A 124754-nucleotide genomic window follows, 5' to 3' on the forward strand; every position below is an offset into this window, starting at 1 on the left:
GAGCGCCTGGAATTATGCTACAAATTTGATAATTTCAACCTAAAGCCAAGGGCAAAAGCTATGGCAGCATCCAAAAACGGAAATGTGACTCGTAAAACAAACGGCATCGAGAAGTTTTATGCTTTGCTTTTGTTGTTTTTGTGTTTTAGCGTGTGGCATTTCTTTTTTTGTCGACATTTTTGGAGGCATTTTTTTAGTGCCTCCATACAGGAGAGGTGGAGAAAGGGAGAGAGAGAGTGGGAGTAGCAGCGGAAAGAGGGAAAGATCTACGCCCAAACAGCTGGGACTTGGCTTGCATTTTTTGTGTTTTAACTTTCTTACAATAAAGTGATGTTATCTTGTGTTCCCCAGCTACTTTGCGGCTTAGGCAACAGGCACACACACACCCACACACAAGTATGGGTGGGTGGGAGAAGGAGCTGGGTGCTCAACAGGATCTACGGGAAATTACTCTGTGCTTTATCGTGCATATAAATCTATTTGCTCAGGTGTTTTTAGCTGCTAATATGTTTGTGATGACTTTATTTTACGTTTACCTTCTAGCTTTCTTTTCTTCGTTTTTCTTTTCGACTTTTGTTTTTTTGTGTATTTTTTTTTGGCTTTGCTTGCTGCTTCTTTCTTTTTATATTTTTTCATTGTGGCTTTACTTGTGCCTTTTGAGCCAACTTATTTAGATTGGAAGGCAGCTTATGCTAGAAAAGTTGTAAAAAGGTTTTTTGCACTTGGCCAGATGCGTTGCACAAGCGTTACCCAAAAAAAAACTTGGTTCTTTAGTTATTTGAATATTTCAGTATTAGCGCCCAATGCGGCGTATGAGTAATTTGTTTAACTACGTGACGAACTACCACCACCATCATCACAAGTCAAATTAAAAGCCATGCTGAAACGTTTAAAGCACTTAACCTAGCATCCATGTACATATATGTACTAGTACTCCGACTAGTGAAATATTCATTGAGAGTCTTGGCCATAAAACGTTCCTTTTAAGCCTTTGTTTCTTTATACTCTAGCTTGGAATGGTATGTTCGACTTTTAAGAAGTTTACGATGATCAGTATTGTCATCTTGTAATTGGCAATTTTTTTATTAAGTTTATATGTACTTAGTTTCTGAAAGTAAATTTTTTGAGATTATAATAAGAAAAAAAGGTTAAGAATCTTAGATGTAGTTTTCCAGGGTGCAATAGGGAAGAGCTTTCTCTCTTTCTCTCACTTTAATGCCCCTTAAGTACAACTAGACAAGGTACAAGGCACAGGCATACACACACACACACAACAATGTTTGTTGTCGTCGCGACCACACAACATTTACTCAGGGGATTAACTATAAAGATCTTAATGCCTCTATTTCGACGGTCTTAAGTAAACTTCCTTTTCTGGGTGTGCACCGCCCCCTCCCCTACTCCCGCCTCGAACTAAACCAAACGTGTGACAAACAGGCAAGCCAGCGGCCATCTAACCCCCCTCCGCTCAGTCTCTTCTTCCTGCTTTAGTTGGTTTTTGGCTTTTTATTTGTATTTGTATTTGGGCTCAGTGTTTATTTTGCCCACTAGCCCACACTTGGCCATGTCTCCGCCTCAAGGAGCACTTCCGTGTGTGTGCGTGTGTGTGTGTCTTATGTTTGTCCTCCTGTCCAAATCCGTCTCCGTGTTGCTGTGCCTGTCCCCATATATCGAACTTCTGGGCCACATATGCACATTGTCATAGCCAAGTACCACTAATATTATTTACATTTCGTTAGGTTTTTGTTGTTCAATAGATAAGACATAAAACCATTCATTCATCTATCCTCTTCTATCAGCAGCAGGAAGCTGCCACTTTTCCATCTTTTCTCTTTTTTTTTTACCCTACCATCTTCATTCTTTGTTGCTTTCAATATAGCAACAATTACTACAAATTAAGCATAAAACTTTGTCGGCAAATTTTGCCTTCTTTCAATTTGTAATTTTATATAGAAATTTGTAGTTGTTTTTTTTGTTTTTGCATGCTGTTCAATACGAAAAGTTTTATAACACAACCAAGGCAACACCGGCCCTGGCAACCAGATGGCGCCCGATGTACGGTGCCCAGTGCCCACAGGGCTCGTCCAAATGGAAAATTGAAAAATATATTAAGTATCACGGGAATCTGATTAAAATTACATTTAAATATTAACAACAACAACAACAATAACGAATGCAGCAGGAACAAGTCAAAAAGGCAAACCACGAGAACCGCAGGCTCAGTTTCCGTTCCGTTCTGATGTACGTCAGAACCACGAAACTTGCAATCATCGAATATTTTTCATAATAGAATTATTCATTAAGGTAAAAACTTTGCAACAACTTAGAAATTGTTTACCATTCCATCGATCGAAGTAATGAAAAAAGAAAGAACAAGAAATGAAGAAAAAAAATTGTCAAAAGATATTTTTACCCATGGAAAACATATTCTCAAAAGTATTTCTGTCAAATTTCAATGAAAATAACGATAAGGAGTCAATACTGGCATAGTTTACTCAATTTCGGTGAGCTGGCAACTCTTAACAAGTTTGACATTTTTCCTGATGACATTTTCCATTTTCATTGTCAATCTCATTTCGCATTCATTTGCAGCGGCTCCAACATGCTTTACTATATTATCAAGTTCATTAAACTCGTATTTTGCCAGCCGCAGAAACTGGCCACCCACTTGAGGCGACTTCATCGGGAATGGAAGGAGCATTGCACTTCTCGGCTCGTGATCGATGTGATTCATGTGACTACAAGTGACTGGGAATTGTCTTACGGCAGCAATAATTTTTCAACTCGAATTATTGAATACATTGGGAGGGCAAAATATAGCATTGATTTAGCCATGTATTCCATATGGCTGGAATCAATGTGCAAAGCCTTGGTTGAAGCCCGTAAACGTGGAGTTCGTGTGCGTATCATATGTGAAGTTGGCTATAGACGGTTGTTGGAGGATTATGGAAAAGTTCTAGAGGTGCGTAAAATTTCATTGGATTCGATTGCCAAGTCTCGAACCCCAACAATGCACCACAAGTTCTGTGTCATCGATGGTTATCGCAGTAAGAAGCGGCACTCCCACCAGGATACAAAGGGATCGGCGCCTATTGTTACGATCGCCATGACTGGATCTCTCAATTGGGTACGCTCTACCCAATACTGGGACAATTTAGTCATCACCAGCTCTCCAAAAGTATGCAGGCGCCTTGAAAATGAATTTGAGCGCATGTGGAAGCCAAAATTCATGTAAAAGCATTGAAGAACAAACAATTTTCTGGCTTGTGAACTTATTTTTTTAATATATTTATAAATATATTTATGTATACATATTTAAAATAAGGCATGTTAAAGCGTTAGCTTTTCGATTGCTTATTCTGAGGTGCGTGATAAGGGAGAAGGGGCAAGGGGGATATGTTGTTTCAAGCGAACAATTATTATTTCAACTGATTTTGTTATTAAGATAGTATTTAATGAGTTGTATGCAGACCTCAGCATCCTCTGCGCTGTCATGACCAGCTTCTGCAAAAATTAAACGAAATCAGTGTAATCGAATTAACTTTAATTGCAATCAATTACCATTTTCCTGTATGATACGCTTCAGATTCTCAATGCAAAGTGTTTTAAGGGCACGTTTCTTGGGTAGCCCCATCTTGTGGGGAAATAGAACTGATGTATCGACCACAACATCGTGTATGAGCTTTAATGCCTTCATATCGCTCTCCAAACTATGACCCACCAGTATCGTCTTTGAGTGGAACATGGACATGAGAACGGCCTGGACATCGCGTAATGTGCGTGTCTCCTTGGATAGCATAGCTTCTGTTATGCCAGAGTAGCTAAAAGTACAAAAATGGTTGTAAATTGAGGTATTGTCAAACAACACTTGGCCACTTACACAGTATTGTAGTCCACGATCTGATTATCCGGTTTGACCAAAGCATCGTACACGGTGCGTCCATCGATGTCCACCACAGTGACACGTGTGAGCTCTATGCCATGCGTTGTGTAGCACATTTCACAATCCAATGCGAAAATATCCTTTTTGCTTGGAACATATTCAGCAAGACGGCGATGATTCATGGTTTTCACAAAGCACGTTAATTTATCCGGGTCGTAATAGTCGCTGACATGATAGTTGGCATAGGAGCAGCCAGGTGTACCGGCAGGCTGTTGGCAACATCGGTGATAATTATCACTGAAACCACGTCGATAGCCCGTGCTTTTGGGATGATAGTTACATTCGTCCGAACACTGACGTTCGTACACATTCAAATTGAAGACTTTCCCACAACGAGAACAATAACGTTCGGTCTCATTGGGACGACGATTGGGACGAGTGGAGGTGATGACAGCTAGGCCAGGTTTAGAGCCCGGTCGCGGAAAGCCATTGTCTATTAATTGCTGATCGGTAAGACGTAGATCATAGACCATTTCATAGGCCTTATCAGATTCTAGATTGTCGAAAGGTTGCTTGCCACCCGCCTTGGAGCTTAATTTCCTAAAATAAAATGAAGCAAAATGATTAAAATGGCAAATGGACGCAGTTACTGGATGCAGTTACTCACTCCTTTTTTTCCACACTCCAGGAGGTTGTTAGCGCCCTCTTGCCGCCCAACATCATTTCATGGGAAACAGTCTTATTGGCCACACTGGGTCGATTGCCAGCCTCGAGGGCTTCTTTACGCAACTTGTTTATAGCCAGCATGCAACTATTTTTGTATATGGCCACAGTATTACATTTCTTAAACGCAGCCAGCTCCTCCACCTGAGCTCTTTCCCAGGCGTCGACCAACTGGGGATAAATGATGGTGCATTGTTTTACCATCAGTTCATAATACTGCATTCGTATGTTGTACGATATTTTAGAGCTTTGTGGTTCCAGCACTGTCGGTTTCTCGGGACCAGTCGTCTCCGCCGAGGATTGTGATGGTTCATTTTTGTCCAGGGCCGCGGTGGGCTTGTGGGCGACACGTGTTGCTCCTTTAAATGATTTGGCCGAGGTAAATGCTGCCTTTTTTTCAGCCTGCAACTCTTCGATTTTCTTTTTAGCCCTCGCAATGGCCACAACATTGGCAACTGGGGCTATGCTGCGAGCTGGAAACAAAAAAGATTAAGTCGGGAGATATAAACAATTCTTATTGACTACTTACCTGAACGTCCCGGGGTGAGAGCAGTGCGCGGTATTAGCGGAGTTAGTCCTGCCTTGTCCTGTTCCTTAGCCAACGCCTCTTGGGCAACACGTACTCGTTCCTGTGCCTCACGCAGTTGATTGGCGGCAGCGTCAGCTCTTAGTTTCTCCTGTCGTCGCATTTCGGAGCGTCTGTCAAAAATTGCTTGCATAGCATTCCGAATGTGATTCGGTTTTTGCACTAACACGGGCAATCCACGTGCCACTTTGCTTTTGTCGGCATTTTCGTGGGCAACACGGCGTTTCTGAAGAGTCGCAGTAGCTGCCTCCGTTAGGGCATCCAAATCGGGTGTTGGTGCTTTTCGCTTGCGACTGCTTCCAGGTGTCGATTCACTGCTCTCGGCTGAATTATGCATCAGGGCAAATTGACTCTCCAGTTCATTAAAAATCATCTCGCATTGGCGTGCTATTTCAGCTTCTGAGGTGTCGTCGGCTTGGTAGTTAAAATCAAAATTCGGCTGATCCCCGACTTCCAGATCCTTTTCCTTGATTTCCTCTTTGGTTTCCACTGCCTTTGTGCTTTCACTAGTTGATGTGGATGATTTGGCAGAGGAACTTTTGGACTTGGATTTGGAACTGGAAGACGAGGACGAACTGACATGATGACTTTTGGATGATGATGTTGACGAAGATGAGCTTGTCTTATGCTTGCTGCTGCTACTGGTGCTGCCTGAACTCTTTTCAGTTGATTTTCTATGTGAGGTGGAAGAGGAACTATGTCTTGAACTTGATTTATGCCGATGTTTCTCCTTATCGTTGTCTTTCTCTTTATCCTTATCCTTGCTCTTATCTTTGTGGGAACTGCTAGAGCTGCGTCTGCTGGATTTATGTTCGCGCTTATGACTGCTGTCACTGCGACTCAATGTTGCCGAACCAGAAGTGGGGGTTCTTTCGGTTTCCGCCGTTTCCTTTACCTCTTTCTTCTCCTCTGTATGTGATTCATTTCGCTTTTGCTCACTGGGCTGTTTTTCACTGGTCATCTCCCGCTCACACATGGGCTCCTCTTTGGTATCCATGTCTGCTTGATCCCCATTTTGCATTTCAATATCTATTGTAATTTGTTCGTCGTCTATTTCTTGTTCTATATTGTGTTGCTCCTCATTGCCACCGGCACCATTCGTCTGAGGTTGTGAGGGCACATATTTGGGGGCGTTGTCTACGCTACCTTCCTGTTTTTTTTTGGCTGGTGAGGCATTGAGACCGGGTTTCTCTGGATGATACTCCAGATTCGTTTTCTTTGCCGTTGCAAATAGCTTCAGTTCGGGCAGCGGCAGTTCCATTAATTTTGGCAGAGGAGCTGGTTTCAGGTCCGACGCGGGTTCTGCCGTCGGCACACTCTCAACATCGGCTAAAAGTGATTCAATAAATACATAACGTTCATTATTTCATAACCCACATACTCACTCCGGACATGCTTGAAATGACAAAAAGGACGGTTACAGGTCACCGCTGAGTCTCCCCCGGCGCCGGATGTTTCTTTGCTGCCATAGTACGGGCAAAGAAAGTCCTTAAACAAGCCTGTCGATGGCAACATGTTTACAAATTATTAATATTCAATTTATATTTCTTTGCGTGATATTTGGCTTTGTCCGTTCTTGTTTTTTTCGCCCATTTCATATGTTTGCAAAATGCCAAATGACCAGGGCTGGAAAACAACTATTCAGCTGCTTCCGCTTGCACTGTAATTTTAATTTCTTTCACCAATAATAGGAATGTAAATTTACGCCAACGAATTTCAAAAAAAATTGTCTCTATATAAGAAATATTTTTGGTGTGTTTACATGCATTTTAAATCGAAAACTGATTCTAAAAAACAAAATCCAATTTCAAATAGTTGTACAAAGTGACAACTCTGACGCCCAGCTGCTGAGTTTTTGTTGAAACCGACCCAGTAGGAAAACAGAATCAAACCAATAAGCCAAAAGCAAATGTTGCTAAGTTTCACAAAGAACATAATTTATAGGAAAATAACTAATGAAAAATTAAGTGAAATCAAACCATCATTAAATTATTTGTATTATGCGCATAAGTTTTTTAGGATGTCAATAAAATGAATTAGTGTTAATTTAAATAAATATGCTGTCAATTGGCTACTGGGGGTTGTAAACAAGAACAAATGTGTGCCGCTAACCATCTCTGTCCCTCTCTCTCTCTCTTATTCGAAATTGACGAGTTCAACGTTTTGTTAATTACTTTAAAATATGGATATATAAATTTAGTGAAACTACACATTAGTTACAGGTACTATTAGCTAATCTAAACGTGCGTTCAATTGCTTTCATATTAAAAGTATTGACCCACTCCTACGAACCGCTTATCAGACGCCGCCGCCGCCGCCTGCCGTCTAGCACTTTCATTCTTACCAATGTTATTATCTTAATTTGCACCTACATATATGTATATGCTTGTATGTAGTTATAACCACCACACCCCCAACCCCCCACAGAGTTGGAGCTGATAAGGGTTTCCCGAGGAGCTTTGCTGGTCTCGTAAACATTGCTAACCGTTTAGTCGTTTAACGGCACTCTGACGCTTCGGGCATAATTTCCGAAAACCGTTCTCCACACCAGGTCCAAAGGTCGGTCTAAAACAAAAAAAAAAAAAATAAAGAAAGATATCTCTATTAATATTTGGCAAATCAATTTAGACAATAAATTCATCCATTTATTTGGCCTATCTATGGCTATATTAAAATGCACCCAAACACTTCACTTTTGCTAGGGCGACCTTTGCCCGACTGGGCTGGAGTCGTCACTTCATCATCTACATATGCATATATGTACATATGTATGTACTTGACTTTGGTACTTTGGACTTTTAAAAACGAAAGTTCTCCCTGTCGAGGGTGTGCTTTATCTGCTTGGGGCCGGATAGGCCTTTTTTTTCTAAATGTTTACCACCCTGGGCTAATCTTAACTTTTGTCCAATTTTAGATAATCATACAGAATTCAGCCATGGATCGAGCCAGTCTATATTTTATGGATAAGAATGACAGCAATACCTATGATTTTGATGAAACATTGCCACCACTTCCTTTGCCCGATCTACGGGAGACAATGGAACGTTATTTTGCCTGTGTTCAGCCATTTGGCACAGCCGAGGAACTTGCCCAGACGAGAAAAGTGATTGATGACTTCCAGAATGGCATTGGTCCTAAACTTCAAGAAAAACTCAAGGAACGTGAGGGAAAAATGAAAAATTGGTTGGGCACTTGGTGGGAGGATTATGGTTATCATCTGTTGCGTCTTCCACTTTTACCCTATCAACTGATGTCGATGGCTGGCCAGCTGGAATTGGTGGGAGTCCCGGAGACCCCGGAGTATATGTTGAAGGTATAAAGAAACTTCTGTTCAGCTAAACTACGCAGATCTTCAAGTTTCCTTTTCTCTACTTTTGTTTTGTTTGTTAGAGCTTCGCAAGACAAATCCATCACACTCTAGAGTTTTGGGATCTGACCCGTAAAGCCACCATCAAACCGCTCTCCTCGAACGGAGGTAAAATTAAGTATTCATCCGCTCTGTATAAGAACTTTTTCTCCACTTGCCGCATTCCGGGCATCGAACAGGATCACATTGAGAAGCACTTCCTTACCAAGACTGAGGGCCAAACGCCCACACATTTTCTTATCAGTGCCAAAGGTCGTCAGTTCATACTGAAATGTGTGCATGATGATGATAGCATTCTGACAGCTCCAGAGCTTTTGGTGGCTCTGCAGCGTTTACGCAGCATTTTGGACTATGAACCGGAGGGTGATTGTGTGCCAGCTCTTACCCATGACGATCGCCCAACTTGGGCCAAGAATCGAGAGCGAATTAGAGAGATTTCTGCCAACAACCGGGAAACATTGAAATTGGTAGAGAGCGCCAACATAGATATCTGTTGGGACGAGCACTCGCCCAAGGATTATGAGGAGGCATCACAATTGGGTCTCTATGGCGACTATCACTCCCGTTGGGCTGATCACAGCAGCAGCATAGTTGCCTACAAGAATGGACGGTTCATTTGGACGGGAGAGCACAGTTGCTACGATGGGACAGTCAGTGTGAGCTTCGCTACTTTCATGCAATTGAGTCTGCTGGAAGTGCCCGAGCCAGACTGGACTGAGGTAGAGAACACTAGAGTAGTGGACTGGAAGGAGCTCAAATTCGAACTCGATGATACTCTGCGCGGAGAGATTAAACGCATGCGGCAGGAGATCGATGACAGGGTAAGTGGAGTAAATATTGATCTCTCTTTGGACATTATAATTCTATTGCCATTCGACTTTAGGGTATGGATGTGACAGTCACTTTTACTGTATTCGATGAGTTTGGCAAGGACTTTATGAAGACCCACCGCTTGCATCCTGACTCCTTTGTCCAGGTGGTCATGCAATGGGCCTATTACCGAATGCATCAAGAGATTGCTCCCACCTATGAGACGGCTTTGATGCGTCAGTATTACAATGGACGTACAGAGACATTACGCTCCTGCACTGGAGCTGTGCATGCATTCCTTAAGGCCGCCACAAATCCGGCTACCAGTGACCTGGTCTTGGCCAAAGCATTTCGTGCTGCCGTGGATGATCATAAGCACATGATGAATGAGGCCCGCAAGGGACAGGGCATCGATAGGCATTTGTTTGGACTCTGGTGTGCTGCCTATGAGAACAAATTGGATATACCGGCCCTTTACGATGATCCCCTCTACACCAAAAGCGGTGGTGGTGGCAATTTCGTCCTATCCACCAGTACACTGGGATTCACAGCTAATGTTGGCTATGTGGCACCCATGGTGTTTGATGGTTATGGTGTCTTCTACTCCATAACTTCCGGAGAGTAAGTTTACTCTTAACTGGTCTAACTTGATTATAAACTATATTTGTATTTCAGGATCTTTATTAATACCACTGCCTACCGTGATAGCATTAAGACAAGTGCTCGAAAGTTTAATGATATATTTAAGGATTCATTCCGTAAAATCAATGAGCTACTGGAACAACTTGCCAAGGAGTCCAAATTGTAAACAATCTATTAGTTTTAAGTTGAATTTATAGGTTTATCTAGTTATAAGTACAAAGAAACGAGCTTCAGAGTATGCTAGAGCTAAGTCAAAAGGGGATCTTCTAGTTACTTAACACGCCCTTTAGAAATGAGAATGTTTAGATTTAGAAAGAAATTGTCAAAAACATGCACTTTTGTAATTTTGTTAGTATGTTATTGTTCATTCCCGAAATTGTACAGTTCTTGCTGTGTTTGTTTTAAATTTTGATCATAATTTGTGTTAAACTTTCAGTCCCTTTCACTTTTACCTTATATCTTAAGTCTATGTATGTATATTTTTAATTTGCTTTTCAACTTACCAAATGTAAAAGTCATGGCATAGATTTAGAGTTTTAAAAGTAATACACATAAGAATTTAATACCAAAGCAAATTTGTCTTGCCTACCGACCCATAGAACTATGCCAAAATGTTGTTTTCTGTTAAACGTTTATTTTTAAATTCAATATTCCATTAGTTTTATGCAAATACATTTTACACAATGATTTCCAACTTGAAAATGCGGCTATTTCAAAATTCTTTAGACTTGATTTTGATCTCAAATGATCCTACTGACTACATATACATTATACATTTGAATCGAAGCTGGCGCTTGCATTATACATATACATATTTGATCGTATATATATATATATATATATATATATATATATATTCTTTTTTTTTCATAGTTAGTTCGATTATCTCTTGAGGCGAGAGCTAAAATCTATTTTACATATTTTTTTTTTTTTTGTTTTGACACTTTTCAAACTTAATATACAATTCTAGAAGAAAAAATAAAATTTAAGCCCAAGTCACAGACTTGCGAGTAAATTAAACAAATCAGGAGGCAAATTCCCATGAGTTAACTTTGGAGATCCAAAAAAAAAAAGAACGAAAATATATCCCAGAAAAGGATTCCTTCAAGTGGAAAGCAAAAAAAAAAAAGAAATAAATAAATATGTAATTGATTTGATTTTTAAAGGGGAAAAGAGTTCGCGTGAAGCAAGTTAATCAAAATCGGGGCGCACTAGCCAGTGCTGATGCTAATGATGAGCTGAGTCCTCCGGTCCTCCTCCACTAGTGCGGTCGATAGTAGCCAACGTGCGGCGGCAGCAGGGCATAGGCGGGCAATGGTACTGAATTACTCCCTAGGGGTGGTACATGGCGGCCACGCCTATGCTGTTGCTGCTGTTGCTGTAGGTTGGCATAGGCCTGCACTCATTCCTGCCCAGTAACAGGAACTGGCTGAAGGTTTTGCTCAGGAATCGCGCCAGAGCTGGTGCTACTATTGCTAGTGGCGGCGTTGTTAATGCTAGTGGTGGTTGTATCCTCCTTGGATGATGTTGCTGCTGAATCCGCTGGCGCTTGGAATGCCGGACGCTGCACAAACATATTATCCAGAATGTGATCAATATTATCAGAGTTGCCTCCTTCCTCTTTGGGCTGGCCTCCTCCCGATCCGGCACCAGATGCGGCTCCTCGTGACTTATGCTTTTCGGATGGTGGCAAAATGGGAATCGCATTGGTTGGGCGTCGTTGAGGCAGCTGAGTAGGTCGACTGGTTGTCTGGGCTGGCGGCACAAAATACGTGGTACCCCCCACTGTATTGTAGTTCTGATGATAGTTCATGGACGGTGGCGGTGCCTGGGCCGACTGTGTGGCAGCCACTTGAGCCTGCGGCGGCGCTTGTGGCTGGGCGGGAGCTGATTGTGCTTGAGCCTGGGCATACGCAACGGCAGCTGGTGTAGTGGGCAAGTAGGCAGCAGCGGCAGCTGCAGCTGCAGCTGGGTTGCCATATGGTCCCGCCTCTGCTCCAGTTACATAATAGGGAGCCCCCTGAGCCGGAGCATAGGCGGCGGCTGCTGGTGGCTGTGCCGGCTGTTTGGCTGCGGGCGGTGGCACGCTTGCCGGTCCGGGAGCAGGTCCCAATTGTAGGCCCTGCAGTTGGGCCTGGAGTTCTTGCTGCTGATAAGCAATCTGCATGAGCATATGAGGATCCTGTAGAATAATTTGAGATTGCTGCTGCTGCTGTTGTTGCTGCTGCTGCATCTGTATCTGTTGTTGGATTTGGTCCTGCTGTTGCTGGGATCTTCGCAGACTGGAGTATCGCTTGGGGGCCACAGATTGACTCTGCTGCTGCATGTGGACCTGTTGTTGTTGTTGCTGCTGCTGTTGATTCTGAGTGGCCAGCGCCTGCATTTGGACGCTGCCCACATGACTGGGATCATTACGTTGCTGCACTTGCTGCAATCGCTGCGAAAGATTTGTGGTGGACAGTGGCGGTATTTGGTTCTGTGTCGGTGGCGTTGGCAAAGGCAATTGCTGCTGTGGTTGATGCTGTTGCTGTTGCTGGATGGGCTGTTGCCTCTGCTGAGTTTGGGTTTGCTGCTGATGCTGTTGGTTAGTGTTTGGTTGTACCTGAAGTCCTTCGTTGTTTTGAATAGTTTGACCATTTGCTCGGGGAGTTGTCGGCTTGGTATGTTGCTCCACCGGTTGATCACGGTCCACCCTATCCCTCTCTCGCTCCCTCTCTCTGGGTTGTGGGTGTGGCCCACGATTCGATTTTTGTTTAAATTCCATGGCATTCTGACGGCCAGCTGAGCTGCCATTACTATGACGGCCATAATGACGAGGCTGCTCCTGAGAACCACCAGGTGCTCCTGCCCCTACCCCCCCGCGACGATTCTCCTTCTCCGCGCGACCGGATGCGGCGAGTGGTCTACGCGAGACTTTACGCTCGTTAAGAGCTGGAAAGTCCTGAGGCCTTGGTGGTTTTCGTTCTTTATTGCTGGCCTTAAGATAGGCCTGCTCGTCCTCCCAGTTACGTGAATACTTACTAGGACCGCGCCCATATCGCCGGCGGCGACGAGCCCGGGGTGCAGCATCCTCGTTGCGTATATCATAGCCGTAGGTCTGCAAAAGTTCGGCCCGCGATTTGGGCGCCTGCTCATTTGCTTCAAAACGATCGTGGGACCAGCGATCGCCACCTGACGCCGGTTGCCATTTCTTCATGGTTTTGGAAGCCTGCGAAATGGTCGGCGTTTGACCACCAACACTTGCTCCGCTCGCTCCCTCACCCGCAGCAGATTGTGCAGCGCCACCGCCAACACTATTCGCATCCCCATTGATTTCTGTTAACGATTGCGACTGACTGTCATCTTCAATGACAATGTTCACCTCTGTTTCAGCTGTGCGGTCATCGTGCTCGTAGAATGTGCCACGTTTTGGTATATACTGCGGATTGCTGCGATCCTCGTCTACTTTCTTTTGAGCCGCTGCCGCCGCTGCAGCTGCTGAAGATGTGTCACCATCGGGCATCTCTCCAGCACCATCCTCATCCTCTTCTGTCTCTTCGTCGGTTTCCGTATCGTCCTCGCTGCCGCTTTCTCCATCGTCATCCTCATCATCATCGTCGTCATCGTCGTACTCCTCGCCGCCCTCCAGATCACTGGCCGTATCATATTCCGAGTCATGTGGGTGGGAATTGCTCGATGGTTCCTGAGTGGGCGATGTGCCTAATTCAGGAGTTTCCGATGAGACAGTATCCGTTGCGGTTACTGGGATATCAGTGGGTGAAGCCACCGATGTTGTTGTTGTTGGTTTTACGGTTTCTGGAACCGGGACTGGATCTGCGGCTGAAACCGGGGCTGGGTCTGGCTGGTCCACCGCTGCTGTCATTTTCTCAATCTCGGCCATAGTTCTTCGATTTTTCTTCTCTCTCCCTCTCCTCCTGTTGTTGTTGTTGTTGTTACTGCCGATTTATTTCTCTCTGCGACTGCTCGGCTTATGCCGTTTGATTATCACTTGGTACGATCAAAACCTTATCTTAACTTCTTCAATAAAAATTCTTGGATTTCTGTTCAATCAATACGCGAAATATGTGAAAAATTTCAACCAACCTTTTCACAATCAGAAAATAGAAAGTATCTAGAGTTGCCACACAGGGTCAAAGTGAACATACAGTGTGGGTAACAGTGTTGCCGGCTTAGGTACTTTCACATATGAATTTAATTTCCCCACATGCAATATATTGTAAATACTCTACCGAATGCTGGCCCACATTATTTATATAATTATTTGCGATAGACTTTAATTTAGACTCAACAATTATTTTTCCTTTGTAATGTATCGTAAGTTGGCAGTACTGATTGCAGTGTTGCATAACGAAACTTTGCCATTTGACAGCTGTTGGCGAGACAACGACTGTGAAGCGACATTTAAAAAGAGTGGAGTGAAGAGAACGGGAAAAGCAAAGAATTCCATAGACCGTGTTTTAATTAATTTTGATTTTCGCAACTGCACAAAAGATGTCGAAGCTGTTGGGCGTGCCGTTGAAAAAACCATCCGAGGTGGACATAGTAAAACCTCTGAACAATCTTATACAAAGCACTTATAATGGAGCTACCGCCGATGAGAAGGCCAAATATGCGGAGTCTGTAAATGAATTTTCAAAGCAACGCAATACGGCGATTTGGAAGTTCTTTGAAAAGTATGAGGCATCGTTGGAAGTGGTCTACGCGTAAGTTGCAATTAATCACAAAAAATGTAGCTACATATACATATATATGAATGGGTATTTAAGGTGGGGGGTTTATACCTTCGAAAATGAGTCATTCACTTTGATAGTAGGGAAAGACCATTGTCCGACCACCTAATCATACATAGCTCCCGTCAGATGTGTGTGTGTGTGTGTGTAAGTTAGACGTAAACAAGTCTTTTGGTATATGTAGTGGATGACGTAGTCTCTAATTGTTTGACCCGCTGGGCATTTGGTTTCGCTTTTTTCTAGCTATTATGATCAGATTTGTGCTCTGGAAACAAAGATTTCGGTGAGTGAACTGCAAATACCCTTCAAATGGAAAGATGCCTTCGATAAGGGTACTATATTTGGCGGTAAAATCAGCCTAAGTAAGTCTCCTTTCTGTTATTTGATATAACCACATTAAGCTAATGAAATCAAATTTTCTATAGCCCACACATCGCTGATGTATGAAAAAGTATGTGTGCTTTTCAATATAGCCGCTCTGCAGAGTAATGTAGCGGCTAGTCAGGCCCTGGACACGGATGAGGGTCTCAAGTTGGCCATTAAACTATTGCAGCAGAGTGCCGGCATTTTCCAGTACTTGAAGGGTGCTACGCCAGCTGCATTACCCTCAGAGCCTACTCCGGATTTAAGCCAGGACACACTGGTAGTACTTCAGGCTCTGATGGTGGCACAGGCTCAGGAGGTATTCATTCTCAAGGCTATTAAGGGTAAGTTTTATAGTTTTGGTATACATTTATATCTCGTAACTTCACAATTTCTAATTCAACGTTTCCACAGACAATATGAAGGATCAGATTATTGCTAAATTATGTTGCCAGGGTGAGGAATTCTATGCAGATGTTTTGCGAGCCATGCAGAAGGAGTCGGTGCGCAGTTTGTGGGAAAAGGAATGGATACCCACAGTGGCCGGCAAGCAGGCAGGCTTCCATGCCCTGACACAACTCTATCAAAGTCTTGTTTGTCGTTCGGCCAAGAAAATTGGCGAAGAAATTGCTCGCCTTCGTAATGCCATCGAGTTGTTTAAGGCAGCTCAGTCACGTGGCGGCAATGAGACGTACCTGGACGAGTATTTCAGCCGGGCAAAACGGAACTTGGCTGAATCTACCAAGGACAATGAATTCATTTATAATGAGATGATACCAGAGCAAAGTACTCTGGCCTCGCCTGGCAAGGCTCAGTTGGCAAAGCCTCTACCCATTCCTGTACCCCTGGCTGGCAATTTCAAGGACATTTTCACCAATCTGGTTCCGGTGGAACTGCATCGCGCTCTTACCGCTTCGGATATGCGGAAGAACGAGATTGTAAATGGGGAGATTATGAAATTGCGTGAGTCCACACAAACTCTTAATGCGGTGCTGGCCAGTCTTAATCTGCCGGCCGCTGTGGAGACCACAGATGGTAATAATGGATTGCCACCGTCGCTGAAAGAGAAAGCCCACGAGGTGCGTCAGAAGGGCGGCATTGAGAATGTGCAGACCCTGTTGAAAGATTTACCCGAGCTGCTCAGTCGAAATCGCGAAATTCTGGATGAGACAGAGAGATTGCTCGACGAGGAACGCGACTCGGACAATCAGCTACGGGCGCAATTTAAGGAGCGCTGGACACGCATCAGTTCGGACAAGCTGACCGAAATGTTCCGCACTAATGCGAAAAAGTATCGCGAAGTTATCACCAATGCCATTGAGGCGGATAAGGTTGTGCGTCAGAAATTTGAAGCAAATCAGAAGGGAATCCAGCTGCTTTCACTATCTCCAGAGCAGATACAACAGTCGCTGCCCTCCGCCAGCGGTAGTGTGGATCCCAATTGTTCCAGTGTGCAGCGACTCAAGCATCTAATGGAGGCCGTAGAGACCATTAAGGCCGAACGGGATGCCGTTGAGTCCGAACTGAAGTCGGCCACATTCAATATGAAAGATGAGTTCTTGCTTGCCCTCCAGAAAGACGGAGCCATCGATGAGCCAGCCTTGTCTCTGGCGCGAATTGGTCAAGTTATTAATCCGCTGCAGCAACAGGTCAAGGAGAGTATTGAGCGTCAACAATCTCTGGTTGCTGATATTCAAAGTGCCCACGGAGATTTCGTCTCGGAGACCGGCAATTGCGGCAGCTCGCGGGACAAACTGTACCAGGAGTTGGCCAGTGCCTATGATAGCTATGTGGAGCTATCTGGCAATTTGCAGGAGGGTACTAAGTTCTACAATGACCTCACCCAGTTGTTGGTGGTGTTCCAGAACAAGATTAGTGATTTCGTATTTGCCCGTAAAACCGAAAAGGAGGAATTGCTCAAGGATCTGACCACAGAGTCCAGTCGCCAGGCATGTCCAGCCACTCCAGCATTGCCATCGCACTATGCATCCACCTCGGGCAGCGGCAGTGACATTCCATCCACACCAGGCGGTGGTGCTCCCAATGTGCCAGCTGCTGCTGCAGCAGCTGCTCCATCAGCTATACCCTATCCAGCCCAGGTCCAAGGCATGCCAGTGCCGTATGGAGCAACTCCAGGTGTACCATATCCAGCTTATGTTCCGGCACCCATGCCGCAGAGCTTTAATCCCTATGCAACTTTGCCATATCCAGGAAGTAAGGCAATTAAATAATCTCAAAGTTGATCAAATCTGACCTATTCTGCCTTTTATTACAGATTATCAATATCCTGGCTATCCCCAAGGACCTGCACCCGGACATTATGGCACCTATCCCGGTACTTATGCCCAACAGCAGGGCGGCTATCCCAACCAGCAGAAGCCTCCTGGCTGGTAAACCTCCCATTTGATTTGTAGCCCTCTTTTTTTTTAGCATGCTTCTTGATTTAAGTTGAAATCTGTGTTTGAGGAATTTAGAGATTCTAAGTGAGCATTCAATGCTTTACTCCACGTTCGTTGAAATTGGAATTTGTTTTATAAATCTTTATATATACATATATGTACCCCTTCAAAGTTAATCTCACATATGTATTCTCCGTATCACAAAACAAAACAAAAAAAATAAACATTCTATTGTCTTAATCTACGGAAGAATTCGCGCTTGATGCTCGCTATACTGCGAGGAGCACACATGCTATTGATAAGTAGCTCCAGATTGGAGCTGATAATACCCTCGTTGCACTCGGGTGCAGCTTCACCAGATGGCAATCGTCCCTTCGAGTTGGTGTTGATCAGATGCTCGTACTCATCCTTGTGCATAATCTCAACGGGTCGCATGAACAGGTCAATATTATTGAACAGGGCATTCACATCTGTGGCAGTTAGGTAATCAGTGTCCCACAGTTTACGTTGATTCGCCTTGTCGCCGACATTTTGCCCAACTGCCTGTTCGTATTGTTCGAACAGTTCACTGGGCAGGGCAGACACCTCTGTTAGCTGATTGGGATTCAAGAGATATTCCCTCATCTGATTACTTTCGCCCTTGACAAAGCTCTCGATTATGTGCTTGACCATAAACTCATCCAAGGCCAAATCTAAATCCACCTTAAGTGGCACCCAATAGTTGACACTCAACGAGGTCTGCTTTGACTCCACATAGTGCCACCAATGACGCGGCACAATGAGAACATCGCCAGCCTGAAGGATACAGGAATGGGCTTGGTCGGCAAATTCACTGTAGTTTCTGTCCGGAGGAGGAGCATAAAAGTTTTCCAAGCAATAAACACTAGACTCTTCATATGGAATGCGGGAACTCTGCAACGGCGTCTCGGGGGGAAAGAGTAACCAGAGCTTGCTACCATATACCTGAACGACAATGTTTATGCCGTAGGTATCATAGTGACACGGCGTATTTGCCTGTTCCGATCCCAGCCAGAATGTGAAGTCTTTATCAGGATCGGGGAATCCAAAGTCTCCAAAATCTATGCCTTTCACACAATTCTCGGGCACATCCTGGGCTCTCTTGTACTGATAGGCAGCCCAGTGGCTTTGATTCTCCATCACTCCACCGCCATAGTCCTTGAGGAATTTCTGCATAGACATGTTGGAAACCCTCTTCCGTTTTCGTTCCCACTGCGGCGACGAGCAATCTGTCATGGACATAAGCTCGAATTCCGGTCCTGGACCGGATGAGGTTTCTGCGTCAAAGCACTCGCACCAATCATGCAGTGAACCATTAAAGCATTCCCACTTCAAGGGAAAATCGTGAATAATCAATGGTTTCGATGTATTGAGAATTATATCTCGCATTTGGGTACGCAGTTCTTCATTTGAATCCTCCATTATTATTACTATTATTATAATTATTAAAAGAGCAAAAATTAATTTTTAAACAAACTGTTTATTTACATTCTCATTGACTACGTTTTCTAACACTGACAACTGTCGCCCAGGGCTCCAGACGAATAGTAACGGCTTTTATTCAAAATCATTTTACATTTCAACACAAAAATTATACAAATCTATATAAAGGCTCGTTTATTCAAAATAATTGCTCCAGCGAAAGTTATCCGATAGAGTTATTATGCAATTAAATAATAAAATCAATTCTAAACCGGTTTCAATTATTGAGATTAAGATTATATCTGATCGATATAATATTTAAGTTAAATATCAATTAAATATTTTACGGCGTCATAAAACTATGGGGAGTATGTTAATACAATTAAGTGAAATGTAAGTTTAATTAGCAAGAATTTTGGAATTACATAATTACAATCAAGATAGCGTGAAAAACGAGTTCTGCAGATCAACTTGTCGCACGCAAAGTGAGCTCAGCTCCAACGTCGGATCTTTTACCAGTTGTACTTGTTGTTGTTGTAGTTGAAGTTAGTTGCTGATGTTGTTGTTGTTCTTATTGCTGATAGGACTTGGTCTAAGCAACACTTTAAAGATAATTATTTTGATATGACAGGCGGAAATGGCGTTAACAAGTTGCTACTTCTGGCATAGAATTGCAGTTTTGGCTTATTCCCAAGTCGCATATAAACAGATAAATATATCAACGAATGTTATCTGGCATTTGATTGCCATAACTGTTATCATTCCTCTTCTAATTTGCATTTAATTTTTCTACCAATACAAAACCACAAAGCAATATATCTATCTGAGGCCACTCCAGTCCTCTGTTCCGTCCATAAATGTGATTTATGTCAGGCATTTGCTTTAGTTTGGCTTGTTGCCCGACGACAAAATGGCAAAAAAATAATATAAAAAAGAACCTAAGTCCACAAGTCATTAAATCTACTTAAGATGGCATACGGGATACGGGTGAAAAGTTCATTGTACGTGAGTCAGCAATAGCCACTAAGAAGGAGAAGAAGAAAAACAATTATGCGCCAAAGTCGCCAAAAAAAAAAAACAGCAGACACGAAAAGACTAAAAAACACACACACTAAGAGTAGAGGATGAAGGGGGCAAGAATGAAAAACGCAACAACCTTATTCATGCCTCGTTATTGTTATTACTATTTATGATTGTGAGCTTTTTATCTTCCAAATGTGATATTGCTCATGCGCGCCTTTCCGTCACCATTGCCTCTTCCGTTTCCAGGCCTTTTCGTTGGTTGGTTGGTTGCCTCTCTTAAGCCCCAAACACACCCAAGTTTATATAATTAGTTCAGAAAAGAATCAACACAAAAATCTCTGGTTACGCTTTTTGGAGCCAGCCAGCACTTAAAACACTTTGAAAATGTCTGTCAATTTGAACCCCAAAAGTGTCAATAAACCGACTGACAGAATACAAAAAACTCATTAGCGTGGGGGCTTTTCATCAAAAATCAGTCATTCTTTATTTTTCGTATAAAAAAAAACAAAATTCGTCATAAAAGTACGTACTAAACTTACATAATTTTATAATATACTTTTCTTTTGATAGTTGTTTGATAGAGAGACCTTAGTTAAATATGCAAATATTGGGATAGGTCAAAGAGGTTGTTAGAAAAACCGAAACCGGAATTACAATTGGATTTTATTATGGGGAATTCTGTGTTTTTACTCTTCCATAACTATTTATAATTATTGCATTGGCTTATGTTAATTTTCTTTAGAAAAATATATATTTAAATTTAATATCTCAACTGTCTGACAGTTGAAGATCATAAGTACGACTTTATTAGATGTCTGAATCAAAATAACAATGCTACGAAAATTGGAATCTTGTCAATACTTTAGTGCAAATGGACGGAAAGTCATTAGAGACTGGAAAAAAGAAAAGTAGTAGGAAGAATCTAATATCTGAACGATTAGTTAATAGACAAAATTCACTTGCATTACAGTCTTTCTTATACCAAATGTTGAGGCATAAAGAGTATAAAAATATTACTGATCAATTTATGATATGATATTCTGATAGAATTGCGGCTTAGTCTGATGCTCCTTGATCACATAGAAGCCCTTGGGTTTGCCATTGCCGGCAAAATATTTGTGAAAACTTTGCTTACTCACTGCCTGGGCGGGGGCGTAGTATGTTGGCGATTTGGGTTTCAAGGACTTCTTATATTTGGATTTGCCGTTGAAGGATTTCTCGATGGTCTCATTCTCCCATGGCTTGCGCCAGGTGGGCTGTTGCTTTTCAATATCCAGCAGACGATTGCGATCAGCCGTTGAGACAAGATGATGCGAATGTGGCTGCAACTGCAGCTGCGGATGATGATCATGGCCAAGATTAGTTTGGGCATTCAATTGCTTCTGTTTCTGCTTGTGCAGGGCCTGCTTGAGCACGGGCAAATTCCAGTGATAGATGCGTCCCGGCCGTCCGTTCGAGCTAAAGGGAAATGAGACCTGCAATTGCAAGTGCATTGATTAGACAACATTAAGCAACAACTATTTACGCATGGCGCCCCATAAATCTCTAGCTCTCTCTCTCTGCCTGTCTCCTCTAACTGGCTCTAACAAATTGCATTTTTAATTGAAGCCTGGCACTGGCGACTGAAATTGACTGAAACTTGGACTCCGAGTTGGTTAATGGCTTGCATATTAATTTCTATTTCTAGTTCGTGAGAGCGAAATAATTTTCGAGCCTCTGTTGGGGTATCTTCATGGCATCCAGCTGACATTGACATAAGCGAGCAATGGAACATCAATCTAAAGAGTCGACTTACACATGACCATCACTTGAATTGACCATTAAATAATCATTAAGCATAATTGAGATATTGTCTTGGAAAATGTATCTTCTATTAGATTTTAAAGAACCCAACTAATTTAAAAGAAACAAATGTAAAATAAAAATGGAAAGATTTAAATTCATTTACAAAAGGTTTCTGTTTTAGGAAAATTTAAATTGACTAGAAGAAAATGTAGAGTTGGGACTTGAAATTATATAAAGTACAGAATTCCAGCCGAGATTAGTCGCAACTATTAATGATATTTCAGATCCTCAAATACTTGTGTCTTAATTTGAGGATAAAGTATTAAAACAAGACCCGAAAAGGGCAGAAAATTCTTAAAACTGTGAATAAAGTTAAATATAATATGTTAATAAGTTAATATTTTAAAACAACTCCAAGACAAATTGTAATATATAATTCATTAATTAATTAATGAATTAGTAATTTCAAAATATTCTAAAAAAAATAACTTGATTAGGGATAACACCTTGCAAAATATATAAAAAATTTAATGAATGAAGCTTTCTGGGGCAGATTTGAAATAAAATACTAATAGTTGAGTTAGTTAGTTGCACCTTTTAAAGAAATGGAAACAGTCTTTAGTGTCTTTATCTGATTTAATGATTTATGCCTCTCAGCCTTATATGCTTTCGTCTCACTTGTGGGTCTAGGGTTCGGTGTTGGCATGAGCATAAAAATAGCAACGCGCCGACTGCAACTGGAAGTGGAAACTGAATCTGAGTTTAAGTCTGAGTTGGAGTCGGAGTTGGAGTTTGTATAAGTCGGTCGAGCAACGCATGTGCGTCCAACAATGTACATAAATGTATATACAAATGTATGTCCAATATATGGGTGAGCCCGCCGCCAACTGTGGCCAAGAAGAAAACGGTCTAGGCCTAGTCTGTTCTGCTCTGAGCCCAAATGGGTAATGGTAATCCATTTTGCCTCGTTTTGCACTCGTTGTCTTGTGTTTTGCAATTTGTTCTTGTGATCATGAAGCAGCCAAGCCAATGTAACAACGAGATGTTTATCACCCAGAAGGCCCAAGTCTCTGTGGAGCCCGTTTTTTCGCCTCTAGACAAGCAGGGAGAGTGTGTCTGTGTGTGTGTGTGTGTGTGTGTGTGTGAGGAGTTCTTTGTGTTGCCATAGATGTAACCTAATGGTGGAATCCCGTTTACCTTTTTCCCGTTAGTTTTCAACGCCGACGCCTCAGTTGTTGCTGTTGGCGACGTTTCGCCAGTCGACAATTGTTGTTGTTGTTGCTGCTTCTGCTGTTGATGATGATCCAGAGAATTCTTGACCGGATTGTGGGGACCAGTATAGTAATGCAGATTTGGCGGCAATTTGATGATAAACATGTGTGAATCATCGCTAGATGCATGACGTCGTGACTCAACAGCCAAACGTTTCCTGTTATGGCTATTAGGGGCCTTTACCTTCATGAAGCCCATTTTGCTGCAACCAGAAGAGAAGAGAGAGGACAAGAACATGGGCCCCATAGAGGGTTTAGAGAACTTCTGTGATCAAGCTCTAAAACGTTTCCATTATATAATTTATGGTCAACTACTACTAGACACGTTGCATTAATTAAGACCAAATATAAGAGAGGCGGGCGGCATGCCAACTAGTCCATCCCTCGGCAACTGAACTCACCTGAGCATCTTCTTATTGAGTCCATGGGCATTTCTTGTCAGTGATGGTTGTTGTTGTTGCTGTTGCTGCTGCTGCTTTGAGCCGCCTGCATGCATCATGACATCAGTAATTCCTCGCTGTTTGTCCTGTCTTTTGGTTTTGGTATATAAACCTTTGTGAATTGCTGCTGCATCCTTGGATATGGCTGTGGCTGTGGCTGCTGCTGGTGGAGAACTGCCTTGCACCACAACGACAAGACAAACGAGACAGCATAAACTGCAGCAAAGCACAAAAATAAAGATTACTTTTATGGCCAGCCCCTGTTCCTGGCAATAACCAGGCTACTGAGGCTACTGATGCTCCCTTTTTCTTTTTTGTTTTTGGTTTTCGTATTTTATGTGCGAAATTCTATAAGGATTTAAGCCGCCTGCGGTTTGATTGCAATGTCTGAAGTTACAGCCCCACCCCAAAGTCAATGTCATTGAAGAAGTTCAGGGTCAGATTTTATGTATATTTATTTTTCGTTTGTTTCGAACTCAAATCGATGCCTTTGAAATTGTAAACCCTTTGCAAGTGGCGGCCAGTGGCCCCAACTAACTAGCTAATAAGTGTACCTAAGTAGTGAAGGGGCCCTAATAATGATGATGAGGAAGAAAGCGTAAAACAAAGCGTCTAAAAATGCAAATAAGCACGTTGTTCTCTCTTTCTCTCTCTGCATCTCTCACTCTTATGCTCTAACTCCCTTTTTATTACATTGTAAACACTGCACAGTGGCTAATTTTACCTAATTAGTTAGCAAAAATCTTAAACATTGAATATGAAATACTTCAATAAAAAGTTTAAGGTTAAAGAAGTAGTAAAAATACTGACTAATTCTTAACAAATTCGAAATTCGACTCATGCCAACCCAATTTCCCAAACCAAACCACTGTGCAATCGGCTAAGAGTGGGTACATGGGCATAGATACATACTTAGATGGAGCGGTAATTAGATATGGATGGTCATAGACGAAATGCAAATGCACTGCGGTTTCGCATTCTTTTGAGTGGGTGAAGAATAGTTTCCAACTTCTTTGGAAACTTGACGACTCACTTGAAATTCCATGAATTAGTTAAGTAACTTAATCTTGAGATGGGGGAAAAAACGCAAAAAAAAGAAATTATAACAAGTTTCAGAGTTCAATTCAGGTCTATGATTAAATGGGTTTCCATTCATTTAGCCAAATCTTTTTTACTGCTCTGAATTCGCATAAAACATTCTGATTGGGAACAAAAAACAAAAACTATTTTTATTTTAGTCTGTTTTGTTTTTGTTTTTAAAGCATCGTTAAGTGAAATGTTATTGAGCAACTAATTGTGAGTACCGGCGGCAACCCATTGGCAAAAATATTACAAAGATAATATTGGAAATTGGCGAAGTTTTATGCATTCAAAGTAACCGTAGGCTAGTGCTACGTGCAATGCATTCTGATGGGATGAGGAGTGCAGAACAGACGTGGCCAGTGGCCACCTATGTATGCCTGCTCCATGTGCATATGTTTAATGTATGCAAAAATGGTCTTAGAAGGAAGCTGCATAAATTCCAAGACGAGACAAGAGCCTAAGACATAAAGTAACTACATTGCCTTGAGGCCGGATTAGAAGCACAGAAAAGTCTTGAGAGAGAGTGGAGCTGCAATCGATTTTTTTTTGTACCAATCCCATTTTGGAGGAACTCTACCCTGTGTCCAGTCGTCCATGTTCAATCAAAAAGTGGTCGAATCAACACGTATTTAGTAGGGAGAAAGAGCCGTGGCAACACATGGCACCAATACACAAAACTCAAATCACCCTCCAGGCTCTCTCTGGACACACATTGGCCGCCTCCCATCCTTGCCCTTGCCTCTGCGCTCTTCATTCTGTTTGTGTGGTTTTTGTGGCCATTTTCATGTTAACCTCGAATTGATAAATTGCAGAATAAGTGAATAACATTTTGTTGCTTTTGTCCTGGCCCAGGCGCACATGCGGCACTGGCTACACCTCCTCCTCCTCTTCATATCCTCCTTTTTTTTCTGCAGTTTTTTTGGTTTTTTCTGAATTATTAATGAATCACAGGCAGAAGCACACAAAGGAACCCGCAGGCCAGACATGGCATGTTGGCGTGTTGGGCGATAAAAACTAAGGACAAGACTTTGATTCTTCTCTTTCCTTTTCTTTTTTTTTGTGTTTTTCAAAAATAACTTAGTAGGTTTGGCAGTTAAATTCACAAAAATTTAGACGGACATTTATCAACGGAAATTTTCTGGGCTCTTCAAAATTAATAGTTTTTCATATTAACAATTTATTTGCCCTTAGTAATTTATAGAAACATTTGCGAAATGCATATTAATTTGAAAGCCTTGATGCATATTTCCAAGTCCATGGTCCCAAATGAAAAGATACAACGTCAAAAATTTATAAAATGCAATAAAAAGAGGTTAGTTGACATCGAGTTAGGATCATAAATACGATCTTAAGATCTTTTGAGATTACATTCCTTGATTTCCAAAACACAATACTTTCCTTTCGTTTCAAAAATTGTTTGAAAACTCATTGAAAGTTCGAAATTTGTTTTTCCACAGTTTTTTAATACGCTTTGAATTAAGTGGCGATCAAATTTTCATAATCAAACAAATAAAATTGATAAAAAAGAAAAGCAATTTACCAAAAAAGAAACCCAAAAGGATAAATGAAAAGCCAAAGCAAACTATTGAATATAAATTTGTAAGACCTCAAATGAATGAAACTTCCAGTGCCGTGTCCATAAGTCAAACGAGTCAAACCGAAAATGATTTTACAAAGGATCAGACAATTCAAGCTACTTTCTCGATGTCCTCTGCTGATTCTCTTATAAATCGTATAAGTCAAACTAAAAATATATATGTAAACGATCAAGCAATTCAAACATCTGGATCAAGGACTAGGGATCAACTGAATCAAACTTGTTCGGTGACAATTTTAAGCAATCAATCCATACAAACGGCTATAAAGGAATATAGACATGTCAAATTGGATTCAGAGGACTTGATATTGAGTTATTCCAGGCATCAGCAGACACTGATCTTTTGCTATCAATCGACACCCAGTCAAACGGATCTCTATGCCCAGGGAGTGAAATGCACCCAGACCGAAGTTGAGTGCAAGGAAAAGGCCCTGCAAACCAAGATCCCACAATGCCATGTGCTTATCCAAACGGATCCCTATAATGTGACCGTATGCACCCAGACCTTGGTGACTAATCGACATTGCTGTGTTCAGACAGCGGCGACCAATAATGAAATGGTCGAAATGGTTGAACCCCACAGACCAGACGATCAAATTCTAACCCTGATACTCAGCTCACTTCAAGGACAAAGTGATCTGCTGCAAACTGGCATACTGGAGGCATTAAATCAGTTGACTGAATTGACTTTGCTATCCCTGAAGAAGGAGCAAGATCAGTCAAAAGATTATTTTGGTATAATTGTGGATGTACCCAATGAAGGAAGGGACATGCCCAAAATACAAAATGAACCCAAGAGGTAAGAAGAAGATTCCAATTATAGAATGAGTCAATATTTCTTTGCTCTGTCCCAGCTTACCCAAACATCGAACTTGGAAATGCTCCTTGAAATGTCGAGCTTGTGGCTTGCACAAACATCGTATCTTGCCAATGACTTGGTAGGTGACCCAATCCAAGGACTCTAGCCACCTTTTCCCATTAACCATTTATTTCTTCCACCAGTTGCCAAGGCACGCAAACCCATGACGACCCCATAAAGGTCGTCTATGAGATTGCCACGCAAACGTATAAAAAACCAAAGACCCATTGGATTCTGCGGTTCTGTGATGCTGGAATCACCAAACTTACCCAAGCAACCAGCCATTGATGGCGTTTCTTCTTACTCTTGTTGCAGCAGTCATAATTTTACTATTTTATATATTTATTTTGTATTTCTTTCTTCTGTTGTTTCTTATTGTTTGGTTTCTTTTTTTCTTTTTAATTTTTAACTGATTCGCGACACGCAAAACATTCAAAATATGTCAAATTAATATATTAGCTTCAGGGTGAGCGCGACCTGAAATTCATCAAGCAACAGAAGAAGATTCGCTCGGGCAATTAAGAATAAAACAAAACTCTAAATTCCAAATTCCGAATTCAGAATCCAGAATTCTGGAGTGTGTGTGGTATATACATATATATAGATTCGCAGAGACACACGTCCGCACACGATAAAATCTCGCCAAAGACTGAATGAACAAGACCGGCCAACAGCGATGTTTATTTCACAGAACGCAACGCCGCAACCCAACGCAGTGTCTGTTGTAAAGGCGAGCAGCAGCAGCAGCAGCAGTTGCATGCCCCTAAACTCAAGACAGGATTAATTAGCTAAGTCATTCACTTGACCATGAAACTAGTACAAATTGTTAGAAATACACAAGGAGGAATCAAAGGGACATGGTTTAATTGGTTCGAGCAGATATATGTTGGTATCTTGGCAGGATACTAGACCAGATACCTAAAGAGAAGGCTAACATTTGGAGAGAAAGTGTATCCAAACTTCTTCATTGCAAAAACCTTTACTCACAATTTCTTTCTTCTCTTGGTTGGGGTCTTTCGTGAGCGGCTTTGACTTGAAGTTTTCGAGTTGGTTCGGCTTTTCTTTACTTATTTTTTTCTCTCTCATTTCGTTGTTTACGTTCCCGTTGCCGCTGGTATGCAAAAAGGCAACAAACAACAATAACAAAAGTCACGCTTAACGACTGTGACGTCGTCGGAGTCGTCTCTGCCAAAGCCGCGACTGGGCTTGGCTTTGTGGCCCATGGTTTGACTTGGCCATTTTCAATGGCCTGGCCCTGGCACTGGCACTGGCACTGGCAAAGTGGCAAACATGGAAATGATGCGGCCCAAAAGAATGAATAAAGCAAATCCACTTGATGGGCATATGGGTCGGGGTGTGAACACGTGGAACAAGTGTTCGAGTAGGAGTAGCATTTGCCTGCACTTGTCCGTTGATTGATTATTATCCTGATTCCCACAAGCAAAAACAAAAAAAAGGGGTTGCACTTTAATTGAGATTTATTTATGTTGTGTGTGTGTGTACATGTAATTCTGTTTCGGTGTGTGTGTGTGAGTATTTTTGTGTGTGCAATCCAAATTCAGACAAAGAGCTGAACACCAGGTCCATAATAAGGAGCAAACAATGCGCACACAGTTGCAACGAGGGCTAATACAATCGTTTGTATTGTAACAAATTTGCCAATTTCTATTGTTTTCCAAAAATTAAAACAATTAATCAACTTTAACATGTTGAACAATTTTAGGACTATCTTTTACTTAACCAATTTTAAGAACTTCACGCTTTTTTATAAATAATTTCAGATCCCTCAATAAATATAAATTGTTTTCGACTCTCGGCGGATCAAGTAAAGCAAAAGGGAGAAGAGTTGCATACTTTAGGGGCAATCTATCTATCATATCACACTTCTAAATAAGACCTAGGGTCTGCCTTTTGAGTAGCTGTTGGCAAGGATTGTGAAACCTTTGGAGCTGCCCTCGTGTTGCTATTGGCTGGGCAATTGTAAAGTTTATTTGTGTGGCCAGGCACTTCAACGGGTTTTTTTTTTGTTGTTTTTGGTTTTTCGAAATTGGGCGGACGCCGCCTGCTTGTTATTGTCAATTGTCGGACGTCAGTGGCCACAACAGATTGCAGGTATTCCTTATCTGTGTGTGTGTATGTGTGTTTCCCCCTCAATAAGTGTGTGTGTGTGTGGGTGACATTCTAACGGTTCGTTGCCTATGTTTTTTTTTGTGTGTTTTGGCCTGGAATTCTCTTCTCGTTCCATGGCATTGATTTCGGCTTGTGAATTTGAGGCTAAGTGGCATGTTGTGGCTTTTTCTATTCACATCCATCCAGCAATTTGAGGTAGCTTTTCAATTGCCTTGCTGACTATATGTTATGCTCATTTCAGTCACGCCCATTTCTATGCCCATCCCTAAATGTCTGCTGGTTCCAAGTACCCAATTGCCGTGCTATAGTCAAACTAAAGCAGAACAAAACTTTCACTTTATCACAAAAATTTTCCAGACATACCGAAAAATCAAACAAAAATGGCGTAGACAAGCAACAACAACAACAACAACAAAATGGCGTCAGCTTCCTTCCGGTCTGTTGCTATGAATAATGTCGACAGTACACAAAATATATATTTATGTAAGAAGCACAAAAAATTCTTGCAATTTTTTTTTCTGGGCGGAACAACAAGAGAACGCGGGTTTGTAGATAGTATGTCATAAAAAGAAAAGATTTTCCTTTGAGTACCTCCACACAAAGACAACAACAACGACACCGACAAGTACTTGCAAATTTTTTCAAGACTCTGCCAATGATTAATGTCAATAAATGATGGAAAAATGCTGGAAAATCATTAAGAAAGCTGGCAACAGGCAGTGAGTAGATACACTGTGAAAAATGAAGTTTGTCATATTAGAAAGTTTTGCACTCCTGTCGAAGTTAATATTTCATATTCGGTTCAGTGTATATATCATGGCTATTTCTTATTGACTATGTGGGTCGTGAACCTACTCGTACCTAGACAGAATTGAGGACACAGCATCATCAGTCGAAGACGATGTTGATGATGATGATGATGACGATGATCCGCAAGCGTCGTGTGGGAGCAAGAGGTTAACTATGGTCAGCACAGTGCATAGCCTCGATAGATTGGAAACTTTTTCCAGAGTCTTCGGGCAGCAAGTGCTAATATAAATCAGACAGAAGTCGGCAGTCACTGGGCGGTGAACAACTCCATCGGGTAATAATTAGCTACCTGGATGTAGTCAGTAATGAGGAATTTGAAAGTGGTAACGCCTGCTGAAACCTGGACATGGACATGGACATGTTCCACAACAGACAGGTGACAAATGTTTTGTTAGTTTTTTAGCGATGACTAGTTTCTGCCACATCACCTCTGGGCATGCGCAGCCGTGGTGAGTGACAATGGGCTTGGAAAAACCTTTTTGGCTTTGACTCTGGGCAAAAAGTACGAGGCACGCGATTGCTAAAGCTAATGGAATGCTGCCAATTACTGTTATGGTAAGGGTCGATGGTCGTCATCGCATGAAGAGCGTGCAAATTGTCAACATCCGAGATTCGAGACTCTAATTGAATTAGGCCCCACACACAAGATGCATTCCTTTCAAATGCAATTGAAGTAACGGACACAAATACTGCCATTTAAGCCATATTTGGTGTGGGTTCTGTCAAATGTTTTCAGCATTTCGTTTGATTGACAGGCACAGGCATTTAGAAGAAAATTGAGGTGTCGATGTCGATTAGCAACAGAAAAGGATTAGGCAGTGAAAATGGTCAATAACGAGATGTGTTTCTCTCTTTGACAGCGAAACCTACTGACACCAAAAAGAAAAACACTAGCATTTTAATAGAATAACTTTTTCTCTACGTTTTTTATGGTTATAATTGGCAACTTGCAGAATTAACATCTTAAAATTTATACAATTTTTTTAGATTTTGTATAAAAGTAAGTATATTAATAGTCTGTAAAAATTAGTTCCTTATTAAAATTTCCTTATTTAAATAGTAACGGAAATGTCTCACCCAACAGGGTAACACCTAGCAGGGCCTCATCTCAGTTTTCCGTTATCCAACACTATTTCTTTGCGAGCACAACATCGATATGTATTCGATTGACGGAATCACATATCGATAATTAATCAGAGCAAATGCCGATAAGTTATGTACCATCACTAGTTTTGATGAGCACCCATAAATTTGTTTTTCTCTTTTTCTGTTTTCAAAAAAAATTGTAATTTCATATTGGGTGCTCCATATTTGTTATAAAGACCATAGTGGTGCAGTTTACGTAATTACATAGACTAGAAAGACACCAAAAGTGCGATGACTTCTTTGGATCCGGCCCCCAACAAGACATGGGATCTCTCCCTGTATGAGCTGCAGCGCAAGCCCCAGGAGATAATCACAGACAGCACGGAAATAGCTGTTTCACCGCGGAGCCTCCACAGCGAATTGATGTGCCCCATTTGTTTGGACATGCTAAAGAAGACAATGACGACCAAGGAGTGTTTGCATCGCTTCTGCTCCGATTGCATTGTGACGGCTCTCCGCTCGGGCAACAAAGAGTGCCCGACATGCCGCAAAAAGCTGGTATCCAAACGCTCGCTGCGGGCTGATCCTAACTTTGATTTGCTTATCTCTAAGATTTATCCCAGTCGTGAGGAATACGAGGCGCTTCAAGAAAAAGTGATGGCCAAGTTCAACCAGACACAATCACAGCAAGCTTTGGTCAATTCGATTAATGAGGGCATCAAGCTTCAGTCCCAAAATCGGCCGCAACGTTTTCGCACCAAGGGCAGTTGTGGTGGTAGCGGTGGCGGTGGCGGAGGAGGTGGTGGAGCTGGCCGCAGTTCGGCCAATCAATTACAAGTCCATGATACAGCATCGAATGACAGTAATAGCAACACAAATAGCATTGACAGGGATAACCGAGATCCAGGTAATTCGGGAGCTTCAGCCACATCGGCCAATACGAGCGCTTCAACTGTGGCAGTTACTCCATCGACCACATCAGGAGCCAGCACGTCTGCCAATCGTATGCATGTTGATGATGCCTCCAATCCGCCGTCAGTGAGAAGCACACCGTCTCCGGTGCCTTCGAATTCGAGTAGCTCTAAGCCCAAGCGGGCCATGTCTGTCTTGACCTCTGAACGTTCCGAAGAGTCCGAATCGGACTCACAAATGGATTGCCGTACCGAAGGGGATTCTAATATCGACACCGAAGGTGAGGGCATCGGTGAGCTGGGCATCAATGATGAGATTGAATTGGTCTTTAAGCCACATCCCACCGAGATGTCGGCCGACAATCAATTGATTCGAGCCCTAAAGGAAAACTGTGTGCGCTACATCAAGACAACGGCCAATGCTACAGTGGACCATCTTAGCAAATATCTGGCCATGCGTCTAACATTGGATTTGGGTGCCGATTTGCCAGAGGCCTGCCGCTTACTCAACTTTTGCATTTATGTGGCGCCGCAACCCCAACAATTGGTCATTCTGAATGGGAATCAGACATTGCATCAGGTCAATGACAAATTTTGGAAGGTAAGCCCCATTCTTAACTCTGAATCCGTATCGTTTTATTAATAAAATTCTCTTGACTTTCAGGTTAACAAGCCCATGGAAATGTATTACTCATGGAAGAAGACCTAAAACCAATTGAATTCGAATATAATCCATTTAATCCATATTTCACTTTAGTATTAATTTTGTATTCCTTGAAATGGAATATATAGATATGTAGTTTTTGATCATTTAAGTGCTTAACAAGAATATAATCTAAACGCAACAATTAAACGCACCTTGAGTTAGAATTTAGTCCAAAATAGAATCCCAAACAATTATAAAAGTAGAATGCTTAACAAGAATGTATAATATTTATTGTACATTAAAATTTACAAAGTAATACGTTAAGAAGAGGAGAGACACATTTGATTTTTCAAGCTGTTCAAAAGTGGGTAATATATAAGGAACTTAACCAATGTCTATGGATAGTCCTATTATTACAAAGGACGGTTTCGTTGGATTTAAGACTTAAATAAGTGCGGTGATGATGCGTTGAAGGCACTGGTAACTACTACAATCTAATCGTGTGAGGATTACCAATTTTTCACTTTGGTATACAATGTGAACACAAAAAGCACCGATCAGTCGGCTAACGGCTAAAATCTACTATTAAATCTATGGATCATTTTGGTACACGCCGCATTTTCTCCAAAATGGCATTCCGAAAGTCTCGGAAATCATTGCTAGCCTCGATCTCATTACGGCACTTGCCCTGGATCCGATAAAGCCCCAAACTGATTTCTGTCCGCTGACCGCTAAGCATGCGACGCGACAAATCCTGTTCTAAGTCATACGGTAGGCCCAAGTCGACCAACTCGTCAACCTCATCCTGGGTAAAGGTGCGCTGCTCCTCCATTAGAAATTCTGCGCATTTCTCATATATTTCCAAATACTGTTCAGCTTCGTTTTTATCGCCGGAACGCCGAAGCTCCATGAATCGTGACAACAGTTTGGTGGCCGGTGCATCCAATAAAGTTTCATGAACACTATTTGTGAGTGTGTAAATGCGATGCACTTCCTCTACTGTCATATCAGAGCATCCGCAGAAGCACTTGATTAGCCTCACGGCCTTGTTCTGTTTATTGGCATGGGGACAATTAAAAGAAGTTCAAGAAATTGACGTCATTGTCCTTACAAACCTTGTACGAACAAGCCGCCATAGTAATAATAAGTCCCCAGTTTTCTTCTTATAGCTACTTTATGAATAATTTTTGTAACAGCTGGATCCAGTTGCCGCGTGAGTAACCGCAGTGTGACTGTCAAAACTATACGAAAAAATACCAAATGGTTTGTTTTGGTATTAATTCTTAATAAACTTTTTTTTCCCTCCAACTCTCCAACATTTCAAATAAAACATATGTTAAATGGTATTTTGCATACATTAAAATAAATATAATATAAATTAATTTATCTAAATTAATGTGTTCATTTTGTGACTTGAGAATTAAAGTTAGAGCTGCCTTGTGAAAAGGACGCCAAAAGAGTAGATAAGCAATTACTTCGTAATACGCTTAAACAAATCTTTGCGAAAGGCATCAAAGACTGTTAGAGTCTCGATTTCAGTGATGCAGTGATGTTGTATGCGGTGAAATACGTTAATCTCATCAGGATTGATCTTCACTTGCTTGGCTGCAGCCTCGCGGAGTTCTATATCCAGTTCATATGGCAATCCCTTTTCCACCAACTTCAGTGCGTTTTCCTTCGCCAAAATTCCGCTTTTGTTTAAAAGTCCGGCATACTCGTATTTTTCTATTAAACAATCCATACCATTGGGACCTCCCTTTTGATTAAATGTTTTTAGCATATGGCGAGCCTTATCATCATCGAGCACAGCTTTAACGCTATTCAGCTTGTATATATTCTTAAGCTCTGCGGAGTCCATGTTTGGAGAAATCTGAAGAATCAGCAAAGGTATAAAGCGAACTGAGTGCACTGAAAAAAATTATAGGGTGCCTCTTGCATTGTGAACAGCTGATCGCGTCCAATTGTGAATACCTTTGCCTGGCAAAAATAAATACCAACTTCATGAACTTGTCTGATCATACTGTCTATACGTTGGCCCAAATTCAGTATAACTCTTTATCTCACTTATAATACGCAAATGCAATTTGTTCTTACAATTACACCTTTAATAGCAATTAAATGTTCTATATTCAAGCAGAATAAGTTTTAAAGTTCTTTTAATTATTCAAAAATCCTAAAAATAAACCCAAATATTGGTAAAATTTAACCAATGTGTCAGACTTTATTCGGAATATGACAAAAGTATTTTTAAAAAATTAATGTAAATACAAAAAATTAAACAAATTTAACTACAACTTAGATTTAAGGGCCTTCATTAGTTTCTCAAGCTTTAGGGCTTTTTGGAAGTCGCCGCTAATCTTGAGTTTTCCCGACATATAGGCTGGAGCCGGCTTAAGTTTGCCCGCGAACATATCAAAGAAGTTTTTGGAGTTCATAACAAGTGTGGCATCTGGCGCAGCGGAAGGAGTACCCGAACCACATGAGCCGGTACCGTTCTTCAAGTCGAGGAACCATGTTCCCTCCTCATCGCCACTAATGTTGAACTGAAAGACGGCCTGCGTCTTTGAGACAATTTCAGGGGAAAGCAGAGATTCGATTTTCTTGAACAATTCTGGAATAGAACCACTGGGTGAAGAAGATGCACTGGTAGAGGTAGTAAAGGGCACTGGTTGACCCTTGGGCTCCACAAAGAAATCGACCATCAGTTGATCGGCATTTTCGCGCACGCATGCATAGTCAGTAAGATCGGTGATGCCCACCGACTCGAGCACATCGTCATCGATGCAGAACTGTCCGGTGAATTGTTTGGGCTCCTTGCAGAGAATTGCATAAGCGGCATCGGCCATGATTTCAGGTTTACGAGACCAGTTGGCCGAATCCTTGCCGGTAAGCATTTCGATGGCAGCCGTATATATGGCAGTACGAGGCCAGAGGGCATTTACAGCAATGCCCTGATCACGGAATTCCTCAGCCATTCCCAGGACACACATGGACATTCCATATTTGGCCATTGAGTAGGCTACATGGGGCGAAAACCATTTTGACAGCATGCTCAGTGGCGGAGAGAGGTTCAGAATGTGGGCATGGTTACTCTTTTGCAGGTATGGCAAGCACTCCTTGGACACCAGAAATGTGCCACGAGTGTTTATCTGGTGCATTAGATCGTAACGCTTCATGTCTGTCTGTAATGTTGGTGTAAGGGAGATGGCGCTGGCATTGTTCACTACGATATCAATGCCACCAAATTTGGCGACAGCCTCCTGGACAGCCTTACGGATCTGATTCTCATCTCGCACATCCACCACACAGGGATGGGCCCGTCCGCCGGCTTTTTCTATCTCTTCGGCGGCCGAATATATTGTTCCCGGCAACTTGGGATGTGGCTCGGCAGTCTAAATTGTGGAGTAAAATCAATAATTTAAGTAACTGTTTTTATTAAATAAATGATGCAAGTGAACCTTTGCTGCGATGACAATATTAGCTCCATCTCGGGCGGCCTTTAAAGCTATAGCCTTTCCGATACCCCGCGAGGCTCCTGTTATGAACAGAGTGCGTCCAGCTAATTTGCCCGAATTGATCATTTTGCAGTCCAAAGTTTACACCGTTCTTCGCGTAGAGTAAATCTCTTCTGACGCCGTTGAAAATATGATTTCAAAGACCCCACAAAGTGAAAGTCCAAAGTGCAAATATGTAGATTGATCTTAGCCAGTGTTGGCATACCAACCTTTTTCCGGCTTTTTTTTATAGGTGTTGCGGAAAATTTGAAAATGGACAAAAAAAGTGAAATTCTGTTTATGTTTTAAAGAGATTAATTTCTTTAAATGTAATTCTAACTAGAAACTACAAGTTTAAATAGAGTTTAAAAATGTAGTAAAAGTTGTTTTTAAGAAGTTGGCAGCCTCAAAACCAGTAACTCGTTACAAGTAACGAGTCAATGCACACTCGTCACTAATGCGCTTTGTATTTGTTTGTTTGCAAAAATTAAGAAATTGTTATTTGTTTTTTTTAATAAATTGAGTTGAATTAAAAGTGGTTAGACTAACAAATGGCTGCATCGCGGTCTAGGCGTAATAATGCTGGCAATAAAATAGCCAAATTGCTGGATGAGGAAGAGGAAGATGACTTTTACAAGACGTCCTATGGCGGCTTTCAGGACGAGGAAGAGGACAAGGAATATATGTGAGTATGGCAAATTTAAAACTATTCTTACCTTACTAATAATCGTTTACTTTACAGTCAAAAGGATGAAGAAGAGGATGTTGTGGACTCGGATTTTAGTATCGATGAACAGGATGAACCAGTGTCCGACCAGGAAGAAGCACCCGAAAAGAAGCGTAAACGTGGTGGAGTCAACACTAAAGCTTATAAAGTGAGTCCAACTAAAGTGAAATTGATCTCTCAGTGGTTTAATGAATGTTTCTATGAAAAAGGAAACTAAACCTGCTCCAACAACGAAAAAAGAAGCAAAATCAGTAGCCGCTCTGCATAAGAAACGTCCTGGAGCTGGTGTGACCAAACGGCGAGTGCGTCCCCGCTTTACAATACTTGACTCAGGTCGAAAATCTATACGCACATCCACAGCCATTAAGACACAGGCCACAAAAATCCGATTAAAGGAGCTGGACGATGCTCGTAAGCGTAAGAAAAAGAAGGTGCGTGTGGAGGATTATATGCCCACGCAGGAGGAGCTACTGGAGGAGGCCAAGATAACTGAAGAGGAGAACATCAAGTCATTGGGTTAGATGCCTGTCTGTTTGTATGTCTCTCTTTATTTTAAATCGATTGATTTTCTCGTTTTTAGAGAAATTTCAAAAAATGGAACTGGAGAAGAAAAAGACTCGTCCCACAAAGCGTGTGTTTACTGGCGCAACGATACACTATCATTCGATGACGATGCCTGTGATGCGTAAACCCACACGTGGCACCACTCTGCCCCATGATCCCAACGATCCGGAATCCAAATGCGAGCGTACATTTGTCACATTAGAGAATGACTTCAATGACAAGGTCTTTAAAACGATTTTCCGACCCAAACTGAAGCCAAAAAGCAGCAATGGCATTTGTCCCATCACCAGATTGCCGGCACGCTATTTTGATCCGGTTACGCAGCAGCCCTATTATAGTATACAAGCGTTTAAGATTCTACGCGAGGCCTATTACATGCAACTGGAGGGCAACAGCTCGTCGCATGCGGATCAGCCTGAAATGGCCAAGTGGTTGGAATGGCGCAAAATGATTAAAGAGAATCGACAGAAATCCCAAATGCCCAGCAAGAATGGCTAGAATTCGAACGGCTACCAAGTTAATTTATTAGTTTCCTACAATACGAATAACTACTACTACCCTTACTATATCCAAATGCCAATACAAAATGCGAATTTTCACTATAAAACTTAACATTCTCAACTATTCCATAACACTTGATGCATGCCCAAGCTAAAGGATTCTTTGCTTTGGGCATTTACAATTCGTAGGCTCGGTCGCCGTTCTGTGATTGTTAAATAAGCGTGTCTTCGTCCTGCCCCTCGAACACCATCAAAAGTGAGTGTTGTGAGGGCGAACGACCCAATGTGAGGCCGCCCAAGGATCCGTCTGGTGAGAGTAGTCCTGTCTGTAGGCTGTTGTTGTCGCGGTATCCCGAAGTGGATGAAGTTTGTGAGACGGAATCCCAGGATATTTCACCGATTGCCTTGGGTTGCGCCGCCTGTGCCGCAGGTTCCTCCTGTGAAAGCGAAGTTACCTTAAAGAAAAATATTTATGCTGAATAAGTAAGAAAAAATTCTATCTATATTTCTAGCTTACAATGCTTGGCGGTTCCATAGGTGTGAGTCGACTGCGTTTTAGACGGAAGGTTTTACGGCTGGCCGCCTTGGAACGCTGCAGACGTGAGCGTGTATGATCTCCTCCAGAGCTATCCTCTGCGGGACTCTCAGGGGAGAGGGGTGTTGTGGAGGTTTCGCCGGAAGAGTGTCGGAATTCCACGGATGACACAAAACGTAGTTTGGGCGGCTGCGCTTTGAATGGAGCCTGTTGCAACGACTGCGAATGAGAGAGTTGGGCGGGCAGTACAGCTGATCCAGCTGCAGAGGTTCCCTGACCCGATCCACAGGGTGTGGCCCCAACTAGAGTGGGTGCCGATCCGGCCTCTGGCCCCTCGCCACTGTGACTTTCACTCGTCGTGGTATGATGATCGCGTCCAGTGGAACTGCTGGACAGAGATTCACGTGGAGGATGCAATGTCTGCTGGGAGAGGGTATCACTGGGCGTGCATATGCCGCCTGAACCACTGCGGGAATCGATGGGAGCAGCCGAAACATGAGAATGAGTGGCCTGTCCGGTTGTGGTTCCGGTAAATATCGAGATTAGCGATGGCCTCTGCTGGGATTTGTGAGGATCTGCCACACTGGTGGCCGCTGGAGTGTCACTTTTCTTTTGCTCCGAGCTTTCGCGATCTGTGGAAACTACAGCAACATAAGCTTAGAACGGAAAATCTTAAATTGCAGTTACTAACCATAACGCTTCTCCTCCAACTCGTCACGAAGATCTCGCAATTCACGGGCCAATTCCAACAGCAGAGCCCCCTTAGACTTGATGCCCCCTTGCGGAGGAGTTCCGCGTAGACGCTCTCGAATAATGAACTGCATATGTCTCTCGTGATCACCGATGGGCGGTTGGGAAATCTAATCAAAAGAGATCCATTAGAACATAGTTACGTTAAAAGGAAAAGGGTCATAATTACCTTATGCAATATAAACGGCAAAAGCACTATATATAAAGGCGTGCGATGGGTGACGACAAACTCCATGAAGCTCCATAGATCTGGGGCAGCTTCATTGCGTCTACCCAGATCTCTCATGACACGCACAATCCGTGGCCATTCTGTGGATAGACGATTCTCGAAGCAAATGCAGACGATGCGCAGAGCTAAAAAGGCAGCCTGGTAAAGGGATCCGGATATGCGAGCCGGACGTTTGGCATCACGGCTGCCTGTAAAGGTGAGAGATCCCGCACGCAGATCTCCAGTGACTCGATTAATCTGTGATACAGCCTGCCCGGTGCGACCGGCCGGCGGACTCATGGCGTTTAGCACCGAGGTGAGCAAGAAACTAACATCGGTCATCTTTAGATCACCCACATCAGATACTCCGCGACCCGAGCATACCTTCAGACACAGTGGCATAATCAAATGCATTAGAAATCCTTCGGCCTTTTCCTGCGTAGCGAATTCGGCACTGCCACCGCAGATCTGGACCAGCGAAAAGCAGTCCACCGGACTGACCACTTGCAGTGCCACCAATCGCACCACAGCGGAGCAGAAAAAGGCCGGCGGATTCTGAGACATGAGCGCAGCCCCCGCACTGGAGACACCCTCGGGTATACCGGTGCCAGGTTCATTGACAATCAAATTTTGCACCGTACTGATTAGAGTTTTCATCTGCTGCCAGTGGAGCACATAAGAATGCCTAATTATGGTCTCATGAATGCCCTTTAGGAGCCCGGAAGCCGCTTCCCAGTCTGTGTTGCGGCGTATGGATGGTTTCTTTGATATCTTGAGGAATACCTTGTCGATCCTTCGCAAAATGGTGACCAAGGCATTACGGAGAGTATCGTTTGACCATTCGGCACGAGGTAAAACTGCCTGCATGTAGCGCTGCAGTCCCCGGCAGGCCATAGACTCGGGATCATATGGTGATACCTTCAATAGAGAATGGGCGATGTCAGCCAGCCGTATGTGACACTTGGCATCCAGAACTTCCGTCGGCTTGGTATCACTGGGCAATTTTTTGGCCAATTCCGCAAGGCGGGCCGTCGATTTGGTTAAGAAATCTGCCACAACGGACAAAAGAACATCCCTTGGTCGTCGATATTCGGTGCGTATCATTTCCGAATCCTCAGCCGAGTCCATCATGTTCTTTGTGCGAGCATCTGTCATATATTTCGGATGGGATTCCTCTTCGAAATCCAAACCAGGCGAGCAAGGTGGGCCCCGACTGCAATTGCGCTGCGACGAACCTTTGTGCTCAGGACTATTTCGATAGGGTCCATTGTAGCTCTTGGCCAATCCTTCACAATTATGGACCATGGTGCGTATAGCAACTGCCAATTGAAGTATAATATCTCTCTCGGATTTACCTTGCAGGGGTATATAACTGGGTGATTGAATCTGCTGCAAATAGCAGGGCAGAATGGCCTCCAGAATTATCTGCTCGAAAGAACAGAAAATGAATTAACGATCAAGTGTAGTTAGGTATAAGTATTGGTATTACTTACCAACATCTGGTAGCCACGTGTGCTCTCGGCCGAATAGGAAACAACCATGACACAGAGCGTTATGCAATCGAGAACCGTAACATCATCATCTTCGTCATGGTAACAGAAATCGATGGCCTTCAGTGGCTTTGGCTCTTTGACCAGTTCGGCAATATTCAGAGGATCTGGTGATGGATCCTCCAGACTAAGCAATAAATTGAATAGACAACTTGATTGCACTTTGTGGGCCTCTCCGTAGGTGCCATCCTCATCTGTATCCAAAATTGCCGAGACTGAGCCAAACATTTGCAATATAAATGGTTTCCGGTTCAGAAGATAGAACTGTTTCACAGCATACTCGATTGTCGTGGTAATCAACTTGTTTGTCTGATGCAGTGAATAGACCTGCAGCAGTGTGGGCATGATCATGAAATAGCCATTGGTGGAGAATATATTCTTGAAATTGAAGGCCGCATTGATGAAAGTGGCCATCACATAGCGCATTATGCACGAATCCTCGGCATGCAATATGGAGGCACCCGAGAGGACATTCAGGAAGAGTTGGATATCCGCGGAGTAGGCAAAATTGCCAGCCATGGCCTCAAACATACGGGCAATCAATCGCACCCACATGAACTTATGGAGGACATCGAGACCAAGTAAAACTTTGCCGTATTCACCGCCATGATGCAAATCTAAATCGACCTCGAGGGCTTTGCGGGGAAACGAGGGCAGCTTCATAAGCTCCTCGTGCAGGAAGACAACGCGCTGTACCACCATATCGACATTTTTCAGAATTGCCCATGTCAAATGCACTTTGCCGATTTCCACAAATTTCTTGGTCAACTCCTGTTTCTGCAGAGCCAAAAATGATTCGTCTGGACGCATAAGCATAAGTCGCACTTCTGGATACTGGGAACGCTTGAAGAAATACAAATCTCGTATATACCAATTGGGATTGAGGATTTTGTCTGAAAGAAATGAGTCAAGTAGAGTCTTCGATGGGCAAGTCAACTGAACTCACTGCTCTTGTAGTCGACCAGGCAATAGTGACTGGTATTCTTCTCATCAATGGGATAGTAGTCCAGAGCCTCTTTCAATAATTGACAGAATAGAGTATCCTCCTGCACAGGAAACTGTGACGGAATGTTGTAGTCATCATCGGCAGGTCCGTGAACGACAATTTTCTTGGCCGCAGGCACATTGGCTGTTAGCAATATGGAGGCATCGCATTGTTCTTTGCGCAGAATCTGTTTCAGATCCTTAAACATAATGCCATGAACCGAATGAACTACCATCCAGAGCACAGATAAGGCTGAACCCACAAGCTACAAGAGAAGAAACATTTTAGCTTGTGTTACGAAGTTCAATCATTCGAATTACCTCCTGTTTGAGTTCATTGGAAGAGCGCACATAGAACATTATGTAACCAATAATGGAGTTGTACAAGGCAAAGGCCGCCTGCTGTGGCAGTCGTGGAACAAATCTAATTAGATGACGCAACAGCTTGAACATCTGATCCTGGCGATCGCGAGTCAAACGCTCAAACACATAACGCAGAAACAGAGCCGATTCCTCGACCAGGCACACCCAGATCACCTGGTAGGCTATCTCATAGACAGCATTTCCGTCCGATCCAATGGCGGCATCATCCAGACAGCCAACAATCTGCATCACCGACGAGCACAGAACGGAGGGAAACAGCGAATGGGCATGATGGAGATGCGATGACATGCGTGTACCATCGATATCCTCTTCGATTTCATGATCCTCATGCTCCATGCCGGGTTCGTGAGACGCCTGCTGACTGATGGGTATCATGGTGATCAAGAAACTATGACGCTCGGCCCGTTGTTTGTCCCGCTGCTGACGCAAAGCATTTCGTATGGCTTCGGTTTGCTGCATCTTTCGACTCTTTGTGGCCGTCACGAGAGAACGCTGCGAAAAAGAAAAGCCAAAAATGATTATTCTCCATGCGTCCCAATGGAAGTGATGGGATTACAGATTCTACATAACCCAATGTTTCTGCAGCCTTCTCACTCACATGTCTATCCTGATTTAGGGTCACATCCATATCTTTAGTCTGTTGGACTGGCATCCAAGGCGGATCGACCACGGGAAGACTTTCAATGCCAATTTTAGGCGAAGGCAGCGTGAATTCAATGCCACCCGGTGGCACTTTAAAGGTCACATCATGAGCATTCTCCTCCATGCGTGGCCAGACATGAAAACGGCATTTCCACAATACCAAATACCGTTGAATGGCACCAATCCTTATATCCGGATCTTTATGCTTCAATGCTCGTTGCATAATATCAAAGGCAAAGTTCTGAGCCTTCACCGAGCCCATTAGAAAGACTGCGGCACTCGTTGTCGACAAATCATGATTGGTTTCCAAGAGCAGTTCCCAAGCTGCTGGCATTGCCTCAATGACCATCTCTTCGGTCAGGATGACGGCACCTTTTAGCATGGTTGCCAATGGAAAGTGGAATAAGTTTCTGATGTGAACACGTATGAACTTCAGTATGGGTGGCTCCTCTTGCAGCTTCTTCTCCTTCTCCTGGCGAAAGGCTTTGGCAAGTTTTTCAGCCATCTCCAAATCAGGATCGTCGCTTATGCTAAAAAGGGAAATAGATTAGGCTAGGAATCAAAAAAGCAAAGAATTGTTTCACTTACCGATCTTTGCGAGACAAACTGTCTTTGCGTTTTGATGGCGAAGTTTGCGTTGAGCTCTGCTCTGACACTTTTCGCGTCGAACGAGGTCTAGATGAATGTGTTTTGCTAGAACTAATCACCAAAGGTTCCACCGTTGGATGATCTGCATCGAAGGTGAAGCCAAATTCCTCGCCGTAAACCTGAAATGATCCACATTACTTTCTAACTACTTCAAACAGATCTTCGTTTACCTTTCTCGTAGCCTTGATCAGACGCGTACAGGAACGCATGTGACGCTTATAGCAATACGGATGGCAGTAACCCTTGTGAGTGCAATAATAATTGTAACTGGACATTAGATCGATAATTGCTTTCAGCCAGGGCATATTCTTGGCCGTATCATCGTTCTCATTGGAGTCGGTGGGCGATTCGGGTTGCTGATCATCGCTTAGAATGCCCGGCGATTCCTCTCCGCCACTAATCATGCCCTGTTCGGATGTGTCACTGCGATCGGAGAGTGAAGAGACCTTACGTCGGGATTGCATATTAACTGGAATGATAAAAGGCATGTTGATTTATGTAAATTATGATAAGATCGATTTCCTACTTACAATCCGTTTCAATTTCTTTACTGTCTTTTGTATTGCGTCGCAGTTTAAGGGAACGTCGCTTGAAGGATCCGCCCGTGGTTGTGGCTGTGCCACGTCTCAGGAGAAACGGACGTACGGCCGAAGCAGTTGGACGACGAGCCTCTTCCCCCTCTTTGGTTAGGGTGGTGTTGCTACTATTCTCCGACTCGTTGTCCGGTTCGTGTAGGACAAAGGAAATCTTACGTTCCGTTTGCCCAACGCCATCATTGCCAGCTGCTATCGACTGCAGACTCTGGGCCGAGGTCTGTGAATGACCCATGGAACTTAGGGCCATGGACCACCGACGATTTGCCTCACGATATACCTTCTCCCACGGTGCTGGTTTATCCCTGTGCATTAGCTTCGAGGTCTTTGGCAACATAATGTATGTGTCTCGCAGAAAAGCCGTAATCTCGAAGAGCAAAACACATGCTACAAGTTTCAGGGCATGTGGACAATCGTTGCCATGTGGATTCACCGAGGATTCATCAAGGAAGTCTTCTTCTTCATCTTGCTGCAACAATTCACGTTGTTTCTCCGGATCCGTGAGGCTGGCATTGATGGCCTCGTACTGCAGACGTTCGGTGAATAGAATCTCTTCGAGACGAGCACCCACCATTTCCGCCCATTGATGAAACATTTTGCCAGCGGCTCGTTGCAGAATGTGAGTGCGTCTGGCGCTGCTCTGACTGACCTGATGCTTCATCTGATTGATATTTATATTGGCACCCGATGCCCGGTAACTGCCCACGTTCTGTTTCATCCAAGTGGGCCACTGGCCCTTGTTGCACAGATGCACAAAATGGGCACACTCCAGCAGGAAGGTGGCCCTACTGACCAACGGAGCTTGTGGCTATAAAAGGAAATGAACAATGAGCGAATGGATGGCTATAAATTGGGAATAGTTACCAAGTCCAAGACGGCAGCAACTAACTGAGGATCTGGAAATGAGCCAGGGGCACATGTCTCAAGTAGAAAGGACAACCTGAGCATGCCCACACGGACTGGTTCTGTGGGGATCAGTTTACGCTCCTTGAGTATGACCACCTCAGACTCGCGTGGGCCATCGCACATGTCCGAGGAGCTGCGACGACTAAAGTCCGCTGTCTCTTCGATGCCGCCCACTTTCTTTTTGCCCTTTACAATGCCTCCGAAACGGTTTAGCCGCCGTTCAACACGGCGCTTGGCGCGCTGTATGGAACGCCCGATGCCATCGCTTGAGCGACCGCGCTGTATTTTTAGCGAGGCGTGCCTCATGAATGTGGAGGATATCTCGGGATTAAGCGAGCCTATCTCCAGGTCAATGGACGACGCCTCCTTGGGAGTACCGCGAAACCAGCGCACCAAGCCGCTGAGCCGTCCCAGCGAATTGCGTTCAGAGCTGGAAGTGGAATCGGAGAGCAGGGCCCGTTCACTATGCCGCGGTGTCAAAGTGGGTCTAACGCCGGTCGTTCTTCGTCGGAAATTGCTCAACGGCGACTGACTTGTCTTGTAGTGCTCCTCACACGTCTCGGTTTCCAGTAGGCTCTGCAAAAATCAAAACAAACAATTAATAGACCATCAAAGGACTCTCTGAGAGACTCTCACTACAGCGCAGGCGGATGAAGTGCTGCGTTTCTTCAGAAGAAGTCGTCTCTGCGATCGATTGTCATCATTCTGTAGATTCTGTGATACATTCGCCTGGGGTATATGTCTGCAAAGCAAGAAAACAAATAGGAGTGAAAAGAAATTATTGATTTAAGTCTTTCTCCCCCACTGACCTTATCACTCGCGTTGTCTGGGCTGTGGGACCTTTCTTGTGGGGTCGCGGAGTAACTGCCAAAATACCACTGAGAGCGACCAAACGGAATGGACCACCATGGGCTCCCTTCACATATGTGACCAATTGTCGTATATCTCCATAGAGGGCAATATTTTCGGGTGATTTGAGATCCTTGCTTGCCTCGACAAAACGACTAACCAACGGCTTGAAGACAGCGCCAACAATTTGTCCTTCGGCTCCGCCGCTGCTGCCTCCGCTAAAATTGGTCGAATAGCCACCTTGACCTGGTACGCCGCCAAGATCGTTGTTAACATTTTTATATCCACTCTGACGTTTATGAGCTATATATTCGCATCATCATTTCATACATACATACATACATACATATTTATATATATATATATACATAGACAACGTGGTGTGTTGGGTAAATGGTGAGTGGGTGGGGTACGGAAGGGAAGGACAACAACTCAAAAGCATTAGCACACACTTGTTTCATGCAATTGGAACAAATTATCAAGAGAATCAGTGGCAATGGATGCAAACTGTTGGCCAACGGGCAACGCATAATGTGGCCAATACATAAGTTAATTATGAAAACAAATAAAATTAGAGATATATAATTGTGCACCTAATTTCGAGAGGCATTGCATCCAAGCGTAACTAACTAAATATTAGCCAGCCAGACTGTCGATGGCGGATCTAAGCGAGTGAAAAAAGTTAAAATGTCGACCACTAAAGTTTGCATTAGCCAGTCTAAAATATAGAGAATCTTCGACTGGTTATTGCAAATTTAAGAGGGCAAATTTCTCTAATTTCACTCAACTTGGATCCGCCGATTGCAGCCAGTGTAACACTTACTCAAGGGCGACAACAATGAGCTGGGATCCACACAGAAGGCCAGAAAGGCATGAAAGAAATCAATGAGTTCTGGCAATGGAGATGCCTTCACCATTTCCTGCATAAAACGTTTGGTTCGCTGTCCAGCTTGTCGCAGCATACGTGAAAGTATCTTCTGGCATTGATTACGCAAAAAGTCAGCTGGAGGACCACGAACACCTGTGAAAGAAGTAAGTGTTATTGAAAGTACTTAGCTGATGTCTTTAGTCAATTCAATACCATCATTACAGCCATGCGGACAACCCAGAACTTGAAGAGCTCGTCGTATGATGCTCATGGATATCTCATGGGCATGTTCACCCAACTTCAAAACGCCCATTTCAATTAGCAGCTCACAGATATTGAGACCAGCCTCCAGGACACGCAGTGAGCAGACCAAAGCGGGATCACGCTTAAACACATTACTAATGGCCAACAGGATAATCTCATAGTCGATGCCACCATCACGGGTGATATAGAACGATGAACCCGGAGCCTCGGATTCATCTACGCCCGTGTAATCAATATGCGAGTCTGTGTGAGAGCGTAACATTTGACCGCGATATCGAGTCGAAGTGCTGCCACCGCCAGCACTGCCATTGCCACAACCTCCATTTCCGGTGAGGCCAGCAATGCTGCCGCCATTGCTTAGTGCATCCAACTGGGAATCAATGGAACCCTAAAACAAAGTACAAACAATTAGCTGAAGCCATCTTTAACTATTCAAGTAGTTACTTGTCTCTTCATATAATCCGGCGAAGGCGTTGGCGTGTGCTCGGTGACTGTGATGATCGGATTGCGTGGATAGAAGGCTGTCGAGGATCGTGGTCCCATGCCAGCTTGTGGTTGTTTGGGAGTCTTCGACGATGGTTCGATATATCTGTAAAATCTTTTATATTGTACAAAAAAAATCGATCGATGGAACGATATTGTGTGTCATTAGTTAAAAAACGGCGTGCAGCAAGCTTAACAATAATAGAGGGAGAGAGAGAGGAAGAGGCAGAGTAGATTAAGGGGGAAAATAGTGAAAGGTAAAGTAGTTGCAATTGCGGGTGGTAAGCATAGACACATAGTAAGCAGGCAAAGATTAACTTGGAGGAAAAAGGGGATTAAATTATCCTTGATAAGTTTTGTTGTGTGTGTGAGTGTGAGTGTGTGTTGCATAGAACAAGATAAAACTCACCCGCTATCGAGCAGACAGCTGGTTGTTCATAGTAAAGAATGAATCATAGAATATATACATAGTAATATATATATACGTATAGAGAATTAAAATATTTGAAACAGTTAAGGCATAGATTTTGGTTTTGGAAAATTGTTTTGAAGTGTCAGTTCTTTGTTTCAGTTAAGGCCTGATTGAGATTTTAAAGTCGTATGCTGGCAAAAAGAGTCAAAATGGATAAGCATATGTAAATACCTGAGACTAGGCATGGATTTGCCTTTGATAAGATTGCTGGCTGGTTCCCGTGTAATCATAGATGCAGAACGTGATAGCTTCTTCTCGCCCGTATCCAGACTGCGATGGTATTCCTAAAGGGAAGAACACACAAAAATCTTACTAGAGTGAAAATAAGTGGATGGACAATCATAACAGCCAACTTGAATGAGAACCAACTGACAACTGACTATGAACAACTATTGACTACTAATGACTGGAAGGATAAAGGACTTTTCGGGATGAATAACAACACTTAGAAACAAAATAAACGCGTGCTAACGGCATTTCTGTTAGGATTTGTCTCTTGGCTTACTGCATGCTGCAGTTGAATCTTGCCATTGGCTGAGCTAGTATCGAGGCCTACTTTTTCCAAATTCTTTTCCGATTTTGAGAACATCTTCGTTTCCACAAATGCACGCAGATCGGCCATTTTGACGCGTTTCTTTTTCTCGCTGCCACGACGTTCCGTCGAAGTGGGTGGCGTTTGAGTCTGTGCCTCCTCTGAAAGAGTTAAAGATTATAGAAGATGCTGGAAGTACCACAAGTGAATGTTAATTCTTACCAACTACACTGGTAACTGGAGCTGGTTCTGGTATTTCGATATAGTCCTTGACCACAGAACTACCAGGACTATCTCGGCTATTGCTTCCGGGTCCCTGATAAAGGGAAATTTCTATTTGTGGTATAGGCAGGGAGTTGGAACGTTTGCGCGGCTGATTCAATGTGATGGCCGCTTCCTCGCCTATGTCGCTGAGTCTGTAATTAAATGAAAGGACTTTTAGATATATATACTTCTCCCTTGTAACATATACCAACCGATTGTATAGATATTGGAGACTCCAGAATATGCCCTCCTCTTGCCAATGTGAGATGAAGAGGCAGCGTAAAACGGATACATCCAAAAACGTGGCCGCTGACACATCTGCCTTGACACTGACACTCTCCGATTTATCCGAATCGGATTCTTTCTCTATGGAGGCACTACGTTTCTCTTTCATGGACGCTCCACGCACTAGTTCCTGCTGATCGAATTCAAATTTGGTCGACGGAACCTTTTCTTTATCCCTGGAGTTCATCGATTGACGACTGCCACGACGACTTTGGGATTGCTGCTGCTGTAAGAGGCTAGCATCAGCCTAGCATTAAATAGGGAGAGAAAATGACAGTAATCAATTTTTGATAATTAACACTTGTTACTCACTGTGAAGAATGAATTATCCATTAATTGAGGAGCGGATGGCAATCGAAAAATGACAACACGTTCATCCTCGACGCTGGAAGCTTCCTCTGGTATGGTCTCAGGAAAAGCAAATTCTTTGGGAGAAGAGACCCAAGAGCCCTCCTCATCTCCTTGTCTACCGTATTCAGAAAATCCGCTCTGTGGCGACGGGGAGTCAGCCTTGGGTGACATGGCATCACCTCCGCTCTGTTTGCGAGCAGGAAAGACATCAGTCGAACCCTTGGGCGTTGGTGCACACAGCAAATTCCGTGCCTTGGGCTTCACCGGTGCCGTAAAACACGGTGCGCCTGGTGCACGATTATCCCACATGCCCTGCCACAATTTAATGCCATTCTCAAGTCGAAAATTCTGAAAATCCGACTCCTTCAAATGGTGTATAATGGGAGCAAAAAGATACACAAATAGCTGCAATGGACCAACAAGAGTTAGATTAAGTGTAAAACAAATACTAAGACTTTAAGCTCACCGTAATAGTTGGCACCGAAAACAAATACTGATCTATGGGCTTGCTTTTGGGCTCAGGAAGAGCATCGCCAAGACCCAAATCCTCACCACTCTCATCATCGGCGCATTCTTCGGCCGCATAAAGGAGAATCCATTGCATGGTATACAGTAATTTGGTCTCCACCGGTCCGATCGCCTGCATATCCTTTACCCGATTGTGAAGCAATGCGGCACAGGCATGCATGACATGTGGCAGAGCTCCCTGAAGAAGACGCCAACGCGGAATGGCACCCAAAGCCTTGGTAAGCGGCGGTGAGAGGCCAAATTGTATGTTCTGTACGAGGACCTTTTCGAATGACTGTAAATCAAAGTTATGTGAGAAAGTGTGATACACTGAACCAAACAACACTTACCTTACAAGCCTCTTTAGATTCCTGTTCAGTCGGTCAATGTAAGAATTAAGAATCAAAAGAATTATTAAACATTTCCAATAGACAAACAAAATAGAAATCTTCTAAAGAAACCAAAACGAGAACTCGAGATCTTAATATAAACAGATTTTTCTACTAGTTCTCTCAATGTCAAAATCAAAAGTAAATCGTATTTACATTGAGTTAACGTGCCTTATTATTATAGATATATATAGGATTACGACAAAACATTTATAACTTACATGGTGTCCTGGTGCATGTTGACAAAACTACATTCAGATTCAGACAAATTGCAAAAGATTTACAATAATAATTTGTACAGTTTTGTTATTGTTGGCATTTGTTATACATATGTGTTAGTATTAATAGTAGTAGTAGTAATAAAATTTGGCACTAATGGGACATACGCGTCCATCTCTAGTGAGATAAAAGGCCTAATTCGTAACATACTTTCGGGCGAAAATATTGAGAATATTTGCAGTTCTTTAGGGGCAGGTGACAGTGTTTATTAGTAGAGATAAAAATAAAATATAGATTTTCAAATCAAATGCAAAAACAAAAAACACAAAAGTATATCACATCAAAAGAGAGATAACATCAAAGAATATTTTATTGGACATTTTGGTTGTTGTTGCTGTTAATGTCAATTGTTTTTGTTTTTAGTTCACACCAGATAACAGTCCATCCTTACAACAAAAAGACACGAATAGCGAATTTACAGCAAATGGAAGTTTCATATTGATTTTTGCCTTTTTGGCACTTTAAATTCTGGTATTTGTATTTGGCCCGAATGATTTCTGTGGCATTTTGGCAATGGCTTCTTACCAGACACGTAGATTCGTGCAATTTGCCCAGCTTGGGCCGTATAAAGGGGGCTATTTGACGCCACAGGAACGTTTGCACGGACACGGGCAAGCCCAAGTCCTGCAGGCCATCGTCCTGATCAAAGTCAAAGTCATCGTTGTTATTATTTGTTGCTGTCCCACCACCACCAGCACCGCCCCCGCCGCCGGCATGACTGTTGTTATTCGCCTGGAGGTTGTTATTGTTTGTAGTTGTTGTTGCTCCTGCTCCTGCTGTTGTTGTTGTTGTTGTTGCTGTGGCCGTTGTCACCATGGTGGCCAGCTGGAAAAATGGAAAACGAAATTGAAAGGACACGAACATATGCAACATGTGGTGGCTCATTCATAAAAAAATCTAAGAACCCCCGCCACCAAAAAAAAAAAGAAAAGGGGTAGCACCCAGAGTACGGGGCAACAGGTGTTTGCGTGCGCAGGCTCGACTCTAGGTCAGTGCCATATAGACACTAAAACCTCAGTGGTGGCCTCCACCTCCGCCTCCGCTCCGTTTGCAAACAGCTGTGCATAATGCGAGCATCGCAGAACGCAGACTCCACATCTTTGAACGAGGCGACTGGGTTATAGATACACAGAATTGGGTTTTTTTCGGTATACATGCAGAAAATGGGGCAAAAAATTTTCACAGTCTTATATAATCGGCGGTGCGAAATTTTTGGTTTTTCTTTGCAAATAATTAAAGTGTTTGCCATCTCAGGGCTTAGTGTGATAATTGTTAGTCACCTTTAACACGCACTCAAATCAAACATTACGTTTTATAGTCAGCAATTGGTTTTGGATTGCCTGTGAATTGTGGTGGCCGCACCCACAGACAAATGATGGGTTTGGCTTCTTGGCGTTTAACTAATTGCAGGACATTTTCAACCTACCTCTTCGATGGACACCTACTAAGCGTTGTTTGCTTAGAACTCTCCCATTCTTTCTCGGTGTCTTTAAGTTTGATTTCAATTAAGATATTTTAGCTATTTCTATTTCTCTGAAAATTTTCCTTTGTCTTTACCTTGATTTTTGCTTTCGGCCAGTTTCGATAACTGCTGTTCACTGGTGGACGGTTCGGATGCAACTGAGACAAGCCTCGTTAAATGACGAGCTCTGTTCCTCTCGTCCTCGCTGCGACATTGCGTATACAGGATAATATACATACACAAAGACGCCCTCACTCCAAGTTAAGTATACGCACTGTTCACCCCCGTTTAGAGGGTGTTTTTCTATTCTATGCACAAGGGTAACTACACAACTCCCAACTGGGCACCCTGTTTCTTAACGAGTGCTTTTCGGCTTGGCGAATTTCTACAAATTGATAAGAATTTGCTTTAAGGGTGGATATTGCGTATACGTCCTGTGTTTAGTTAGTAATCTATCATTAAGTATAACATTTTAAGAGGTGTGTGTTTGTTAAAATGTCAATTTATTGAGGACATTTTCCTATACTCATCGAATTTCAAACATTTTGATATATCAACTTTCTCTCGAGCTCATTCCCTTATTTAAGAATGAAATGCGCATTAACCATTGCGCATCTGTATCTGCATGGATACATAGAATCATTTGTTCATCTTTCAGCTGTTTTGATTGAGAACACTCGGATCTTAGCCCAAATAGTCGTTGCTTCAAATTGGGCCAACTACCAACAACAGGTTGGCGGCAAGAAGTGAACCAAAACAATGGCACAGAGGCTGCGCCTGACAACAACAAAAAAAAATCAAACCCAAATAGAGAAATCTCTGTGTGTTAGAGAGAAACATAAGCTTAGAACAAACAGCTGTTGCTGCTGCTGCTGATGTTGCTCTTGTGGAGTGTTAGAAACTGGGTCAAAGTAAAAGAAGGGCCTGTCACACAAAGTCAAGGACATGAACAAGGACAAGGACAATGACGAGCCAACAAAGTTGTTTGGCAATTTTTCATTAAGTAAAAATTTGCCGGAATTTGTAATGACAGGTCAAGCTAGTATTAATGGTCTTATTTTTGCCAAGAATCTGTACATTTTTATAAGGTCCTCCACCTATAGAAATATACATACATCTAAATCGCTATCTCTCTCGCACGCATATAGCTCTGCCTTTTTCTAATTTCGTTTTGTTTTTGTACATTTTTGCTCTGAATACATTTTGTGTATCTGTGTCATAGTTTTTATAAATAGCACGCATTAAATTGTTGCTGAACTAAACGAATAGATAGATATATCTACATATATGAGACTATATAGGAGAGATGGGGAAAAAGAGAGATCGAGAGAGGAAGCAGTACTAATGCAGCAACTTTTAACTATGTAAGGAGAGAGAGAGAGAGAGAGTATGGTGGGCGAGGGATTTGTATGGAAATAGGTAGGAAATTGCGAAAAAAAAGCCTTTCAGGTGTTTTGCCTGTCCAAATACAATACGATAGATAGACCAAAACATTTTGAATGATAACACATGCAGAGCTTTTAAAAATTTCATCTCAAATACTGTGAGGCTTGCCAAAAAAAACCGATCAGGGTCGACAACGAATGTATAAATACATAATACATAATAGTAGTCATCTCTACACACACACACACACACACATACATACACCCATACATATACAATATATAGAGATCCATAATCATAGATTTGATGTTTATATATAAAACATGTGTTGATGTGCCTCGAATTGTCTGGTCCTAGGGTCCCCTTGAACAACAATAAAAGTTCCAAAAGTTTTAAAATATTATCTGCAAACTCATCTTCGAAATCAAATGATATTTAACACTATCCGGCTGGGCATGCCACAAACGATTATTATTTTGCCTTCATGAGAACCACAAAAAAAAAGAAAAAAAAAAAAACAAGACAAGAGGAAAATAAGAAAAACTGAAAGAAAAAAAAAATAGAAAAGAAAAGAAAATTTAAAAAAAAGCATAATGTTTAAAAATAACTTCAGGAGAGAGACAGAGAGAGAGAGAAAGGCCCAAGAAAATGCTTCAAGAGGAGAGTCAAAGTCTCTATCTAGAGAGAAGGCATTTGAAAATGTTTCCAAGATGAAAGTAAATTCTTCACTGAATTTTTCCTAAGAGTGTGTGTGTGTGTGTGTAAGAGTATTTCGTCATGCTGTGTGTGTGTGTGTGTGTGTGAGGCGATCTGCTGCCTTTGGCTATCACCTCAGAATTACCTTGCCGTACTGCTGCTGACGAATAACGTTCAGTCGAGACCGAGCTCATCCGCGATACAGTTGATTTTCGCATCCAATAGACAAAATGGTGAGATTATATACATATATATGCATAAATACATATATATCAACATAAATGAAAGACTTGAGAAAAATCATAAGACAATAAATAATTGAATTTTTCATGAGTTTTAATCAATTCCTTTCTCTCCAAATTGAAATTTCTAGGCTGATGTTCCAAAGCGTGAAGTTGAAAGTAAGTTGCACTGCATCAGCAGACAAAGTTAAAGAAAAAGAAAAAAGGATTATGCCTCTAACCTCAAATCACAACAGAAATAATTCAACCAATCAGTTTAAGTTAAAAAAACCACAAAGAAAACCAAAATCAACGACTAAATCTAAAAAGCCCAAAAACGGCAAAGAAAAACTTGTTAGATTACATAATTGTGCGCGTGTGAGTCAGACCGAAATGTATTATATACGCAATATATACTTTGAACAACGTGGAAAATATTTCGTAATCGCTTGGAAAATATCACCATTATGCAGTATATAGTATATATAGATATATATGGAGATGTCCGCAGACGCCCTAAATCCACCTGCCCAAAAGAATGCTATAGAGATTTCAAAATTTTTCAAAACAAACTACCTACCAAGTATTTTTGTTCGACTTGAAATCTGCAAAATTCAACACAAGGAATTTTTATATACCAACATAATATCCGCGTGTGTCGATGCGTGTGTGTGTATGTAACATGGGGTAAATTGTCGGTATCCCCAATTCCGAATCGTTGCGAGATCGTGTCACGAACGTTGCTCGTTTAGAAATCTAATTTTGGCCAAGTTATTTCATTAGATTTATTTTCGTTAAAACGCATTAAAGAACAGCCAAAGCAAGAGCGAGACAGAAAGAGAGAGAGATACACACACCAGAAGAGAGAAAGAGAAAAACGGAGAGAACTATGTGCGTCGGGATATATAGAAATTTATATATCATGGTGAAGGCGTTCGGGTGTCGGATTACGTATACGCCAGAGTGGAAGAGAGAGCGAATACATATGTGTAATGCTGTGTATCTCTTTGTATACGTGTGTGTGTGTGCGTGTGTGTAGGTGGTAGTAACCAATGGTCGACCATGTCAAGAATTTCATGATGACCAAAAATGTGCGTACTGAAAATTTCAGGGTTACCCCTTCAGGTGACCCCGTTCAAAATCTATATCTTCGGTCTTAATTATTTATAAATCAATATAAAATCAATAATTAAACAAAATTTTATTATAACAAATAAAAGTCGAATGAGGCATTGAGGAAATCTTTGGATAATTATATTAAATGATAACTTTGAATTATCTTGTTTCTGTCAGATGTCGAATTCGTTTTCGAAGTTATGGGTTCCCCTGGTGAGGGTATTGATGCCGTCGATCTAGGCGATGCTCTCCGTGCTCTGAACTTGAACCCCACCTTGGCTCTCATCGAGAAAATGGGTGGCACCAAGAAGCGCAACGAGAAGAAGATCAAGTTGGATGAGTTCCTGCCCATCTACTCACAGGTTAAGAAGGAGAAGGAACAGGGCTGCTATGAGGACTTCATTGAGTGCTTGAAACTGTACGACAAGGAGGAGAACGGCACCATGATGCTCGCTGAATTGCACCACGCCCTGCTTGCTCTTGGTTAGTTTACTAAACTACAAAAAAACTAAAAAAAAACCCATGACATTTCACTAACGAAACGTAAATCCTTCCAAAATTACAGGAGAGTCTTTGGAAGATGAACAAGTGGAGACTCTGTTCGCTGACTGCATGGATCCCGAGGATGATGAAGGCTTTATCCCCTACTCTCGTAAGTATAACACCAAAAGCATCTGTTCTTGATTGTGATCATGAATCGAAAATGATTTGATGAATGTTATTTGTATATTTCATATGCACCAAACCACAAAAAAAAAAAACATTACTCTGCACTCCTTTGCACACACAACCCGATCAATATGTGTTCAATATATATGTATTATGCGTGTTTATGAAAACCTACCAATTGCACCAACCAACAAACCAAACAATTCCCATTGCGTGTATCCTGTCTATTGCCTGTTTTGTGACTTGTGACCAAATATACAGAGTTCATCCAGCGTTTGATGAGCGATCCAGTTGTCTTCGACTAAACAGTAAGTACTTATAATCCAGTCCAATTGATGTTGATGTTCTCGATGTCATCTCGTCTGGATGTTTTAGCAATACAATCCAATGAACCGGATCGTATATATGTATATAGTTCTTGTCTAATCGCAATCTCTTTTTGTAATCTTTTCAACAGCATTCCTCGCCAGAATGTGTGAAAGACCAGATCAGCTATAAATAACTACCACCAAATACCATCAACTACAACAAAAAAAAAAACAACAACAACAACAACTACAAAAATTTATAGCAACAACCATTCTCCATAGATGTTATATATTCATCGCTAACTCTCTCTATCTCTCTCTCGTATATTATTTTAATTAAATTTTACTTCTGCTACTACAACTGCAAAATTGAACTTCAAGATAATATTATTTTTTAAAAAATAAAAAAAAATTTAAATTATAAAAAATAATGAAAAAAACATAAAACTAAAAAGAAAGAACGAAAGTTTTTTTTTTTTGATACAAAAATCATTTTGCTGTTCATTTTTATTTTGTTATGTTTAGTTTTATTTGCACTTTTTTTTTTGTTTGAATAAATAGCAAAAAAAGAAATAGCTAGCCGAAGAAAATTAAAGAATATTTACAGGAAGCAAACATTTTACAAATTGTCAATACTTTTGTAAATTTTAGAACAATTGTAGGTGAAGTAAAATAGTGTAGAGAAAATTCTCAATTCATTCGGAAAATGTATTGAGGGCCGATTGCGTTTGTAATTTTGGCTCCCACTTTTTGTGCTTTTCCTCTTCGGGTTGGTTCACGAAAGTAATTGTTCCTAAAGTCCATTTTTTTAACCCACAACAGCAATAATTTTGGAATAAAGTTAGGTGAAATTTGTATTATTTTAATCAAAAGATCTTTAATTAGCATTTTTTTTTGTGTGAGAGGAGAAATTTTAATTGTTAGCTTTTAAGCTAATTCTAGCGGATTGGCTATGCTTGATCAGAACTAGTTTTGTAAATCTGGCAGCACTGCTGAATTAGTTCTCTCTAAAGTCGTAGAGAGTTGCTTTCCAATAACGGCATTCGCATTTAATTTGATTGGAATGTTCATGAGAAACAAAACAAACGTTTTTTTGCGGGAAGATGCCACAGAAAATTTGAGACTCCTCTGGCGCTATGCATGTGTGTGCCTAAGTGAGTAAAGCATAGCTTATATGTGTGAAGCCACTTTGATCACTAAGGTAAGTGAACTTTTTCTTTTTATTTTTAATATCTGATGGAAAATTAGTAAACTAAACGACTAAACGACGGGGACCAGGCCTATATCCTCTTTTACTGGCTGACTCTGTAGGGATATAGTGTAAAAATTGAAATAACGTTTGCAAGTATAATATAGTGATTAAAGTGATTAATTGAAGGAAGGATTTGGTAAAATTTGCTTGCATTCGCGGGGAAAACCCCTTTGTGCTAGGTTTTAGCCACCAACGCATAGATGGCGCTGCCATAAAGCTACATAAAATGAACAAATACATCGGTGAGAGTGTGCTAGAAAAGCTCATGCTCTAATTTCGAGTGTACTAAAAAGCATTCCGAATAATTGTACTAAACATACTCGTAGTCGCCTTTCGCAGCTGGCGTCGGCAGAGGTGCGACGTTAATTAGAAAATTTCAACGTATTCCAAATCAGTTATAAACGAGATAACAAACCCAAAACATACGAAGCGGTCAGTCCTTGTGCGGCGCGACGAAAAATTTCAGAAAATATAAGAAAAATTTTAAAAAGAAAAATTTAAGAAAAAGTGCAACATATTGAGAGATAAAGAGAGCAATTTTATAAACGTTATATCTATGTGTGTATATCTGGCCGATTCTCATTAGTGAATGCAAAATATAGAATAACCCACCAAGGCATTCCAAACGTTTGTGAAATAAATAATTTTCTTTAAAAGTGCAAGGTGTGAAGCAAAGTCAAAGTATCTTAAGATACACACAAAAAATAAAAGAAGGAAAAAGAAAACCAAGCAAATTCCGACAACGCAAAAAAGGTCCTTTTCAGCCGCTGCATACTCACACACCACAAACACACACACACCTACACACAGAGAAAACACAGTTAACTTTCAATATGGCGGACGTCATGGAGAAAAGCTCTGTGCTGGATGCTGTGCCAACTGTTCTGGGAGACTCCCACTCCTCCCACCCTCCATCCATCCCTCCGTCGACGCAGCAGCAGCAGCAAACGCAGCCACCGTCTCTACCGCTGCAACAGGAAGCGGCGAAACCATCAGCTGCAGTTCCCATTCCAGTCTCAGCATCGGCTCGAGCTAGCCATGGACAGGAGCAAAAAGGTAAGTCCAATGACTTCATTTATCCATTACGCATACGCCGTGTGAATATCTTAGAAAATCAATTAGGCGAAAAACACAAACACAAACCCAAACAGAACACACCTCTCGGGCACAATACTTTGTTGTTGCATTGAACTGGAGCATTGGCTTATGGCTCAATTAGACAAAGTGTGGCGCTGCCACACCCCCAAAGGTGTAGGACATTGATGTTTATGTCAGGAGAACATGCAGCGACATCCACGCAAGTCTCGGCTCACGTCATGCCGACGTCTTTTCGGATTGCCTGGTTTGGGGTAGGAAATTATGCAAATAGCCGGGCAGGTTTTTGTTCTTCTATATTGTTCTATTTGTATTCTGGTTTGTTTCGTTGAACTGTTTGCTCAACAGTCGAGACTTTAAAGATTCAAGAGAGCTTAGGCAGCAATCTCCATCTAGGATGACAACTACAAAAACAAAAACAAAAAAAACCGCAAGCCAGTTTAATGACCTGCAATTGTTACAAGTTACCAACCACCCACCCACACACACTCACACATTTTGTTAGTGGCATGGTGCTGCTTTTTAATTGTGCCTAATGCCCCTTGCCACATACCGCCACCATGTCTCCAGCCGGCGATGATGGCGCTATATCTGGCTCTATCTGTATCTGATGGATACACATAGAGCCAACTGCGATAAAAAGTTATCAGCAACTTGAGCTCGTGCTGCTGCCTGTGGTCGCTCTGCATTTGACCTCGTTTTGAAATCATGCTTCATAGGCACTTCTGCTCTTCTGATGGGGTCCATTTCAAATGTTCACTCAAATATTTTGTAGTATTATTTCAAATAAAGTGTGTTTAAATTAATATACAAGGAATTAGGCTACTTTTTCAATTGAAATTCCCTTGTATTTGAGCTGATTTTTGGTTAAATTTGAGACTCATTCGAATTATTTGAGATTTAATTGATTTGAACGAAAATATATAACAATCTATTCTCCATTTACCGATTTCTTTGGCTTAGTAAAAGTTAGACGTTAGTAAAACCTAACTATGACAGCATAGGAAAATAAAATCGATATATGGCTCAATAAATTTTGATTGAAATATTATTGAAATCTTACTCCAAGCTAGCTAAAATTATACTAGATACACCCTCGCCTCAAAGCAAAACGTTTTTCAAGTCAAGAGCAAACCGGCTTGCTAAATATAATAATAACTAATAATAATAAACAAAACAAAAGTTCAACTATAGTTTTTGTTGCTGCTATTGTTGTTGTTGTTGTTGATTACTATCAGTTTGTTCTGTATTCGCATCTGTTTGTCCGCCGTCATCCACATGAAGTCATCGTGAGTGCCGCTGTCGCTGATGTTGATTATTTGCCTAGAGCTTGCGGCTCATATAAACACACATTTAGGTATTCGTTATTGGTGATAACAGGTGAAATTGCTACTCATCATAAATGTGGTTAAATATATCATTTACACTAAATTCTCAATCAACACTTTGTGACGTAAGAATCTGTTGTTATATTCTAGTGGATATATATCTACATATTATTTAAAAATAGCTAACATTGCATTTCTTTTGCACATTTCGTTGTTGGCGCTCTTCAATTAACACAAAAAAAAAAATGTACCAGCTGAGCGACAATTTCTCATTGGCATTCGAATTTTCTTCTCCCTCTCTCTCTTTCTCTATTTTCTATTGGGGGTGCGCTAGATTTTTACTTTTCACTAATTGTTACGATTTCCGCTTTAAATCTTCTTAAAAAAGAGACCCCAAAAAAACAATTACCAAATATTTGTCACCCATATTTGGGAAGATGCCACGCCTTGTTTGTTGTGGCAGCAAATGAAGCAAGAAGAAACAATCTTCTTTCGGTTCACGCATAGACGAGAATGAGCCCTATATATGGACTTTATGATTAATTAGTATGGCTAACAGATTTATAGATTGATTTGCTTGTTGATCGTAATTTACGTAGCAATATTCTCGTTGAATTATGTGAACTATAGCATTCCATTTCGAATTTGTATGCATAGGGCAAGCAATGGCTAACATCATCATTACTTTCATCATCATCATCATTATCATGATCATCATCTTGTGTCAGAAGCATGCCGCATATTAATTAATTTACATTATTTTTGGCCTGCATTGAAAAGTTTGATCAATACTAAGTATACCAAAAATACAAATTAATAAACTCGCTCTGACTTTTAAGTTGGCCGAAAATAATTTCAGAACTTCATAGCTAGCATAGCATATATTTAACAGAAGTTTAAATACCCTTCCCTTTCAAGTTTGAATTGATATTAAGAAGGTAGAGCCAAATAGTAATCTGTATTTTGATAAGATTTTGTTATCTTGCTTGAGAATATAGTTAATAACATTTATATTTAATATATATATATATTTCATTGTTCTATAACATGAAAGTAAACAAATTTAAAAGTCGTTGTATGTGCATATATGAATAGGTAGATCTAGAGTCTATAAGCTAAAGGCTATTATTTTCTACTCAAAGTATCTTTTGACTTTAAATACTTTTAGTTCTCTTAATGTTTGAATGGCATTAGAAAAGTCACTTAATAATCTAATGAGTCGCTTTATGGAAATAATGGAATATTATAGTCCTTTTATTGCTTGACAAAAGTTGTTAATTGTATATTTTTCCCCTCATGGTGCAGCAAATGTTTGATTAAACTGATAATGTTTCTTGTGAAAGGGTATTCTTGGCATTAAGTTGGCTTTGCCTGACTTTAGTGTTTGTTTAATTGTATTTTTTTTCTTCTTGGTCTCCAACAAAGTGTCGCTTGACACGCCATGGCAATCCGCTTTCAATTAAAGGGCAGCAAAGTTGTCAAATGGCTTCAGATCGAACTCTTTTGGTTCATTAAACTTGTTCTCTACCCTCTCTGGGGGATCATAATCTGATTTCGATTTCGATTTTATGACCACTTTCGCCCAAAGAAAGATGTAGTAAGGAGTAGAAGAGGGGAAGTGGGGGGGAGTTATGCATGTGCAAGTTACCCAATGCTTTTGGCCACATTTGGTGGCAGTCAGCGCCACCGCATAATTTGTTATTCTTGTTGTTGGGGCAGTTGTCTCGCTATCTGTAGTCCACATTTGGATGGTAGCCATCGCCACATTTGGATTGCTGCCGTGCGTGCGTCAATACACCAATAATATACAAGTTGCCATTGCCACATTTTGTGGCAGCAATCAATAAACGAAGTGCGTCAAAAATACAAATGTTAAAGTTAACCCAAACACCTGTCCATAAATAAATATGGAGCCACCTTACCAGAAACTAGTCAAATGTATTTAAAAAATCTTGATTAATTGATTAGGCTGCGTTTTGGCTTCTGTTGACGATGCCTTGGACAGTGATTCATCTTTTTTTGCGTCGCAGGACAAGAAAACTTGCGTAAAGCTCCTGTTACGCCCTTACCCCAAACCCCTTTGCCACCATCCCCCCGCCGCATAGTCAACCGGCGGCAGAGAGTGACAAAATGTGTTGAATCAAATAATCAATGAATGACCAAAGGGAAGCCAACAAAAACGAAGGCATTCCAATAGATACAACCCCCGATGGCATGCAACCCCTCCCCATTCCCCTCTAAAAAAAAGGAAAACACAAAGAAGCAGATAGAGAGAAAGCAGAGCATATAACGGACGCCGCCAAAGCAGCAGCAGCGCAGCACTGTCAACAGAAGCAGCAGAAACGGCAGAGCAACCCCCAATTTGCGGGTGGTGGGTACGAGTCAGCTTTCGGTTTAACTTTTCCCCTGAATTGGCAAAGCTTTTAGACCCATTTAACTTTTTAGCACTGTCAAAGCTTGTCTAGGGTGGTAAGGCATTTTAATGGGGATAGAGGGGAAAAAATCTAATCAAAGACAAACACCATAAAAGAGCTTTAAAAGATGTTAGCGATTAGAAACCCACTTAGAGACTGATCAACTTTGAAAAGATTGAACCTTTTTCAAACTGAGAACAACCGTAGTTACTTTTTTTTAGGCGAAATCGAGAATGAATACAAAATATATAAGTTTGAGTTTTATATACATAGGTGGATAAACTCTTAAATTGATTAACTTTCGATATCCTAACAATATTCTGTTACTCGATTGCCACTGTCTATCTTTTAATAGACTTAAGACCTTCAGGTATATTTGTAAAATGCTTTAAGCCAATTTCTTAACATATATAAAAAGATTTAAACTTGGTTAAATTTAGTTTTTCTTATTAATAAACTATTTATTCTTCATTCCATTTCAGGTATAAATCGCTTCATTAATTTGATATATTTACAAAAACTTATAAATGGCTTCACTTTTAATGGTTTCGGTATGTAAGACTAATGAGTAAATTTATGCCATCGACTTGTTCCATAGTCCTCAAACCTAGGATACAACAAAAAATGTTCCACATTTGTCTCACAATCAGCCAAGCGCAGACACATAACCTTGACAATCGAATTAGCAACCGAAACAAACCCTCCCTTGGAAACGAAAGGGAGAAATTAAGTAAACCCGACATAAAATAGACTAACCACCACCTCTTCGACATCTACTTGCCATCCTAACACCATGTTAACCATGTTGGGGCTTCTTTGGTTTACTTTTAATGTCTACGCATTAGCAAAGGAGACGAAGACTGGCGACGACGACGACGTCGATTGCGTGTTGTCTGGCCCTAAATAGACAACAATTAGATAGAAATCATGGAACCTATGACAACAGCACCTAAATAATATGCCAGAGGCCATAATAATATGTATTATACGATGCGTGGCATTCGGTGACGGTGCCTGTAGCTTCAGGTATAGACGATCTATATTTGCATTAGAAACGCATTAGACGGCAGTGCACATAAATGCGCAACTCGACTTATTATTGGGCGTCCTGGGACCGCCATCACCCTCTGGCCATAAAATTAATCAAGTCAAATGTAATCTGCAAATAAAATCAACCTGGTTTACCTATTGAAACAAAGGCAAGGCGCTCGCTGGCTGGCTCGCCTCATTGCTGGCGTGTTGGATTTGCATTTTTCCACGGCGCCCAACTAATAAATTTGTATGTCAATAGAATAAGCATGTCGCGACGCCAGGTGAGCGAGAGTCTTGCCGTTACCATTATCCTTAATACCTTAATGCCGTTGCCCGTCGCTCTTTGAGCTGCGCAAGGACACTTTCTGTGTTATGCGCCGTGTGCAAAGTTTACGAGCCGCTAGAGAGCAGAGAGACCAACAACTCCTATTTTGGGGGTACCCATTTCGCAAAGGGGGCGCAGGAACAGGGGCAACAGGGGAAAAAACAATTTCTAAGTATTGTAATTCGAAATTTTTCAAAGCAAATAAAACCAGTCGAGTTTTAACACTCGTCCCAAACAGAACAAACGAGCCAGAAGCCGCCGTTTCTAAATTTCCTAGCAAACGTCGCGACGCGTTCCAAACAAATTGAAGAATTGAAATCAACTTACATATATACAAGAGATTTTCCTTATAGTTTCCATCGTGTAAAGCGTACAACTATTTTGACAATAGACAGAAGTGATACAGCCCAAAAGTGAACTGAGACAGCTGCAGGTGCTGCAGCAGGTGCATATCCTTGTTAAAGTGCAAAGTGCATTACCCTGACAGCCAACAACAAAGTACATACATACATACACACATACACACACACACACATATACATTCAGGACATTGTTTGTGGCCAAGTTATTGCCCTCTTTGGATAGGAAAATCGATACAATTGCATGGTAATCATTGTTGTTGCTTTTATAGCCAACTGCAGCCATTGATAATGTAGAGTCCTTTCCCGGGTGTATCCTGTGTGATAAAAATCACAACTGCAATGCCAATCCAACCGAAAACAACAACAAACCCGCATAAAAAACATAAAAGAAGAACTTTTCAAACTCAGTTGATACTCTTTTAGACTCTGGGTATAAGGTTATCCGAATATATACAAGAATCTTTTATCAGTTTCTCTTATCAATATTTAAAAGAAACAAGTTGGGAAAGTTCTTGTAATATTTTCTTAATTTATTCGTTAGAATTATGTAATTCATAGACTTAAAACAAAATTATTGTATTCTTGTTAAAATAATTTAAAATTTCCCCACTCTTTTCTTTTGAACCATAGATCGTATATTAGATTTTGCTTATCTTTTCTTATTGAATGGTATTTGAAACAAGAATCATATATTAGATTCTAAAAGTTTTTTCCATATCACATTAGCTCAAATTCGTTGTAAAAGCTGTCTGAAGCTGAGAAAACACAAATAAAATATTAACATAAAAAAAATCACATTAGAAACTTACTTAGGAATTCAAATATATTAGGTTTATGCATAAGTCTAGTTAGCTTAAATATTTGTTAAGTTTTAGTTTTATAAAGCAATTAAACTCTAATCTCTTCAACCTAAAATTTTGTTTCCGTAAGACACAATAGGTCTTATAAAAAACTGAGACACCAAGAGATATCATAAATTAATTTGGTATACATAAGTTTTCAAAAATTATTATTATCCATAATCAGTATAGTATTAGAAACTATCAACCTAACTATATTTTTCAAGCACTTCCATCTATCGATGTAGACAAAAATAACATCCAAACACTAGCCTGGGATTCGAACCCGAATCCTTGTTATCCAGTTGCCTAATTGACTACATAACTCATCTACCAAAAACTGCAGTTCTCAAACATTTAGAAATTCCTAGTGTATTTTGTTGACATTTTCGAATATTATGAAACCCTTGATACTGCCAAATCTGGGTCCAACATGAAAATGGTCTTTGTTGGAGACCATCTTCAGGAGATTTTATATCCGTTTAGCCCATGACTACAAAACATACATCTGTTAAAACCAATTAACTTTGATTTCTAAAAAACAATAATACATTTAGATGTAGAAATATAAATTGATATCTGAATTACAGAACTCAAATAAGAAATTATGAGGTTCTTTTGTAAATTATAAGGGCATATAAGGGTCGTTGTAGATTAAGAATTTTGCTAGCTCTTGCAATTTCGTGTAACAAAAGGCGAATGAATCTAATTGAATTGAATAGAATGCGCGCTTAGATGGGGAATAAAGTTTGTTTTTTTGTGTGGGGTTGGTTGGTTTATATGCTGCAGCTGGAAGTGCGCAATCGAAGGGATTGCCCCGTCCCCTGCTGCCGCGTCTCGACTTCTTGATAATCAATTTGGTCACAAATGACAGTTTTGTTGACATGAACATTGTGGAATGGAATGTTCCAACAAGCATGGCAGAAACAAATCATTTGTAGGCCCTAATTTGCAGTTTTCTCTACCCCCCTTCTCATTTAGTTCTTATTGTTTTCTTTTTTTTTTTTGCGGTTGCGACTGTGACTCAACAGAAGTTGGCGCTTTAGTTGTGACTTTGCACGTGGTGGGGCCACAATTCACTAGAGCGAGCTCCTTTCAGTGGCCTGGCTTTCTGACTGGCTATTTAAAGTGCCATAAAAGTTTTAGCAATTTTATCGATTTGAGTGTCCAAAAGTTTCTACTTTTTTTGTTTTGCTGGTCTACACATTTTATTTGGTTTTATTTCGTTTTGGTTTCGCCAGGTGCTGGTAGTGCCTAGAACCAGTCGAAATCAATTGATATGAGTGATACCGATGCGGTGAGTGCATGCAAATTTGAGCATACGATACGAATATTTAGCACACAGACACGAATCACAAGTCATTATCTAGAGCACTAAAATATTTATGCACAATGAATTCGATTTATGAGCATCATTTGAATAAAAAAAAAAAAAAATCCACGACCTTGCCCATATATCATTCGCCTGGCCCAGGACCAGGCCCAGACAGACAGACAACAAGAATGATTCGACAGACAGAAGAGTCATGGCAACACAAAAACCCTACTTCTTCTTCTTTTCTTGTTCCTATTTTTGGTGTTGTTGTTGTTGTTGGGGTGAAACAAATCAAACAGCAATTTCGGCTTTCCCTTGATTTCTCCTGTGTGTGGTCTTATGTTAGAACTTGCAGCAGAAAAACTTTTGTTGAATCAATAAGCTAACAAAAACGATTTGGGTCATGTTACAACTGGCAACCGAATTTCATGACAAATTCCCTAATGGTAACCAAAAACCGAAACGATCCAAAAGCAAAAAAAAAAAAAAGCAAATACCAAAATACCAAAACAATAAAATGTAAACAAATCAAAATGCGAGCTAAAACGAAAGCTAAAACAGCCATCAAATTTGAAAGGTTCCCTTCCACTTGACTCCGACATGACTCTACTCGACTCGATTTTACTGCTCGATACGAAATGTATTGAGACGTCTGAACACGTCTATTAATATACATATATATGGATATATGCACATATGTATTACCCATATGCAAATGATATGAAGCCACTTGGTGGCCTGCCAGGTTTTGGGTTACCCGACACTTGCACATTTCTGCACCGACACCGCAGGCGAAAAGTACCAGCAGGATGTACAGAAACACGGCAAACGGCGAGCGTGGGGCCAATTCGAATTCCACTTTAAACTTGAATTTAACTCCCAATGTCAGTTATTCGGGCCAGGAGTCGCCACGGCCCCAGCCAGAGTTTAGCGTGCTCAGTCCTACTGACCCGTCAAATGTAGAATTCACCTCCATGGAACGTTCCATGCAGCAGCTACGTTCCCGCCCGCCGACTGTCAAGGAGCGCACCAGCCTTGTAACACAGCACAGCAGCAGCAATCCAAATGCACAGTCCAATCCAAGTCCAAAAGCACCCACTACCATCCTACCCGAGTATATGCGAGCACCACCCAATTATGTTTTGCCACCGCAGATGCGTCCGGTTGTGGGGCCGCCGCCGCCCCAGAATCGTCCACCGTTTCCCGGCGCACGGCCCATGGTGGGAATGGGACCGCGACCGCCCATGCAGCCCCCAAATATGGGCGGACCCAGACAGATGCCGCCACCGTTGAGATCGACAGATAGCAAGAGCAACTTACTGATGGGCCCACCAGGTCCTCCGGGCATGAGGCCGGGAATGCCACCGCCCTTGCAGAATATGCAGCAGGCAGCACGTCCACCCAATAATCCTGGCGGAGGACAGATCAGTCCACCGGGCCAGGGTCAACCAAGGCCACCAGGGGGCTTTCCCTGGTCACCGACAACCGGTGGAGCTCCACCACCTCTGGCGAATTCTGGCTTGCCACCAGGAGCACGTCTACCGCCGCCGCCTCAAGGTCCGAATATGACCAGAGCACCGCCACCAACATTTCCACGTCCTTTGCCGGGACAACCTTTGCAGGCTCCTTTCCGACCGCCCTACAATCAGCAACAACCACAACAGCAACAACAACAACCTATGCAGCAGCAGCAACTTCCTATGCAGTCGCCACAACAACAATTGCAACAACAACAGCCTCCCCAACAATTACGCCCACCATCTGGACACAACGAAGATGACGATGATGTCATTATGGGACCAGCTGTCACTCCCCTCAAATCATACAACATGAAACCAGATCCCATGGGTTCACCACTTCTAGAGGACATTGAGCCACCATTCGAGACGACCTCCTCTGATCACACCTTGCCATCTTCGGTCATCAAAACTGAATCCAACAAAAAGGCCAGCCACTATAGTAAGATTAGGTTTCGTTTCCTCTCAAGGAAGTCCATAAAAGTGAAGCCATCCATTAAGTCAATCATTTCAACACAAAATACTCCCATTAAGAGATACATAATTAATTCGTCTTTAAATGCTTTCCAGAAGGTGACAATGACAGCGGCGTCGATGAGTCCACTCAAGAGAAGGTGAGTTACACTTGAAAAAATAAGTTAATACAAACTGTTGACCTCTTTGTTGAAGAGGTAAAACTAAGAACAATTATGGAGGAACGTTAAATGATTTTAAAGGACTTCATTCCAAATTTTTCTTATTGTATAATCACAATACAAAAATTGAGTTTAAATTTCTATAAATTTCAACCAATTTGATCAACCAATTTGATTATAACAATGAACAAATTATTCAAAACTTAGTTCGAGTGCAGTGTAAACGAGTTTAGCAAAACTTGTGTCAGTTTTTGGTCTATTAATTGAGAGGAAATTAAACTGGCAACAAGAAAATCATTAATTTAATTTCGTTTTTTGCTGTTGACCATCGTCATCGGTTTTGAGTCTTCATAATGTCATATTGTGTTCACAAATCATAAATATCTGTAAAAGGCAAACTGTTTGCCCGCCTTCGCTGAGCTCCACGCTCGATTGGACAAAGCAAACGAAATCCATTTCCATGACCCGACCCATTAGAGGCGATGACTGAGTGAGTGAGTGAGATGAGTCTGAGACTGAGCCAAAGTTGAGACTAGACTAAGTTGTGTCTTCGTTCTTGATAGACAAGTCAGTTGGCAGTTGGCTCTACGGAAAAACCCGCAAAATTGTGTTCATTCTTCACACACTAAAACAATAAAGAAAAGAGAAAGTGAGTTTCTTATTCACGTGTTTGTGTACAGGTGTGAGATAGGAGAATTGCCAACTGTTAGCAATTTTGTATGCCAAGGCGTTTTGATTTTGTTTGGCTGATATCGGGACTAGATAGATAAGTACCCAAACACGAAACTGCCAAATTAGTGGCATGAGAGGCGAGAAGGAGGAGAAGGAAATGGCGGTTGTCTGTCTATAAATATATATCTGTGCCCATCCAAATGCAAAGACGACACGAACTGGCGACAATCGATAAAACAATGCATAAACTATAAATCCTTCGTGTGTCGTTGTTGTAGTTGTTGTCGTCGTCGACAGCGTCGACGCACCCAAGGTAGGACCTGCTCTTGGAGGCAATAGTCATAAATGCCAATGGCATAACGTTGACAGCTTCTAGGCAGCAGAGTGTAAAAACATTTTTAGAGTCGTAAAAATGCATTTGGTTATAATGGCCGATTCGAGTTTTTTGCTTGTAAATTTTCATTGTGTGTGCACTTTATGAGTGAATTGAATGCATCCATTGACATTTGCAGGATCGCAACGGACCCACATCACCCAGTTCACCGGTCAAGACACCCACATCGACCTCATCGAAGCCGGACAAGTCAGGCCAATCGCGTCCACCGAGCGCCACGCCTTCGAATAAATCAGCCTCCAAATCGCGAAGCGCCTCAAAGAATCGTTTGCTACTCAAGACGCCCGAACCCGAGCCATTGAAGAAAGGTAAGTGTGATCCAATCCGCAAATCTTTGCGCATCTCATATGTGTGTGTTTGTGTCAGTTCCAATGAACAAGGTACAAGTGGGACATGCCCCTTCACCCAATCTCAAGGCGGTGCGCTCGAAAATCGGTTCATTGGATAACGCCACCTATAAGCCAGGCGGTGGACATGTAAAAATCGAATCGAAAAAAATTGAAATCAAGGCCGCCGGTCCCCGCATCGAGGCCAAGAATGACAAGTACGCCCCCAAGGGCGGCGAGAAGAAGGTAAGTTTGAGGTGGCCAACTAAACTGGAGAACTAAATTTGGAAAACCACCCGCCCCCCTTTTAAACCAAAAATACAAAAACAGAAACTACTTGAAGGTATCGATATAATACAGTCAATACTTATATATGATGCATTATTCTCATAGATCTTTTTGTAAATTTTCTATCTAATTTTTCTTTGTCACATAACTACAATTGGCTTTTTTTCTCAAAACCCATTAAAAAGCAAAAACGAAAACGAAAGAAAAGGCAAAATTATGCAAATTCAATTTCACGGTCGATTTACGATTTGAAATATACATATGAAATTAACTTATTTAGATCGCACAGTATTCTATAATCTGTATCTATATCTATATATATATATATGTATAAATGTAGTTGAAAATGCAATTACCAATAAGCAAAAGCAACTTAGAGACATGAAAATGGGGCAAATGGGTGTGGGCTCTGACTCTGACATTGACAAGAATTGAAAGGTTCCTTTTTCTATATAATCTTTATATCAACATATATTTATACTTGCAACACACCCCCACACACACACACACACCAACACACTTCAACTTAATGCAAATTCGTAGATAGTCACAACAAAGTTGCAGTGGAATGCCAAATCAAAGATCGGTTCATTGGAAAACGCCGCCCATAAACCTGGCGGCGGCGACAAAAAGATTGAGACATTAAAAATGGACTTCAAGGACAAAGCCAAATCGAAGGTCGGATCCAAGGATAATGTCAAACATCAGCCTGGCGGCGGTGATATCAAGGTATGTCTTCAATTCATTGTCCATTCATAATAATTATCATTCTTTTTCTTTCTCTTGGTCATCTCAATTAAGTTACACATTCTTTTCTTTTTTAAAATGATTGATATATATATTTTTTTTGTATCTACTATTAATTATTTTTCTGGCAAAGCATGTGTTGTTTGCTGATGACAAACAATCAAAGAGTTTTTCCAACTTGGCATGGGCATGACCTGCAAATAGTTTTTTTTTTTTTTTTTTGAAGCATGCTGCAAGAACATTTTCTGTTCGGTGTTTGACTCTCTCTCTCTCTATCTTCTATAATTCACTGATCATTGACTAACACCAAGTAGGATTCAAATACCGAAACAATTGCCCTAAAAATATTTCATTTTAAGGCCAACTTTGTTGGGCCACCTTTGAGTTTTTATAAAGTTGCAAATATGTGAAAATTTTTGGGTTTTATAAGGTCGATGAAGCTCTTGTCTCTATGGCTACTTAGAATACAGTCATTTCTAGAGTTTTATCTTCTAGTCTAGGCTATAAGTCAGATCATTTAAAGATCTTCTTAAAATGTCTAAGGAGAGCTTTTTAAATTCATTTTTTTACTCCTTACTGGCTTATATTTTGGCATTTTTGTATTAGCTTCATAATCAACTTTTAGAAAAGAAAATTTCCTCTTGATCTTTTCTTGTCTTAATTTTGTCGCTATGTAATAATATTCCTTTTCGGTTGTGTAGAAACAAGTTTCAAAAATATGAATTGAATTTCATAAAGCTAACTCCATCAAATTTATAACATTTTTTGGCAATCAGTAAACTTCTGGTTCATGATATGAATTCGAACTCAATATCTTCTAGGACCTAAATATTTTAGATTTCTTTGACTGATTGTTCCCATAGAAACGTTATAAAATATAAGCAGAAAACAGAATAATATAACGATACGAACTTTACCATCCGATTAATATATAAAATATACAAATACAATCTAAAGTCGACTCTGATCCAAATTCAAATTCATAATATTTGCAAATGTACCTATAAATGAATGGTATAACAAATTATGATTGACTTGTATTTCGCCGCTCCTCAAGAACAGAACAGAATGTTGGCAATTGTTTCGGTATTGATTCTCTGAACACAAAGCGTTACTTTTTATGGGCAAAAAGAAATGAAAAGAAAAACAAAAGGAAATGTATAATAATTTTCAGCGAAAGATGAACATCGTTTATGGTGAGGGCTCGAAAATTGTCAGCCATCGCGCCTGTGTAATGGGCAACAAGCGCCTGGATGAGAATTTATATAGTTTTGATGATGATGATGATGAGGCTTAGTCGATGTTAGCTTCCTTGGGGTAGGTAAATCCCATCGAAATCCTAATAATAATGCATAGTAGATGTGTCTTAACAAAGTTCACTTCAAGTTTATGGGGATGTTGGCATTGTAAATATTTCGTTTGGAAATTATCATATGTAGATTATGAATAACCTAAATCGAAATGTGCCTGCAAAGAGCTAAAGGAAATTAAGAATTTTTCGATTGGAAATACTTTGCAGGCATATACTAAATTGAAGCCAGAATTAGTTATCAAAATATGCATATAATTTTTACATAACATCTCTTAAAAAAAAACCAAACATATTTTTAAACTATTTTTGGAATATATTTTTTGTTTTTAACCTCTGAACCACACATATAAAAAAAAGGACAAGAACTCAAAGGATGTAAGTAGATGTATTTAATTTTTACATACACATCCATGTACCCTTACATTGTAAAAACGTTTATATATATTTTTTGTTTGTTTTGAATAATTCATTCATTATTTTTTTTGTGGTATTTATTTTTGTATTAATAATATAATAGATAGACACCAACACACTCCTTTCTCTCTCTCTTTTTCTCTCTTGTAGAGCCAATTAGTCGTGTAGTTTTTGTTCTCGCTTACTATTTGATTTGTATTTGTCACCTTTTTTTTATGTATTTCTACTCTAATTTATGTTTATCTCTGTAAGAAAATTCCAAATTCCAGTTGAATTAACTTAATATGTTGATGTTGTGTCTCTCTGTCTACAAAATTGGCTCTGATTGGTGATTCGTCTGTTCACGTCCAACAAAACATTTGATTGAAAGAAATAAACCTATATCGAAAATAGAAAACAAAACACCAAAAAAAAAAAACCAAAAACCGAATGATGCTAATCAATTTCTGTACGTTGCCGGTGCTTACCTACTTACTTTTCAGATACAATCGCAAAAAATAGAAATTAAGGCACAAAGCAAAGTTGGCTCTTTGGATAATGTAAAGCACAAGCCCGGTGGCGGGGAAAAGAAGATTTTCGATGATAAGGATTATTTGAAAAATGTTGAACACTCTGTTGCACTGACAACACCACCAACACAGGTAAACTTACGTGTAAATACATAATGCCTAGCAGCCCCCCCTCTCCCCCATCTCTATAGAAATGGGTGTGTAATGACCCCCTCCCCCATAGAGCAAATTGTGTTCAATGTAGTTTTAATTAGTTTTCACACCACAACTAAAAAAATAAAAAGAATCCAACAATTTAAAATTCAATTCAATAATAACAAGTACATAAGATAATCCCATTTTGTGTTCACACTTGAGAAATTCATTTTTAATGTAATTGTCAATGGTAAAATTGTTTTGCATTTATTTTCAATTATGGCATTTATATCCTTATATACTTAATCCTTCCACACTCTCACATATCTCGACAAAAAATTCACTGCACTGCACAACTATCTAAACTAAACGAGAACTCAATTAACTCACAACAACCTCAACTAGACTAGACTAGAGAGAAAAACTAAACTAAATTGAAATCACATCATCAAAGTGGCCAAAACATAATAAATATTAGGGCAAACTTCTATTGTAGGTTTCATATGGCGGTTACGATATAATGTTCATTTTTTGACTCTGTTTTTTACTTTTTGAATATTTGTTTTATTGTCCTTATTTGCGTTACAATTAAAAATGAATTTCTTTCAAACTCAAACTGAGATTCATTGGTTAAACCAATTCAAAACAAAAAACAACCTTCAAATGATTCACCTTTCATGCAATAATTAAAATTTAAAGTAAATATATATGTCTTCCTAATTACTACTATTACACACATTTCTTCTCTCTTCTCTTCTTTTTCTCCCTCCCTGTGGCTACACCCTGGCTTTTAATATATACATTTAGTATGCGGCTCAAGGGCGCTTGATTGCGACCATTCATCTAGAGTTTGGTCTTTGTAATTCCGATTGTGTGTGTAACGATATATTTGACTCGCTTTTTAAATGAAATCCTTTAGCTGTTAACTTGTAATAAGAACAACAACAACAACTACTACTACTACATATAACCAGAAAAACGAAAAAAGAAAAGAAATACGAAACCGATAACAGATTCTAAGATATATAACCGATTTAAACGTTAAACAAACTACTGTACTGTACCTAAAGTTTGAATAACAACAAACACACAAAGATCTCGAATGAGTTTGCAAGAGTTTCGATTTTAAATTGTATGTTAAATTATATCTTACATATACAAAGAAGAAAAACACAACAAACAACTCCTTACACTTGCCAGAGAAATGCAAATGGAAAGTGTATGGAGGCAAGAGTGTCCAGATTGCCTTGGCCAAATATTGGGATTATGCTCAATACCGATCCCACATAATTGTTAATTCGTTTAGTATTATCTATTATCTATTATTATTATGATTATTATCGAATTATTATTATTATTCTTATGATTATTGAGATCCAAACAAGTATTATCTACACTGCAAACCAAATGACCAACTGGTCAAATGGTCAAGAATTTTATATACTTAGTGGTTAATACGTATACAAATGTTTACTATGTAGGATAGTACAAATTTTTTCCAAATTTTGAACAATAATCCTTGATGTACTGACCAAAACTGGAACTGAGAAACTAACCGGAAACGGAAACGCTCAACTAACACACACAAATACTGAAACCGGGAAAAGATAAACAAAATCGCAGCATTTAAAATCATATTGTCAAGTGCAAAAGTGCTTTGCTCTCTCTCTCTCTCATTCATCCTACATACATACAGATCATAATACATTAACAACTAATTTATTTAATTACTATATCATAATTAACTTTTAAGTGGAATATATTTTTGTCATTCATTGTTTATTTTGTTTATGTTTTCTTTGTGCTTAATCGATTTTCTTTCATTTAATTATAGGAATATATATATCAATTTTATTAACTAGGCTAACTAGAACATATACCAACAAAAAAAAAAAAACAAAAAAAACTAAGTGCATTGAATTCGAATACATGTTACGTCCATTAGAGTTATTTATTATCGCCTATTACCAACTTCTACTTCTGAAATGAACGAGAATTTTAAAAGACCCAAACAAAATTTGAGTAAAACACAAAATTATATAAGAATGAAACTGATTTTGATAAAAATCCTGTAAGTTTATGTGCGTTGCGAGTTCTATATATATTCTATAAATATATATACATATATAAAAAATATATTTTTAACAGTGCTGTGATAGACTAACCGAACCAAGCTAAAACCCAAAAAGAACAACAAATTTTAATAATTTGACCCCTCCCCCCCTCCACGTTACGTGCGCGGTTTCAACTGAATCCTTGATTCCTTGATTAAAGCTACATATATAGACCCTTTAATTTTGATTTGGATTTATGCTCTTACAACTGGCATTGACATATTGATTGTATCATTATTTGTTGTTATTTATTTGTTTGTTTATTTATTTCTTTATCTATATATCTATCTTGAACGCAGAGTCCACTACCATCCATGACGGCTTCAACAAGCGGCGCTGATGAAAATTTGAATCAACAAAGCTAAATGCCCTGTGAAACCAAAAAGACAACACAAAAAAAAAACATTAATGAAAAGAAAATTTACACAAAATTTATATACCAACACATACACACACACACACAAATGAGAAATGAAATAATTTGCAATAATTCCCACTTGAAAGATCAAACAAATAATCTGATTATAGTGCTAAAGGCATTTGCCGATCCACCCACGATCCACAGCGATTAAATTGAAAGTATATTTAACTAGTTGAGCAATGCACTATTTATACAGATACAAAACATAAATTATATATACATACATACATATATCTCAATGTATTACAAAACTTCATAAATGCGTATATATATATATATGTGGTTATATATATATATTTAAAAAGAAAAGTATCTAAATATTTAAGCAAATTATACAACAAATCGTAAATGATAATAATTGCATATTTACCTGTGTGCTTAGTTAAAAGTAAACAAAAAAAACAAAAAGTTACAAAACAAATACATATACCAATAGATTGATAACTTTGTCTCATCAAAGTTCATAATACTCTTGCAGTCATCCGAAATTCAAGACTTACAATCTCGATCCAGGCTTGACTATAATAAAACTTGACTATCTTCAACCGATAAACTATTTCAAAAGGCATTAGAAACAAAATAAAGACCTAGGACTAGGTCTAGGTCGATTTCTCTCTACTTCTGACCAAAAATTCTCATACTCTCTGCAAGAGTATCAAAAATCAAAGCAATCTAAAGCAAAACTTGATGTCTAATTAATGTTGAAAAAGATAAATAAAAGAACAAAACCCAAAAAAAATGCAGAAAAAAATTCAATTTGTATAAGAATGCAAAATTTAGATACTTTTGCTGCAAACAAAACTGATCAAAAATGAAAAGAAAATGAAAAGAAAAAATGAGAAAACTATTTTTAATTTGTATCTTATTAGTAAAACTCATCATTCTCACAACTTATTTACACCCTGTTACAAAATGTAAGAACAAAAGGCAAAACAAAACAAAAAAAAAACTTAAAAAAAACAAAAAGAAAATTTATAAGTAATAATAAAAAAACGTTTTTTCATTTACCAAAAAATTTAATAAAATTTTGCTGCACTTTTAGTTTTACGAGTATATTTTTTAGTTTTCTACAGTATTTTTGACATATACGATATATATGTAAATCATATATTATATATGGAAATGCCACGCCCCCACGCCGCAAGCGTATGCAACATGCCAAGCACGCGCACTCATCTTCTCCAGCTCATTGGATGCATCTATTGGTAATCGAGAAAAAGATTGAAAAAAAAAACAAAAACATTTTTTATGATTAAAGCAAAAAAGTTGTAAGTTTCAATATTTGAATTCAGCTAAGATTTTCAATTTTTCCTACCAATTTCTTTGATCTACCCTCGCTCCCTTCTCCCACATTTCCCACTTGAAATATTCCCAAAACATTTACTTTGAATATTAATTCCCGAATAAAAATTATATTTCACAGTATTGGAAAGCACCGCGTATACAACGTGCCACCACTTTGACCTCGTCCATGTCCTTGCCAGCTGAATGCCTTGTCCTATCCGTGTCGATGCCCTCACTTAACTCGGAAACAAAGCGTCCCAAGAGTGCGGGGCCCAAGAAGAAGCCTGGCCAGGCCGTTCACTCGAAACCTTTCCGTCTATATTGAAGAAGCAGTGGTCTTTATATATGAAATGATAGAATAGCAACACCAACCACACAACCACCCAACCACCAAGAATCTAGCACCACATTGCACCACAAGGGATTATGAACAAATTGTGCACAAGTTGATAACGGGGCACGCACAATCTAAAATCTGTTAATATTGTGTTTAGAATGATAAATGAAAAACGTGGCATTTAAATCGAAAACCAAATGTGAAAATAAATAAAAAAAACAATGGAAACTCAAACTAAACGCACAAAAGATTAATTAAAAGTTGTTTCATTGTTAAATTTCCACAGAGAAAACTAACGTTCTGACATTAATTGGAATGTCTTTGACTCTTTAGAGAAAATGTGAGTTTTCCCTAAGCTACAAATGAGAATATTTGATTCGAGCAAAGTGAATTAAAGAACAATAACCATTTTTCTTTTTAGTTTTTTCATTAAATAATTACAGTATATATATATATATATATATATTTATCGTAAGTGTTAAATCAGTTTTCGGGCTGCCAAAGTGCCCTTCGTTTACATTTCATTTACATAAGAATTTCGTTAGCATTTTGTTTTGTTTGTGATTTGTTCTTATAGTTTTATAATTAATACAAAAAATTGTCCTGGGATTCCTTCTACTATTTTCCTTTTCTGTGCTTAGAAAATTATGTGCTTTTCTTTGTTTTGATTCGAGTCGCTTTACATTTAAATGCAGTTCCATTTACATACAACACCTTTTCCGTTTTGTTTTTTTTTGTTTTTGCTAGACTTACGTCATAAAAGTTGGTTTAAACATTGCATTGTTGTTAAAGTTAGGATAATAAATAAGTTACATATGATAAAAAGTATAATAAACAACAAGTTATAGGACTTAAAAAAAAAATTAAAAAATTGATAGAGTATTGTTGATAACTTCTAGTGGATACAATCAAGAGATGGTCGACCAAAAATTAAAAAATATAGAAATGCTTGCTGATTAATAGTCGATTCTCTTTGTTGGTTGCTCTCTCTTTACGCTCTAACTTGCCGCGGTTCAGATAATTATAATACAATTAAATGAAATGAGAAAATGCTTTCATTATATATATACATATTGTGAATTATATATGTATACTTGATAGCATTGATATGCGAAACCAATGTTTTGCTTCGAGTTTAGCTGCTTTTTGTGGGTTTTTGTTTTCTTCATATTAAAATTAGTACAATACATTCGATTCAATTGACTAGATTTCTATATATATATATGTATGTAGCTGATTCTGAAATTTGATTATACGGTTTTCGATTTTCTTGCTGTTGCGGGAGGGAGATTCACTTTTGGTTTAGAATAATAAAATACAAATGATTTGTTTCAACTTATACGAAATGAATTAGTTATCAATGAATGAAGTTAGTTCCTCTCTGTGTTTTCTAATTTCCTTTTCTCTTTTGTTGTGATGTATTCATCCTTAGCTAAATGAGGGCGTTCCATTGGTGTGTGAGTGCTTCTCCGTTGCCAGAGATTATCTGGCATCATTTTACATAACTAAACACTTTCGTTGGCGTCGCTTTAAGGGCTCTGGTCTGAGAACGGCACGCACAGCTTCCTCAAATACCTGAAATATGAGAGAATTATGTAATATAAGCAATATATACAAAGCTGTAGAGTGTCAAAAAGTGTCAATCTATAAGGAGTTAAGCATGGATTACAGAACATTTACACATATAAACAAATTTTCGTTACATTTTCCTATGTTTCCTAAGCCAAAATCACATTATTCGTCTATTTTATAGTTTTGTAGAATTAATAGAAATTATAAGTAGGTGACTCTTAAATAGAAACCAAAATCTAATCTCTCCTATGTAAGCTTATGTCAAATGAAAAGCTCAAAGCAAACAGAAAAGATTCTCATAATGGCCTGACATCTGTTGAGATTTCTGAACTTTTAAGTCAGTCAATTGTTTAAAGGTGTGTCCCCATTTGCGATTGTACATACTTGCTTTAGGCCACGCTGCGTCAGAGCGGAGCACTCCATGTATTTCACAGCGCGTATTTTGTTTGCCAACTTTTGCCCCTGTTCACGTTTCAATGGTGTCAAGCCCTGTTCGGCAAGGCCACTGAGCGTCTCACGATCGTCACGCAAATCGATTTTAGTGCCTGCAAAATTTATATATATGTATATACACGCACAAATCAGCACAAGCATCCCAATGTGAGAAGTGAGAAGAGCTGCGAATATTATTGGCAACTTACCAACTAATATGATGGGCGCGTCCGGGCAATGATGTTTTATCTCCGGATACCATTTGGATGTGACGTTTTCAAACGACGAGGGACTCGCCACACTGTAGCATATCAGGAATACATCTGTCTGTGGGTAGGATAAAGGTCGCAAACGATCATAATCTTCCTGGCCAGCTGTATCCCAGAGACCCAGCGATACTTGTATTGTGTCCACTTGCATGGGTGCCGAATAGTTATCAAACCTAAAAGAAATAGAGCGGATTAATCAAATGAATTGAACAAAATGAATATTAATTCGAAAGACACTTACACTGTGGGCACATATTCGCCGGGAAAACTGTCTGTTGTATAGGAGATTAGCATACATGTCTTTCCAACAGTTCCATCGCCAAGTATAACACATTTTATGGGTTTTCCGGTTGACATCGTGACGACGGTCGGTGACTAAGCTATGGAACGAAAAGAAAAAGTCAAGAATGAATGGATGAATGGCTGAGTGATTGAGTAAGCGAATGAATGGCCAAATGACTGAATGAATGCGTGCGCGTTTTTTAATTCAATTAATTAAGTTCTTTCGCTCTCCATTCTTCACTTTCCACTCGCCGCTGGCTACTTGAGGCAATCAAACCCAACTCGTGGCCCATAAAGTGTTATCTGTCTATAACCTTAGACTGCACCCATCATCATCATCAAAATGATGAGATCAAAGAAGGAGTGTCCCCAAGACAATAAAATGAAAGTTTTATTTGGTTTCTTTTTTGTTTTTTGCAAATAAAATTTACAAAAATAGATCATGAGGCGAGCATGACAAATGGCACAAATGGTAAAGGAGCACGGAGAGAGGCCCCGCTATGGTGGGGTGGGCGGGCGTCCAAGTGCTGGGCGCCCAAAAATTTTGTTTGTGCTGCTGCTGTCTGTCCGTGGTGACGCGGAAGCCGCCGCCGCCGCCACAGCCACCGGTGGACTCTTATTGTTAAAAATAGACACAATTAAGTTGTAATATTGTGGACAAATCGTGAGGGGGAGGGATGAAAGGGAGCATCACTGGCGTCTATCTGGCGGTTGAAATGAGTTAACCGCACACAACAACATCAATTATTATGCCAATTCAATTAAAACTTAACCCCCTCGCCCCATTAGTTCAGGGTTGGAGTTGGAGCTATATACCGTGTGTGCCTGCCTCTGTCTTTGTCTGCAAACGGGAGTAGTCCCCGATAGAGTGTGTTGACAATGTGTTCACCAAACAAAAGATGATAATTCCAGCGAGACTCTTTGTTTGTCCCTTCCTTTATCAGTGATTTCTTTGAAGGCCTGCGTTAAACCGCACTGAGAATTTCGCGTTTTTCTTGCAATAATTCAATTTTGTTGAAACTTTGTTTAATAAAACTACTTAAATTGCAACGCAGCGTTTTTTTTTTTAACCGAGAACACACACACACCCACACAGTAGAGCTGGAAGTTCTGTCGATAGCACTATCGATAGTATCGAAAAGTATCGATAGTGCAGCTGTGCTGTTGCTGGCGGGAGCTTCAAATGCAATCGAGGTGATATCCAAACTATATAGATTATGCAATTCCGTTTTAATTCACGATATATATTTTTGGTTTTTTACACCATGTAACAATTTGCAAAACTTTAAAAAATGTACTCCACGGTACCATACCCAAGCTTGTGCTATCCAACACTGGATGAACCGAACTAGCTCAAACTAAGTAACGACGGCGCGCCATTGAGACTCGATAGACGATTAAAGTGTCTCGATAAACGATAGTCAATTTAGAGTTCCAATTGGATAAATGTTATTGTTTATATTTTCTTATTTGCGGTAGTCGCGAATAACAACAAAATTTAATGACTAAGTTTCGAAATTTACTCCAACAAAGTAGTAATATATGCAGAAGGCCCTTTTTTCGCGTCTCAACAGTTAGAAATGCTTCCGAATCGGCGGTCCTACCCACAGTATTAGTGGAAAAAGATTCTCACATCACATTAATTGGAATAAATCGTGAGCAACAGCGAAATGCAATTGATGCTAATACAGCTCAGCAGATATCGAAGGCAATATCAGATTTTGATGCAGATGACACTTCACCGGTGGGTGTACTATACGGCGTGGGCGGCTCATTCTCGGCCGGCTACGATGTCGTCGAACTAGAGGCGGAGGCCGAGCGCGGTAGTCTCGATTTTCTGTTACGTCATGAGGGCTCTGTTGGCCCGACCAGACGTCATCTCCGCAAACCCATTGTGTGTGGCATTAATGGATTCTGTGTGGCCAGCGGCTTAGAGCTTGCCCTGCTTTGCGATTTGCGGGTAATGGAGGATACTGCCGTTTTGGGTTTCTTCAACCGTCGCCTGGGCGTGCCTCTTAGTGATGGCGGAACAGTGCGCCTAGCGGCTGCTGTTGGGTACTCCAATGCAGTAGATATCATTGAGACGGGGCGTCGTGTCTATGCCCGGGAAGCCTTGCGAATCGGTCTAGTCAATCGTATGGTGGCCACTGGCACAGCTCTTGGACAAGCCGTCAATTTGGCATTTTCCATAGCCAAATTTCCCCTGTCCTCACTCCAGCATGATCGTAATGCTGTGCTCGCCAATGCCAATGCCTATGAGCGACCTGGTTTCCATGCCGCCGTTAATAATGAGATCATGAATGTATCCTCAGCCATGATAACCGACATGCAGGAGGGCGTCAAACGTTTCAAAACCTGTGAGTTCGAGATTTAGAATCATTTCTTATTGATATGATCTTTATTTCTCCTTCCCCAAATTTAGCTGAGGTAAAGGGACCCAAAACCGATTCCTGGCATATCAAAGAAAAGTCCATTCCAGATTGGGAAAAAGCCGAAATAGCCATAGAAGAAGAGCAGAAAAAAAGATGACAAAGAAATTAAACAAAATTCCTTGTAAATAATACGAAAATTTCAGTGGTTTAAGTTTGTTGTATTCACATTTATTTTTTTGAATTAGGTTTGGTTTTTTTTTTTATAGTGTAGTTTACGATATTCACAACAATTACAATTTAACGAATTTTTCTTGGAAATCAAGCCTAACTACAAAAATGTGTTTATTTATTTTGCTTTAAGAGAAAGAGAGGAAAAGCACAAAAGTTTTTATTTTGTTTTGTTTGTTGTATTTTCTCACTATCGATTCGAGTGTTTTTTTGGTATTTGTTAACATTCACATTCAATTAGTTCACAATATGATTTAATTTTTGGTTTTCTGTATTTTGTTTTTTGCATTATGTATGTATATAAAAAATATGCTAGCATTAAGTAATTATATAATTATCCTTGCTATAGCAGTTTAATTGTTGTTTGGAAATGGTTTTTACTTACATCTAAAAAGTTTTAACGAAAGGAATTACTATAATTATTGCACTTAAATATCGAGTAAAGCGAAAACGAAGCTCTCTATCATAGGCAAAAAAGGCTGCTCATCATCTGATCATCATCATCAATGTAGATACAAACTAGTTTTTTGTTTTGTTTTAAAAATCGTCTATTGACCGATCTGATCTCTGATGCTTAAACTAATATCTTCTACACACAATCGTCGACGTCGACGTCGTCTCATTATCCGCCACGAAAAAAACTTGTCATTACAAATATTGCACAAAAAATGGATCGGACTGTAAGTTTGTTGTAAGTTTTTTTGTTGTTGTTGTTATTTTTGGTGATTTTGGTGGTATACGGTATTTTAGAAACCACAATACATATACACATTATATACAAATTATAAAAAAAACAAGCCTCTCCTCCCTTCACGCGTCTTTATCCTGATTAATTGCATCCTGCTTTCTTGTGGTATAAAAAATATATGTGTATGTAGGCCAAAAAAGCAAACAAAAATTTGCTGCACAATATATATAGATATATATATTAGTATCTGGCAGATACAATATAATTATACAGTTAGCACACACACACATACATATGTATATATATATCGCATATGTCTTTCGCATTTGTTTATTTCAGACGTTGAGTGACATTGGCCAGAGCCACGGCAAAGGCTTGCAGGGCGGAGAAAGGATACTGGAAATCCAACGTATAGGCATTGCCATCGATGCGACCAAATTGCATAACCTTATGACAAAAAGAAACAATTTTAAAAGGGACTATACATAGATGGAAAAGTTTGTTTGATCTGTTACCTGCTTGCCCCGAAACTCAATTTGAAAGTTCTTGGCCGACTCTTGGGTCACACGTCCGCCAAAGTCCAATTGATATACCTGACTCATCTCATTCCACATGGGGGCCTTGTTGTGCATAACGAATTCACGTCGCACTGGCGCCGGATTGGTGCAGCTGGCACTGCCATTCGGTTCGATCTTTCCACGTTTCAGCTGTTAATTTGCGATAAGAGAGGGAGTTTTAGTTGAGAATTTCGCGAGATAAGACCTCCTACCTTCTGACGCAGCTGGGCCTTTTGGAATGTCTCCAGATCACGATATTGCTTGCCGTTGCCCGCATTGTTAAGATCTTCGCCAGAGCCATTCGTCTGATTGCCTCCCTCATCGTCGGAGCTCTCGATAATGCTCGGTTTCTTGCGTTGACGTCGATTGAGAAGCGGGGAGTTGAGTATATGCCGAATGGGTGAGTTGCTCTGCTGGCGTTTGTTCTTCTTGCTGGCCGCTGGCGAGGCTGGTGAACTGCGGGGCAAACGTTGTGGCGTCGACGGCGGGGTCAAACGACCTTCATCCAAATCGCGCAGACGACTAATAATGTTCTCCAATGTGGTTAGAGCCTGCAAGAAAAGTCATCGAGAGATGGTGGCTACCGGGAAGTGGAAGGGACAAGAGGATCTTACCTGTGTGTGCAGGGAAACAGATGCCTTGGCCTCCACGGGTGTTGCTTCCACTGTGCCGCAAGCTGCTGCAGATGTGGCTACTTCTGTTGGCTGCCTCTCCAAGGTGCTGCTAGTTCCATTGATGGCAGTCGCCGTTGTCGCTGGGGTTGCTTCTTTGCGTCGCCAACGCACTTCGGACAGCTGTTTGACAAAACTAAAGCCATTGTCCTGCTTTCTGCCCAGCAAGGGTGTTGAATTCTCTGTGCCACTCGCCGTCTCCTTGCTGCTGCGTCCATAGCCAAAGCGATGTTTCCGCGTGAAGAGGGGGGAATCTGTAAAGCTAGTGATCACATCGAAACGTTTCTTTGGCGTTGATTTGATGGGTGTGGCAGCGGCGGCAGGTGATTCCTTGGACTCTGATTTGACAGATTCCACAACAACTGTGGCAGAGGTAATCTCATCCAAGCCAGATGTTGGCTGACAGCGCTTGCAGGCACTACTCGGATTCATGTTGTTGCGGCACTTAAAGCACAGAGTGTTGGCCGCACTACTACACGCACTGCTATCGGAGATCTCTTGGAGTTTCTTTACCACCTGCTCGTGCTCCTTGCTGGACAATTTGGTTTGGGCGAGGGCCAGCAGGTCACAGGAGTCGAGGCTTTTCGATTTCCCCGTCTGCTGCAATTTCACATGTCCACGTCCCTTGGCGTCCTCCAATTGCTGGCGCTTGCGGCGATTGCGACGCTTGTCCACAAGAATCAGACGCTTATTGGGGGCATCTTTGCGGAGGGCGGATAAGGCCTCATCGGAGGGTGTGATGGCCACTGAGTCCAGGTAGCCGACACTACAACTGCGCGTAATGGAATCGGGCAGAGCTGGAGCTATGGACACAACAGTCGGAGTACGTTTCATGCTGGTGCTGTTGGTCGTGGGTGATTGTGTCTCCTCGTCAATGTAGAGCATATCCCGTCGCTTGGATGTGGATGCAGTAGGAGCAGCGGCGGCGGCGGCAGCTGCCGCCATGCATTTCACCCTGGCATCCATGCGTTCCAGATTGAGGTTGAGATTAAGCGGCACAGGATTAACATGACTATTCGCCGAACGTATGGGCTCCGACATGAGAGCATTCTTCACCTGGACCACATTGTTGGCATAATCTGCATTGCTGGAGTAAGACATGAGAGTGGTCTGACCAGCAGCCGGCACGGCCGGCCTTTCGAAAATGATGTCCGACGGAGCCACAGCATTCTTGGGGGACTGCAGTGTGGGTACAGCTCCATCGCAGTAGAGCGGGGAGATGGCATGACGAGACTGGCAACTAGAGTTCGAACTGGAGCGGCTGTAGCTGTTCTTGAAACTGCTAATGGTCTTGGGTCGGGTGATTGTCTTGCTACAACTTGGACCCGCTCCACCATTCGATGGAGCCTGGTGAAGCAGGACAGTGGTGGATGAGGCTGCTGCTCCAGCTACTCCTCCTGCTGCTGCAACAGCGTCTTGAGATTCATTGGAGGAGTCATCGTCATAGCTTTCAGCACGGGCCAATGAACAGGAACCCGAACTACCACCAGAGTTGGAACGATCTGTCCCATTCACAGTCAGTGAGTTCTTGTGGCGAGCCAATAGACGATTGGGACGCGGTGACATTGGAGCTATCAATGGAGCCGATCCGGGGCCATCGGTCAAACGGCGTTGAGGCATAATGGGTGGCTTCAGGCCACTCATCACTGGCCCCGATGTATCCTGAGTTGTGGTCACATTCACCTGTGGAACGTCCTGGTGTGGCAGCTGCTGCTGTTGATGCTGCTGGGCCTCGTCTTCGTCCTCGGAGAAGATGTTCGGATTAAATGTGGGATCGGGACCAGGTGGAAAATCGTCTCGCAGCTCGGTGATTACCAGCGTCATCTGACGCGGCTGCAAATGCAGTAGGGACGTCTTATATGTTACTTGGCCTAAATTGGCTGGGACGGTTTTGGCAAGTCCATGAATTTTGAATTTGGTTCCCCATATATTCGAGGTGACCTCCACCAGTTTGACTTCCTGCTTTAGAGAGCGCAACAAAACGAAATGCAATGAAAATTGGATAAGAAATTGTGGCGACTCTCGGCCTCCTGGTTGCCACTTACCTCGGGCAAAGTGTCCACATAGGCCAGCTCATCCAGACTATCGGGATCTCCCGCCGACGAGTTCATACGGTCTCCTCCTTGATTACGTCGCTTGGGACGCACTCTCTTCTTACGCGGCGTTCGTGGCGAGCCGAACCGGGAACGCTCCTCGAAATCACTGTCCGAAGAGTCTGTGCGTCCACTATTCCCAGTTGTGGTAGATTGACTGGAGCCCGAAGAGCTCTTACCCTCTCCAGAGTATTGATAATACAAAGGAGCATCTGCAAGAAAGGCAAAGATTCCATTAGGATTCCAATGAACCGACTGGCTGACTGACTCACCATTCACTTGCGGATCGAAAATGACAAATTCCGGACGTATCTTTGAGGTGCGTTTGCCCTTGAGTAGAGGCACCAGTCCGCCCAGATACTCCAAATACAAGGTGTAACAGGTGCCTGAACTTAGATTGGAATCATCATCGTGCCGTATCATTGTGCAGTGCAGACGCGTAGAGCAGAGTGGAGGACGCGAGACAAAATCACGCAATGACTTCAGATCAGGTACACAGCACTGCAAAAAACAAGATTCCAATTAGGGTAAGAATATCACTCTAAACCATTTCCACTCACTCGTATCGTTTGAGCAAACAGATTGCCAATTAGAGACTTAATCCTAGAAGGCAATGGCAACAGAGGCAATAGCGTCTCGGAGCCCACACTGGCCTGAATTTCCAGGCGACAGAGTAACTGCAATGAGGCCACCCGCCGCGATACCCAGGCTATGTGGACTTGTGTTCCCGTTGCTATAAACAGGCGCTTATCATTGTGGCCCCACGTGATGGCCGATACAGTGGCATTGCTGCAGGGTATATGAGCCTGATACAGACACATGCCCGTCTCCGTATAGAATTTGACCATGTTGTTGTAGCTACTGTTGTTGGTGTTGCCATTGGTGTTGCCGTTGCTGCTGCTGCTGCTATTCGGTGGTGGGTCTCCATTTAGATGATGATGATCCATTCCGGTGCGCTGGGTGCCGGCCACAGCGAGCAGTTCGCGGGAATTGCTCCATTCCATGACCATGCCGAGGGCGCCATTAAGGCAGGTGTTGATATGTGCGGGTGAAACGTCGTCAAACGACTTTATCAAATAGATAAATCCATTCTGAAAGCTAACGGCCAACACAAAGGAACGTTTGGCCGCATTTGTTACACCGGGTTCGGTCTCTTCGCCCTCCTCCATTTTGAATTTCTCACAGGACCAGGCCATCGATGTGATGGGCACATCATTGGACAGCTGCACCTGAGATACCATTGCCCCGTGCACATCCATTACGATCACCTGGCCCTGCGTGGTGCCGAAATACACCTGCTGATCGTCCGGTGTCCATATGCCGCACGTGATTGTCGACTCCAAGTTCAGCATAGATGACCAATAACGTTGGCCAGCCACCGAACCGACCAGCACAAAGCCATCCTGATAGCAAATCAAGGCCATTCGACCATCGTGAGACCACGAGAAATGCGTCACTGGCGTATTCCGATCATTGATCAGCTCTATGGACCAACGACCCTCGTATTTGATCCACACAAATATAATGCCAGAACTATCGCAGGAGGCTAACTTTTGATACGGCTCATTCCACTTGACCAGGATGACCTAGAAGAGACGAGAGAAAATGAACAAACCAATCCCATTTCTTTCAGCAAATCCACTTACATCCGATCGATGGCCACGCAAATTGTAGTTGGTCCTCAATGGATAGTCCATATTCTTGCGGCAATGTGAGGTGGTAAATGTTACGCCCACAATGCCACGTATGTTGCCTGTGGCCAGCCATCCCTCCTGATAATAGTTGGTTCGATTCAGTTTCCAGCCTTCATCCTGCAATGGAAAAAAATGGCAAAATGGCCGATGAGTACTGTCGATGATGGGATTTCACTCTGTGTGCATGTGCATGGGTTTGTGTGTCCACAGATGTTGCCAGCTCTTTGGCAGAAAGCCTAAGCGGGCGCCAATTCCAACTCAATTGGCTGCTAAAAACTTGTAAAATGGATTACCAAAGACCGAGAGACCAAGGCGCTGAGCTCAAAGTCAGCTCAATTGAAACCCATTTGCCACAATCGACGTTTTGCCTATGCCTGTTTCTCCCCCCACTCAACCCCTTGGCTGACTCCACGACACGAGGCGACGGAGTAAACATTCTAGGCGTTTGAGAGTAATCCGGAAATTTAAACAAAAATTGCTTATACAAAAACAGGAAAACCTTTCTCTCTCTCTCACCCTAATAGACATTATCTCATAGTTGAATTGGGTAACAAAGGGCCATTGCAGCACTCGTGTACGCAAGTCTGATTATTCTCCTTCACGTCTTTTTAATTTGTTTATGCAGCTTACATCATGATCGGAATGAAACACCCAGCGGAATAATAATTAAGTGAAGAAGATTGCAATAATTAGCAAATCGAATCGACAAGTTTAGGTTAGCGTTCATTGTTGATTGCATCTCTAACTTCTCTTCAAGGTGAAAGTCTACACACTTTTTGCATTATGCCATCATCAGCGAATCACATGTACTGACATGAGCCACAAGAACTAAATGGTATTACCGCTTCGAGTGGATGCTTGTGGCCACTTGTCGTTCATTTCCTTTTCTTTGCAGCTTTTTCTCATTTCTATCTCTCTCGTCTCGTCCTCTCTGTGGCTCTTAATCGGCACTCTTTGACTGTTTATCATCTGCAGCTTCAGCTGCGGTTGGCAACTGCCACTGGCAGTGGCACTCAACCGCAGTTTCAGTTTAAGCAAAGTTTCCTTTCAATTGGCAGCTTTGACGATTCTTTTTCAAGCCTTCAAGCGGCACATAAAGTGTAGCCTACATTTCTGCGTTGCAGGCGATAAGCAAAATTCATTTCATTTAACAGAGATTTTTCAAAGCGCTTTTATGCTTTACCTTATTGTTTGTGTTTTCGTTTTCCTTATTTTTTACCTTACGCGTTTTTTTATTTTAAAGCTATTTCAGCTAATCCCAGCTAAGCCAAATGGGCATTTTCAACGCCAAATCCAATTTGTGGGGCATAAATTAAAAATCCCCGCAACGCCAGCAAAAAACAGCAACAAGCAACGCAGCAAAATTTGTAATTTCCGTTTGTCCGGGCAGTGGAGCATTTTAGCCATATACAGAATGGATGTATGACCCATCATCACATGGACATTGGGACAAGTTAATTGCTTTATTAGCCTGATTGATGTGCAATATGTTGATGTTGTTGTTGTCGTTGATGATAATGGCGGTGATGTTGCCGCTTTGCAATGGCAAATTCAATTATATAATTGGTTAGACTGGCCTGCGGCGGACCCAATGTCAATTGGCTAGGACAGGCCATTGATTGTCTCATTATGGGCGCCTCCCCAATCCTTCTTCTCCCTAAGAATTGCAAGAAAATTTCGAGAACATTTCGAGTTGAGTTAAGAATATGCAATGCAGAGTTTTCTTTGTGTAAAGTGTTATTAACCTTTCATTTGGCCACTTGAGGCCATCCAAAAACGATGAAAACGTTGCCTTTTGGCTAAAATAAACACTTGAAATACTTGAAAAACAGCTCGCACAGTCATCGGAATATATATATTTTACAATTTTCTTTAGCTCTTTTCAATTTAATAAGTAGCACGACTAAAAATGCACTTTATGGGGCGTACGAAACGTATATTCCAATTGTTTACAATACATAATAAAACATGCATGCAAAAATTGATTGCAGTCAGACGTTCAATAATAATATTGAAATGGAAATATTACCCTAAATAGAGCGTAAACTCTGATGCAGGAAGTACATATCCACAAAAAGAGGAAATATTCGAAGTAAACGTCAACATTTATTTATTAAAAATTCTCTTTAAATACGCTTCAGGAATGTATCTCTTAGATACTTTAATAATATATGAAGCTGCTGTTATCAATGTACTTGAAAAAAAAGAATGAAAATCTAGTTAAATTATAGAGGGAATTTGATATAAAGCAATTTCTCTAATGACAGACCGTGTTAAAGTGCATTAACGAATGCAAATATGGGCAAGAAATGCAAATGAATAATTATTGAAATTGTTGGAATCTACAATTGGCCTTAAAGTCAATTTGAATTACCAATTCAATTTTCAAAATGCTGTAATTTCATTTAGATAACAACAACAACAACCACAAGAAAGCCAACATCAATGTGACGAGGAGAACAAGAGGTGAAAAGAGACGTTGACTGGGACTGAGGCTAGGCCATGTCTTTGGTCAGATGATATTAAAGTAGCTGGTGACTGGCAGATTGCAGCTTCTTCTAGTTAGTGCTATTTGCAACTTGTTAACTGCTTGCCACGTTGACATCCTGTCAACATTGTGCCACCATTCGTCCGTGTGCAATTCGGAAATTGCTTTGACTGCCAACAACATCCGACGGGCATTGCTCTGGCTTGTATAACGAGGCTTAAAGCAATTGCAATTCCACAAAATTTGTTGCATAGTTGCGCAAAATGCATACACACACACACAGACAAAGACGCACACAACAATTTGTGGCATACAGCGAGATGGTAATCAGAAGTGCGCACAACATGATACCATAAATTATGGGGGCACAAGCCCAAAAACTGCATTGCCATGTTCCATTTCAAATGTTTAAGCCCACAAACACACACACACATACACGTGCATACAAATTGTTTAAACGCATTTAAATGAAAGCAATTTTTAATGCACAAATTTTTAGCTAATCTCTCTTTCCTCTCTCTCTTTCCTGTTCGAGTGCATTAACCATAATTGAAATTCATTATGCATATCCTTGTGTCCCCCTCGAACAAACTATTATCTATCCATTCATTGCCCCCACAGAATGTCGGCCAGGATCTGACAAATGAACAGCACAACTAATACGAATTAACATTTAATGAATTAAATATTTATTCAACAAAAGTTCATCAGGCGACGACAACAATAAAAATTCCAATATCCAAAGTATTAGCGAATCGTCTATACCCTAAAAAATCTTTATATTTCACTTTAGTCTATTTTGTGATAGTTTTTTTTTTGTTGTTCATTCAGATGAAGTCATTTCAATTCATAAACAAAATTACTTAAAAGTTGTTTATCTTATTGGACAACTTTTTATCCCCTTTCTATGTAACTAAGTAAATACACATTTAAAATTGGTTTATTGACTTTGAAAAGTAATCGACAATGAAATAGAAGCAATCTCTTGTGCTTTTCGACATTTCGTTTGTTTATAAACAAATCGAAAAAGTTTCAACAGTTTTTGAATGATATTTTTCTGAGGAATTGTATGGCAAAATTTCATTATACCCTTCATTTGGCTGACAAAGATTTATTTTCTATTCAGTTCTACTTTGCTGAGCTATTTTTAATAATTTTTCGTGTGGCCAATTTTAAACGCAATGCGAAAAGGTTGTGCTTGTTTGTTTGCTTTAAGAAGGGGAAGACCCTGGGCGGACGAAATCGGGGGCGGCATGATTTTTATGTATTTTCGGGGTCGTTGACAAAAAATTGGATGGACGCATGATGGCTGGATAAACAAACAAACGATTGACTGACTGAATGACCGGATGAATGCTCTTGGGTTGCTCAATATCAACTATTTGGGGTCAAGTACAATACATAAAAACCAAATAGTAACAAAATTCAAAATGCAGAGATTCTGTGAGATTCTCTTCCACTCCCACCCTTTCTCACAGTCACTCTCGCTCTCTTTCTCTCTCGCTGCTTGGGAGATGAATATATCTACATACTCTGTACAGCGATCAGTCAGCACTTGGAGAGAGCCCAAAGCCATTCGCCGATTTCAGAATTCAGTTGCCAATGTTCGTTTGCCGCGGCGTGTTCAATTTCTTTTTTTAAAATAGAAAATGTTTTGTATGTCTTGAATGTTTGACAAAATGTATACAAAAGTTGTTTGTCTATTGAACTGTCTGTTCCTACTGCAGCAATGCAGTGTGGAGGCCAGAAGTATGTTTGGCGTCGGTAATCGGTTACCTGAGGATCAATTGCTTCTCAAGGATGTCCAACACTCACGTCCCGCTGGCTTAAATGAACAGCCCAGTGTGACGTTTCAATATGAGATTGCCGAACCAATTACTTATATCGAAATTGTGTCCAAGGAAGTGAGTTCTGTGATCCCTTATGATGGCATTTAGATACCCCTTACTCAAATGGACTAAGAAATGGGGGTATACTAAGTTTGAAATGATTAAAATTAATTTGCATCAGCAGGACTAACTGAGCTGAGAGTTATATCCAATAAAGATGCGCTTGTGTATAGATTGTTTGTGTCAGGGTAAAACCAAGTCGAAGCACTCAACATAATGTGATTTTTTCGTGTACATATTTGTTTTCCTTATTTTTTTTGCGCATATTCTTAGACCAAAATAGAAACGAATTTTAGTTGGTTTTGTTTTTTATTTTGTCGTCATTTGCAGGGGACAACAACTTTCGGTCAGAGAGTATATATAGTACAGATATATATGTATATATATTTGTGGCATATGCCGCAAACATATTTTATAGTCATGTCCATATTTCTGGTAGATTCCTTGCATTGCCCTCAAAATTGGCTGCTCGTAAACGTAACAATTTCCAAATGTATATATATATATATATATATATGGACATATGGCATGATAATTGAATGACAGAAACAACAAAAAACAACAACAAAAAACCTATGAAAAACTTGGCAAGAAGGCTTATTAAACCAAATGAATATTCAGCTAATAATATATTTGAGAACGTGTTTTGGCAAAAATTTTGCAATTTCGAAAATGCATTTTCAATTTGTTACATGAGGGTAGAACACACACACACACACATTCACTCTCACACACAGCGGGTGACTCTGTAGAAGAAGAATTTATGCAAAGTGTGCTCTGGATGGGAGGATTGTTGATAGATTGGCTATAGTCATAGGCAGTCAGTCACTCATGCATGTCAGCCAATCGGTTTGGTCTGCGTATATGCTCCAATGAGTCGAAAGACTTGCCAAGTAATTGGAAAAACAAACAACGGCAAGAAAAACAACAACAACAACAACAAAAATTAACTGATTTAATTAAATTTTTGTTATTGCTTCTCCTTTTGGGTTGTGCAGAACATTTTGGCAGAGGTAAAATTTAGCTATATCAATCAATTGATTGTCGGTGTGGTGACTGGTTATAATGGCAATACAACAACAAAAGCAACAATAACAGATCGAGCAAATCCTCCACCTGGCTTCAATGTAACAATTATGATATTTGGCCTAAACGATACGAAAGAACATATGAATCCATCGCTATTCATAAATCGTGATCAACAATTTGAGGGTGAACTATTGCCCGACTACGATGAATTGAATTCTTTCGTTGAAATGGACTCTAATCAGGATGATTACGATGATGATTATACCAATACCGAATTATCGCTGAACACTTTGGCCGAGAAATCCGATGAAGATGAATATCAACCCAATGAAAAATCAGATAAAATAATTGAAATTGGACGTAGGCAAAAGGGTAAGTAAACATTACTTCGATTAATTTAACAATAACCAAATGTTTAACTTTAGACGATCGATTGGTGTACGAGACATATCAAACATCGGCCGATTCGTCCAAAGCGCCGACCAATCACTCGGTGATCTTTTACTACATTGATAGTGAATCTATAACTTATGTCAAGTTTGTCATATTCGATGTGAGTACCATGAATGAAATGAAATTAATTAAGAATTCGTTCTTTGAGTCGACTGTATCTTATCATGCAGCATTTCAATACACAACAATCAACGTCACCTGACTATATGGCTCCTGTGGCGGAATATAGTCATTATTCGAACAATACGCTGAAGGCCATTGTAAGCGATTTCAAGACGACTTCACTGTTTGTGCAAATGTTTGTCTATGGTTATCGTCCCAATGAGGTTCCCCCCAGCTATGAACCCTTCCTGCCACCACCACACTGGCAGCGAGCCAAGGAACCAATAGAGAAGCCCCTACTTACGCCCATGCAGCGTATCCAGTTGGCCTTGTTGATGGGCAAGTCTACAACTCCGCCGGCCTTTCCCATGGATGAGGAGAATTTCGATGAAGATGACGATGATGATGATGGAGTAACCCGACGCATTCGTCCCGAAGATATGGAATTTATTCAAGTCAGTCAGGATGTTGGAGAAGCCAAAGATGAGTCAAATGCGGCGTTGCCGCAATTAGACTTGGGGTTTGGGGCATTTGTTGGCCTGTTTTTGTTAATCCTGCACAACATAGACAACTAAATAGATATATGCATTGTACATACGATAGAGACGGCACAGCCCATACTCTATCTTGGCGGTTAGTTAAAGAGAAATTGAAAGCTTTATGAGTAGACGTTAGTGCAACATTCTTGGTATTTGTATTTTATGGAATAAATAATTTTCTCTCCTATTTACACACACTCACTCACTCATTCGCCCACTGACGACATGACTAACAAATTGAAAGAAAAAGAAAAAAAAAGTTTCCGTAAAAGTAGGTCAGGGCGTTGGGTTTAGCCCCTGACCCATACACACACACACACACACTCACACACGCACCCACCCTTGATCGTCCTGGCCAACTTAACTCCCTGTGGCAAATTATCTGCGTTGGCGGTGGTTGATTTGGCATTGCCAACAAAGACGGAAAAAGAGAAGGAAGGCTGAAAAGAAAGAGATATAAAGTAACGAAAGAAACGAGAAACAAAAGTGGAAAACCAAACTGACGACAGTTTCTCTTCATCTCACCTCCTTGTCTGCCACTCCTTTCCCCCCCTGCTGCTACTCTTGCTACTGACTCGGAGTGTGTTGTTTATTTGCCTGGACATTAAGCCACACAGCACCCAAATGTGTCTTTTGTTTAGAAAATTTATGGGCCTCGCATATAGTGGGCCAGCAAACAGCTGCAATCTGGGATGGGTTGGTCGATTTTAAATAAATATTATGGAAAATATTCCCATTACTTAATCCGCACGTTCAAGTTTAATGTTTGCCTATTAAATATTATCGGTGTATAGTACTTAGAGCGAAAGTTTAACGTACAACAATAATCTTTAAGGCCAAAAATTATATCATAAGCTACCAGAATTCTTTGTGAATGCGTTCCGTTTAAAAATATTTCAGATGTTTATCTTAATTGAGTTGAATTGAAAATTTGAATTTTTACGGCTAAAACTCTATTAACGACATATCAGAGCACTGTTAGCTTCAAGCTAAAGTTAGCGGCTTGGCTAAGCTCGATCAGAACTAGTTTTATAGATCTGGCAACTCTGTCAGTTTTAGTTTGTCATTTGCCGCATCTCCTTGTAAATTATTTTTTGGAGTGAAGATAAGTTGTAATTTTTTAAAATTAAAGCAAGCAGCTTTCAAATGATGGTATCCGCATTGATTTTGTTTCTTTGTTTTTCAAGAAATAGCAATATTTTGTTTTGTGAAAAGAAGATGGCCACGGTAAATTTCGAGACTCCGCTGGCCATCCGTGTTGGTGTGTGTGTATGTGTGTGATCAAAGCTGAGCTTGTATTGGAATGCTGTTTTTATTTTGTTTTTTCAAATGTGTGAGAGTGAAGTGATCGAAATCCATGTAATTTGAATTGCAAAACAATGTTGGAAAGATATTCAACAGGAAAGAAGGCAGTAAGGTAAGTGAATTTTAAGTTTTAATTTATTAGGCTTATTCTTTGTCTTTGACAGAGTTACTTTTTAACTAATATATAGAGATGTATGTATGTACATAAAGCAATTATTAAAACTCTTAAATTTTAATCAACATGTAAGGTGGTAAGTTCAAAGAGATTAGAAAAATATGTAAGACGACAGTCCACTCTCTTTCTTCCTCACGTTTACGCATATAAGAAGAAGAAATTACATGTGCTGTAGTATAAGAAAGTGTCAAAAATACCAGCAGTCGGTTAGAGGGAGAAAGTGAGTGACTTACTCTTCCTTTCGCCTCTCCAGTGACAAACTAAGGTCATAATCTATCAAATAATTTTCACCGGCCGATAGACCTGAATAACACAGAGGTGAGTATTTTATTTCAATTGATAAAACATTTTCGCCTTAATAAACGCTAACAAATTAAATATGTATGGTAAAATTATTATTTTACATATTAATTGCGCTTCTATCCCAAAAGTATTTACACAAAAATGGTCAACTATTTAATTGGAAATAGTTATTTAAATTTTAGAAATACGTATAGAAACAAATGCAATTAAGGGTCAAACCCTGTCATCAACAAGTCCAATGAGTGTTTCAAATTTTGTATATTTGTACAAAAAGATGGAATGAGAAATGCAATTTCAGTTACACTTCTGCCTTTTGTGTGATGCCAAAATGCAATTTATCTAGCAATATGCTCTCGGCATTGGTCCAGGAATTGTAATAATATACATACATATGTCTGGCTGTGAGCTATGTTGCTTTGTTTGATGTCATTTGCAGCGCTACAAAGCAATATAAAAATGCTGTGTGCTACCTGTGAGAACACACACACACACAGACAAACGAGTCATGAATTCCAGAAGTCGCCTGGAAGTATGCAACAACAAAATGTCAAAGTCAGAAAAGTAAAAGACGAAACAAGTTTAAGCACGGTAGAGGGAGGGCTGGGTCCAGTCTGAGTCAAAACTGAATATAAAGATGAAGCTAAAGTTGCTTTCTATTATATATATAAAGATATTCATGTACATTTGTATGTGTGTGTGTGCATGTGATAGCTTCCCTTAGGGGCCAGCTTATATAACAATATTTATGTTTAATTTACAACTGAAGTTGAACAAAAAATTTAACACAGAGCCAAACATTTGCAGCAGTTCCCATCAGATGAAACGAGTAACAATTTGGTCCCAGACTATGAAAAGCCGCCTGTGGCAGAAGCAGCAGCTTGGGCCAAATTGAAAATTTTCTTTTTATGCGTATGGCCGAAGTCTGTCCGAAGTTTACTCAACACATTTGTGTGTGTGTCTGTAGTCAAAGTTGAGGAATATTAAACTCGTAAAGCGGGCATCTAACTTAAAGAATAGAAATTTATAATCCTGATAATGTTCGATAAGAATGGAATGTCAAGAGCCTAGATAAAGGTTTTGATCTTTTAGGAATATATATTTATTAGTTCAGAGTATATAAAAGTCGGTAGGATGAAATTTCTTAGTTGTTTTTATGCTCAGACATATAATTCAGGCATTATACGAGTGTACGAGTGTATCTGGTGTCTCCTCTGTGGTGTTCGTGTGTGTGTGTGTGAGTGAGTATAACTGGGCGTGGCATTGTAAACAATATGGGGATAAGCAGCAGCACACACACACAACATACACACGAAAACAAGTGTCGTGTCCTCTTTGGCTTGGCAACGGTTGACAGTCATAAGGCAGAGGAAGAGAAAGACAGAAAGAGACAGGGCAGGGCAGAAGGGCAACGAGAAAGGGTGACGTGTGCTTTTGTCAATAACTTAATAACTTAAAATATGGTTTAATGCTCACGTAACAACATTTTGCCACTTGTGCCAAGCACGCGTAGGTGTGAAAGGCTTGGCTAGACCCCATAACCCATCACCCAATCCCCATCCAACCATCCAATTCAGTTCAGACAGCATAAAGTGATGGTGGTGAGAGTTAAGGGGCAGACAGGGGGCGGTGGTAGGATGGACTGTTGTTTGAATTTTCTTTTCGTAACGTTTTTCTTCAGTCAGTTTTTTTTTTTCTGTATTTTTTATTCTTGCCTTGTCAAAGCCAAGGCAATGGCAATGGCAACTTTTATGGCTCTGGCTTTGGCTTACACATGTACATACAAGTATGTGTGTACGAGTGTGTGTTTCGCCTCCCGGCAGGCCGCACGTGTTCCACCTTTTGATCCTTTTTAATGCCAACCCAAAAAAGTTGTATCGATTTTCCGTTTCTTTTTTTTCTCCACATTTGTTGCCTTTATTTTTTTGGTTTCTTTGCTTAGTTTATTTGCACATTTGCATTTAAAATAATTAAAAAGTATTCTCGTGTTTGCCATTAGCACAATTTGAACTGATGGAGGAGGAGGGGGAGGTTGTCATGCATGTTTGTGTGTGTGGATGGGAGGATGTGTGCATCTCAGCCTCGTTTCTCTCTCTCTTCCCCACTCTCTTTCTGTCTGCATAATTCATAGAATGCTCATTGTCGGCATACACACACAACCCTTACCAATATTTCTTTGTGTGGCGAGACCGAGACAAAACTCAACTCATTAGCGTGTATGTCTGGGAGAGAGGAAAGGGTGGCAAAGATGTGGGGTAACAATGGCATAAAGGGGGCGTGACATGTGGGGCATTTGTCTGGGTTTTGCTGCTGCATTTTACATTTACATTTTATTAAATTTCCAAAGGCAACTCACCTGAGTCTTTCCGAGTGCAAGTGCTCATGTGGTGTGTGTGTGTGTGTGTGTGTGTGTTGAGGGGCAGAGGTTGCACATTGCATATTTATGCACTTAATAACGCATTTTAGCATGCTCAAGTGCAGCTCATCTTTTGTTACAGACATAAAACTGTGAAAGTCTCTGCCTTCTGAAATGCTTTTCATATAATTGCATATGTATTTGTTGTACTTGAGTCCTGCGTTGACAAATGGAGCATGGAGCAGCTGCTGGCATGGCAACTGACATCCTCCTACATAGTGGAACCCCAGGAAACCCACCCCCCACATATATATATATATTTCCATTGAAACATAATGCAGCCTGCTGACTTGAAGTGAAAGCTGAAGAAAATTCAAAGAAAATAATTGAGAAAAAAAGAAAAAAACCATTGAAGTTTGCTCATAGTAAACTTGGAAAACTCTTTCCAACTACAAAAAAAAAATGAGCAAAAAGGAGCGCCAGCAGGAGGACGAAAACGAGGCAAAAAGTAATAGCTGGCCTTCAAAGCAAACGACTTTCAAAAACTTTATCTGACTGCAAATTTATTGATAAGATTTATTGAACATACATACAAGAGATAAGAGACGAAATATTACAACTTTTTCAAAGTTCTTCCTTTTAAGAATTTAAGCCACAAAACAAAGTAAAAGTAAAATTTCAAGATTAATTTGAAGTTTTTCTTAACGGAAATTCTTATAGAGTTTAAAAGTTCATGAAATGTATTGGGAAAGTTTCTGTTTCTTTTTGTGGATTATGCAATAACAATGGCTGGCCAGTTGCATAATTGATTGATTGATTCCAGTATGCAACAATTGAATAGAAAAGTGGTTAGCCAGTGGTCGGTGGTCGGTGGGCGGAGAGAAAAAACACACAAACCACAAATAACAACGTGGACGTAAACGACAAAAGCTTGAAGCCCAATGCTAACAAACAAAATGCTGGGTAAACCAATCAATGACACAACTGAAAGCCACAGCCAAGTCAACCAAGTGTAAAGAGTCCTCGACACGGGGAGGGAGAGAGAAAGAGCGAGCGAGAGAAAGAACGTTAGATGATTGAACTGATGCGGCCAATGGTCAGTGTATGGAGGAGCTGGAGCCAAGAACAAACAAAACAAAGTGCAGACTCAATCGCATTGAGTAGAGAGCACAAGAGAGTCAGTGGATGGGGCGAAGAAAAGGACTCTGGACGCCAGAAGCTATAGAGCATAAGCTGTTGTTTAATTGAAACTGTCAGCGGCAGGCAAAGCTAAAGGCATGGGGCCCATAAATCACACCCTGTGTAACCCATGGAGGCCCAAAGAACTAAGCCAAATACATTTCAAGATATTTTCACTGCTGCTGCCGCTGCCGCTGCTGGGGAAACAATTAAAAAGTTTTCAATTAACTGCCAGCAGCGGTAAAATTGGCACTTGTAATCGGCACCTGTTCAACAAGCGTAACAAAAACTCTGCTTAAATAAGCTTAAACAGCAACTGAGTGGGTGCAGAAAGGGGGTGAGGGGGGCAGCGGTAGTGGAGGAAAAGCACGTAACACATTTATTACGCGTGAGCATGTTGGTTGTGTCTCTTCTCTTCTCTCCTGCTCATAATATGTGTTGCTTCGCCTGGGTAAATGAGTTTTGTGTATTTATTTTGATGCATACTTTTAGGGTGGCTTGGAAAAGTTTTCGTCCTTTTGGATAGAGGCCCAGCGCACAAATGATATAAGCTCATTTTTGTAGCTTCGCAATTTTATGGGCACAAATAACTAACTAACTAACTAACCACCCTTCCCCCACCGCCACGCAAGCAAACTGAAGGGTCGAATGGTGAAAATGGCATAAAAATACGCGAACCATAAAGCACAGTCTAGTGCACATAATTAGCCAGACGACGACTAGCCCAAGGGCTATGGCCAAGTGGTTTTTGTGGTCAGTAAGCAGCCTCTCTCTCTCTGTCTGTTTGCCCGTCATTCGTTCGCACAAAGATTGAAAAGAACTCAATTATCTTTTACTGCTCAAAAGAATACAAAAAAATTAAAAGAGAGTGCACGCGAAAATAAAAACAGAGAATTGTCCAACGTCAGCAGGCAAGCTGGACATATTAATGATGTTAAACCCAACGCGCCCAACCATCGCACGGCCAACGACTTTTTCTGAACAGATACCAAGTTAATTACGCTAAGCGAAGCATTTCGCTTAAGAAGGATCAGCAGTCATCTTCAGCTGAGCTCTCGGCAGTTGGACTTTTTGTTTTTGTTTCTTTCTTTGCTTTCGCTTTACGTTTTTGCCATTTATTTGCATTATTAAAAGTTGTATAAACGCCAACGCCAAGGAGCCATTTCAGATATAAGTATGAAATTGCCACTGTAAACGAAAAGCATGAATGGCAGGAGTAAAAATTGTAGCATACTTTTTAGCAAGCCCCATAAATATGCAAAGTACACACTTCAGAAGATGTCTCTCTAGCCAACATCCTAGCCACAAATGCCATTCACATTTTGGTTTTGTACGTATGTAAAATAAAATAAAACAATCAGAGTAACTTGCATCGACCAGTTGAATATTATTTAAAAAGTGAACTCAGATGACAAACACACAAATTCAAGCAGCGAAAAAACTGCAATTGAGAGCGTGACTCATTTTAAAAGCATTATTTTGTATGCCAGAACTCTGAATTCAAGGACTTTATACGTCGATATACTTAAGTCGGTACTAAAATTCAATACTCAGTTGCTGAATATTTGAGTGGAGGTCATTTTACGAATGAGAATTTGTAAGACTTCTCGAAAGTTTTCTCTTTCTCTTATTAAATGACCTCTTATTTACTGGGTTAAACTGCTTGACTGGGCCTACATAATACGTGTAACAGTTATAGTAACCTTTGTACCCTGTAATCATATACATCTGGCTATATTTGCCATAGACTACATTTCCATTAGATTTCATTTAGTTGAGCGCCATGTAGATTTGCATAATGGCCAACAACCGCCGCCAGACGCTACCACAAATGCCACGCCCAGAAATGACAATGACATTATGCAATGTTGGTGATTGTGTCGAGGCTTTGATTTGGCTTTCCCCCTCATGACCGAATGGAAAAGTGTCAACCATGTCCACATGTGAGGGACATAAGTGGAGGGGGCAGAGCAAAGTGTAGTGAAGTGGAGTGACTGCTATCGAATTTCATTTAACGATTTGAGTTTTTTTTTTATTTTGGCCATTCTTCTTCTTTGTGGCTGTCAGTGCGTCAATTTGTTGTGTCAATTTATGTGAAATGCTGCGACAATCGCCAAGGCTAAGGCAGAGCGAGAGAGACAGACAACTAAAGAACCCTCGCAGTGAGTTTCAGTTTATATTTTATGACAAGAACAAAGCCAATACTCTTCAAGTTAGTATCAAATATTTTATTAATGACAAAGTGACTGTTAAAATATTATGATTCATGTTGATGATGATGAAACAAAATATTTCTACATAATGCACTGAGGGAATATTTAAAGAAGAGTTTTGTTTTTTATGTTTTAATATGCAGTTTACCCGCCAAGATGGTTTTTCGCTTTGAAGACGCAAGTCCCAGCGGAAGGGCAAACGAATGCTTATTTATCAAAAACTTGAGTCGAGAATTCCTCAAACGAACGATTTCTGTCATAACCTTGGACGGGGGAGGGAGTAGCAGCAACAACAAGGGGGTTGTGGGGGAGCTTATCGTAGTCGTAAATTGCTGCAAAGGCGTAACAAGAAACGAGGCCGCAACGCACAAGGACTCATCATTGGAATCGGAACGGGAATCGGAATGAAAATGGATGGCAAACGTATAGGGGTGGGTGGGGAATAAGTTTCGGCGGTGAGTGGATATGGGGGAGACCATGGCAAACAGCGACACGTGCCCATAACCACACTCAAACGCACACGAGTGTTGAAAATAAAATTGAAAACTGTTAAATAAATCGCAAAAACGAGTTTATTGAGCACACAAACACCCACAAAGAGAGACAGAGAAAGCTAAGGAATTTCTTAGGCATGTGAGGGACACGTGGATCTCTTAGAGCTGGACTAAAGCTAAAGAAGACACTGCCACTTGAGTCTGTGCCGCACCCACTTAACTTTAATTTTGCGCTACAAAAGAGAGCAGCGAACAAAGCTCCTCGGGAAGAAGAAGAAGCGGACACTACGAAACGTGATTGGATTTTTATATTCAATATAAAAAGGATTATATGGTGTTTGTTATGCCAGAGCCCATTGAATGCTCCTTTCGTTCACATAATGATTGCAAAAGTTAAGGGCACTCTCCCGCTCTCTCGCTCTCTCTCTCTCTCTCTCTATGGGTTCCTCCACACTCGTGGCTTGGGGAAAATCAATTTTAAGACCAACCAAATGAATACCAACAAAATAGTCTCCCCCCTCTGAAACTTGAACCCAAAATTAATACAATGTGGCTCGTTAGCTACATCAATTTTCGGCCCACCAGTTACCAAAGGATACCATTTGAAAGGTGCCAGCGCCCTTCACACGGCGGCGACCCAGACATGAAAAATAAATAGTCCTTGTACAGAGAGGATGGCGAAAATTTCACTTCCGGTGTGAAACATAATTCTCTGTGTGTATTATAAATGCACCAGCAATAAAGTAGTCGAGCAGCTAGTTGGCTAAAAAGGTTATCATTTGTTTACGCCTACAACAACTGGCAAAAAAATGTGTCCAAAAGGGTAAAATTATTCCACAAAATGAAGCTCCTCTATATGAGTTAGAAGTTCATTGACTTTTGAGGACTTTCCGACTATTACGTAAAGCGATTCTCCTACTCTTCCTGGTATTTGTGCCCTGCCAGTTCATCGTTAAGCGTAACTTAGCACCCAAGTGACCAATTGTATCTAAAATTTGCCATTATTTGGCATTTTCCGCCTCCTCACTTTCCGTCAAGCCGCCATTTATTAACCTCAACTTTTCTTTGAGTTTATTTTTGAGAATTTTGGTTAGACTGTAGATGAAAATTGTCAGTTTTAACTATGAAGGTCTTGTGTGCTACAAGCACTTATCCCAACGTTGCTCTCCATTTGTCAATTTACGAGCCATCCACAAGGATAGAGGATAAGTGGATGGGCGATGAGGAGGATGGGGTTGATCTCTTGTCTATGGCCTAATGGCTTACAGGCATTCTTAATAGTTTGTTTAAAGTGTGCTGGACAGTTTAATGGACATTGTCGATATTTATTGTATTAATATTGAGGATATTAACTGGTTGGCAAGCCACAAAATGGCCAGTGGGGAAAGAGGGTCATTAAAATTGAATGACACTTACCTCGGGTATGTCATCTGGTACTTTTCCCATCCATGATAACGAGAGTATTGTGCAGTCGCATTTCGTATTGGTGTTCCGTTCGAAATGTAAATGCATCTTCGTTTTTCCCCGTTTTGTTTATCCACACACACAGAAAAACCAATAAGTTGTAGTTAAGTTGCTGTTCCTGTTGATGTTGATTTATGCCTCACACATGTTGCTGAAATCGAGAGGGGGGGAGAGGAAAAGAGTTTCATTATCGTTTAGTATAACATGCCAATAACTAATTTACGATGGGAATGAGAGGAAACTCTGCCTTATCAGCCTTACGCACACATGCCTTGCGGCCCTTTGTGTGTGAGTGTGCTTGTATGTGTGTGCTTGTGTATTTGTGGACATATGTTTGCTATCCCTTCATACCCCATCACACAAATTGCATTACATACAACAGCATAATTTGAAGCATACATTGTGGGGCTTGGACACGGACACGCTAATTGGTAATGGCGCTTAAGTGGCCCGCTCGGCTGATTGCATGTGTCCTACGAGGGGCCATTCTAAAGCTTTCAACCCTTTTAATTTATATTTTATCTCACCTTACAAAATGGAAATTTTTTTTGTTTTTGATATTTCACGATGTAAATGCATAGTTACCATAGTAGAAAATCAAAAGAAAATTGTCTCTCTATTTTCTTTATTTAAATTAAACCAAGAACGGAAAACTTTTGATGATATTTAAACAACCAATTAGTGGCATAGTAATGAAATTTGTGCATAAACAAGGACGCAGCTTAAGTGGTCGCTCGGAGTAAACTTTTATTTGAACCCTCGTATGCAGAAACGAACATGTCCTATCACTGTTTTTGCCCTTAGAGAGATAACACACACCCACGTATGGATCGTAAAAAGAAAAGCTTTTTAGCAAATGACTGAAAATGGAAAGATGAAAAAAGGACATACAACTCTTGCATTTTGTTCCAATTTAAAACAATAAAAGCTACGCAGACTGTGAAGAAGAAGAAAGTTTATCAACTGGGTTCGTATCTGTCATCTTTCTCTCTCTCGCTCTCTTGCATCTCCCTTTTATGCTCATTTAAATAATTTACAAAAAGTTTTCAGGCTAAAAACCTACACAGAGAACGAGACAGAGGAATGAGATGGGATGGCGGGATGGGAGGGCAGCTGGTAGCTAAAGTCAAACAAACAAATCCTGTGCAAAATTCTGTTTCACCGTACGACAATGTTTCAAATTATCCTTGAATAATTGATATGACTTGCCGGCAGGGTCTGACTTCTGTTGGTCGTTCGCTCGCTCGCACTCAACTCAACTGAGTTTGTGCGTTTGGTCTAGCCCCATCAACATTTGTCTTTGGAATGCTTCGGGCACACACACACACACGCAGCCACACTCATACACGCACACGCACTCCTACACAGTCACTTCAATTATATCGTGTGCTTTGTCTGATTGAATTTGTCATGTGATATACAATTTTTGATTGCGTATACGCCCCGGGGGTACTCTATCAACAAGAACATGAATAGAATCGAGAGAGACAGAGAGATTAGAGAAGAGATTGAATGCAGCCAAAACTAAAATAAAAGAAAAATCCTTCTATCAACCTTCGCCTGCTAAAACATTGATAAAACGTCAACTGGTTTTCAATTGTCATTTTCCATTGCAAGGATAAAGGATTGCCCATTTGGTTACTGTACGTGCTACATTTGCCACTTGGCTCAAAAACAGACAAGCAAGACAATCAGAGAGACGCAGAGAGAGAGACAGCAGCTGTTTGCCTTTAAAATTCAATTTTTATTCATTTCTCTGCTGAGCTTAAAACCACTTGAACCGCTGTCAGATAAGCTGTCATTGTGTCAGTCCATTTCTTCTTCGAGACTTATGAAATATGCATTCAAAACTCGTCCTTGGCAATGAAATGCAATCATTAGTTGTTCTTATGGCATTCTCATCTCTGCAATGAAATGCAATTAAGTGCAAAATGAAATGCAAAATTTTATAAATTTCATTATTCATACATAGAGAAAGTATCTTCAATTAAAATAAATAATTAAATTGTTGATTCAGCTTGAGCTATGCTTTCCATCTAAATTAGATTATGTGTACGCAAAATTGTCATGGAATTAGAGTTTTATTTATATTTTTTTCATAAGTTTTATGCAACTTCTAACAAAAATCAGACTCATTATTAATTGAATTCAACTGCAATCAGTCCTTTTTGAGTGTTGGTACAATAGATAGTAAGGACTTTCAAAAGTCATGGTTTAGAGTTATTAAAACTATTCGTCATGGTGTCCAGACCAGTTACAGTTGAAGCTATGAATATAGGCTTACTCTAATTCCATACGCAAAGATTTCCAACGCAAAAAACGTATTCTTTGTGATTAAGGTAACTGTTGATTTATTATATATATGCAATAATATTTCATAAATTCATTAATTAAATTTATTTATGAAATGGAAGCCCATTTAGTTAGTTATTTATGCAAGGGTAAGACTAGGTGAGGTCCCTATTACTATTTCCCACTCTCTGGTGGACATTTGAGGTGAGGCCCTATGCCCTAATACGTAGGCAATGGTCTTGCTCGTGGCAAGGATTTGTTTTGGCTTTGCCATTAAAAGTTAATTATGTGGAAGGAAGCAACACACACACACACACACGCACAGTAGAAGACAAAACAAACTTTAGTTAGATGTTAGTTAGCATTCCTATAAGCAATTTCGCTCTCTCTCTCTGTCTCTCACACACACTCACTTTCCCTCTCTTTTACTCCATTTTTGTCTTTTGCAATTAAACTGCCAAAATGGGATTACGTATACGCACCATTGTACGCAGTTGGCATTTAAGGAGCTTAACATGACGTTGATTTTGTTTTTGCCTTTCTTCGTTCTGCCTCTGTGTCTGTGTCTGTGTGAGTGTGTGTGTGTGTTTTTGCATGGACTGTTACGGTGGGCAGGGTAGTTATGGCCTCTGGCTCTGTCTCTGTCTTTGCCTCTGCCTCTATTCCACTCATCATTGTTATAACTATGACATAGTTGTCCATCCACGCCAAAAAAAAGAAAGAAAATTGTTGCCTAGATGAGCATTTCTCTTGTCATTCGCATTTTCATTTAGGCTTATCCATTATGTGGCAATTCGCTTTTGATCCTTAATTGTTTCCTACGTATTTACCTAAAACCCATGTTTTTGTTGATGGTTATTGTTCATTTTGTCAGTTGTCCTTGAACTGCTGCACTTGCTACTAATGAAAACTCAGTCATGCATGCAAAACAACAGCAACGAAAGCAACAACAACAACAAGGATGTAGGCTCAGGTTTTTGGGTTTTCTTTGCTTACTCGTTTTGTGTTTCTTTTCTGGTTCAAAAGGTTCAAAATTTGCGCATAATTATCTTACATGCCAGGCAATCAGCGAAGCTGAAATTAGTTCAAAGCTAAGGGCCATATGAATGCCCAAAGGGCTCCAAATAATTGGTTATTCTCCTTTGGACTTTAATTAAAAAAACCAAAGAAAAAAAACACACAATAGAGCGAACATAAGAAATGCGTGCCACAAATTTCTTGCATGCATTTAATTGGCAAGCTTTTTTCCTTGCCTTTTTTTTCTTTTGCATGTTTTCCACATGTATTTTTGTTGTTCTTTTTTTTAAGCCTTTTCCCTTAGGATTGAACTGTGAAAGCTACAAGACAAGAAAAAGCAATAAAGTTTTCTTTTTTTCCGTTTTATTTTTTTTTTTTTTGCATAAATGACGAAATAAATGACAGAATGACAGCAAAGAAAAGCAACATTGACAACTACGCAAGCTAAGCAAGGGAGAAAGAGAGTGAGAGAGATAGCTGAAGGGAGAAACAAAGATCTTTTCCCGCCTAGGTTTAATGGGTGTGAGGGTGTGGGGGATTGGGGGGGAAATGCCATATAAAATCCGGCTGACGGGCTGCTTTTCCATTGCTGCCGTTCATTGTTGTTGTTGCTGCTGTTGTTGTTTATTGACTTTATGTGCGTCAAGGGGGTGGTAGTACGGGAAAAGGGGGGTCAGAGGGTGTGTCATATAATTTGTTTCCACTCCACCCTCTCTCTCCCTCTAGTCAACAATATTTGGGGGGGAAATTTGTGCGCCCCAATGGCGCTGTATTTTATTCTTTCGTGTTGTTGCCGGGTGCGCTTTTCCATCTAATGTTGTTGTTGTTGCTCTTGTTGTGTTTTCCTTGGCTATATAAACAAGTTTTCCATTTATTTGCTACCGCCGCAGTTGATGTTGCTGCTGTTATGCAAAAATATATAATCAACAACAAAACAAAAACAACTAAAAAAAAAAAATTAACATCGACCGACTGGCAAGGTAAACACTAACAAAGCTAAAACGCCGCTGACTCTCTGTCTCTTCTGTTGTCAATGGCAAAATTATTGGCAAAACATTCACACACACACACACACACACATGAGGAAAAACCGCAGAATTGTGGACTTGAACTTGTCCTCCCTCTATCATCTCAAATTATATAATGCAACTAAAAGGCGAAAAAAAGAGACCAAAACGAATGCAAAACGCAGCCAAACGAAATGAAAATGTAATGAAATGACCTTGAAGGCCGCCTCTGAGCCAGCGCCAACGCAACAAAAACAAAAAAAAAAAGAGACAAACAAACAACAAACAAAACACAAATATAAAAGTTTTAAAAATAAAATTAAAATTTCTCAAGAACAAGACATTGGACAGAGACGGGGGGGCAAGAGGCCAACACAGGCGTCTACCTCAGTTGGCGGCACGCAATTTGTGAATGCCGCCGCGATTTAGTTTTTCTTTCCGACGCTTCCTTGATGCACAGCAAAAGCGAAATGTGTGTGAAAATCGGTTAAATACATATATACACTGTTCCACAAGTAGGAATACACTGCAAAAAATAAGGCAGTGACTATAAAGATTTCATTTCCCACAGGAGTTCCACTCAGCCACCAAATATATTGATTAAAATGCTAAATAGAATAGTTTTATATTTAAATTAGAAGAAAATCGTTCCCTAAAGTATGCAATATGATGTCTAAAAATTGTTACCATTAAAAATTTGGATGAATTTGACGACTTAAACCTTTTCATTTTTACCTTCAAACTAGTTATTCTATTGACTTGCATCAAATGTATTTTAAATTTGGCCTCAAAAAATTTATTATTTGCTTTGGAATTGAACGACTTAAAAATTTTTGATTTTATTTAAAACTTTGATAAAGTAAAACCCCAACAGAATTAAATACGATTACCTCATGAAGTTCTCATGCATTTCAAGAAGCATTTAAAAGGAATTATAAAACAGAAACGACCGAACTGTTTGAATAATTTATTGGATTTAAGGTATTAGATAAAGTTTTTAAGTGTGAAAAGCTTTGCTTAAAAAGTTGTTTATGCTCTCTGATAAAACGGCAGCTAAAGAAACATATTGGGAAATTTGTTAAAATTAAACAATTTGGAAATTTGTATGGGTAAGAAGCTTGTTTTGCTTTTTGGCAGAGTGTGCAGTGAAGCGTGTATTTGTGTGTGTTAACTGCATTCCGTTCAGATCGATTTTTACGTGTTATTTATAGAAGCAGCGTATTAATCGAAAACGTGCGTGAGTAAATTTTGGAATTATGAATTAAGTAAATGCAAATACAAAGACTTTAATGACCCGTTGAGCTTCAGTTCGTGCAATATTCAATGTGTTGTGGTCGCCTTTGAGCCCCGCAACATAACACAAAAGACCCTATGCTTAGTTGTGTGTGTGTGTGTGTGTGACTGTGCTGGTGGTGTCTCTGGCTAATATTCACCATCATCGTGAGTAAGGGGGGTAGGGTGGGGAAAAAGAGAAAGGGGATGATTGCTGGCAGTCATGGACAGTGGCAAAAATTCCGCAACTCACCTGTGCTGCGTCTGCGGTGGCGGCTGCTGCTGGTGGTGACGGGGATTTCGTATGCCGAGTAGATGGATCTGGTGGATGTCAATCTAATTATCGTTTTCCACACACTTACACGTACTAGCACTGGGCCTGTGTATCCTCCTGGTCGTCCTGGTCGTCCTCGTCGTTGTCGTGTGTGTTTTTTAGGCAATTGTTAAAGCTTACGTTGTTAATTTTTTTCTCTCTCCTTTTTTTCACTCTGCTAGGCCCGCAGACACTTACACACACTCACACACATACGCGAACACAGGCACACACACACACACGCGCGCTCAGCAGACACACACGCGAGTGGAAATACCGTTAGCCAACGACCACCGCACACTGCTTACAACGACTTGCCAATGTAAACTGGCCGTTGTTGAATTAGAATCAGAATCAGAAACAGTTGTTGTTGGCTCATTTTCAAGAATACCCAATATGAAGAGAGCGCAGGCGCCCTATATATCTGGCTCTCCCCATCGTTCTCGCGGCGGTGGCGGTCGTCGTCGGTCGAGTGTGTGTGTGTGTGTGTGTAGTGTGCGCCCTCTTATCACTGAAAATGGCTAAGACCTCGCTGTCATACTAACGGAATTTACGCGCTTTCGACTCACAGCGGCTGACTGGTGCAAATGTTTGTATATTGATTTTTTCCCCTTCAACTGAGCTTCTATAAGGCTAAAGGAAAATGCATAGAATTGCAAATTTTTTGGTTTTCATTTCGTTTAATGTATTCTAATAAAATTCATTTCAAAATAGTTTGGTTTTCATTCAGGAAAATTGCAAAACTTAAGCAGATACAAAACACACTCCCGAAAGCTTTCACATTGCAGCAAGTACTGTTAGTTTAACAGGCATCTGACAAGTAAATCCCCTGTTTGACTTTGTCCTCAAATTTGTGGTTGATATAAACGTAAATTAAATGTGGTGAATTCGCAATGAACTCGTTAAAATGTAAAACTTCTATAATCGTCTATTAAAATATCAATGTGCACCGCTATTTTAAAACTTAAAAATAGTGGCATACAAATTATTTTTTGAATTTATTAATTGAAGCTATGTTTGGCGCCAAACTCACTGCGATGATATGGCAGCGCTGTCGTCGCGATAATTCGTGGGCGAATTCGAGTTTGCGGGGCAAATTCGTGACGGCCAAGCGAATTCGTGATGGCTGAGCGAATTCGAAATGCGAATGAGGGGGGAAAACGAAGCAAAAAAACAGAATGTCAATAAAGAAATAATAACTTTTGCTAACGGTTAACTTTCCTTCGGTCCTCGCAATCAAGTTGTGTGCAATTGTACCAATGTTTTGTGTACGTGAATGTATAAAGTGTTAGTGCGTGTGTTTTTTTTAGCATATAATAGCATAATTCATTAGTGTTTAATTCGGTGCGCGTGGGTGGCAAAGAGAGAGCGAACGTCAAAAAGGAGAGCAAAAAAACCAGAAAGGAAAAATATTGTGCAATGTGAGACGCGAGGACATCGAAAAGGGGCAGAGAAAGAGTGAAAATAGCAGTAAAGAAATCGCAGGAGGTTGTGTTTTCGTAATTGTGTGTGTGTGTGTAAAGTGCGTATTGTAGCCGGGCTCGGGGCGGGGGAAACAGAGAAAAAAATGTGAAACGGGCCCCAAAGTCAGCTAAAGGTCTACACTCTAAACAAAAAGAAAATTATGTGCCTGGTGGAGCATGCAGGTGGTGGAGAACAGCAGCAGCAGCAGGTGCAGCGGCAGCGGCAGGAACATGCCTCATCTTCTTCAACATACTGCTCCTCGACCACGTCCTCATCCTCCTCCTCCTCATCAGAAGAACAACAACAGCAACAACAACAGAACCATCATCGACAGAGTTTGCGTTGCAGCACCACCACGCCCACATTTAATGCAAAATATAGGCGAAAATGTTTACTCCTCTTGGCCCTGCTGCTCTTCCATGGCTGCTTTAGCGGATTACACCGTGCCAGCGCCTACAATTGCACAGCCCATGGCAATCGGTGTCAAAACGATGGCCAATGCCAAGAGGATGGGCAATGTCTGTGCGCCGATGGCTGGCAAGGACCCGAATGTCAATACTGCGGCGGTAAAGTACGGTAAGTTATGGCCAACCTCTCCCTCTTGCTCATGAATCATCCAAATCACCCGAATTGCTCATCATTTCATTCAGTTTTTTGGATATGTTCATTTCATTTTAGTGTCGTTTTGTTGTCTGTTGGCCTATTTGTGTCAAGCAACGGTTTAGTTTCAGCTCCATGGCTGCTGCTGGCCATTCTCGTTAGACGGGTTCTCTATGTACTTCTCTCCCATTCGCTCCCATTAGCACCCATTCTCATTGTGTGCGTGTGTGTGTGTGTGTGTGTCTTTCCCTCTCTCTCGCTCTCTCTGTCACTCTTGGCATTCTTTCACCTGACTTGGCTTTGGCTTTCTAATACGGATTATGTATTTAATTTCCAGCCCGGTTTTGACCTTAACTTGTCAATCGCCAATTGCAGGTCAGCATCTTTCTGCAATAGATGGCACTGTGGGTGGTTCTTACATATGTCAAATTCAGAATTTTTATTTTGGGTTTCTTGCTTCGTTGAACAGCGTCATATTTTGGTTCGATACCCCTGAACAACCAGCAGCATATTCGCTTGGATGGTGTCTGAAAGCCAATTTAGAATGCTATAACAACTTCCACCTCAGTAATTAAATATAGTCATATAATTGACATATTTTACGATTTACTGAGACATTTGATTTGCATATTCATACAATATATTTATTCTGCTGACAACAAATGCTGCAAGATCACAATTTATGGGACCTCGAAATAGACAACCATTCAAAAATGGTTCTAAAATAATTTGATATCCTGGAAATTTCCACAAAAAAAAGATGTCAAAGAATTGTGATAAAAACTTATCATTAAATTATAGGCAATTAAGAGAACTTAAAGGAGTAGAAGAATACACGATATATATTTGATATTAAACCAGCTCACTGGTTCATATATCAGAGTTTTTATAGTACAATATTATAATGGGCATTTGCTGTAGAATCAGTGAGAAAGCAGCGCCAGATAAGAGAATGAGTTCGTTCGTTCGTTCGTTCTATCTTGACAAGAATTAATTATACATATACGACAGACTAGAGTGCATTTTACTAGTAGTTAGTTAAAAGGAAAAACAAGCAAAATAGTGAGCGCGAATCTAGAATGTGTTGATTTTCATGTGATATATGTACATACATAGATATTTTTTTTACTTTTCGCTGCCAAATCAGATATTCAGTTTTAGGCAGCTAGTTTAGTTATATGTATGTATATGTACATGAATATCTACTGATAAGCAAACTTACGTACATTATTATGAAATAAATATAGGAGCGAGGGCAATTTTAAAAGTTTTCTTAATAACGACAAGAAAGTTTTATTATTTTGAGAATTGATTTTATTATCGAAATGTCGAATATGCTGACGATTTTAATTTTTAATTTAAAGAATATGAATATGAATACGATAAATATTAGGTTGATTGGTAAATAAAAGGTCTTCTGACTGTATTAATTATCAATCATGAGAGATGAATGGGTAACCTTTTGATTAAACCTCGCATTGTATTTACTCTAAATGTATTTACTCGCTTATCAGAGTCCTAAAGAGTTGTTGTATACTTATCGCCTTTATGAATTTTCATTAGTTTAGTTTAGCTCTCTGTGTGTGTCTCTCTCTCTATCTCTCTTTCTCTCTCTCTCCTACCTGTCTATTGGATTTGCACACAATTCCAATCTGAATGTCTCCTCTCAAACCACACACACACACACTCTGGCTCATCTCACCGGCATTCTAAACTGGTTTTACGCTCTCTGTTGCTAAAATCTATGCATTCCAAGCCATTGCACAGCTAAAGTCTCGTCCTCAAGTAGATCTGCCTAGCTGTCTAGTGGTGGTGGTCACCTGCTACTCTTTTTCATATCAAAAACACTTCTACAATCGCCTTCCACCTCCCCCTCAAGAGTGTGTGTGTGTGTGTCCACCATCTCTCTCTGACTCATTGAGCAGCCGATAATTGTATAAATATATCATTTTGCCCAGCATTGATTTTTCCTAGACTCTGTCAATCGTCTTCCACTTGATATACCCCACCACAGCTATAACCAAGGCACATGCATCCATTTGATCCAACCACTTGCCACTCTCAGCCAGTCACTCAGTCAGTCAGTTAGTTAGTCCCACTCTATGATTACTTCAAGTTTAGAAAACATATGTCAGATCCACTTGATGCACCGACTACTCCCACGCCAAACCCACCCACCGGCATTTCCATTGCCAGAGCATGTAAGCTGAGTACTGAAATTTGCCACATCATTAAATGGGCTAGAAAAAGACTCTTTTGCAACTTCAATGAGTGTCGGATGGAAGAATAGGATATTCTTATGTATATGGAAGTGACTATCTTTTATAAGATTCTACTTAGGAAGGGTATGTTGTAGTTGATGCTACGATTTCAAATGCCGGCAGTTTAATAGTCTGCCTTGAATGACATCACCATATTAACCTCCCCTTTACCCACCTAGGCAAGGGTATTTCTAATACCCAACAAAAGAGAGAAAAATATAAAAGAAAATAGCGATGACTTTAACTTACAAACAGTTGAGAGGCTTCGTTTTTATCCCATCCCATCCCATGCCATCCCATTTCCAATACCCATTCCCGCCTGTGTCATTGGCCGTTGCCAACTCTATTTCCATCAATTTGAGATTGCATTTTCCGTTGACCGGCAGAAATTCAATTATCTTGGTTTTGCACAGCATTAGAGAGAGAGAGAGAGATGGTGAGGGGGAGGGGACAGCATCATTTACATATGTAATGGACATTAAATTGATGCCGAGCAATTTCAGTTTGTTCGATGAATCGATAGTGAAATTGATTTATTTTGCCACGTCGAATACGCTTTACTCATGCCACATGCTAATTGCCGCCGCCTTCCTTCTCTTTGCAGCATGTACCATCCGATGGGCACCATACACGATGGCTGGGGCAACTATTCGGTGAGTGTCAAGTGTAGTTGGCTAATCGATGCACGTCATCCGCATTGGGGCAGACGACATAATGCCAGTCCACCACGCGCCTCCAATATCCGTATACATCTACGCGAATTTGCCACCGAATGCGGCTGGGATCATTTGTATATATACGATGGCGATAGCGTAGATTCACCGCTCCTTGCAGTGTTTAGGTAAGTGTACGAATCTACTTATTCCGAGATCAAATCAAGTTAACCTCTCTCTCTCTCTCTCTTCGTCATAGTGGTCTCATGTATAGGGGAAATTTCTCCATACGTCGTGTGCCTCAGGTTATAGCCAGATCTGGGACGGCATTGGTGCACTTCTTTAGCGACGATGCGTATAACATGTCTGGATTTAATCTTACATACAAAATGAATGGTTGTCCTACAGATAGCGATGGTGAGTTGCTCTCGATGATTGATTGACATCAACTTGGGCTATTATTATTGTTGTTTTTCGCATTCACAGAGCTCGAGTGTTCCGGTCATGGCACGTGCCGTGACGGCGATTGTCTTTGTGATCCCATGTACAGAGGAGATGCCTGCAATGTGGCCGCTTGTCCAGGCAATTGCACTGAATCGCGTAACCATGGCATTTGTAGGCCAGATCAAGAGCGGTAAGTAGAGAGATAAACAGAAAGAAACTAAGAAAGGGTGTAAGAACTTCGGCATGTTATAGATTCTATTTGTTTAAAGTGGCGAATTGCCAAATGAATTATTTATAGCCGAATGTCGAATATTAGAAAATTGAAAAATAAATCTCTAAATAAACCATAAGCGAATGCGAATAATTTTTAACACAATTTGTTTATAAACATTGCCACACCAAAGTTTCTTTCTATTGGTTTTTGATCAATTAAAACAAATATTTAAAACATTTTCTTCTTCTCCCTCTTTAGATGCCTTTGCAACGAGGGATATGGCGGCGATGATTGCAGTCAAATCAGTGCCCATGGAGTGTGGAGTACTGTGCATCCAAAGCATTCACCATCCCCAGCTGGTAGTGCCTCACATGGCGCCGCCGTTTGGCGCGACACATTGCACATCATTGGCGGCGAATCGTATGGACGTGGCGAACTAATGAGCACCTACGACTTCAATGGCAATGTATGGGAGACCGTGCATCCGGAGGATGGAAGTGGAGCACCAGAGAAACGTTATGGCGCCTCTACTGTAATGTACGGCGACAAGATCTTTCTTTATGGCGGTGTAGTCAAAGGTCAGGGCATCTCGAACGAGTTGTGGGCCTTTGATGTGTCGGCCAAGACGTGGGAGTTGATTGCTGTGAAAACGGATACGTGCAATGCAACAGGTGCCACCATGTGCGGACCATTGAGGGTGGCCGGCCACACAGCCACATTGGTCCCAGGATTCGGCGACAAGAACAACTATCAGTATATGGTGGTCATATTTGGGCATTCCCCTCAGTATGGCTATCTAAACACAGTGCAGGAATTCAATTTTGGCACACGGGAATGGCGGATTGTCCAGACCTCGGGTTATGTGGTGAAGGGCGGCTACGGCCACAGTTCGGCGTATGATTTCCTCACCGAGAAGGTCTATGTCTACGGTGGCATTGTTTCGGAGAGTGAGTCCAGCCAGGTGCTGAGCTCGCGTCTTTATGCCTACGAGCCATCGACCCGCATATGGACCATATTGTCGGCGGCGCCCAGTGCCCGGCTTTTGCACACCGCCAACTTTGTCAATCAGGGCCTGATGATGGTCTTTGGCGGTAATACGCATAACGACACCTCGCAAAGCTACGGCGCCAAGTGCTACAGCCAAGATCTGCTCATCTACGATGTATACTGTGATTCCTGGCACTTGCATCAAATGCCCGGCCATCTTCAGGCGGATCTGGCGAGATTTGGGCACAGCTCGGTGGTTTTTGAGGATGCCCTGTATATCTATGGAGGATTCAATGGCCAGTTGCTAAGCGACATATTGCGCTATGAGCCGGGACAGTGCAGTTTCTATACCAAGCAGGAGAGATGCACCAGTGCACGTCCGGGGGTCAAGTGCATTTGGGATGTGCAGAAAATGCGTTGCATTTCCATCACCCAAGTCCAACGATCGGCCATCTATGGACGGGAGCAGTATGACTATGTGGCATGTCCTTCCAAAAGCCGCCTGACCATGACATCGGAGCATCTGCACGATGTCCTACGTTGTCAGGAGCTGAGCAATTGCCAGTCGTGTGTGTCCACCGCCTTTGAGTGCACTTATTGCGGCAACGGAGTGTGCAGTAAGGAGCGCTGCCGCGAAACCACTTCAGTGGCATCGGTGTTCTTTGAATCGTCCACCAACCACCACCCGGCCACCCAGCAAACGGTTCAACAGCAAACTGCAAGCACTGTGGGTCCCCCCCTGAACGCCAAACGCCTAGAGAGCTGTCCGTCCTTTGAGGAGTTTCAGGTGCAATCTGTGTGCGAGCAGCTGCACAATTGTCGGGCCTGTATATCGAATGTGGCCTGCAAATGGGATACGGAGCAGAATCGTTGTCGCAGTATCTCGATGTCATCCGCCCAGCACGGTGGCACGGTGCTGAACAATCGCACACTCGAAGACTTCATCTGTCCGCCGGCGTGTGCCACATTAACCAATTGTCAGAACTGCACCGAGGATGAGTGCATCTGGTGTCAGAATGAGCAGCGATGTGTCGATCGCAATGCCTACACCGCGAGCTTCCCCTACGGACAGTGCCGGGAATGGACCACATTCACCTCCAAGTGCCGTTCAACGCCCATTACGGCCCTAAGCACATCTGTTGGCAGCACGACGGCGTTGTCCAGTGCCCAATGTGGCTACTACAACAGTTGCCAGCATTGCCTCGATGATCCAGCCTGCGGTTGGTGTGACAATGGCTCCAACACGGGTCTGGGGAAGTGTGTCGTCGGTGGAGCCTTGGCCCCCTACGATGACACGGAATGTGCGCTCAAACATTGGTTCTTCACATCGTGTCCACGCTGCAATTGCAATGGCCATTCGTACTGCAACGACCAGCAGCATTGCGAGCAGCCGTGCAACAACCTGACGGTCGGAGCGCATTGCGAGAAATGCCGCACCGGCTATTGGGGCAATGCCATCAATGGGGGTGAATGCCAGCGGTGCGAGTGCAACAATCAGGGCGACTATTGTCATCCAGATACGGGCAAATGCTATTGCAGCACCAAGGGCATTGTGGGGGATCATTGCGAGAAATGCGACTCGCAGAATCACTATCACGGCGATCCGATGAGGGGTTCCTGTTACTATGAGCTCACCATCGACTATCAGTTCACCTTCAATTTGTCCAAGAAGGAGGATCGTCATTTCACGCAAATCAATTTTCGCAATTCGCCCGGCAAACCGGAAATCGATGCGGACTTCACAATTACTTGCAGTGTGCCGGCCAAAATGGACATCTCGGTGAAGCGGGCCGGTTCGCCAGAGAAACTGATTTTGGTGGGCGTCAACTGTTCGACATTCCGACATCGTTTTCCCAAGACCGAATATCAATTTGGCCATCTGCCGGATGATAACAGCTCGTTGACCACATTCTATGTGTTTGTCCATGACTTTCAGCCGCCCATCTGGATACAGATTGCCTTCTCGCAGTATCCAAAGCTCAATCTGCAGCAGTTTTTCATAACATTCTCGTCGTGCTTCTTGCTGTTGCTCCTGATGGCCGCTGTTTTGTGGAAGATTAAGCAAAAGTATGATATGTTCCGACGACGGCAACGTTTGTTTGTCGAAATGGAACAAATGGCGAGTCGACCCTTTTCCCAGGTAGGTCCCCCTAATGAAAGTTGATTCTTGTAGTAATCTTTTTGATTTTTTTTTAGGTTTTGGTCGATATTGAAAACCGTGAAAGTATTGATCTAAGTCTAACCCTGGAAGGCATCGGTCATTTGTCCAAGAAACGCAAAAGGGTAAGTCCAAGTTGTGAATGAAATCCATGGCAAAGTTTGATTCCATAAGCCTTTTTCATTCCTTGCAGGAATGTCCAAGTCCCATTGCTTTGGAGCCATGCAGTGGCAATCGAGCCGCTGTGCTCTCGCTTCTAGTCCGGCTTCCCACAGGTTTGAAGAAGATCGCACTTTCGATAAAGTCATTGCCATGCTAATTCTCTAAATGTTTTCTTGCTTGCAGGGGGCCTATCCCAAGCGCCTGCTGGCCAATCGGCTGGTTTGGCTGTGGCCAGTGCTTTAGTCACGCTTGGTAATCCGCGTCGTCCGTCTATGGATCAGCATCCAAAGGAGCCAAAATCAAAACGCAAGCAGAGCCAACATCCAGACAGTTGTACATAAAACACAATAATTTAATTTAAAACCCAAAATAATAATAATAACACATTTATAATTATTATTGATAATAATTAGGTATTTAGGACAACAACAAGAACATTTTCTTCTACCACCAAGAACAACTGCAGCAGCTTAACACACACACACACAAGCATACTCACACACAGAGAGAGTAAATGCCAGCAGCAGCCAGCAAGTTGATAATCCACAGTTATTACTACCTTAATGCATTAGACTAATAATCCATTAATTCTAATACAAGAAAACAAAAGAAACAAAACCAACCAATAATAATAATAATAATATTAAAAATAATAATAATAATTTGTAGCAACAAACACAAACAAACAAACAAAAAACACACACGAAAACAGAAAGAATAACATATTTATATACAAAGAAGTTATATACAACAATTTTGATATAGTTAATAGGTATCGTGTAGCGTTGCAATAGTTTAAATTGTTTTATTTATTATTTATATCGCAAATCTGCATATACATGTATATATGTATGTGTATGTATTTTACACCTTAAGCTTAAGCATGTTGTTAGAATTTTTTAATGCAAGACAAAAGACATTTCTTTTAAAAATTCTTTTTTTTTTTAATTATTATTATTATTACTCAATTCGATTTGACTTGATTTGATTTCCTTATTTATTAGCAAAAAGTGATGTTGTTTATATATAGAAATATATATAACAAATGAGAACAAAATGAATAAGTAAATATGCAATATTGTGTTCAAATAATAGGAATATACATACAAACATCCACACAATCCATATATATAAATATATGGATTTTTGTTTCTGTGCAAATATTTACAAAAGGAATAAAACAAAAAAAACATTACAATCACAAAGAGAAAAGGAACCAGAACAAAAAACAAGAAAAAACGAACCGAAAGTTAAACTGCGCCTGTAAATATATATACGTAAATGATTTAAATAGTAGTTATACATTATACATATAACTAACTAAAAATGATGTACGAGAAACGGAGAAAGAATGCGCCCAAAATGAAATTTAAATTGTAAACCAAATAATTTTATTTTCGAGAATGTGAAATTCCATTAATTCAAATAGCTGCATAAGGTTTCCACTTTGGCAAACACACACAGACACCCACACGCAGAGTTAAACAGATGATTAACAAATGAATTAAGCAATAATAATAACAACATTTAACAAGGCACTCTCAAATAATACAAAAACAAAAAGAAGCAACAGTTAAAGTCAAAAGGCAAACCAATAACTTTAACTAAATACCAACACACACACACACAAACATAGTTAATATAAAACTTTTAAAGACACAGGTTAAATAGACAACAGACAACAACAAAAACGAAGAACAGAAAACAGCAAACTGTAAAGTTATATTATATATATATATATATACATACATATATCTCAATCTATAACTTCTGATTTCAATTGTAAAATGCTTTCATAATTTTTAAAGACACACTTAAATTATATACAAAAATATATATTAAAATATATATACTTGCCAGTCGAGTTTCCTACCCTCATTAAATACAAATTGAAGACTTGTTTGTTCTCCCGCCAGCCCGCCCAGTCCCAGTCCCGGTCCCGTTCCCATTGGCAGCAACAAAAGTCAAATATATATATAAATATAGTTTATTAACCAATAATAAAAAAAAAGACACTCTAAATGTTGGATGACATGTCTTTGCAGTTGCTCGAGCTGATAAGGCGGAGGCACAGAACTTTCACTTTCGCCTGCTGATCATTGTTGTCAAGCCAGTTCCGTGAGCGAAGGCGCGGCTATCCACTGGAAACATGTAAATGTTGATTCAGGTCGAGGTTCGGAATTGAAAGGAGCTGGCCTATATTTACTATCATTAGCCAAATACTCTAACCAGTCACGTTATATTCACTCTGTAATAAAGCATGTTGTGGAATAACGGAATTCTGTACTCATGGGAGCAACTTTCAGTCGATCTAATCTAATTTGGTCTGCTTTTCTCTTCCAAATTTTCAAAGCCTTCTAAATAATAAAGAGACTTTTGTATTGCAATAGTTTATATTGTAAATCCACACTTAAGTTATTATTTGGAATCAATAATTAACAACTCTATTGACAAGCGTATTAATTTTGTGACACAGCCAAAAAACTAAAAGGGCTGGTTTCAGTTACTGCTTGTTTTTTGCCGGGGGGTTTCCGATCGAAACTAAATTTCATCATCTGCAACTGCGGATGCTGTCATTAGGCTTCTTCTGCCTTTTGTTTGCTCTTCACTGCTGGGCGATTTCGCCGTGACTCTCTCAATCACGGAACTTCAAGCATCAGGCATTTAATTTAATGAAGACGACGATTTCATTAATGAAATTACCAAAAGAAAGCCTCAAAAAGCGTGCGAAATTGGCGATGCCAGGCGGAAGCTGCCAGAGCACCAAGCCAAAAGAAACAACTCAAAAGGTTTTTGTTTATAAACGAATGCCCTTGATTATCAACGATTGACGTATGCGAGACATGAAGTATGAGCTGCAGTTGTATTAGCCTGACTCAACCAAAAAAAGTGCGAACCCAACTTATTCGGTTTTACCCCAAAACTTAATTCTGGCCAATGAAGGTCGCCTCGTGTGGGTTTGGGTTAAGTGAACTATGGCAGCTCATAATAATTAGATATTAAATCTACATGGTGATTCATATGTGGGGAATCGGAACTGCCCCCAAGTTGTGGCCCCAGAACCGTTGATATTACAAGAAGTCAAATTAATTGGAGCATGAATAAGTGGTCTTAAGTTGACTTTAATGTTTAGTTAATGGATTTAAATCAGCTTCTCAACAAAAGAGTTACTTTTTGGCTTAAAGTAGAACTTGGAAAACGTTAAATGCGAAATGGTTTAAACTGCTGCAAAGATCTTAAATTCATCATCATTCAGTAAAGCTCTATCAATAATGATTGGAGATTAAATAAAAACTCAAACAGATTCCCACATTCCAATTGAAGAAGGAAGTTGTGTGCTGTTTATTGGGAAATACCGCTTTTGGAGTGGCTTAGTTGTTTCTTTTATAAATATGAAGACTATATGATTAAAAGTAAAGCAAAAAGTGGCTTATAGCTTAAAATTGGAGATGTGTTTTAATTATATTTTATATTTCTAATCAGTCATTCATTTACTGATTAGATTTAAACTTATTTGTAAGAATTCCATTTAATTTACAGATTTTCTTCATTAAATTGTATTATTATTAGATTTTAAGCAAAACGCCTTCGATATGACCGTTATAGACAAGTATCTAACGATACACCAACCAAGGTAAATGCAAATGTTATCGGTTATGTTATCGACTACTGCCGGGCCAGAGCCCAAGACGATGGCGCAAATAAAACCAGGCTCAAATAAGCAGCAACCGCCGTTGAAGTTGCACGCGAATTTTGTTGTCTTTTCGAATTGTCGCACCACGAGAGAGTTTTTTGGTCTTCGTCTTGGGCCTTCGGTGAAGAAATTTTAAAGTGAAAACTACAATTTCGGGGCCCCTTTTTGAGTGTGTGTGCCTGTGTGTAAGTGCGAATGTTTTTGTGTGCTGGTAAAACCCAGTGAAATTGTGAAAATTGCAAATTTTACTCTGTGCACTTGGATTAAAGCACCCCGTGAAAAAAACGAAGAAAAAAGTTCAATTAAAAACCAATTGAGCATTTGAAATAATTTCACTTTTTAACGGATTAGCAGCAAATTTTTTTTTTTATCTGGATTTTTTTTTAAACAGGTTTGTTGAGCAATAGGAAAATAATGAAAATTGAAATTGAAAATTGAAAAAGAAAAACTTGATTCGAATGCAGTGGAAAGATGTCTCCAATCAATATCAAACCAAAAAATCAATGGGAAATGAGTGTTAATTATTTGTTTTTGGTTAGAAACTCAAGGTTAAAAGCTTGGCATTTTGAATGGTTCTAAATGTGGAGATAAATATGTAAATATTTTGTTCTCAGTCAAAAGCAACCACAACAACAAAAACAGCAATAATAAATGCCATAAGTATATTACGAAATTTTAGGTTACTCATCGTTAACTGGATGGTTACTGGCTTTTATTATTATTATTTCGGACCGACGAGAAAAAAGACAACGACATTAACTGCGCAATGGCAAATGGCACCGTTATGCTTAGGCCCCATAACCAAGTCATAGTCTGGCGCAAGATACAGATACATATATACATAGCTTGCCAAAAATTAAGTAGAAAATTGGAGCAATCCCACAGAAAGACGAGGGAAAGAGGGAAAACACAATTCCCTCTTCTTTCTTTTTCTCACATATAAATTGTTAAGCTGATTTTCTGAAATTGTACTTGCTACATTTATAATATTACATATACATATAATCCTCTTAGCTATATTTACATTGACATGTGACCTCATTTCACCAATCATTAAACTTTACACTCTAATAACTGTCACTTTATGGTCGAGACTGAGACCCTACCCAGTGTTAACCTGGTCATGCCCCGTTCAGGCCAACCATAGCCAAGCTAATGTGGCAGGGTCAAAATACATATTAACCACTCAAACACACACAAACACATTTGGCTTAAACTGTCTACAACAATGACAAAAACAATAAACAACTTGGTTTAGGAAAAACAAAACAAAACGAGCTTAAGGTGTTTAAGAGTTTTTTTTTTTTTGGTTTTTTGCCATGGGTGAAATCTACTCACTCAAAGGTGCGCGCCTTTCATTTAATGTGGAAATTTTGGCCTCGTTTGAGTGTGAAGCGGAAAACCGCAAAAAAAGATAGACCATTGGAATTTTCACGTATTTGATTAATTAAACCAAAGTTAATGCCATCCCATTTCTTTAACCTCTTCGCATTATATAATTTTCCAGGCCTAATGAGAGAAAATCCAATCCTCATTCATATTGCTTGTCATTAAAAATTTTTTCTTCTTTTTTTGTCGGTTTTTGGCTTTGGCCAGGCCATTTCAATGGACCGGAAAAAGTGAATTTCAGCAGAGGAGGCAAGCCAGACAGGCAAACATAAATTGTTGACTTGGCAAAGTGAAAGCGCACAGCTCGGTGCAAAAGATTCGAGCTGATTAATCACACACTCGTCTTATTGAGCTGCTTGCAGTTAGTAAATTAGTTGAACTAAAGCCAAGTTCATGACCTGACTTCTGAATCTGCATTCAATCCATCGATAATCATTATAATGATT

The 124754-nt window shown here is 40.6% G+C and overlaps 19 protein-coding genes across 33 annotated transcripts; 10 read left to right on the top strand and 9 right to left on the bottom strand.

The window, feature by feature from the left end:
* Nucleotides 1-3255: 3255 nt before the first annotated feature.
* On the bottom strand, nt 3256-7016 carry LOC6647024 (RNA exonuclease 1 homolog). Its single transcript, XM_002069866.4, has 6 exons — nt 6578-7016; nt 5136-6521; nt 4551-5079; nt 3881-4483; nt 3562-3821; nt 3256-3504 (listed from the first exon to the last, which is right to left on the bottom strand). Exons 1-6 carry the CDS (start codon nt 6705-6707, stop codon nt 3425-3427), a joined length of 2988 nt encoding a protein of 995 aa, XP_002069902.1. The 5' UTR covers nt 6708-7016; the 3' UTR covers nt 3256-3424.
* Nucleotides 7017-7333: 317 nt separating this feature from the next.
* On the top strand, nt 7334-10713 carry LOC6647023 (peroxisomal carnitine O-octanoyltransferase). 2 transcript variants are annotated; one of them, XM_047013670.1, is made up of 5 exons: nt 7334-7414; nt 8107-8505; nt 8583-9380; nt 9443-9990; nt 10045-10713. In XM_047013670.1, the coding sequence occupies exons 2-5, from the start codon at nt 8128-8130 to the stop codon at nt 10175-10177; spliced, it is 1857 nt and encodes a 618-aa protein (XP_046869626.1). In that variant the 5' UTR covers nt 7334-7414; nt 8107-8127; the 3' UTR covers nt 10178-10713. The 2 variants fall into 2 exon arrangements, with proteins under 2 accessions (XP_046869626.1, XP_002069901.1); XM_002069865.4 differs by lacking the exon at nt 7334-7414 and adding an exon at nt 7620-7751.
* On the bottom strand, nt 10626-14143 carry LOC6647022 (protein CASC3). The gene is given in 1 exon segment (XM_023178342.2): nt 10626-14143. A coding segment is annotated over 1 exon segment (2619 nt). The 5' UTR covers nt 13892-14143; the 3' UTR covers nt 10626-11272.
* Nucleotides 14144-14383: 240 nt separating this feature from the next.
* LOC6647021 (programmed cell death 6-interacting protein) lies at nt 14384-17747 on the top strand. The gene is made up of 5 exons (XM_002069863.4): nt 14384-14714; nt 14985-15103; nt 15167-15448; nt 15519-17318; nt 17380-17747. The coding sequence occupies exons 1-5, from the start codon at nt 14503-14505 to the stop codon at nt 17496-17498; spliced, it is 2532 nt and encodes an 843-aa protein (XP_002069899.1). The 5' UTR covers nt 14384-14502; the 3' UTR covers nt 17499-17747.
* Nucleotides 17669-19015, bottom strand: LOC6647020 (HSPB1-associated protein 1). Its single transcript, XM_002069862.3, has one exon. The coding sequence runs from the start codon at nt 18941-18943 to the stop codon at nt 17732-17734; it is 1212 nt and encodes a 403-aa protein (XP_002069898.1). The 5' UTR covers nt 18944-19015; the 3' UTR covers nt 17669-17731.
* A 1965-nt stretch (nt 19016-20980) lies between these two features.
* On the bottom strand, nt 20981-27323 carry LOC6647019. Its single transcript, XM_002069861.3, has 4 exons — nt 27271-27323; nt 23424-23678; nt 22949-23225; nt 20981-21441 (listed from the first exon to the last, which is right to left on the bottom strand). The coding sequence occupies exons 1-4, from the start codon at nt 27321-27323 to the stop codon at nt 20992-20994; spliced, it is 1035 nt and encodes a 344-aa protein (XP_002069897.3). The 3' UTR covers nt 20981-20991.
* LOC6647018 lies at nt 25637-27550 on the top strand. The gene is made up of 4 exons (XM_002069860.4): nt 25637-25857; nt 26003-26941; nt 26997-27080; nt 27145-27550. Exons 1-4 carry the CDS (start codon nt 25760-25762, stop codon nt 27287-27289), a joined length of 1266 nt encoding a protein of 421 aa, XP_002069896.4. The 5' UTR covers nt 25637-25759; the 3' UTR covers nt 27290-27550.
* A 3622-nt stretch (nt 27551-31172) lies between these two features.
* On the top strand, nt 31173-32916 carry LOC6647165 (E3 ubiquitin-protein ligase RING1). The gene is made up of 2 exons (XM_002069859.4): nt 31173-32539; nt 32603-32916. Exons 1-2 carry the CDS (start codon nt 31319-31321, stop codon nt 32645-32647), a joined length of 1266 nt encoding a protein of 421 aa, XP_002069895.1. The 5' UTR covers nt 31173-31318; the 3' UTR covers nt 32648-32916.
* On the bottom strand, nt 32853-33825 carry LOC6647164. The gene is made up of 2 exons (XM_002069858.4): nt 33700-33825; nt 32853-33635 (listed from the first exon to the last, which is right to left on the bottom strand). Exons 1-2 carry the CDS (start codon nt 33718-33720, stop codon nt 33183-33185), a joined length of 474 nt encoding a protein of 157 aa, XP_002069894.1. The 5' UTR covers nt 33721-33825; the 3' UTR covers nt 32853-33182.
* Nucleotides 33826-34780: 955 nt separating this feature from the next.
* On the bottom strand, nt 34781-36299 carry LOC6647162 (hydroxysteroid dehydrogenase-like protein 2). The gene is made up of 2 exons (XM_002069856.4): nt 36043-36299; nt 34781-35976 (listed from the first exon to the last, which is right to left on the bottom strand). Exons 1-2 carry the CDS (start codon nt 36163-36165, stop codon nt 34873-34875), a joined length of 1227 nt encoding a protein of 408 aa, XP_002069892.1. The 5' UTR covers nt 36166-36299; the 3' UTR covers nt 34781-34872.
* Nucleotides 36300-36550: 251 nt separating this feature from the next.
* On the top strand, nt 36551-37981 carry LOC6647161 (vacuolar protein sorting-associated protein 72 homolog). The gene is made up of 4 exons (XM_002069855.4): nt 36551-36763; nt 36821-36953; nt 37015-37321; nt 37386-37981. The coding sequence occupies exons 1-4, from the start codon at nt 36630-36632 to the stop codon at nt 37865-37867; spliced, it is 1056 nt and encodes a 351-aa protein (XP_002069891.1). The 5' UTR covers nt 36551-36629; the 3' UTR covers nt 37868-37981.
* LOC6647160 (protein unc-80 homolog) lies at nt 37870-52215 on the bottom strand. 4 transcript variants are annotated; one of them, XM_023178224.2, is made up of 28 exons: nt 52170-52215; nt 51138-51437; nt 50555-50581; nt 50295-50315; nt 49904-50239; nt 49399-49842; nt 49014-49333; nt 48760-48953; nt 48511-48698; nt 48177-48289; nt 47943-47960; nt 47495-47639; nt 47000-47438; nt 46742-46939; nt 45879-46164; nt 45709-45811; nt 45028-45645; nt 44101-44971; nt 43741-44039; nt 43511-43689; nt 42879-43452; nt 42218-42772; nt 41859-42162; nt 40856-41805; nt 39324-40787; nt 39096-39264; nt 38387-39045; nt 37870-38324 (listed from the first exon to the last, which is right to left on the bottom strand). In XM_023178224.2, the coding sequence occupies exons 2-28, from the start codon at nt 51426-51428 to the stop codon at nt 38082-38084; spliced, it is 10008 nt and encodes a 3335-aa protein (XP_023033992.1). In that variant the 5' UTR covers nt 51429-51437; nt 52170-52215; the 3' UTR covers nt 37870-38081. The 4 variants fall into 4 exon arrangements, with proteins under 4 accessions (XP_023033992.1, XP_023033991.1, XP_046869627.1 ...); XM_023178223.2 differs by having other exon boundaries at nt 45706-45811; nt 45879-46221; nt 47495-47648; XM_047013671.1 differs by lacking the exon at nt 47943-47960 and having other exon boundaries at nt 38387-39036; nt 47495-47648.
* A 2116-nt stretch (nt 52216-54331) lies between these two features.
* LOC6647210 (myosin light chain alkali) lies at nt 54332-57342 on the top strand. 2 transcript variants are annotated; one of them, XM_002069853.4, is made up of 6 exons: nt 54333-54389; nt 54530-54557; nt 55671-55976; nt 56059-56145; nt 56424-56470; nt 56620-57342. In XM_002069853.4, exons 1-5 carry the CDS (start codon nt 54387-54389, stop codon nt 56465-56467), a joined length of 468 nt encoding a protein of 155 aa, XP_002069889.1. In that variant the 5' UTR covers nt 54333-54386; the 3' UTR covers nt 56468-56470; nt 56620-57342. The 2 variants fall into 2 exon arrangements, with proteins under 2 accessions (XP_015032828.1, XP_002069889.1); XM_015177342.3 differs by lacking the exon at nt 56424-56470 and having other exon boundaries at nt 54332-54389.
* A 761-nt stretch (nt 57343-58103) lies between these two features.
* LOC6647209 (microtubule-associated protein tau) lies at nt 58104-77740 on the top strand. Of its 8 annotated transcripts, none has more exons than XM_047013674.1 (8): nt 58104-58778; nt 68520-68563; nt 69769-69958; nt 70017-70222; nt 70808-70993; nt 72681-72698; nt 73220-73378; nt 77340-77736. In XM_047013674.1, the coding sequence occupies exons 1-8, from the start codon at nt 58556-58558 to the stop codon at nt 77523-77525; spliced, it is 1212 nt and encodes a 403-aa protein (XP_046869630.1). In that variant the 5' UTR covers nt 58104-58555; the 3' UTR covers nt 77526-77736. The 8 variants fall into 8 exon arrangements, with proteins under 8 accessions (XP_046869630.1, XP_023034671.2, XP_046869629.1 ...); XM_047013673.1 differs by lacking the exon at nt 58104-58778 and adding an exon at nt 68118-68391 and having other exon boundaries at nt 77340-77740; XM_047013677.1 differs by lacking the exons at nt 58104-58778; nt 77340-77736 and adding exons at nt 68118-68391; nt 75216-75254.
* Nucleotides 77741-77984: 244 nt separating this feature from the next.
* On the bottom strand, nt 77985-81191 carry LOC6647208 (ras-related C3 botulinum toxin substrate 1). Its single transcript, XM_002069851.4, has 5 exons — nt 80909-81191; nt 80052-80190; nt 79751-79983; nt 79494-79654; nt 77985-79112 (listed from the first exon to the last, which is right to left on the bottom strand). The coding sequence occupies exons 2-5, from the start codon at nt 80165-80167 to the stop codon at nt 79035-79037; spliced, it is 588 nt and encodes a 195-aa protein (XP_002069887.1). The 5' UTR covers nt 80168-80190; nt 80909-81191; the 3' UTR covers nt 77985-79034.
* Nucleotides 81192-81514: 323 nt separating this feature from the next.
* Nucleotides 81515-82792, top strand: LOC6647207 (probable enoyl-CoA hydratase). The gene is made up of 2 exons (XM_002069850.4): nt 81515-82449; nt 82515-82792. Exons 1-2 carry the CDS (start codon nt 81594-81596, stop codon nt 82619-82621), a joined length of 963 nt encoding a protein of 320 aa, XP_002069886.1. The 5' UTR covers nt 81515-81593; the 3' UTR covers nt 82622-82792.
* Nucleotides 82793-82870: 78 nt separating this feature from the next.
* LOC6647206 (tubby-related protein 4) lies at nt 82871-110604 on the bottom strand. 2 transcript variants are annotated; one of them, XM_023178814.2, is made up of 10 exons: nt 110223-110604; nt 104334-104532; nt 88348-88512; nt 87262-88287; nt 86974-87202; nt 86654-86913; nt 84552-86567; nt 84150-84488; nt 83896-84087; nt 82871-83827 (listed from the first exon to the last, which is right to left on the bottom strand). In XM_023178814.2, exons 2-10 carry the CDS (start codon nt 104427-104429, stop codon nt 83711-83713), a joined length of 4440 nt encoding a protein of 1479 aa, XP_023034582.1. In that variant the 5' UTR covers nt 104430-104532; nt 110223-110604; the 3' UTR covers nt 82871-83710. The 2 variants fall into 2 exon arrangements, with proteins under 2 accessions (XP_023034582.1, XP_023034581.1); XM_023178813.2 differs by having other exon boundaries at nt 84552-86570.
* LOC6647205 lies at nt 92482-95086 on the top strand. The gene is made up of 4 exons (XM_002069848.4): nt 92482-92787; nt 93771-94173; nt 94227-94354; nt 94425-95086. The coding sequence occupies exons 1-4, from the start codon at nt 92551-92553 to the stop codon at nt 94929-94931; spliced, it is 1275 nt and encodes a 424-aa protein (XP_002069884.2). The 5' UTR covers nt 92482-92550; the 3' UTR covers nt 94932-95086.
* Nucleotides 110605-111445: 841 nt separating the features above from the next.
* Nucleotides 111446-119846, top strand: LOC6647204 (attractin-like protein 1). Of its 2 annotated transcripts, XM_023178306.2 has the most exons (9): nt 111446-112322; nt 115212-115448; nt 115520-115677; nt 115747-115894; nt 116177-119045; nt 119102-119188; nt 119257-119338; nt 119409-119558; nt 119639-119846. In XM_023178306.2, the coding sequence occupies exons 1-9, from the start codon at nt 111907-111909 to the stop codon at nt 119644-119646; spliced, it is 4155 nt and encodes a 1384-aa protein (XP_023034074.1). In that variant the 5' UTR covers nt 111446-111906; the 3' UTR covers nt 119647-119846. The 2 variants fall into 2 exon arrangements, with proteins under 2 accessions (XP_023034074.1, XP_002069883.3); XM_002069847.4 differs by having other exon boundaries at nt 119409-119846.
* Nucleotides 119847-124754: the final 4908 nt, after the last annotated feature.

The sequence above is a fragment of the Drosophila willistoni genome, chromosome 3R, assembly GCF_018902025.1.
Source record: "Drosophila willistoni isolate 14030-0811.24 chromosome 3R, UCI_dwil_1.1, whole genome shotgun sequence".
In the NCBI taxonomy this organism is placed as follows: Eukaryota; Metazoa; Arthropoda; class Insecta; order Diptera; family Drosophilidae; genus Drosophila; species Drosophila willistoni.

Bases quoted from the DNA above. Each gene is read 5' to 3' on its own strand.
- LOC6647024 (XM_002069866.4), bottom strand. From the start codon at position 6,707: ATGTTGCCATCGACAGGCTTGTTTAAGGACTTTCTTTGCCCGTACTAT. The intron at 5,080-5,135 runs GTAAGTAGTCAA...TTTTGTTTCCAG, and splicing joins TCTCACCCCGGGACGTTCAG to CTCGCAGCATAGCCCCAGTT. The intron at 3,505-3,561 runs GTAATTGATTGC...TAATTTTTGCAG, and splicing joins GCGTATCATACAGGAAAATG to AAGCTGGTCATGACAGCGCA.
- LOC6647023 (XM_047013670.1), top strand. From the start codon at position 8,128: ATGGATCGAGCCAGTCTATATTTTATGGATAAGAATGACAGCAATACC. The intron at 9,381-9,442 runs GTAAGTGGAGTA...ATTCGACTTTAG, and splicing joins GGCAGGAGATCGATGACAGG to GGTATGGATGTGACAGTCAC. The intron at 9,991-10,044 runs GTAAGTTTACTC...TTTGTATTTCAG, and splicing joins TACTCCATAACTTCCGGAGA to GATCTTTATTAATACCACTG.
- LOC6647021 (XM_002069863.4), top strand. From the start codon at position 14,503: ATGTCGAAGCTGTTGGGCGTGCCGTTGAAAAAACCATCCGAGGTGGAC. The intron at 15,104-15,166 runs GTAAGTCTCCTT...AATTTTCTATAG, and splicing joins TGGCGGTAAAATCAGCCTAA to CCCACACATCGCTGATGTAT. The intron at 17,319-17,379 runs GTAAGGCAATTA...CTTTTATTACAG, and splicing joins AACTTTGCCATATCCAGGAA to ATTATCAATATCCTGGCTAT.
- LOC6647020 (XM_002069862.3), bottom strand. From the start codon at position 18,943: ATGGAGGATTCAAATGAAGAACTGCGTACCCAAATGCGAGATATAATT.
- LOC6647018 (XM_002069860.4), top strand. From the start codon at position 25,760: ATGCATATTAATTTGAAAGCCTTGATGCATATTTCCAAGTCCATGGTC. The intron at 26,942-26,996 runs GTAAGAAGAAGA...GCTCTGTCCCAG, and splicing joins ATACAAAATGAACCCAAGAG to CTTACCCAAACATCGAACTT. The intron at 27,081-27,144 runs GTAGGTGACCCA...TTCTTCCACCAG, and splicing joins CGTATCTTGCCAATGACTTG to TTGCCAAGGCACGCAAACCC.
- LOC6647019 (XM_002069861.3), bottom strand. From the start codon at position 27,323: ATGACTGCTGCAACAAGAGTAAGAAGAAACGCCATCAATGGCTGGTTG. The intron at 23,226-23,423 runs GTGAGTTCAGTT...TTCTGGTTGCAG, and splicing joins CTCAATAAGAAGATGCTCAG to CAAAATGGGCTTCATGAAGG. The intron at 21,442-22,948 runs GTAAACGGGATT...TTGCAATTGCAG, and splicing joins TGAAAACTAACGGGAAAAAG to GTCTCATTTCCCTTTAGCTC.
- LOC6647165 (XM_002069859.4), top strand. From the start codon at position 31,319: ATGACTTCTTTGGATCCGGCCCCCAACAAGACATGGGATCTCTCCCTG. The intron at 32,540-32,602 runs GTAAGCCCCATT...CTTGACTTTCAG, and splicing joins TCAATGACAAATTTTGGAAG to GTTAACAAGCCCATGGAAAT.
- LOC6647164 (XM_002069858.4), bottom strand. From the start codon at position 33,720: ATGGCGGCTTGTTCGTACAAG. The intron at 33,636-33,699 runs GTTTGTAAGGAC...GCCAATAAACAG, and splicing joins TGGCGGCTTGTTCGTACAAG to AACAAGGCCGTGAGGCTAAT.
- LOC6647162 (XM_002069856.4), bottom strand. From the start codon at position 36,165: ATGATCAATTCGGGCAAATTAGCTGGACGCACTCTGTTCATAACAGGA. The intron at 35,977-36,042 runs GTTCACTTGCAT...TCCACAATTTAG, and splicing joins ATATTGTCATCGCAGCAAAG to ACTGCCGAGCCACATCCCAA.
- LOC6647161 (XM_002069855.4), top strand. From the start codon at position 36,630: ATGGCTGCATCGCGGTCTAGGCGTAATAATGCTGGCAATAAAATAGCC. The intron at 36,764-36,820 runs GTGAGTATGGCA...TTTACTTTACAG, and splicing joins GAAGAGGACAAGGAATATAT to TCAAAAGGATGAAGAAGAGG. The intron at 36,954-37,014 runs GTGAGTCCAACT...TCTATGAAAAAG, and splicing joins TCAACACTAAAGCTTATAAA to GAAACTAAACCTGCTCCAAC.
- LOC6647160 (XM_023178223.2), bottom strand. From the start codon at position 51,428: ATGGTGACAACGGCCACAGCAACAACAACAACAACAACAGCAGGAGCA. The intron at 47,439-47,494 runs GTAACTACTTGA...ACTTTGTTTTAG, and splicing joins CGGATTATATGAAGAGACAA to GGTTCCATTGATTCCCAGTT. The intron at 38,325-38,386 runs GTAAGCTAGAAA...TTTTTCTTTAAG, and splicing joins CTATGGAACCGCCAAGCATT to GTAACTTCGCTTTCACAGGA.
- LOC6647210 (XM_002069853.4), top strand. The intron at 55,977-56,058 runs GTTAGTTTACTA...CCAAAATTACAG, and splicing joins CCACGCCCTGCTTGCTCTTG to GAGAGTCTTTGGAAGATGAA. The intron at 56,146-56,423 runs GTAAGTATAACA...CCAAATATACAG, and splicing joins AGGCTTTATCCCCTACTCTC to AGTTCATCCAGCGTTTGATG.
- LOC6647209 (XM_023178903.2), top strand. From the start codon at position 67,407: ATGGAACGTTCCATGCAGCAGCTACGTTCCCGCCCGCCGACTGTCAAG. The intron at 68,564-69,768 runs GTGAGTTACACT...TGACATTTGCAG, and splicing joins ATGAGTCCACTCAAGAGAAG to GATCGCAACGGACCCACATC. The intron at 73,379-75,794 runs GTAAACTTACGT...TCTTGAACGCAG, and splicing joins TGACAACACCACCAACACAG to AGTCCACTACCATCCATGAC.
- LOC6647208 (XM_002069851.4), bottom strand. From the start codon at position 80,167: ATGTCAACCGGAAAACCCATAAAATGTGTTATACTTGGCGATGGAACT. The intron at 79,655-79,750 runs GTAAGTTGCCAA...TAAATTTTGCAG, and splicing joins CGCGCCCATCATATTAGTTG to GCACTAAAATCGATTTGCGT. The intron at 79,113-79,493 runs GTATGTACAATC...CTCATATTTCAG, and splicing joins CGCAGCGTGGCCTAAAGCAA to GTATTTGAGGAAGCTGTGCG.
- LOC6647207 (XM_002069850.4), top strand. From the start codon at position 81,594: ATGACTAAGTTTCGAAATTTACTCCAACAAAGTAGTAATATATGCAGA. The intron at 82,450-82,514 runs GTGAGTTCGAGA...CCCCAAATTTAG, and splicing joins CGTCAAACGTTTCAAAACCT to CTGAGGTAAAGGGACCCAAA.
- LOC6647205 (XM_002069848.4), top strand. From the start codon at position 92,551: ATGTTTGACAAAATGTATACAAAAGTTGTTTGTCTATTGAACTGTCTG. The intron at 92,788-93,770 runs GTGAGTTCTGTG...TGGGTTGTGCAG, and splicing joins TCGAAATTGTGTCCAAGGAA to AACATTTTGGCAGAGGTAAA. The intron at 94,355-94,424 runs GTGAGTACCATG...CTTATCATGCAG, and splicing joins TCAAGTTTGTCATATTCGAT to CATTTCAATACACAACAATC.
- LOC6647206 (XM_023178813.2), bottom strand. From the start codon at position 104,429: ATGCATTTACATTTCGAACGGAACACCAATACGAAATGCGACTGCACA. The intron at 88,513-104,333 runs GTAAGTGTCATT...TTTCCATTGCAG, and splicing joins TACCAGATGACATACCCGAG to GATGAAGGCTGGAAACTGAA. The intron at 86,914-86,973 runs GTGAGTCAGTCA...CCTTTCTTGCAG, and splicing joins TTTCGATCCGCAAGTGAATG to ATGCTCCTTTGTATTATCAA.
- LOC6647204 (XM_002069847.4), top strand. From the start codon at position 111,907: ATGTGCCTGGTGGAGCATGCAGGTGGTGGAGAACAGCAGCAGCAGCAG. The intron at 115,449-115,519 runs GTAAGTGTACGA...TCTTCGTCATAG, and splicing joins CCGCTCCTTGCAGTGTTTAG to TGGTCTCATGTATAGGGGAA. The intron at 119,189-119,256 runs GTAAGTCCAAGT...CATTCCTTGCAG, and splicing joins TGTCCAAGAAACGCAAAAGG to GAATGTCCAAGTCCCATTGC.